General features: G+C 42.6%; 1 protein-coding gene and 1 long non-coding RNA gene across 7 annotated transcripts; one reads left to right on the forward strand and one right to left on the reverse strand.

Annotated features, from left to right (window-relative positions):
• Positions 1–655: 655 nt before the first annotated feature.
• On the forward strand, positions 656–21,002 carry LOC106028797 (uncharacterized). Of its 4 annotated transcripts, none has more exons than XR_001202421.2 (7): positions 656–733; positions 13,504–13,579; positions 14,411–14,524; positions 15,144–15,363; positions 15,460–15,736; positions 16,230–16,365; positions 19,189–21,002. It is a non-coding gene; the product is annotated as an uncharacterized LOC106028797 (long non-coding RNA). The 4 variants fall into 4 exon arrangements; XR_010045710.1 differs by having other exon boundaries at positions 15,215–15,363; XR_001202420.2 differs by having other exon boundaries at positions 14,441–14,524; positions 15,215–15,363.
• Positions 21,003–27,152: 6,150 nt separating this feature from the next.
• Slc28a3 (solute carrier family 28 member 3) lies at positions 27,153–121,314 on the reverse strand. Of its 3 annotated transcripts, XM_013158418.3 has the most exons (19): positions 120,746–121,314; positions 77,664–77,784; positions 55,654–55,743; positions 52,345–52,427; positions 50,022–50,113; positions 48,033–48,222; positions 45,899–46,043; positions 44,358–44,471; positions 43,722–43,799; positions 41,889–41,969; positions 40,676–40,756; positions 38,696–38,821; positions 36,751–36,881; positions 33,672–33,840; positions 32,743–32,940; positions 30,083–30,164; positions 29,418–29,516; positions 29,066–29,186; positions 27,153–28,367 (listed from the first exon to the last, which is right to left on the reverse strand). In XM_013158418.3, the coding sequence occupies exons 2-19, from the start codon at positions 77,721–77,723 to the stop codon at positions 28,241–28,243; spliced, it is 2,067 nt and encodes a 688-aa protein (XP_013013872.1). In that variant the 5' UTR covers positions 77,724–77,784; positions 120,746–121,314; the 3' UTR covers positions 27,153–28,240. The 3 variants fall into 3 exon arrangements, with proteins under 3 accessions (XP_013013872.1, XP_013013873.1, XP_003475011.1); XM_013158419.3 differs by lacking the exon at positions 77,664–77,784; XM_003474963.3 differs by lacking the exon at positions 120,746–121,314 and having other exon boundaries at positions 77,664–77,973.
• Positions 121,315–144,179: the final 22,865 nt, after the last annotated feature.

The following is a 144,179-nucleotide window of genomic DNA, read 5'->3' on the forward strand; positions in this document are numbered from 1 at the left end:
GATTTGCATGTGTCCATTAATGTAAATGTTGCCAAATATTGGTTCCCACTTTGGAGGAGACGTGTTAGGAAACTCAAAGGCCACTAGCTTATTGAAAATAAACCAATGTTCATTTATTTTAAAAATATCTTAAGTAATTCAATTAAGGAAATTTAGTTACGAACAGACTTAAAAAGTTCAGTTGGGATAAAAGAAAACCCACAGCATCCCAGTGGATATTTTAAATGCATTTAAAATATTAAACAGGATACGGAAATAGATTTCTTTAGTTACTATGATTAATGGACAACTAAGAACTATTTTATTCCTCCATACTGATTTTTTTCCTAGTAATCTTAACCAAGTATAAAAATATCATGAAGAAATTTAAAAAATAGTATCCCCAGTTAGATAAAGAAAACAAAAAAATAATTTCACTGTGTATATAAAAAGTCATCTCTTGGAGAAAAGTAGTACAGTGGTTGAGAGAGTCGAAAAGCAAAAAGAATAAGTACTTTAAAGACCACGGTGCACTGAACCATGACAGTGAATTATAGGAGTCAAGCTGTAGGAAAGTGGCTGCAGGGTTTATTTTCAGCTTTGCACAGGTCGGAGTTGGCTAATGAGGGCTGCTGGCTGTGTGGCAGGCCCGCCTCCAGCCACACTCTGTGCTCCAGGGTGTTGCTCTGGAAGCAGTCTGAACTACCCAGAGCTCAGCACAGATAGAACAGCCCCTTGGATCCATTTTTCTAAGGTCTGTGCTCCTCTTCTCCTTTTAAATTTTCAACTCAAGTTCATTGGGACAAAAATATACCTGGTTGGGTCATTTCTTTTCTTTTTTTGTGATGATGGAGACGGAACCCAGTGTCTTGTGCATGCTAGGCCAGTACTGTACCTCTGAGGTACACTTCCAGCCCCCAGCTGGGTCCCTGAGACAGAAGTTGCTGTTTCATTTGGCTAAAGTTTGTGTGTTTACTAAGCCATAAAAAGAGGGTACTTTTTCTCAGCACTCAAAAATCACTAAAGTCTGATGTTTGCCGAATGCTCCTGGGGCCCTTTTCAGTCTCCTTTCTATGTGGCAAAGATGGGAGAACTCAAAGAGCTTTCCTAAGTCACTGGAACTGAACTGTGAACCTACAGTGCTAAGACCAAAGTTTGATTGTGTGTGTTTGTGCTTGTGTTTGTTGTGTGACTTCTGGGATGCATAGTATTTCTGTTTCCTTCATATACTGGGCCAGTTTTCCTTATCCAGGTTAATTGCACATTCTTTTTTTTATTATTGTGACAGTTGGGCCATCCTGGAAGCCTGTAGGCTCTGATTTATTGTGTTAATGTTTTGCTTAGGGTCCCAGGGCAAATGTCTGTAGAAGCATCTTCTTTCTGAGCCTTTCCAAATGTACTCAGAGGACTCCCAACATTGGATGTGTTGTGCTCTCTGACATGTACTATGTGTGACAAACAAGACCTCCAGGCCAGCATTAGTATTTGCCCAATGCTAAAACAGCGGCACATGTACCTGAAAGAGCCCCATTCTGTGTCACCTATCTGGCAGTAAACTCAGTAACTACTGCTCAACAAAGAACATTGCCTGTGTAAGGTCCTTGTCACAAAGTCATTGTACCCAGGATGGAGAGAGATTACAGTGTGCTGTGGTAAGACAGGATCAAGGCCCTTGCTGTCCCTTAGTTGCTGGGACAATGCCAGGCTCAATAGGACTGCAGCTCCAGGCTCTCAGATCACACTCTGCTGGGAGGATCAAGTCAGCTTTTCTTCTGAAGAACTCACAGTGTGAACCTGGTATTAGCACTTTGACTAATGAGTGTTAAAAGGGCACTAGAATCCTGGAAGCTCTCCTGTGAAGAGCTTTTGTGTGTGGGGGGGTGCAGGGGTGGGAAGTAGGGTACATCTCTGTGTCTGTGCGTCTGTATCTGTAACCCAGCACTGATTATGCCCTTTGCTTTATCTCTCCCACATCCCTGGGCTTGCAAGTTTATATATACCATGCTTCACTAGTGCCACAATGACTTGGCAACTGGCGGCACTGTGCATGCCATCACACTCCTCCTCCTGGCTATGAGCGCTGAGTGCAAGTCTTTCACTCCTACCGCTTTCTCTTCCTCAGCTCCATCCAGTCTGTCTTTTGTTATTTACTTAGGTAAGCTATGAATTTTTGGAAGCAGGATATTGGCTACAAAGGCTTAGAGTCCTGTACATAATTTGTCAAAGTAACACTGCAAAGATTATTTCCTGGCTGGCTGGGTTGTCCCTCATCTGGGAACAGTGGCGCTGCTAATGGGAGCCAACAGCTCTTCCCCAGCGCCTGATGTGCCCTTCATAGCCTACTACATCTTCTCTGCTGGGTCTTGCTGAGTAGGAGCTTCTGGAATGAGTTTTGTGATAAACATAAGGAAAAAAATAAAAAACTGAAAGTGAAGACGGGCCAGAGAGGGAGGCACTGGCCGTGCAGTCACTGCCACTGTGACTGCAGGGTCCTCTGCCTGTGGGATGGAGGTGGGAAGGCACAGGGTCTGCTGCTTCCTCCTGGAATCACTTGGGCACAAGTCCAATCCCTGGCTGCCCACAGAGCCCAGGCACAGAGTCTGGTAAGTACACCTGCTCCCAAACTCTGCATGGACAGCATCTTCAGCATCGCTGTGGGTTCGGGTGATGGGTTTTGCAGCATAACCCTACTTGGGAAAGGCTGCTTGTTGGTGGGCTTAGCAGAATAATTGTAACCCTCAAAATGCACAGAATAAATATGAACTGAAATGGGTGAAAAGCAGAACTGTCAATGAGAACACTGATTTTACACCCTGCGAGATTGTTTGGGTTTGTGTGCCCCGGAAATTCAGTGCTGACATCTAGTATTGTGCTTCTCCATGTGAGGACATTACATGGACACAGTCACGCTGTGAGCTTCTTGCCACCATTACTAAGACATTGAGATACAAATATATTGGCTTTAAACCATGTGGCTTTTGTACCGCACATATGGTCAGATAACAGTAATTTCATGATTTGACCTAAGAAGTGGCTTTCTCTTTGGCGGGAGGCAGACATGGATTGGAAATCAAAGGAATAACTTATTAACACACAAAAAATGTTTATGAATGGTATGGCATGGTGGTTGATGCCTATAATCCCGGCACTCAGGGAGGCTGAGGCAGCAAGTTTGAGGCGTGATCTGGAATGAGGGAGGAAGCATTGAGGAAAGTACACTGTTGGACATTTTCTTGCTGTGTGATGTCACAGAGTGCATTTATGCCGAGCTCAATGTGGCCTTGGTCAGTGACATGGTGCACCTGCTTTATAGCAAGGACTACATGGGAAGATGATGGTAAAAATACAAGTGAAGAAGTCCCCAAGCCAGGGCGGTGCTCGGTGCTCTGAACTACTACATACTCCGTATGGCATTGTGTGCGCTGAATTGCTGCATGACAGGCAGAGCAGTAGGTGTGTCCACACCAGCGTTACCACAAGCTCATGCGTGGTGTCACTAGGAGACAGAAATTTCTCAGTTCCATTCTAATCACAGCAGATCATCTTTGCATTCGCAGCCCACTGATGAACTGATGAAAATATCATAAGGTAGTATGTGTCTACCTTGATCACCCACCTTTCCCCAGGCATTGACTCTGGAGGCTTTCCAGAAACAGCTCCATGGTCACACTACAGATCTGAACATGTGGCAGATGTTTGGGGGAACTGCTGAAGTGCTAAACACAATCCCCAAAGCAGAGCTCGTGTCAGAGGTGCTGCAGTGTCCAGGCACAAACAGGCAGGTTCCCGGGAGACTGCCCCTGAGGACCTGGGGCTCACTTAGATGTGTGTTCACGGGTTGTGTATCTTTTAAAATCAGACACATTACTCAGTAGTCACACCTTGTGGGGGAGGGCTGAGGGCATCCAGAATCCCCAGAGAGGCCTTTGTCCTTTCTACCTGAATTTTACTCCATGGCTGTGTGGCCATGCCTTTGATCCATTAGCAGTTTTATTTTCCTGTTAGGCTTTTGCTCTTGTAGCGGTGGCAGTGCTGCTCAGACGGTTAGTGGTACACAAGCAAGCCAGATGGTTCAAGTGGTACAGCACAAAACCTAATGCATGTGTTCTGTCTTTGTTGTGGCTGTCTGCTCTGCAGGGTAAAGGAAAACCATGGCTTTCCTGATACAGTTACATAAGAGATCGCAATTATTACTTATCCTGAGAAGCAATAAAGGTTTGGATCTTGGTTTTGAATTAATGGGCTGTGTTATTACAGGCAGCTCTTCACACTCTGTGGACACTGGTTTCTTCCAGGGACTATTTAATGGAGGCATTCAAATAGATAATTTCCCAGGTACCGCAAAATAATTTAAGTTTTTCTAAGATCTTGTATATAGTTGGGTTATTTTAAAAATTATTCTATCATCCTTAAATATTCATCTTTTTAGAGGGCAAAGAAGATAGCTCAGAAATAGGTAAGTTGGTAGAAAAATTCAGGTTTTAAAATGGTTGTGGTGGTGAAATTATATAGATTTAGATTTGAATATTTAAAAGATATTTTCCTCCTCATGAGAAAATATTCCAGGTATTCTGGATGGTTGATCTTACCCTGAAGTTTCTCAGTTCCTTTATTTAAAAATAAGTATTCATGCTGTCACTTGTGTGAGAGTAAGTTTATGGTCACCGTAACATATGTGATGAGTGCTTGTTTTACTGTCGTGAATAAGAGTTGAACAGTTAGGCAGAAGATATAATTTGCAGCATTTGGGGGCATTAATTTAGGTTTCTCGCTTATATGATTAGAATATTCTCTTTTGTCATCTTGGTCAGTGTACTAGCCCCGGCTGCAAGGAGATCATTCCCTGGAGGTTTGGGCTTGTGTTCTTGCTGGTGGCACCCTGCCACCTTGTGGCCACCTGTGACTCCAGCATTGCGTCTCTCCCTAAGCGGGCAGACTATCTGGGACCAAGCAGGTGCTCCTGGAGCAGCTTGTGACATGTCTGTGTTTTGGGGCTCGCTCTGTGGGCTCCGTCCATTATCTCTAGACTCTTCTGTTGACCACTGTTTGTTTGTGCTGCACCCCAGTCCCGTGGGGAGGCCACTTGCCTCTCATTCTCTAAGAATGCTCACGGAGCTGGTGGGATAGCAGAAATAGGTCGGGTGTCGGAAATACTGCCATTGCTTCTGCTTCAGATGAGCCATGCCTGCAGGGGTGAGGCCAGCATCACCTCAACTCTGCAGATTAAACTGTGTGCCCTTGGGAAGGCCACCAAGGCTCTCTGTCCTCCAGGAAGAGAGCGTTTTCCTCAGCATGTGTCTATGGAGTACACTTTTCATCCTCATTTCACATATTACTAAAGTTCAGAGATACAAAGTAACTTTTCAAAGGTCATTCACGTGATGAACATTTGAACCAAAGTACAAACCAAGTGACCTGAGACCTCTGAAACACCCTGTTCTGGGAAAACAACATGAAGTGAAAGCGCCTGCTTTCCCTGTGCTCAAAGGTGACAAAAATGCAAGTCACAAGCACTGGATGCAATGAAAACCACACTGGATGCTGGTTCATGTTTATTGCTCATGGCAAGGAAAATTTTCCTGTTGTTAAATGGAAGAGTAATTTTTTGGAGGGAAATATTATCCAGAATTGATTAAAAGATTATTTGCAGTTCAATTAATGAGAGTCTCTAAACATCTCATTTTCTAATATGATGTACTTCTCAATGATCCAGATTGGAGAGTCCAACTGTGGGAAAAAGAACCAGTTTATAAACTCAGTCTTTAAATGAAAAGGTGCTTTGTGTGGTAGGGGAGGTAACAGCTAGCCCAGTGGATGAAGTGCTGAGGCTTTAGTGTGCAGTGGTCTAGGTGAATAGAATTGCTAAATTAGATTAAGAGGAGGGAAGTTCTCGCCTTCTCTGGAAGATGACACGGACTTCATTTCGTGGGCACTAAAATGGTTCTCAACCATGGACTGGGCACTTGGGGTGACTGGGCATCCTCTGGAGATCCATGCATCTTTCTGCCAGTGTAAATGCAGGATTTAACACCCAGAAAATAAGTAATGCCTGAGGTAAAACCAACCAACCAACCAAACAAACAAAAATCAGTATATCATTTTTCTCAAAGCTAATGTTGCATTATAGGATAGAATACCTTAAGAAACCTAGCCACAAATGATAAAGGGAGCATGTGGAACGCGAGGTATGTAATCATCTGTCTTAGGCAGAAGACACTCCCTGCTCATTTCCTGCGTAGTACAGTCACAGGCATCACAGCAGCAGGCAAAGCCCAGGGCTTGGTCAGCAAGTCCTGAGGGTGCTGCAGAATCAACGGCAGAGGCATGGGGGTTTGTCAGTGAGACATTTTGAAAATTTATGCTTGCAGTTTCAGGGACATGGCTTGCTGCCTCTGTGTTGAGAACCATTTTAGTTTCCCTTATGAGTTATAAATTGCTGACATTTGCCACTTTGTATTCCCAGCTGGGACACGTGATCCTAAGTTAAATATTCAGCTTATAGTTCCTGTACCTTCCGTGTCTAATTTTGTCCCTTATCTGCTTTACTTTGTATTCAGAGATAAGCTGGAAGTAGGTAAAAACATACAGACTCAGTGCCAGGCACATGTACATGCACAGACACACAATTCAACAGGTTTTAAATGACCTATGAAGTTTGGATGTAAACAACATCAAGTTCATCGAGAACAAAATGAGTCGTAAAAATAAAGATTGAATGGGGTATGTGGAAGGGAAAGTATTACTTCTCTCTGGCAGTGGTGCAGAGCATGAATGTAGATTGCTTATGTAACTGTATGGCTTTTAATCACCTTCTTATCTTACTACTGGTTTCTTTCTAAGTTGCTAACATATAGTTTGTAAGGAGTAGGGGAAGGAAGGATTTGATTTGGTCTAACACATAAACAGACACCCAGGCAATTTCAAATTATCTGCACTTTAATTCTCCTGGCCTTTACTAAACAATATCATGAAATTCATTGTTTTTTTTTTTCACAAGGAAGATGTTTCAGTTGCTGATTGCATTACACGATGGATGTCCACTTTTGGAAGACTCGGATGTATGCCTTTGTTCATTACATCTGGAACCCTTGTGTTTCTTCTGGGTGTAAAAAATAACTAAACTCACAACACAGAGAACTGTGTCCTTAAATGTTTTACTGTCATATCAACCATTAGAAAACTGGAAGCCAGATTTGCAACTTATTCATAGTGAATATATTAGGCTTTATAGTGTAAGTTTTTATGTTCTTTCTTACTCTGTTATCTGTTCCCCCTTTTTTTTCTTCTTTGCATCAGAGGTGAGGATTATGGAAAAACCCCAAACACTAGGGTTTTCAATAAGAAAATTCTTATCCTGTCTGGTAAAATTCCAGGAAAGAGGCTCAAGTTAGGAGTCACAGCTCCATGATTATCAGGAACCCCCCTTCTGCAGGGTGGTACTGACATCCTCAACATATGGCTACTAACTCCAGGTATGGGGGGCTCTATTCTGGCTCTGGCCACTGTGCCCACATCTGGTCAGTAGAAGAAGGAAAAAGAGAAAGACTCATGGCTAACTCTCCCTTTTTAGGACACTTTCTAGAATTTGCAGACATAGCTTGAATTTACTTCTCACCGGACCAAATCTTTGTCATCTGTCTACGTGTGGCTATAAGAACAGCTTGCAAATGTGGGCAGCCGTGTACTGGTGGACCATGAGGAGTCTCGGTAGGGCAGGGGAAAAGGAGATGGCTGTTGGATGATCAGGAGCAGGCTGTGTTCCATCTACTTATGATTCAATCATGTTATAGATCTTTTCAAATTTCCTTGAGTTCTATTGGTATTGGGGGAATTGTGGTTATAGGTGAGTAAATAAATACATTTAAATTCCTTAGAAAGGGGATGGGGATGGATCTTGTACGGAGGTTTCTCAGTTTGTGTCCTGAGATGCCCAGACCTTCTGGTTAGTGCTGGAAGTCTTGAACTACTTCTTCATCTCTGAAAATCTAATGGTGTATAGTCACCTGACTCAATATGCAGAGTTAGATAGCCTTTCTGGATTTGAAATGAAATTTATACCAATATAACATTTTAATTCTGTTTCTTTCTCTCATTCAGTCTGGTCAGCAGTTACATAAGTCTGAGGAACATAGGAAAATTGTTTTTATTCAATATGGTTTAATTTGGCAAACAAATGTCTTTCAAAGAATGGGACTCAAGGTGCTTTGGGGGTGGAGAGATGTGACAAAAAGCATCTGGATAGTGAACAGTGTGGGTGCTAGTGGCTAGAATTGATTTGCCACGGGAATTCAAAGGCAGATAACTAGGTTAAGACAATATTTTTCCCACTTCAGTTTGCCTAGCAATGACAGCAGGATTGTAATAAAGTGGCGGATACCTAGATCTGCCACCCAAAATTCAGGTACCACAGGTCGGGTGGCTGTAGCATTTTCATAAATATTGACCTAATGGATGTTAATTACCCAAAGTTGAGCAACCTTTCAAAATGGAATTAAACTTCCTTTTGAAAAAACATGAGCAAGTCATTAAAAACCAAACCAAACAAACCAAACCAAACCAAACCAAACCAAACCAAACCAAAACAAAACAAAACAAAACAAGGTTTGCTTTAAATCCTTTATTTTCTAGGTTGTGGAAAGACCCAGTATTTCTCTTTTCCCTCACTGATCTCTTTCTGTACAACAGGGGCCTCAGTGTACACAATCGAATGTGAGCTTAAAGGTTAATGATTTGATAAGGGACTCTTAGCACTCTCTGGCAGCACCGGCCACCTGACATGCCAGGCACCAATGGGCACTGAGAAACCATCCTCAGTTTCCTCTTCACCATGGCAACCTGTGCGTGTTGATCCCTATCAGAGTCCACTTGTGTCATAGCAACAGGGGAAGCTGCAGTTGACTTTGGCTTTCCCATTGCCACGGAAATAAGGTTTTCTGTCCCAGACTACCTCCTCCTCACTCCTCTGCTGTTTTGCAGATGCTTGTAGGAGGCAGCCTAGAGAAGAGGGAGAGGGGCTGGGATAGTAGTGCTCCCACTGGCAGCTGTGTGGTGTGCAAATCAAGCTGTCAGTGAAAGGAGAGGTCAGGAAATAAGAAGTATGAGTTTGGGCAGTGGAGTGCATCCTATCACAAAGGCAGCCTGGAAAATAGTCCAGGAAGTGAACCACAGATTCTTCACTCTATGTGAGATATCATGTTTGTCCTTGAGTGTGTGTGGGGGTGTGTAAGGGACAGACAAGCCAATAGTGCAGCTGGCTGCTATGAGTTAGCTGTCTCTGAAATTTATTGAACTCTATTTTGGGCCAAACATTCCATATAATTGTTAAGGTTAGAACTGTGAGACAGATGTAGTGTTTTTTTTTTTTTTTTTATTTAAGGAGAAAAAGGGGAAAAAAAAGCAGAAAAAGGGTACAAGTTATACAGAATTTCAGAAAAAAAATAAACAGGAAATCACTAGTTAATGGATTACATATTGTCATCTTAGAAATATTTGTTCAAGTTACAAGATTAAAGTATATAAAGTGGACATTCAAACAGTGAGACTGCAAACAGTTCTGTTCAATGATCCAACAAAACTCTTGTAGTCTTTGTTTTGGTGACCAGACAATGCTCACTGCAGTGGGTGGCTTGGCAGAACACAATAGATAAATCCTCGTAATCCCAATACATGGGACTTTGTTATATGATAAATGTAGCTGAAGGATAGGAATTGACTGTTCATAGGGGAATATGCAACTGCCTTTTAAAGGTACAAAAAAGATGCTCTGCCATCTTGTTTATTTATATTTGAAACAGGGTCTCTCTGTGTAGCTTAGGTTGGCCTCGACCTCATAGTAATCCTCTTGCCTCAGTCTCCCAAGTGCTGGGATTACAGGCATGTGTCGCCATGCCTGGCTTTACCCTGCCGCTTGAAACAAAGAAACATAGATTAGAATAATACTGAGATACCATTTCCTCTGGGTTTTGTTAAATTTCAAAGGTTTAATAATAAAATACTGTGAGTGGCTAGAGGGAGCATCAGTCAGCCAAATCTCTATGGAGAGAAATTTGTCAATAGCTTTTAAAATTACAAATGTCCATGCTGAGAGTCTTAACAATTCCATTTCTTCTAATATCTCTGTCATGCAGGCTCAAACATGTGTGAAAGGACATATGATAGATCATTTGCTGAAACATTTTTGTTTTGCAAAAAAAATGGCATAAAACATGAAGAGAAGGCTACTAAATAAAATAGAATAAATTCATGTCATATATGCAAAATACCAATGAAACATCTTATGTAGTGATGTATTACTGCATAAAATAGAAGGAGAAGAGAGCAAGACATGGGACAAAGCTGTGTGGAACTACATTCAGTTTGACTCCTCTTCCCCATGCAGGAGAATCAAGCTCACTCGCTGGGTAACCTGTGCAGATTGGAAACACAGTTCTGCATTTGGCTTTTCCTGGGGAAATGCTAGCCCTCTCCTGAATGCATAAACAGGCCCAGCTGCCCGGCAATCCACATAATGGATTCTCAGTGGAGCTGGCCCCTTCCACACTGTTAGCTCTGTGTCCAGCTGCAAGGCGGCAACCATGAGTTCTGGTTCTTTGTGAACTAGGGCTCCTCCTTCCCTCTTGGGCTTAGTCTAAGCATGGTCCACATACTAGCATTCAAACGGGCTTTGTTTTCATAACCAGGGGATCCGTGGAAAAATATAGAAACTATCTTCATTTCTAACTCTGGCAATAGAAAATTCATCCTTAGTCAAATGAAGACAACCTGATTTCAAAGACTTTTCCATCATGGAAGTCAGAGGTTAGTGTCTGAAATCCCACCCAAGCTGCTGTGACAGGCTGCTGTCATGTTTTAAGTACCTTCTTAGTCATCAGCAGAACCTAGACTTTTGATTTACTGGCGGTAGGCTGACTTTTTATTGGAAATATGTTGTTGCTTCAACATTTGATGATTGGCTTTGCCTGGAAGCCTTGCATAAGGTAGGTAACATACTGATGAAAGACATATGTGTGTTTCTTGCATTTCTTGTGTTCATATTGTTCAGTCTCCCATGATTATAACAGAATACCAGAGGGCAAGAACTCACAAAGAAAAGTGTTTTATTTGGTTCAGGATTCTGGAGGTTCAGGGCATGGTGCTGACATCACATTGGCTCCATGGGGATTTCATGGCTGACAGTGAAAATATGAGTATGAGGGATCACAGGGTGTCAGAGAGCAAAGGGAGGGCTAGGCTTATCCTTTTACAACACTCCACTCCTGAGATCCAGCTCAGGGTTACATAAAAATGCCTTAGTCCTTTTGAGCCTCCACAGTGACCTAAAGACCTCCCAGTAGGCCCCACCTCTGATCTCAACATACTGAAAACTGCGCCTCCAACACATGGACCCTTGGGGACAAACTATACTATATGCCCTACAAAGAACTGATCAGGAATTAGAGGAAAGATTTGACTACAGCAGTGATTGCACATTTGTTAGTCATGAAACATGGAAACAACCATAGTGGCCAGCCACTGGAAATGAGGTAATTGATGTCACATTCATGTAAATGGAATGCTCTAAAGTGATTTTAATACGATGATGTAGAAAAGCATTTGATGTGGACACTGTCAACTCATGGATGTTGACCGTCTATCCACCACAGACTATTAGCACTTGCATTTCCCTAATGGGACAAGAATAAAGTTGTGATTTTCTTCCTAAGATTATGGATATTTTTCTTCAACCAATATGATTAGTTTTTCAATAAAACATTTTATAAAAGCTACTAAGGAAACATTTGCAGAGTTCCTCCAGCAATGCAATTGCAGTGGACAGGTGGACTGATGGGACTGGAGTATTTCCACCTCTGCTTTGTTCTTCCAAAGCCCTTTGGGCTCTCAGCTGGGGACCGACTTAGTCACCGAAGGCTACCTTGCTATTGACATCTGCATGGCATCTGTGCTCTACCTGAGTAGAGGCACTGGTCGAAACCTATAGCCTGAGTAAAATCTCATCAAGCTATTTCTGATCGCTGGTATAAGGAAGGAAAAAGTGTTTAAGAAGTTAATTTCATCCTCTTGTCAGCTAGAGGACCAGAAAAGAGCACCCTCTGCCAATTTTAAATGGAATTTTGATTGGATTCTTGCTGAATATTTCAGAGATGTTCTTGAGGAAAAAAACCCACCAGCTTTCTTGGTATCCAGCTGCAGCCTCCTGCGAGCGAGCACACTGCGTTCTGTACATCTCCCTGTTGGAGGGTTCCTAGTCTGTTGCTATGGAAACCAGAGTCAAGTCAGACCAGTGACAGAGGCCCTTTCCTGAGTCTCCAAGAACATATTGTTTCCATCTGTTTGGCTGAGTAGCCTTGGAAACCCTCACTTTCTGGGTAACCTGTTTTTTGTGGCCTGACATTGATGAATGGATGGTCAACGAGAGCATAGAACTTTCCACCAAGATGCCCCTGACAGAATGGATTACAGGTTAGGATTTGGGGGGATTTCAGTAAGAATTAGGCTCTTTGTTTCCACATGAGTGTTCTTAAGAACTGGTTAACCTTTCTCACAATGGGACTGAATTAATTACAACAACTGAATAGTAACATTTCCACTTGGTGGGTGATTTTGCTACGTACAAGCTGCTGTAGGCAGGATATTTCAGAGCAGAGCTGCTTCTCATGTGCAACAGGCTCTCTCCCAACACTTCCAACCTGCTGAGTGTTTCTCACACTTCCTCCCCACCATTCATGTTCTGTAGTACAGCTCTGCAAAACCAAAATCTTGTGTTACTTTCATTGGAAACTTAGAACAGTCAAAGGCTTCTTGAGATAGCGATGCAGCTAGCACCATCAGGCAGGAGGGAGGGAGCCAGCTTGTCTACCCCTGTGACTTGTGAGAACCCCACTCTTGGGGGAGGCTCAGTCAACACTGGTTTTCTACTTTGTGGCCTGAAGTAAAAAATTTTCTAAATCCCTGTAAGAGACAACAGACAAGCAAAGAGGTTCCCCATCTTATGAGGCAGCCAGAGGCTAGGAGAGAAGGCAGCCTGAGACCCGAGCCTTACCTTCTCTGACACAGAAGATGAGTGGGTGTCATTCACTCGTCAGAGGACCCTCAGGAGTAGAAGGGACTCATGAATTGTTTTCTCAGGGAGAGGCACTTCTCAGTAGTAAAGACAATGCCCCACTGCAGAATGCTTGGACTCAGGATGTCATGTGGCAGCAGAAGAGTGAGAGATGGAAAAGTGTGCATCACTTATCCCACTTCTGTGGAGTTTTATCTGACACTGTGTTTGAACTACCTTGAGGGAAAGAAGCTCAGTCAGCTTGCCTGGTGCATGAGGATGCCCGGGAACTTTAGAGATATTTGGGCATGAGCCACACTACATTTGACTGGCATGATACTGACATAGATTTATATACATGTCAAGAGCCATCCGTCTACTTGGAATCCATATGTTTCCTATGTGTGTTACATTCCAGGAAAGAAAAAGAATGTATTTATTCTTTTAAGTGCTTTACCTGACTTCTCTCTTTTAAATGTTCCCAGAAAAACTCAAGTTGAAACTGAATGGCCAGCATGAAGTAGGAAGAGGACTGAAACATGATCTGGTCATTGTGTGGAGGTGGGGCCTTTGGGAAGTATCTAGGATTAGATGAGGTCATGGAGGGGGAGTGAAGGCCTTTGTGGTATTACAAAAAGAGAAAGAGTCTTGAGCAGGTGTCCTGGGTATGTCTCACCATGCAGAACCCTATATTACCTTGGGATTCTGTCATATGTCCTCATCAACATTAAGGATGGCAGCAGACTCAGCTGATCTTGAACTTCCCAGTCTCCAGAACTGCGAGCTGAATAAACCTTTATGCTTTATCAATCACCCAGTATATGGCATTTAGTTATAGCAACAAAAATCAGACCAAGACAATGATTTAGTTAAACCTCACAAAAAGAGCTGGAGAAATAGGCACAGAGAGGTTGCATGAATCCTGAGGGAATGGAGTTAGCAACTCATGGGGTCAGATTTGAACCCTGGCAGTTCAGGGCCAGAGCTGGGCTCATGTCAGCTTGTATGAGTCACTTTCCCACCTCTGGGACAAAATATCTGACATCCACAACTTGAAGGAGGAGAGGTTTGTTTCGTCTCAGAGTCTACAAAGGTTGAGTCCATGATTGTCTGCTCCAAGGTAGAAATAGCATAGTGGATGGATGTGGCAGTCAGGAAGCAGAGAAAGAGAAAGAAGGGAAGAGTCAGAGACAAGAATGTACCCTTTGAGTTAGGGTCCCAGGAACCACCTCCTACTAGCACATCCAGCTATGAATTCATCGGCATATTGCTCATATGCATAGCACCCCTAATCCAATCACACTCCCCAATCCCTTTCTGAATATGCAAGACTTCTAGAGGACATTCTAGACCTAAACCATAACACTGCTGTGTCATTCTCATTCCTGTCAGAAGTTGCCCCATCTTGTTCTTCACTTGTAGCTTCATTGGAATTTTTCTAAGTGGGATCGCAGAACAACTGCTCATACACGCAACGAATCAGCTGTTCAGGATGTGCCTATGATGGTGAGTATTGAGATACTTTTAATGCTTCTCTTTGGCTTTGATGTAGTGAACAGCACAAAGTTTCAGACCTTCATGGCTGATGATCAAGAAGGTCAGTCTCCTACACTTTGTTAATTATTGTGCAGCACCGTTAGTGTTGCAAGACACACAAAGTCATTTGCATGACTTTGCAGGAGGATGATAAAACAGTGAAGGTCACCCAGTCATTGGATATAACTTTCTGTATTTTATGTATGTATAGGGAATTAATAGGGGCACCAATTCATTGACTCTGACTGTCTATGAAGAAGGATATTGAAGCAAGAGTGGGTTCCAATTTCTCCATCGTACACTTGTATATTATTTGTCATTTTCATGAGTGTGAATTTTTTGGAGAGATTTTATACAAATGATGTAGTGAAGTTATTTCTTATGTGAAAAAAGTTATCCCTTTTGAATAGCTATTGGTTTATTCATTGAATAAACAAATATTCACTTAACGACTACTGGATGCAAGGTATCTGGTTCTAGTGGTCAGATAGATACATAGGAAAACAACTACAGGTTTGAACTAGGTACTTGCAGTGGAAGGAATTTGGATTGGGCCAAGGTGTGCTATCCCAACACTGCCTTTACACAGCTAGGCGGTGACGAGAGGAGAAGCAGCATTTCTGAATGAACTTAGGTTCTTCTATTTTCTCATGTGATGAGTACTGTGGGAAGCATGCCTGCACATGGAAGATATTGGCCTGATTCCATATGGAAGAGTAGCTCCCAAGACACTGATCTCCTCAGGATACTGGTTCTCTGGTGAAATAGTTGGTCTTCAGTTGCAGAGGACTAAATTTCAGGGTTGTTATGTGAGTATCTTTCTCTGCTCTCTGTCCTTTTATTTTTCCAAATGTGTAATTGTTAAGAAGGGTTGACTTAATGCAGATTCACTGTTTAATTTCCAGAAATTTCTGAAATGAAAATGCAAAAATTGGCAGGTTTGGTGGCACATGCCTGTAATTCTAGCACTTATGTGAGTTCAAGGCCAATCTGGACTACAGAGTGAATGCTATCTCAATAAATAAGAAGAAGAAAAAGAAGAAGGAGAAGGAGAAGGAGAAGGAGAAGGAGAAGGAGAAGGAGAAGAAAAGAGAGACTACAAATGCCCATTAAGGACAAGGATTGAAAGTACTCTGTACATCTGGGGTAGCAATTCCTTGCCTTTGTGCTGCAACAGAAAACGTAACTATTATCACAAGCTTTTATGGTCTGTAAAGTCAGAAAAGGAATGGATAGTGTATGCTTTTTGACTGATGGAACTTTTTGTTGCTATTGCTTATTTTTTATTAGTACTTGCTTATAGTACTTAATGACTACATTTATTGTGGCGAGTTGTTGCATGAAAATGGAACCTCTTAATTCTTTCTCATCCCCTAATCCCGCCATCCCTCCCTCCTCATTCTACCTCACAATCCATTTACCATTTGCAAAAACTCTTATTTCTCTTCAATTCTTTTCCATCCCCTTTTCCTCTGCTCTTTCCCCCTTCTGTCTTTTGTTTCCCATCTCTGCTTCCTATTATCTATTGTTTATTTTTTGCTTTATAGTTTGAGTTTCTCCTATAAAAGAAACCATGTGATATTTAAACTTGTGTGCCTGATTTATTTCACACTATTATGTGTAAGGCTCAATTTGAGCATAACTGTCCCAATATCCAACCCAACATTGTTCTCAGCTCTGCACATGAGACCTTGGCAAGCACAGGATGTTGTAAAAGAAGGAAGCGTGAACTCTTCCATGGACTCTTCCAAGCACTGGGACATCTGAAGACACCCAAGCATTCACACCGGATGCCTCAAGGACTTTGCCTGGTGAGACGTGAGACATCAGAGAACTTTGCCTCTGATGTTTAGTACGCTCTTCCTGCCTAATGCCCCTGCTTTCTTTCAAGCTTTACAAAAAAAGACCATGCTTCTTTGCTTTCTACAGATGACCTTTTCACCCTCCATCTGCCTGTTTCAGGCACAATAGATTCCATCCCTTTACACAGGCCTAGTGGTCTCAATTGGTCTCTCCCTCACACTGTTCCTTAAATTATGGTCTCAAAGTTTGTTTTGGTTATACTTTTCTCTTTTTGCTGAGACAAATTCCTAACACCCAAAATGAAGGAAGGAAATGTTTATTTAGCTCACAGTTTGTGGAGGTTTTAGTCCATAATCAGCTGACTCAAAGGCACAGTGGCACAATGCAGAGGGCCACAGTTCATAGTGGTGGAAAACAGCACAAGCATTAAGAGTGAAAGGGAGGAGGATAGAGAGGAGATTCTTTCTGTCTCTTATATTATATATAGGCCACACCCACTCGGGTGTGGCACTCACACCTATAACCTCAGCATTGGATCATGAGTCATTCACAAGCTCTAGAAGCCTTCCTACATTGACTACATGAGGCTTTGGAGAAACAGCCATACTTGAACCATAATGAGGTTTCCCACTTACCTATGAATACCTCAAGTTTATTCTTCTTTATAGCAGAGTAGTGCACCATTGTGTGTAAACATCACATTTTCTTTATCCATTCATCTCTTGATGGACATATAGGCTGCTTCTGGGATTTAGCTATTAGCAATTGAGCTGCTATAAACATAGTTATGCATGTATCACTATAATATGATGACTTCTTTATCTCTTTCAGAAAGATACCTAGAAGGGGAATAGGTAGGTCAAATGGAATTTCTATTTTTAATTTTTTATTTCCATAGTTGTTGTATATGTTTACATGTTCACCAAAAATGTAGAAGAGCTTCCCCCCACCATTTGTTATTATCTGATTTTTTGATGGTGGCCATTCTTTATGGAGTGAGATGGAATCTCAGTGTTGCCTTAATTTGCATTTCCTTAATGACCAGTATGTTGAACATTTTTTCATTTATTTATTGTCCATTTATGCTTCTGAGATGTGACTATTCATTTCAGTTGCCAGTTTTTTTTGTTCTGGGAATTGAACTCAAGACCTGTGTTTGCCAGGCAGGCTCTGCGCTACTGAGCTATATCCCTGGCTCAGTTTTTGCATTGGGTCTTTTATTTTGGGGAGGGGGTCTAATTTTTTGTATTCTTTATATATCCTAGATATTAGTTCTCTGTCTGATGAATACCTGGAAAAATTTTTTCCCATTCTGTAGGTTGTCTCTTCTCTCTGTTAGTTGTTTCTTTTGCTGTGCAGAAGGTTTTAAATTTGATAACCTTTTGTTGATTTATGGTAATATTTCTTGTGTCAGTGGGGTTTTATTCAGAAAGCCCTCGCCTATGCCTAAGTCTTCAAGAGTTTTACTTATTTTATCTTCCAGCATATTAAGTGTTTCTGTTTTAGCAATTATACATTTAATATATTTTGATTTTAGTTTAGTAAATGATGAAGCGTGTGGGTCTAAACTCAATCTTATGTGGATAGCCAGTTTTTCCAGTATCATTTATTAAAGAGTCTATTTTTCCTCTAGAATATGGTTTTGGCCCCTTTTAAAGATTCAATAGTTGGATCTGTCTCCTAATTCTGTCTCAATGATATATATGTCTGTTTTTAGGTCAGTACATGCTGTTTTTATTGCTGTAACTTTGTAGTATAATTTCAAGTCTGGGACTGTGATGCCTGCTTTGCTTTTGTTACCCAGGATTGCTTTGCCATTCTGTGTGTCTTCTGGTTCCATATGAATTTTTGGATTGTTTTCTCTAGGTTTTTGAAGTATGCTGCTAGTATTTTGATTGGAATTTCATTAAATGTATGTATCAGCTTTGGAAGGATAACCATTTTGGTTATATTTGTCCTGTCCATTTGGGAACTTGGGATATCTTTCCAATTTCTGATGTCTTCTTTAATTTCCTTTATCAGAGTGAAGTTATTTTCATAGCAAAGGTCTTTCACTTTCCTTAGTTAGGTTAATTTCTGAGTTTAGGTTAATTTCTTTTTCTTGATGCTATTGTGAATAGTGAATGGCATTTTTTTCCCCTAATTTTGTTCTCAGTGAGTTCATTGTTGGTGTACAGCAGTGTTATTTATTTTTGTGGGTTGATATTGTATCCTGTTTGCCGCATTTGGCTATTAATTCTAGGAGTGTTTTTGTGACATATTTTTGGGTTTAGTATGCAGAGAGTCATGTCATCTGCAAATAATAATACTAAGACGTTTTCCTTTCCAATATACGTCTCTTTTATTTCTTTGTCTTGTGTGATTACTTTGGAAAATTTTTTAAGGACTATGTTGAACAAGAGTAGTGATGGTAGATCTTTGTCTAGTTCCTGTCTTACAGGGAACTTTTCAGTTTTTCCCCTTTAATATGATGTTAATAGTAGTTTGGTCATAAGTAGTTTTTATCAGATTGAGAGAAAGTCCTTCTATACTTATTTTCCTCAGGTTTTTAAAGTATCATGAGTAGATGTTAGATTTTGTCAAAGGCTTTTAATGGATCTGTTGAAACTTTTGTCCTTTCTTCTGTTTATGTGATGGATTGCACATATTGATTTGCATATATTGAACCATCCTTCATTCCTGGGATGAAGCCTACTTGATTATGGTGTGTGATCTTTTTGATGATTTGTTACATTGTTTGCCAGTATCTTTCCAGGGTTTCTTGAATCTGTGTTCACAAGAGCAATTGGCTTGTAGTTCTCTTTTTTGATTGAATCCTTTCCTACTTTTAGAATGACATTAGAGTTCCAGGAAAGTGGTGGATCAGTGAGCAACAGAGAAAGAACCTCTCCAAGTTTGATGTCCAGACCCTGAAATACAGCGACATAAGGAAGAGGAGGAGAAAGGTGGATCCCATAAACATAAACAGAATCTGAACTAAGATTTGCAGCCCATGGAGAGGGATCATTCAGGAACTCAGCAAAAATAAGAAAACCAGGGGCAGGGGTCCTGAAGGATGGGGAGAAAGAGCAGGAAAGCTATGCAGCCCATGTACAAAGCCACGCAGCGTCCATCCCCTGCATAGGTGGAGGTCCTTCTGGCCAGAGAAAAGCAGCACGGAAGGAATGCAGTTCCCACAATCTGTGTGCTGTGGAGGCCATGCTGGTTGGGGAGACGCGGCAGGGAAACCATGGAACCTCCCTGTGTGCCAGCAGAACTCTGTCAGCTGAGGAGAAGCAGCAAAGAAGCCGCTTCCACCTCCTGCCTTCCTGCTTCACTCCAATAAGCAACCGGAGGGGACACAGGCTGAGATGGTAATAACTGAAGTAAGGAAGAAACCTGATACTTATGCTGTTTGATTGACTTTGCAGGCCTGGGCCAGTAAGTAGCCTGAGCAGCTAATTAGAGGATAAGATTATGCAATACAGTAGTGACTGGATTTCCTACTGTCCTATCATTGGTTTGTTTTATTTTACTGTTCGGTTGTACTCCTTTTAAAATAAAAAAATAAATAGAATGATGTTAGAAATGACGTTGGGATTACTCCTTCTATTTTGATTTTATTAAAGAGTTCAGGAGGCATTACATCTTCCCTGAAGTTCTTGTAGAGCTTGGCAGTGACTCTGTCAGGTACTGGCCTTTTCTTGGTAGATTTTAAAAATTACTGCTTCAATTTTATTACCTGCTATTGGATTATTTGGAGTTTTGCAGTCTTCTTGGTTAAATTTTGCTAATTCATGTGTGTATGTAAATCTACCCATTTCTTCTGAGTTCTCCAATTTATTGGCATATAGGTTTGTGAAGTCATTGCTAATAATCTTCTGGACTTCAGTAGTATCCACTGATTTCACCCTGTTTATTTCTACTTGCATTGATTTGGATCTTCTCTTTCCCTTTTTCTAGTGAGATTGGCTAAGAGTTTTCCCACCTTATTTATTCTTTCAAAGAACTAGCTCTTGGATTCTTTAATTCTTTGTATGTTTTAAAGCTCTATTTCGTTGATTTCAGCACTGATCTTTGTAACTTTGTTCCTTGTTGTAGTCCTGGATTTGCACTGCATCTGTTTTTCTAGGACCTTGAGTTGCATGTTTAGGTTACTCATTTAGGCCCTCTCTGTTTTTCTGATGTGAGCATTTACAACTGTAAACTTCTCCTTTAGGACTACTTACGTTGGGTCTCATAAATTTGGGTACTTTGTACTGGTACTGTCACTTGATTCTAGGAACTGTCTAATTTCTTCTGTGGCTCATTGGCTATTTAGTAGTGTGTTTTAAAATTTCCATGTACTTGTAAAATTTTCATGGTTTCTTTTGCAATTGATATCTAGTTTCATTGCATTATGGTCTGATAATATGTTGGTACAATTTCAATTCTTTTGCACTTACTTTGTATGCTTTGCTGGTTAGTATGTGTTCTATTTTGGAGAAAGTTCTATGTGCTGCTGAGAAGAATGTGTATTCTGTTGTTGGATGGAATACTCTGTTTATATCTATTAAGTCTACCTGTTTGAAGGTTTGGTTCAATTCTTATATTTGTTGATTTTTTTCTTCTAACTGATCTATTTGTGATGGGAGGATATTGAGGTTGCTCAGTATAATTCCACTGATCTGTTATGTCTATTAATGTTTGCTTTATAAATTTGGTCATGTCAGAGTTCAGTGCATGCACATTTATAATTGTAATTGTAATTTATAATTGTAAACTTTCTGTTGAATAGTTCCATTAACCAATATGTAATGTCCTCCTTTCTGCTTCTGATCACTCTTGGTTTAAAGTCCATTTTATCTGAAAATAAAACAGCTACTCTTGCTTGTTTTGAGTTTCTGTTGCATGGAATGTTGTTTTCCAACCTTTGATTTTTAGTCTACAAATTTCTTCTTGGGGTAAGTGTGTCTCTTGCATACTGCATATCATAGAATTTTATCCCTTGATCCATTTTCCCAATCTGTGTCTTTTGATTGATGAACTGAGATCATTCACATTGAGAATCATCACTGATAGGTATAGACTTATTCTTGTTATTGCCTTATCTTCCTGCTGCTGATTTTCTTTCTTTCTTTTCTACTTAATTGCTTGTCTCGCTGTTTTATTCTTTCCATTGCGTGCTGGAACTTAACACAAAATTAACTAACAGGTTGTATCAAGTAGCTTTCTCAGATCATGTGGTTATCAGCCCCATATGGAACACTGAGCTAGTAAGTCATTCTTGAGTTCTGAATCCCTATTTAAATGTGAACAATCACCTCCTTTGCCCTCACTCCAGTGTGTTCAGGGTGGTTTAGTCCTTCCTGCCATGCTGTGTCCTTGTTGGATTTCAATTTCTTCTTTGCAGTCAAACCTGAGTTTTGGAATTGTTCTGTAATTGGAAATAAGCCTCAAAAGAAAAGTGTGTGTGATAAGCCCTTTGTAGTGCCTTAGCAGCCTCATTAAATTACAGAAATGTAAAAGCAATTAGGTAGGAATTTTTGTAAAATGAATGCAAGTTAGTAATCTGTGTAGTTACAGAGACCTTGTCACTTAGAATCAACTGCTTGTTTATGTCACTTTTATTGCTTGAAAAAATAAATCAAAGAAAATTTTTCCATACTTCAATATTCATAGCTGATACTGATAGGCTTCTTCAGCCTATAACTTGTTTATAATCATAATTTCTGCCCTCCCCTTCTTTTTGCAAACCAATGGGAAGTGAGTGAAAAGCATTAAAACAAACTTCCAACTTCAATGAAATTAGGAAGCACTCATATTTGGTATAATACTGGATAAATAGTTCTGGATTTGTGAATCCTTTGAGATTAGTGAAAAGTGAACCAGTGAGAAACCAGAGAGAAAGATAGAGTCTGAGGTCTTTGAATTTCATGTGTGCAGAATTTCCAAACTAAATGTCATGGGGTTGGCTTGAAAATAGGTCAGGTTAGAATTTTTGCTAACTCTGAATGGCTAAGTGGAGGGTAAACTGTGAGAATAAGCAGTCTTCTAACTTCCATATCTGCTAAAGAGCAGTGAAGAAATCAGTCATGCACCAAAGACTCGCTTAAATGACTTCACTGGGAGGAAGCACCCAGACAGCCTAGAGGTACTTGATTTCATAGGGTATTGATGGTAAGACTTATGGAGGCAGCAGCCTCAAAGCTCACTGCCTGGTGCTTACCAACATCCTTTTCAATGGCTCAAGGATTTTCTTCTTCTCAATTCAAGGAAAGACAATATTAAAAAGAAGTCACCATGAGAATTAAGTGAACATGTTGCATTTAAAATATATACACAAATACACATGTGCATACATACAGTTAGATGAATAAAACATATCAGAAACCATACCAAAGCAGGTGACAACTAAGATGGCATATATTTCTAAGAAGCCATCTGATATCACATAGTGACACCAAAACCACACATACCAATTGACCTCGTAATTCATCCTGTAGAATTGCTCTGTACAACATGGCAGTCACTAGTACTTGAAGTACAGAGGTACCAAGTAGCTAAAATTTTAATTAAAATTAAAAAATGGATACTCATTTCAGTTATTGAAAAATATTTAAGTGTATTTAGAACAACTTGGGTAGGTAAATTTACTTTTCAACTTTGTATTTTATGAAATTTAAGCACAGACTAAGTAATATCAATAAAAATGTTGTTTTGATAATCATCCAATAATCCTAAACAATCATATGACAACAACGTAATAAATGTCCTTGTAATAAAATAATTAGTGCCTCAATTAAGAGATGCATATAGAAGTTTGAAGACTTAGTTTGATAAGGAGAATGTAAAATGTCTCATTGAAATGCTACCTTTGATATATTAGGTTAATATATTATAAAAACTAATTTTGCTTTTTAAATGTGGCTACTAGGAAATCTTAATTTGATTCACATTAAATTTCTATAACACACTGTTGCCATGGGAAATAAAAATATTGGCATATTAAGAAAATGCACACATACTGTTTAGGAAAAAAAACCTCAAAACCAAAACCTGGAAACAAAGTGAATGTATGTTTATGAAGGAATGATTTAATATATATTATACATTTGCTCTGGGTTGAACATTGTACAATGTATACATGTAAAGAAACATCACATGGTATCCAATAAATTTGCATTGTTTTGTTGTTAAGCTAATATAAAAATTTAAAAAATATGTATATATACATATGTCATGGGCTACACTGAATCGAAGTTTTGCATAGCATTGAAGAAATGCTGACAAAGATTATTACAGAAGAAAAGTAAATGCATAGAAATGTCAGTAGTTCCAGTTTTAAAATATTAGCACCTGTATCAATCAGTGCTTATTAGAGAAGCAGATTTAATACAAGATACACAAATACATAAAAATTTACAAGATTGCCTTTCAGTGGCCACTCACAGAGTCAGGTGGGGCAGAGAGCAAAATCTCTGTCTGTACTCTGGAAATCTGAAGGATCCAGTAGAAGGCTTGGGCCTCACTGTAGGGTCTCACACGAGTCTACAAGAGGCCAAAGGGTCTGCACCGGAAGGCTGAGGGATCTGTGCTGGAAGCCAGGAGGAGACAAGGTCCATTTCTTGTGAAGGTGAAGACTGAGCTTCTCTGAAGAACCAGAAATGAGCTTTCCCTCTTCATTTCCCTTTTATACATCCTTGCAAACAATCCTCCCTAAGGTGGGTCTTCTATGCCCAGAACTATGCTGAGCTGATTTAGTTGGGTGTTCCTTACTCAAACTGATACAATGAATTAATTATCATAGCATCCTAATCATAAATAACTACATATGTTTATTAAATGTGGCCCGAAATTGAAAATAAAGTATGGTGGCTACATACCAACTTATTTAATTTTGGTCATTTGCATGTGATGGGTCAGGCAAGGACAGTGAAGAGGACCAGGTAGAAAGAAATAAAATATTAGCCAGCTCTCTGTTGTCATGACAAAATACCTGAGATAATCAGTTTTTAAAGAAGAGGGCTTGAGTTCACAATGTCAGAAGTTTTAGTCTGTGGTCACTTGACTTTGTTGCATTTGATCTGTGCATATCCTGGCAGAAGCATGTGGTAGTGGAGACTGTTAATCTTGTGGCAGCCTGGAAGCAGGGAGAATGGTTTAGATCTATAATGTTTCCTCCCAAAGTCTCATGTGATTAGAAGATAATTGCATCATGCGAGCACTGTACTCATTAATGGAGTCATCCATTGGTAAGTTCAGTAGTAGAGTGTACAAGAGTGTCAGGAGGTGGGACTTGGCTGGAGGTGGTTACTGAGAGAGTGACCTGGAAGGTTGTGTTCTTGTTCCCAGGTCCTTGCTTCTCTGTCTGCTCTATGACTGCCATGGTTGAGCAGTTTTGTTCCACCATGCGCTCCCATCATGCTGTTTCTGCTTTGGAGCCAGTTGACCAGGGACTGAACTGTGAGTGAAAAGAAAGCTCTCCCCCATTACATTGTGGGTGTTAGGTACTACATACCAGAGATAGGAAAGTAACTAATATAGAAACTTGATACCTAAAATGGGGTTGCTGCTGTGACTGAACCTTATCCTAAGCCCTTGGAACTGGTTTATGAGAGGAATATGGAAAAGTTTGGAGATGCAGGATGGAGAGGCCTTAGCATGCCATAAACAGAGCCTGATAAAACAATTTTATTCAGAAATCAGGAGACCAGAATGCTGATAAGAATGTGGAGAGTGAAGGCGAGCCTCATGAGGTTTCATATGGGTAAGCACTCCCAGTGGCTTTTGGACTAGAACCCATATGTGTAACACTCTGGCAGAAAATTTTTCTTCATTTTACCCATGTTTTGTGACTTTGCAAGAGGCAAAGGCTGTGGACTAATCTATGTGGTGGAGGAAATTTCAAAGAAGCCCAATGTCTGGACTGTAGTATGTGTACTGTGGACTGCTTTTTGCGAGATCCACAATAAGAATCAGTACCAAAAAGCAGATGTAAAATGTTTACTGTTTCACCAAAGGGAATCACTTGAAAAGTTGGGGCCATGGAAAATGGGTACACATGGAAAGTATAAGATTGAGTGAAACAACCCAGACACACAAGTTTAAATACCATATGGTATCTCTCATTTGAGTGAGGCAAAGTACAAAGAGAGTAGTGAAGGAAGCCTGGAAGAGGGCAAGGGAATGAATCACTTGCAATAAGGAAGTGGTCCAAGGAAAAAAGGGGAAGGGATGAGGAGGAGAGGAAGGGGAAATAAGCAGTATAAAGATATGCAGTGTAGAGGAACCTAACAACTCCAATGAATACAAACATTATATTCCATAACATGAACTAAGAATAAAATACTATATGAACAAGAATGAAAATCAGAATAGGGAAATTAGAGGAGGGGGGAAGGGAAAGGAAGGGACTAAAAAAAGAAACAAGCTATAGAATGGACAGGTGCCCAACTCTCCAAGATGATTGTCAACTCCATATACTCCAAGTATGTACTAATAAAATAATAAAACAACGATGATGACAATAACAACAAAGTTGTGGCCATGGAGAATGTGGTTACTGAAAAGATTAGCATTAAAAAGAAGCCAAGTAATATGCCTAAGGACAATAAAAAAGATGGCTTGAAAGCATCCCAAGACTCAGCAGCCCCACCTATCACAGGCTCCAAGGTATAAACCTTTCATTTAAGAAGAGAGTCCTTGGGCCCCTGCCTGAGAAGTGCCACCTAAGTTCCCTGAGGTTTGTTTCACAGTGTTCAGCCATTTAGTCACTCTGAGGTCATTGCAGCCATGATCCCAGGAGGCCTAGTCACTGCTTGAGCTGGCCACAGACCTTGGAATCACCCATGTGGTACTGGTTTTACAGGCACACAGAATGCGAATGCTGTAGAATTAGCAAGGTTTCCACTTAGGTTTAAAAGAAGGTCTGGAGACCAGGGAGTGTGCCCTTGACAGGGCAGTCCACGGAGCTCTGAGAGTGAAGACAAGCGTACAGTGGAGACCTCAGGAAACTGGATATGCCAGCAACTTGGAATGTCTGCTGAGAAAAGTTGCTGGCAATTAGTGGAGCCAGCCCTGGAGAGAGGTATGTGGGCTGCAACTGTCAAGGCTACTGGGATGTTGTATTTGATTTTCTTGATTTATACAGGGGTTCACGGCTAAGAGTTTGCCTCGAGTCAGAAGGGTCTTGGCACTTGCACTTTTGAACAGTGCTGCACTGTTAAGACTCTGGCAATGCTTGGAGGTGAACTAAATGAATTTTGCATGATGAGAAGGACATGAATCTTTTGGGAACCAGGAACAGAATGCTGTGGGTTAGATCCAAAGTGTCCTCCCAAGTCTCACATGTTTGGAAAGTGATTGGGTCATGAAGGTGCTGTACTCATCAGTCAGTTTAGCCATTCTAGTTCCCCAAGGGGCTAAGGCAGAAAGATGGCAAGTTTGAGTCTAGCCTTGGCTACTTATATAAGACCTTGTCTCAAAATTAGAATATGAAAGGGCTGTGGATATAGCTCAGAGGTGGAGAACAGTGGTAATCCATTCATAAACTCAATGTGTTCCATGACTCTGGAAACGACAGATACTTTCTTGTTTGTGTGAGAAAGTTGGTCATGGCCCTGTTCATCACCCAATGCAGGGTTCACTAACCAAAATAAATTTTTGCCAAATGCTTCTGTTTGCAAATGAAATTGTTCACAAACAAAAGCATTTATGAACCAAGGCACCACTGTACTTCCTTAGCATGCAGGGGGCCCTGAGTTCAATCCCCAATAGCATTCAAATACCAGAGCAAAAAGATCAAAATTATAGCAAAAGTCAACACACCTCCCCAGAAGGTATGTAAAACATTTATGTCAAATTGCACATACACATACAATAAATAAGGAGAAGAAAAGAATAAATCTAAAATTATAAATAATGATCTGTAAAACATCCTTCCTTATGACAGGACAATTCAGATGTGGTCACTGATATTACATTGTCATAGGACCTGCTCTGGAGTGGAAGTGAAGGGTGTCATTTCCCGGCACAAGTTTTAAGGGCCATCATGTTGCCTCCAATTTCCTTTTCCCTCTCTAAGACCAACAGGCCTCACACAGAGGCTGCTCCTTTAGCAGGGGTGCTGCAACCGAGAATACCATAGGGATTACAGCCAGTCAACCATTCTGAATACGTAATATGGGTGAAAGATAAACTTAAAAAGCAGCTTAGGCTGTTGGATTGTTTGTTACTGTAACAACACTTGGCTTAAACTGACAGACACCACTCTCTAAACTTCAAGGGCTTGAATTCTGGTTTCGATAGGACCTCCATGCTTTTCTGAAGACTCCTGATTTATGCAGGGCTTCTGGAGGATGACCAAGGAGTAAAAGACTGCTGATTATCCTTCCTTTGTATAAGACTCAAGTTCAAGGTATTTAAGGTAAGCTAGAGTAAATGCAGAGTGACCTTACATGAGATGTGTTTAAAACAAGTCATTCTGAAACAAAACAAAACAAAAAGAAAGAAAAACAACAACAAAAAAGAAGTCATTCTGGACTTCTTAGATAATCATTCAGATACTAGTGTGTACGGCTGAATTATAGCCTGGCGGTTGGAAGGCAACATTTATACTTGTGCAACATTTCTCATGAAATGTCTTTAAAATCTAAGATCAGAAAGCACTGCTGGGACTGGAGATGAGGTCTCAGTTTGGGACATTTTAGTAGTTCTCAGTAGGAAGAGAGTGAGTTGGAGGGAAAGGGAGGTGAGAGAGATTATAGCTCTGAAGAGTTCACTCTTTTTTTTTTTTCTCCTTTCCTCACAATTCATGCTGATTCCATGACAGAGGCTACCAATCTGTGGACGATAGCTTTTCTTTTCCCAGAAGCAGAAAATTCAGTATCTGCAGCCTGCATTCCACTGGAAAAATGGCTGCACTCAGAAGGCATTCAGGATCGAGCTGCAGTTGAGTGGAGGTGGAATCAACACTTTGCAGCAGCCCTTTAAGGAGTGCAGGCTGGAGTTTCCTCCTGGGATGACCTGGCCAGGCCCTTGGATCACAGTGCTGGAGGAAAAGTAGAATGAAGCAGTTAGTTGAGACTTGGACAGCAGAGAGTAGGGGAGGAAACGTTAAAATGCTGGAATGGCACAAGGCAGGGAGCAGATTTCCTTCTTCACATTCAGGTTAGAGTGGATGGACAAAAAAGGCTCAGGGAATTATTAACTCTGGAATTCTGGGTAGCCTCAAGGATGCTCCTTGCTTTCTCTAGAGTAAATACAGAAGGGATAGAATCAATCTGTATAAAGCATCTGCCCTTTAAAGACAGCAGTTGTGGGGGGAGGATATTTAGTTTTGTGTATAGAAATTGCAGTGGGTGGAGGGTGCTGGCTTGGGTCACTGGTGACCTCTCACCATTGTATCACGCAGACCTTGATCACTTTGAAAGGGAGGCTGGGAAATAGAAAGGAGGCACAGAGAAGAAGGCAGTGGAGGGAGCCATGGCTGTGGAGAAACTTGGTGTGCTAAGTCACACCAAGTGCTTAATGCATGGCTGGGTAATACTAAATCCTTGATCAGTGCTACTGAGTATTTTAGTTTCTATTCTTATCCAAGAGAAATCAAAGCAAAAACAATTTCTGTGCAAGTTCTTACATTAAAATAAAGTAATAATTATAAAACTACAAAAGTAAATTAAGGGATCTTTAGGTTAGATCTGGTTATTAATAACAGAGAACAAGAAGTTATAATGGAGGATACAATACCTATGCAGTAGGCTTTGGCAACAAGATACCACTCCGGTTGCGTTGCTAGGTAACGTGGAGTTGAAGGCATCCTCTAGGATGTGATGGCAGTTGATATCTATGGGGGTGCTGGAGAGTAAGCCTAGAAGTGGGACAGAGTGCCAGTCATTGTCTTTTCATAGTAAAGCTATGGAATTCTCCTTCTGTTCTTAGCTTCTCCACACTGCTTCATACATTTAGTTTTTATACGCTTGAGAGCAGCACTGACTCTCAGCTTTCTGCAGCAGCAGATGCTGCAATACACGCTGGCAACCCTGCCTCCCCAAAGTTGCTGTCCTGTAGGCCTGGGGACACCAAGGACAGGATGCCACACCTGCGACGCACGCTGTCATAAAGCAGGCTACGGTCCCTGAGATCAGAGCTCGGATGGCCCCGGAGGCGATGTCACTCTTTCTGGAAGGAGCCATGGATGCTGCAGAGCATGAAGAGAGGTATTTGAGGTTAATGTTGAGGTTACTGATTAGAAACCTAAATTTGCAGCCTCTGAAAATTGTTCTGGGCCTGGAGTCGTAGGTCCATTGGAAAGAAACAAGTCAGTCCTAAGCTCCATCCAAATGCTCACATGCATGATGAGCATGGCAAAACAAATGGGCTGAAGGTGGGGTCCCTGGGGAGATGATGGGCAGCCCACCTGTTGCTATCTGTCTGTATGCAAGGCAGGCAGCCCTGCAATCACAGCACTTCCTGTTGAACTTTCATCAGCCCTAGGAACCTTTCCTGGTTGGCCACTATAATCTACTGGCATCAAGTCTCAGGGTGGCAGAAGCACCCATACATTGGAGAAAATCTTTCCTGAGGTTGGCTTAGGTATTCATAGAAAAACTACAGTGCAGAGCTTGGATAAGAAAACACAGCTGAAAATTTACTGCTCTTAAAGGGTCACTTTCCCTCCACACGAGTAATGTTACACAGCAAGATGGAGATAGAGTTGGAGAAAAGTGCATCACATCCGTTGGTAAAGAATATCTTTTCACTTACTGAGTCCACCGATCACTATTCCTAGGGATCCAAAATTGGCGAAACCACAGAGGGCATAAGTGGCGATTGTCTCAGAACGAATCTGTAAGCAAACATAAACACTGATGTGACACAAACTGCCTTGGCCTAAGAAATTTGGTATTCCAGCTGGGCTTTACACTGGGACTACAGAATCAGTACTGACAGAAGCTCTGCCTGATACCACTGACCATTGCGCCTGAACTCTTTTTACCTCCTGCCCTGAAATTTTAAGGGAGGGGGGCAAGGGGCTGGCTGGATTCAGACTCACAAGAGGGTACATGGTATTCCATGAGCTTTAAAATGTCCTTCCCTATGACAAGACAATCCATTTTTGGTCAGTGACATCGCATTGTCATAGGATTTGCTCCGGCCAGTGGAAGTAAAGGGTGTCATTTCCTGGCACAAGTTTAAGAGCCATGATGTTGCTTCTAACTTCCTTTTCCCTCTCTAAGACCAACAGGCCTCACACAGGGGCTGCTCCTTAAGCAGGGGCCCTGGAACGGAGAATACCATAGGGATTACGGCCAAAGTCAACTGTTCCAAATACATAACATGAGTGAAAGATAAACATAACAGCAGCTGAGGTTATTTGGTTATTACAGGGTACTCAGAAGTGAAAGTGTTGTCTTTTAGAAATGCTACTTCCTGCTAGTTAACAACTTCTAATGTTCCATATGATCTGGTAACCTGAATAATGTACCAGGCACAGTATTAGTTGCTGGAGATACAAAATTGATCCTTTTTTCCCCATCTTGTTTGTTGGAGATCAGGAATTTGGAGGAAGAAAATGACCCAGCAATAGTAGGGCCATTGAATTCCTGTCCCCACATGAGCTCTGTTGCCTGCCATTGGCTGGGCTTACCTCCAAACAAATCAGCTCTACCTTCTTAACCCTTCCACAAAACTGCTCAGGCTTGCCAGAGAACTGTAACTCCTTGGCTTATTACCAGGATTGTTTTCTCTGCTGGCAACTGGCAGTAGGAAATAGAGAATATTTCACTTAACTTAGCCTATTGTTTTCTTTTGGCAGGAAAATGAACTGGCTTACATGGCATCCAAACCATGCGGCCACTTGGCTGAGTGTCATAGTGAGGTTATTTGAGGAATGAACAGGTGAAAGGCAGGAGACCTAGAGCCTTGTGCCTACTAGATGTGAGGGTGACAATATTCCTGACTTCACAGCAGAAATCAGTCCTTTCCTGAAGTTGCCTGTGAGACATGAGAACTGACAAGGAAATTTGCAAGTCTGGTCTTTGAGGAGTTGAGGGGAGGTGGTAATATTTGGGGTGAGCCGGCTCAACATGTGGATGGGAGGCTTTTTCTTTGCTTTCCTCTTAAAACTTAATACATGCCTAGGACAATAGCTTCAAATAAGTCATTCCAGTGAGTGGTGGTGGTGAGAAATGTTTACAATTCCATTAGTGATTTCATACATAACAATTCTCCTCTGTAGGGAGAAAGAAGTTGCAGATTTGGCTGTACAAATGGCCTCGGCTGAGTTCTTCATCCCTTCGGACGCTAGAGACATGAGAGTCTCTGTGCAGACCACTGCTCTGGAGCTGTGACCTGATTATAGGGTGCTTGACTCAATGTGTTCAGATTTTTCAGACCTGAGATTTTTCAATTTCCACATACTCTTGGATGGTAGTGGTAGCGTCTGTGGTGGTGAGCATGGAGGCTGTGGGATCTGTGTGGGATATTGCAGAGAACTTCTGAGTGTGTCCAGGTGGGTCACAGAGGTGTGGCTACGGGGTCTATGTCAGATCCCTCACCCCTTCCTCTCTGGCAATTGTCTGCCTCCCAGCTACCTTGAAGGAAGCATCTTTTCCCTACTGTGCGCCTCTGTCATAATATCCCTACTTGGAAACCTGCCGACTGTGGGCTGAACCCCTGAAACTGGGAGCCACATTAAGCTTGTCTTCCTTAAAGTTCTGGGTGTCAGGTATTGTGTTCAGCAATGGGAAAGCTGATGAATAGTGCCTTACTAGCTCTTGAGAATGCCAGACACTATATTACATTTATGCAGCTTTTCAGAGCTTGTAACAATCCCTTTAATTGCAAGACAAAAACATTCCTGGTCATCAGGCTATCATCTCTATGAAGACAGGGCCTGCTGCAGTGCCAATCCTGAATGTCCCCAATGACATGTATGTCAAGGCTTAACCCCAGGCCTGTGGTGCTCCTGGGCAGAGGAGAACCTTTTGGGGTAGGTTCTATGGGAGAATGTCTGAGCCCTACGAGTATGCCCTTGCAGAGAACGCTGGTACCCACACCCTTCTCTCCTTGCTTTTCTGTCACCATGGGGTGAATAGGCCTCTTCTACTTTGTGCTTTTGCTGTGATACATGGCTTCACCACAGGCCCCAAAGCAATGGGGCAATGGCCCATGGATTGAAATCTTTGAAACCATGAACCAAAATTATCCTTTCTTTTTTTAAAGTTGATTATCTCAGGCATTTTGTCACAGTAGTGCAGTTGACTAGCATAGGGCCTCATGACTTGTTTAGTGCTGTGGCCATAGTATCCATCATATTGCATGTTGATTCAAATGCACATCATATTTAATAAACCGTTTGTTGACTTACTGATTCCACAAACACAATGAAGAAGTGTACTGAAAAACCAGAATAATTTACTCACCGACATATACTGCTGCACCCCATTCACAAATTTGGGTCCAGCCTCTTTCCTCAAACTGATCAGTTTGGAAAGGTGTTCATAAGCCACAAATTCATTGAAGAAAGTCTTATAACCTATCAGCTTGGCAACCATGAAGCTATCTTGCCAGTCCACTCCCATCATGAAGGAAAAGGGCATGAAGATGTAGGAGCATATCAGCTGCAAAAACCACAAGGAAATATTGTGTTGGAACAGTGATTTATTTCCAGTTCTTCTGCAACATCCTCAGCGAAAAGGTTGTTTCTGTCACCTCTGTTTCTTTTAGGGTGAAGAAATCGCTTCACATTCAGTTGCCCACTATTGGCTATCAGGAGTTGGTGTGATCTGAATAAGGCTTTCCCTCACTGAACTCATTCCAAGTCTTGGTCCCCAGGGTAACGATGCTGAGAGGATCCAGGTCTTTCTCAGGAGACCGGACAAGCTCTCTCTGGAATGGGTTATCCCTGAGACATTAGGTGGTCCTGAAGTGGTCAGCTGCTCTGTCCTAGCCCTCTCTGGATGTGTGTTTACTTGCCTGCTCTGTTTCTCTACATGTGTGCTGCAGCACAGTCTCTGAGAGGAGGCAGGCAGGTGCCACCTGAAGTGAACTCCTCGCCTCCACAACTGTGAGTCAAATCAACTTCTTTTTAATCTTTTTGGTGTCCAGTCAGTTGTTCTGTTATAGTAACAACAAACTGACTAAGACAGGAGCCAAGGCCAGATCTAGGTCACATGCAGTTGTCTGTATTCCTGAGGCAGGGATCAGGAGAGGGTATCTCTTTGGGAGAAGAAGGAGAGGAGACAGAGAAGAGGGAGGGAGCAGGGGGAAGCCCAGGAGCTTGCCCTTTGGGAGTTACTGTGAACCCACAGGTAGAAACAAAACAAAGGAGGGACCCAGGAGAGAACTCTACCTCAAAACTGAGCTGTGGGTAGTCAAACATGTTTCCGAGCCAGGACAGCGCTGAATTCACAAAGGACAACAGGGCCAGGAAGGCGATGAGATTCGCAGCGATGCTCGCCACCAGAGGGATTGAGGAGGAGGCTCCCTGTGTTGCAGCTTCTAGGAGATTCCTTGAATCGCTTCATCAAATGATAGCAATTCCAGAATTACCAGGGAGTTGTCGGTGAGTGGACACCATGAGTACGGCAGTGGCATGAGCAGAGCTCATTTGGGTGAAGGGCAAACCTTTGGCCCCTCGGTCAAAATGCTCAAGCAAATCCTGGGAAATCTGCAGGGCTTAGAATTACTGATTATAGATGGTAGGCAAGGAATATCTAATTGGTTATTATTATTAATATTATTATTATTTCTGGTGGTACTGGCCATTGAACCAGGGGCCTCACATACGCCACTCCTTCACTCAACCACTGAGGGACCTTCCAGCCCTAATGCTACCTTTGAAATTTGGGGCATGTGATAAAATATTACCTGTGTACAAATTATGTGTTAAAAGGAGCTATCAGGGAATATTTATAAATATTCATAGTATAAGCCCATTGGTTCAAAAAAGCCTTGTTTCCATCACTTTATTTATGAAATGAAACATCATATCACCTGTAAGTCCCTCTGTGCCTTCCCCTGAGTTCCTCTCCACTTCTCTAGTATCCAAGCTAACTGCTTCTCAAAAATCTGTTTAGTATTCTCTGTATAATTTTCCTATATATTTACATCCCTAAGCAATACATCATATCATCCTGCATGAAGGCTAACTTTACACTGGAATCATTCTACAGCAAGGGTATCTTTGGTCTGAATGCTTGGGGTCAGAAGCATTTCAGATTGTGGATTTTGGGATATTTACAGCTATCTCAGGGTAAGTTGTAAGCTTAAACACAAAATTAATTTAAGTTTCATATGTAACTCATACACATGGCCTTAAAGTAACTTTGTACAACATTTCAAATAATTTCAGGTATGAAACAAAGTCTAATAGTGTGGAATTTTTTACTTCCAGTGTCATATCAATGAACAAAAAGTTTTGGAATTTTGGAGCATGTGGATTTTAGATTTTTTGATTAATGGTGATCAGCCTTTATTTGTATTCTTTGGTGATTTGCTTCTCACTCATTGTTATGACTCTTTTCATATAAATAAGGGTTAGGGTTAGGGTGATTGATGAATTGTGTTAACAAAATACTTTTAATAACTTAAATCCCTTAGTCTCTCCCACCCTTACTTCTTTTAACTAGCTTTCCTTTTTCTATTTTTATTGTTTGTGTCACATAATATATTTGTTATTATGTTTGTGATATATTAAAATGACATTCATCTTGGGGGATTAGCATGTATCTATAGGGTCCTAACCATTTTTATCTCTTCTTCCTCTCCTCATTCTCCTATCTCCCTCCATTCTCAGATTCCCTTCCCATTTTTTCTTTCTTTAGTTTTTTTGTTTGTTTCTTGACATTTTGAGAAGGTCTCAATGTAAGTCTCAGGCTGGCACCAAGCTCAGTTTGCAGTTCCTGCTGGCCTCATGGGGACCCTTCTGCCTCAGATCCCGAGTGTTGGGTTTACAGGTATGTGCCACTATTTCTTATCATATGAGAGACCTCCAGAAATGGTTATCCTACAGCTTTTCAACAGCCTTAAACCCAGGGCTCAATGGACATTATGCTGTGTTTACAGTGAAGTATCTTTAAAAAGAACAGTAAAGAATATATTAATATCTGAGTATTTAGAAAGGTTTTCCTAATGTTATAGACAGCTAAGCTAGATAGAAATATTTTAGGCAGGTAGAGAAGTCTTGGCCTGAACAAGCCAGTGCAGAAGACAATATATGCAACTGTGAGAGACAGACATCTCAAGACAAAAGATAAAACAAATGCACCCACATCCTAAGGATAAACATCAGGGATTGATATTCTAAATAGGTATCCATCACCTTGAGGAAGCCAGGAAAAGCCACTGACTTACCTCCCTACAGAAAGAGCCCCTATGTGACTTGCTTCCTCATTTGTTCCTGATTTAATCAATAGTACCTGAACAACTATGTTCATAATTTTATTGGTTGACTATAGTTTGTCCCAGCTTACGCCCATCTTCAAATTTCTCTTTTTTTCCCCATTTGTACTCATCTTACCTCTTGGTTTTGCTCTATAAAAATCCCTAGAAAAGGCGGGGTCTTTGGCAACCCACTTGGAACCCCTTCTGTCTCTCTCAGATAGAAGCTTACTTTCCCTAGTAAATATAATCTGCTCTTAACCTCATTGTTTTTAGAATTCACTCTTCGATTTTAGAGAACATGAAACTCATACCAGATATCTAGTAGGCTGGGAGTTTCTTTCCCTTGAATCACTATCATGTTGAAATAAGATGTTTTGGTAAAATAATAACTGGGAAATTAAATTTACTTATTTTTTTTGGTCAGTACCAGGTGAAAGAATTTTGCCCTAGATACGATATTATGGCAGTAGGAGGTGGGACCAAGGAATGTTTACCTTCAGGTCACTGTCCCCTCCCCTATGACAACTTACCTGTGGTACAAGAAGAGTCCCAAATCAGCTGCCCGCGCATCAGCAATGCCACTTAAGCACCACCCCAGTGGAAAACTATATGTGTGCCCCCCACACCACGTTTCCAGCAGAGAAAACAAGCCCCCCCCCGTCATGGAGTTTCTCTCCATATTCTTAGAATAAAGGGCATTTTTACTTTATATTCTCTCTATTACTGTGCTGAAAATCCTATCACCAGGGATGGAACTTACAACCACACGCTTGCAAGGCAGGCACTTATACCAGTGAGTTAAATCCCCAGCCTGGGAAATTAAATTTAATTCCACAGTGCATTGTGCTTTTTTTTTTTTGTCTTTTTCCTTTTTATTGGTACCGGGGATCGAACTCACGACTGCCTGCTTGCAAGGAAGGTGCTTATGCCACTGAGCTAAATCCCCAGCCCCTTGTGCTTTTTTTTTTTTTGTCAAATTCTTGTTGTGCTTTAAGTCAGACTCCATCGAGTTGTGACCCCTGCTTGTGTAGCAGAGTCCCACTTACCCATTTTTCATCTTCATGGCACTCTTAAGAGTTACTTTAGGTTTCTCTGTCTCAGGCCAGAAGAGTTTAGCAACAGCCAGGGATGCAGGTGCTGACATGACTGATGCTGTTAACAGGTGGGTGGATGACACCTGTGGTGGCAGAAAATGGCAAGCAACAGGGTCAGCCTTTCTCCACGTTTGCAGGAATACTGCAAAAGCTTTACATGGGGAGAGAGCGGAAGCTTTTGTGTCTTTCTTTTTTATTAATTAAATTTATTGGTACATTCTGGGATACATAATGATCACATTCATTATAGGGAATTTGTACATGTACGTGATATAGGTTGATTATTTTTACCCGTTCTCCTACCCTCCCTTCAACACTTCTTCCCCTCCTTATTTACAAAAGCTTTGTTTCCACTTTTCCTTCTTTCCTCATCATTTGGGAAGGATTTGATTGGATTCCAGAGAGCTACCTTCCTCAATGAGCCATTCCTGACATCTCCCTGAGGAGCAGAAGGGAGGACTTCCTGTAATTGGCCACACCGTGGGGAAAAGTACAAAATCAAAATCTGATCCTTTCAGCAGATAATTAATCTTGCAGTATAACAATTTTCAAAGATTCCTCAACCTCAGTGCTGTAGTTTGAATGCCCAAATAGTCTCCAAAGCCTGGATTTCACTACATCAAATGACATCAGCAATGTCTAGGGGGAGGAAGAGCTTCTAACCCTGGGAGGCAATCGGGGACAGCCCCCTCCTCCTTCCTGTTGGTCTCCTGAGATCCCTGTCCCTTTGTACAATAACCATTTGCCCAGATCCCTGTGATCTGGAACTGTTTCTGTTTTCCTTGTTCTAAGCCCACTCTTTCCCCTTCCTGCCCCACTTGCTCACACTGTCTCTGGGTCTTTCTCTCTAGAGCTTTGGGACTCCAGGGCCCTTGCCCGTGTTTCCCTCCCAGTAACACCTAGCACAGTTTTGAAGGCAGCATTCCTGCAGTAGGGGCAGAGGGAATGATCGGGATCCAGGAGTACAGCTGATTCCCACTGTATCCTTTGCTTCTTCTTTCCCTACTAACTGACCTTCTCAGGTCAGGATGAAGACCTGAGATGAAGCCCACTTGATCTTGTTAAAAATTCTCATTACCAGAATCACACAATGTTGACTGTATTATGACATTTCTGTTGGGGGGCTCCATTGCTGTGTGACTTGTGAGCTCAGATGCGGGGACACTCTGTGTGAGCCTCCTCCTGCCCCGCACTAGAGATCACTAATCTTCAAACTTGGCTCTACATCAGAATCTGAAGAATTTTAAAAATTAGTGCTGTCTTCAGTCTTAGCACAATTCTGGTTTAATTACTCTGAGTATGGCCTGGGATTTAGGGACTTTGAAAACTCCCAGGGATTCTGATACACAGTAACGGCTGGGGATCACTGCTCTAAATCAGGGGCTGCCAAATTCTTTTCTGCAAAGGGTTGGAGAGTGAATATTTGTGGATTGCAGCCCACAACTACTCAACTCTATAGTATGAAAGCCCCCCAAAATGAAGGGGTAGAGATGGCTAGTTTCCAATAAAACTTTATTTACAAAGACAGGGGTTAATCTGGTTGGGTGCGTGGCCATGGTTTGCTGACCTCTAATTTAGGTCATCTTTATGAATGTCAGTAATAGTTGTTTTTCTTCCACAGATTTAACTTCAGACAAAATAAACTCACGATTTCATCTTGCTGTGGTTGGATATAATTCACACTGAGGTGGCAGCACATGAAAGTGAAGCTCCCAGTGTCCTTGGGGTCACTGCATTCAAATGTCAGTGCAGTTGTAACCAATTTTTGCCATTTGCAAAAAGGGTACCCTCTTGGCCTCCTTTTCCACCAGCAGTGGGAAACAGGAAGGAAGGAAAGAAGGCAGGCAGAAAGCAGAAAGATTGAATTTTGTGTAGGTTAATTCCCCAAGATTCTTACCCCAAAAGAGATGTACGCGCCCAGGACACTTCCAGCAATTGTAGCGAAGCCAGCTGTCATAATGGCGTGGAGTTCTGATCGGGTGACATATGGTAAATATGGCTGGACCAGCAGAGGAGACTCTGTCTGGAGCAGAGAAGGTGAGCGGATTAGATGTTACCTTTTACATTTACCAAACAGTTCTTTGCCCAAAGCCATATTGCTAGGAATGATTCTCAGACTGGCTCTATCTACATCCTGTAAGCATTTGTTATATGTGCATATTCTCTGACTTCCTGAATCAGAAAAGTGGGGGGGGGGGCGGCAATTTGCATTTAATACTTCCAGATGAAGCTCAGGCTTGAGCACATGTACCCTGCACATCTGGGTCATCTGGATTCTAGGTGAGTGTGCACTTATGGTCCTGGGAAAATCATGCCAATTGTGAGGCTCATTCTCTAGCACTGCCATCTTGCAAGGGGTAGGACCCTAGGAGGACTTGGTGCACTTTTCTAAAGGTTGGCCAAGCGACTGCCCAGTGGCCTGGCCTGCAGGCTGGGGGCTTCTAAGCTACTCTGACTTTTCATCTCCTGGCTTCTTCTTCGCAGACTCTAAACCTGTTTTCTGAGACCTCACAGAATAAAAGTATAAGTAAGTAACAAAACACCAGCAGTGATAATGATAGGAACCACAGGCCCTCTCATAATTGAGAATCAGAGGCCTTTCTTGATTGGTAAAAAGGAACTGCTCAGAGTGTATCTGTAGAGGCTTAAATCTCATTAAGGAGGACATGCAGCCTGCAGCGTGGGCTCTCCATCAATATTAACTGCCCTTGCAGCATATTAAGTGTCAGACTGAGTACCACAGAAACATGTGTGCAATTTTACAATTTTTTCCTCATTATTTCTAATTGTTCTATGAGGTTGACTGTGTTGAGCTTAGTTTGTAGATTAAATAGGAAGCCAGTACTTGAGCATTCTTTCCCTGCAGGTAGTAACAATCAACTCAAGATGGTGCCGTAATTAGTCCTAAGAGATTTTGTAACTGCAATTATTATAATTTCAGCTCCTAGAGAAGGAGTACATTCCCCTTCAAGTGCCCTACTAGGGCCAACCTCAGGCTGGTAAGCTGGGCTTAGCAAGGAGGAACAGACTGTCTGGAGCAGTTATAACTCTGGGGCTTACAGCCAGCACTTTTCTTCGTGAGTTGGTTTTTGTTTCTAGTCCCATTTCCTTGGGCAGTGGCACTGAGGAGTATTTGCACTTGGCTTGTGGATGCACAATTCTAGTCTTCCTGAAACCGTGTGTCCTGAGTGATGAGTAGCTCATTACTGCTCACATGGACTTCAGGTGAAAGAGCATCTGTCCGTGTGAATGGACCAGGGAAGTAAAAATTGTAGCCTGAAAGTTCATCTTTGAGGAGAGAAAGAAACCTAGAAGTATTTTCCTTTAGGGTCAGCAGAGACAGACTATTGGCCAACTGAACCAAGTTGTGAGTGAGAAGCGTTTACACAGGTGCGCAGCTGCTGGTGTGGAGACTGTCTTGGTCTCCTCCACTCCCCCGGGCACTACAGGATACTTGAAACTGTCTGCTTCATGTTAGCAGCTTCAAGACTAAAATCCTTCTGGGAGAGAAGAGCTACTCATTTCTGAAGAGTTGACCAATGACCTCAGTAATTCAATAAACTCAGAAAAGATTTGTTGAGAATTTACATGTGAGAAACCATGAGATTTAATACAATGACTTAATTCTCCTTTTTTTGACTCTTCTTCCTGCAAGGATGCAGTTATACATTGGTGTACCCAGACTCTTGAACAAGATCTCTCATTTTCTTCTCGGAATCTGGACCCTGTCTAGTCTAGGGTTTCCTGATTTTATAGCTTTTCTTTATATTAAAAGAAAAGAGTTCTATGATACTTCCTTGGTCTGTGTTTTGCAAAGAAAGTATCCCATTTTAGCAGGTGTTTTTGCTTTATTCTTGTATGTGCTGTTATAACTTACTTGTCCAACAAATATATTGCCAGCAGCAACTACAGACTCAATAGGAGATGACCCCATAGTAACAAGCATTGTCCATCCAACCTAAGAGGAAAATAGGGACAAAGTCAGTGAAGAACTATATGCACACTGCAACAAACTTCAAGTGGGGATAAACCTCAGGAAACTGGAATGAAACGCAGAGGCCTTCAGCATTTTCTGGTGAGTTGGCAGTGGTGCTAATGTAGGAATTACTCCTCTAGAATGAGATGCATTTGAATAGAGGTGTGACTGTAGATGGAAAGCCACTGTCAGCCTCCTTCACTGGCACAGGCATTATAGTATAAAATGTGAGGAGGAGACTGGACAGCAGGCTAGTCAAGTCTTATGAGTGATAAGTCTGAGTCACTGTAAATACTTTTGAAATGTTTAAACCAACAATCAGAAAATTATGAACCCTGGATTTCTGACTGCAATTCTGCTTTATACTGGAATTCTGGCCCTCCTTCCTCTTTTCTCTTTCTGGGTATACACTTTGATTACTTTACTGGGATCAAAGGAGGGCTGTAGCTGACCCCCTGAGCCCTGCACACACACTCTGCTCTCAAGTGCAGCCAGATTACCCTCCATATCTCCAGTTTTCTGATCAAATGTGAGTTTAGGGCTCAGTCACTAGGGAAGCAGGAGTAAGACAATTAACAACTCTCATCTCTTCCTCCTTCCCCTTCTCCTTCTTCATCTCCTCCTTCCCTTCCTCTTCCTCCCCTTCTCTTCCTCCTCCTTTTCCTTCTCCATCTTCCTCTTCACAATTGTGTGCCTGGAAAGCTTCCTCTAAAGTGAGATAAAACTTCTTGCTCTGACTTCTCTGGAACTCTTAGATCGGGACCACCTACCTTTGTACCCTCCTGGAGACCTGCATGGCTGCGGCAGGCACAACATGGAGAATGATGAAGAAGGGACAACGCTGTCATCCCCTGGCAGCTATTATATCTTAATTCCTGGCTAAAGAAGTAGCTGCCATGGTTTCATGGGGATATCCAAGGCATGCAAATCAAAGCCCATTTAGAAGTCCCTTAATGGATACTTGAGTTTGAATCTAATAACTTGAGTGGATATGGACATGAATCTTTGGAGACAGTGAAAGTTGCCTTGGAAATGCCTGGATAAAAACTATCTCAGACTTTCTACCTGAAGTAATCAGCCTACCCCTGTCACCAGTACCTCCCAATCCCAGTACCTTTCTAATGAGCCACTGCATTAATCCCAGGAAGTACAGCATGGACATCACAGTGCTGAAGAAAACCACAATGGGCAGGATCTAGGGGTGGGCAACAGGGCAAAAATGAGCAAGGACAGTGCTGACTCTCGTGATATCACAGGTTTCCTGTGAGGTCTCCTCTCTGCCTCCTTTCCTCTGATAGAAACATCATAACAATCCTGGAAATTCTCAAACAGTACAACACTTTAACCGAGTGCTTTCTTCTCTATTATCTCTTACCCTGACTTCTTCTGGACAGGCTTCTTGCAGTGCATCCCCCCAAAGCCTAATTGCATCTCCAAGTAAATATACTGTAGCATTTGGAGCAGGGTGTTTGGGAGGTAGTCAAGATGAGACAAGATCATTAGGGTGGGGATGTCCTGGGGCACAGTAGGTTTACTGGAAGAGGACCTCAGCCAGGCTTGTCTGCCTCCCGGAGAGAGGCCCTCTGTCAGGTTCCATGCAGCAGGAGGACCTTCACCAATGTCAGCACCTGATGCCAGACTTCTTAGCCTCCGAACTGTGAGCTACATACATTTGTAAATTATGCAACCCTAGATATTTTGCTATAGCTACAGAAGACAGACTAAGGTAAGTGCCTTTCAGAGGAAACTTGACATTTTTGGTTTTCTCTTCCATGATGAACATTTCTTAAGAAGGAAAGTGGTTTTGGATGGGTGTCTGATGTCCGATCAACAAATTAAAGGCCATAGGTGAATGTTCTTAATGTTTCAGTGTTAAAAAGATATGGCCATCACCACTGCCATAATTGGCAGAGTATCCCGGGTCAGGTTGGGCTGTGAGTCTATTTGGACAATTGCAGTAGCTACGCACACCAGATGTACGGTGGGTGCTGACACACAGTGTAAGCATTTATCCTTTTAGTTCTTAAAATAATAATGATATCACCCATAGACTTTTTATTCTTTTGTACTGGGAATCACCCATAGACTTCTGAATCACTAAAAACTGATGACATCTTGGAGACTAGCTTAGTTCTGGGTAAGGAAAGTTGCTTTTCCTCAGGTCTTATCCTTTTGATGCTCTCTAGGGTGTTCCCTGCAGCCTGTATTCCTACAGGGAGCAGTTTCCAGTTTGTGCCAGTATTCAGAGTGCACTTACTGGAAGATTATTAGCTTTTATGGTGGGCAGGACAGAGGCCTCTGCCTGGGCAGGAAGGATGGCATGTGCTGAGAGGCCGCACAGTTCACTACCTAACTTACTCCTTCTTTTGACTTTGTTTTCTCCAGTCCTGAGTTCAGTTCATGAGATGAGCGTATTTCCATCTCATGCTACAAACACTTGACCTCTGACATGGCTTAGTTGTCACCTCCCTGAAGCATCAAGGTTAGAAAAGGCCCTGACCCAGACCTCACCACAGCAAACTGTAAAGTGCATTTAAAGTTCACAATGTACCCTACAAATGACACAATTGCTATGTGTCAATCAAAAGTGCAAATAAATCAGCCCATCTTCTAGGGTTATTGTTTTCCTGAAAATAGTGCCCAGATACTACTACTCATAGGATTTTTCTTAAGTATATCTGGTAATGCTGCATCCTGATTTTCCTCAAAATATTTGAAAGTCCTGACCTTCTCTAGACATTTTCTTTAAAACTACATAGGAGTCACACAGTATGATATGTTCAGTCAACCAATTTCAGATAACATTATAAATGAAAAAGTGATGCCTAAAGTAAATCCAGAAAGCATATTACTTGGGTTTTTGTGTGCTGGATTCAGTCTGAACATCTATGAAGACTAAGAAGCTAGTGAAAGGCAATGACTATGTAGAAAAAGAGCTGAGATTTACCTTAAATGCAAAGAAGTGGTCTGTGTATTTCTCACCAAAGACAAAGACAGCACCAGCATCAGTGTACCCCAGGAAAGTCTGAATTCAAGAGAGGAAAAGAGATCATTACAGCCACTGAGGTGGAGGGTCACAAGCCATAGGCATACTAGATCTTGCAGAGTATAAGGGTCCCTAACGTATTCTCAGCTTCACCCTGTGAATGCCTGGCACGGAAGTGTATTTTTGAATTATAACTGCACACAGATGTGATGTCATTTCTGACATTTAGTCTGACTTCAGGACACTAAAGAATAAGCTGAATGTGGGAACAGGTGGACATGGGGCACTAGTTACCCCTGGATGCAAAGGATGCTCTGGGGAACTATCTTAGAAGTGTGGTACCAGGCCTTGAGCAGGTGACAAGCAACAGCCATTTGGGATGATGTTGTGGGTGACATAGATCAGAGACAGTGGTGAGTGTAATGCACAGGCAGAATAATATATTTGACATAAACAGGTATTCATCTAATTCATACTGTGGTATTAAAATTTGGGTCAAAGATTACAGGTAAATATAGCTATGTCTGACATGTCTACAGGACTACATCCAAATATGAAGTACATTAGAAGAGGAAAACGTTCTTTTGAACTGCTCACCTGAACTTGTCTGCCCAGCCAATCAAAAGCAATAAATCCAGGCTTAGTCCTTAGGATTAGGAGACCAAGAAGAAACTGTAACCCAATTCCCCAGCAGACAGGTCTCCAGTAAACCTACGCAGAGAGATCAAGAGATTGTCTCCTTAGAAAATCAGCAATGGCCTCGCATTACCTGTGGGGACTGCATTTCCTGGAAGCACTATCAGTGTGGCTGGGGACACCCCTCCTCTTCACTAGAGGCCCAGGCAGCTACAGAGAATCTTTTCTCCTTTTTTTTAGGAATTGGGATCAAACTGAGGACCATCATACTGAGTGAATCTCCACTCCTCAGCTCTTTTAATTAATTAATTTTAATTTTGAAATAAAGTATTGCTGAGTTTCCCAGGCTGGGCTTGTATCTATGATCCTCCTGCCTCATGTCCAGGCACACAGGAGTGTGTCACCATGCTTGGTCAGAGACACTCTGACAGAACCACACTTTCAGAAACTCAAGACTGTGATCCCTCTCCCTAAACCCGAGTGGGAGCCCTGTTAGTCCTGTTTACTATACTTTCCTATGTAGCCACTGGGTCTTGACAAATAACTTAGACATAGAGGAGGCAAAGAAGCATCACTGATCCATCAGGATGACCATGGCTAGGATGTCTGCCCTAGTCATACTGTAAACATTATACATACATAATTACTTTGCTTGGAAAATGGAAAGGCAGAATATAATTTCTCTGTGTGCCCATTGTGTGTTGATCTGACAACTTGTAAATGAAGGAAATGAAATTCTCTCTCATTGGCGGGGGAGGGCTTTGTTTCTTTGTAAAAGGAACCAGGGTCCTTGGTGCAGATTCATGGAGTACAGCACAAACGCTCTCATCTTTGGTGAGAAATGAATGTCCAGAAAGCAACTCTGGGAGTGAGGGCACAACAAATGGAGAAATTTGCTCGAGCTGGGCAAATACTGCAATGTGGACCATGTTAGGTGAACTTAGTCTCTGATTGGTGTCTTTTCCTTGGGTTGACTTTTAGCCTCAAAGCTGTTCCAGAGCTTTTCGCTGTGATTCATTAGTGAGAACCTCCAGGTCTCAGAATTCTTGCCATTTTATGGGTTAAGGCTAACAAAGTGAGGATGAAATTGTGCTGCGGGGGGCTGTATTAGGATAAATTTTTGGAGTCAAAAGGCCCAAACTGCAAATTGATCTTTGATAAACTGCAGAATCCAATGTAAAATATTACAGTTTGGGAAAATCTATATCAAAATGAAGACCATTTTTCTCTGTAAGTTGATGGGGGCAAGGAAATGTGAGTAGAAATTAGACTTTGAAAGGGAAAGAATAACTTGCTGGTTGTGTAACTGGAAAATATTGAGAATAAAACGTGACATAGTGCTTTAAACGTTCCAGAAGAAAGGCGCCCTCTCCACCTTGAGTCCTCACAGCAGAGTAAGACAAATCCTGGGTGGTATAGTTCTTTCACAGTTACTTTGAGAATTTTCACCTGAGGAAAAAGAAAGGCAAAAAATATCCCCAAAAGATCAATTTCATATTTACTCTGGTTGGATGCTTGGAAAACAGAAATAACAGGAGAATATACATCACGAGCCCACCGAAGGACACTAGTTGCTGCTGTCCCAACTTGGCGGTGTCGAGGATCAGCCAGAAAATAATGCCCAGGATCAACAAGCTCCACATGACCCTAAGGGATAGAGTGGGTAGAGGGGCACTGGTGTTACTTGTTGTGCTAGCTTGAACACTGTAAGGAGGCTTAAGCTAACAAAATAATACTAACATGAGCAGCACACCCTGACACCAGGGAGCCGTGCTATCACAAACAGCAACTGGCCCTTTTTGATTGTGGCTATAATGGGAAATAGCCTCAAAATGAAGTCACATGTCCCTTTTGCTCTACAGCTCAGACTTCGGCAGTGCAGGAGCATGAAAGGAGTCAGAGAGCGAAGAGAATGTTTGGAGATAGTGGTCTGGTGATTTCTTTGGGAGAGCTACCCTTGGTGGGGATTCTTCACTATAGCTTTTGGGGGATGGGTGAGGTGCTACTTTCTTCCCTTTAAGGAAGAACCAAATTTATATTCTCCCCAGATGGGGGACCTCAACAGAGCTGGACTTAATCTGGGTTGTCTTCTCCAAGTGAGGAGTCCAGTATATTTGGCTGAGCTGATTCACTGCTTAGATGGCAGACTAAAAAGGTCACTGGGCGGGGACTGTGCAACTCTGGTTTATTAGGCCAAGATGTGTGAAGTTTCCTGGTAGACCCCAGTGGGTCTGGACAGAGACAGCTGGGACCTATCTAGTAAAGCTGTTGGAGGGAGAGGCTGTCCACAGAGAGAGGCAGAGGGACAAGCCCTGAGCAGCCACTGCAGGATGTAAGGTTCTTTGGGAAGGAATGCCCTGAACCACTCACAAGACCTTTCTTCCCAAGGTTGCAGGATAATCCTGGCCCTCACTTCTCTCCTGATTTGAGGCTAGTAGAGGAAAAGGTAACAGGGAAAAAGAAGAAACGCAAGCCAAAGTTGGGGTGGAAAGATAGGACATTTGGTCAAGCTTATAGTTTTCATCATAATATGGGATGACATATCTTAATGTTAAAAATATATCTGTGGCCACTGGCCTGTTAACTGGGAGCAAGCAGAAAGGTCATAAAATTTTGCATTTTCATACAAAGTATGGGATAGCTAGCTCCCACTGAATAAAATGCCAAGGATGACTGATGAAAAATTAAGTTGTGTTTTGATCACAATCTATGGGGTCATGCTTTTAACATATTAATTGCACAAAAAACCAAATGCTAGTGGTCCTTAACACTGAAGGAATATCAAAAACCCTAGTTCTGAGGAGCAAGAGGTATAGGAAAAAATCAGAGGCATGGAAAAGTTACTGGATTCATTAGTTAATTAAGACATACAAATAGAGATACCAGTTGACATCACAAGTAGATAAAATGCTTTATGCTTATCACAACACTTAAAATAGTCCAAAAAATAAAAGTGAAGCAAATGATTAACCATAGAGGAACTACACACTAAAAAAAGACAAAGATTGAATGTCTGCTATGATTCCAATTTCATAATCGTATTTTGAATAGAATATACATAATTTGCATAAGAAAAACGTGGCAGAGAAGGAAAGCTTTCTGGAGTCATGTTATCAGCAATCTCTTTCCTTTCTACTTAGAGACCAATTCTTTAAGTAGGTACTTGATTAGGTGACATTCATGCTGCTGCACCCTGTCCTCTTGCAGAACAGAGACATTACTGATTGACCATGATGCCATTCCACTGATGAGAGAAGGAAAAGCTAGAGCTGGCCCTGCAAAGACTAGAACCTTGTCCTAGCCTATATCCTTAATTGCTTCTTGCTACATAAGTATATGGATGTTTCTAATAAGGCACATGCAGGTTATCAGATGTCTTTTGGACAACATTTTATCACTTAGTAACACTTGAGTTGGTGGCTTGTAGGGACACTGGAATAACTTTCAAATATCATGTCATGTCTAAGCCTTGATTTTCTGCTTGTCAAATGAAAGTGTTATAATGGGTCATGCCTGGGCTTGCTCCTAGCTTCAATATCCCACAGATGAGGAAGCAATTTTAGAACACATACTTGGAACAGTGCTGCACAAGACTAACATCCCTCTCAGTTGCAATAAGAAAACCATTGCATTTACCATTTTATCCAGAACCAATGACTGTCCAGAAGCCGTCTGCCTGGAGACAGGATCTCATCAATTCGACTTTCATATTTAGCCATCAAGTGATCCCAGATGACAAAGAAGATGGCAGCCACAGTGATCACGAAGAGAGGAAGGGCTCTGCGAAAGTTCAGCACACAGGCTGCGATCACCATGGCCAGATAACCTGTCCAACAGGCAGAGACAGACACTGAGTGCCACCAGGCTCAGGTCAGGAGAGGGTTCACAAGAACTCAGGGTGAGCAGAATTGCTCCAATGGACACAGGCTCCTTTCTTCCTCCTGCCAAAGCAAGATCCTAAGACTCTCAGTGCTAGGAGGAAAGGGTGCTGGGTTTTCCCTGCAGGACCTCTGAGCTCTTGACTCCTGGGACATGACTGACTTCTTGCTCAGCACTTATTTATGTATTTCCCCACAGATGCTGACTCAGCATGTGGGCTACTATCAGAGAAAGGCCAAGTATTGAAGCAACCACTGGCAAAGAGTCACTGATGATCCCAGTTGGCAGCTCAGATTTGGTCTACACTTGAATAACAAAGCAGACCCATGGTCTCTTAAGTGTCACAGATTCTCAAAGGAAGAGGGGCAGGGGCAACTATAGCGGCTGCTTTTGAAGAGCAAACTATAGAGAAGAGTGGCTATCCTTAAAGGTCAGTAAACGAAGGCCTGTAAATTAAATCTGGCTAGCTTCTTATTTAGTGGGTAGCAAGTACAATTACATTTTCCTATTTGTATTTGTAGCCCATGAATAAAGTTGTTCTGGCTCACAACCATGTCTTTGTGCTATACATCATCTTTGGCTCCTTTTTTTTTTAATACAGTGATGGAGTTTCACAGTTTCCATGGCATACTCAAATACTTCCAGACCTGAAGTACTGTCTGGTCGGGCACAGGGAAAGATAGTAAATTTGGTTATCTGCAGTTCCAGCTTTCTGAGAACCAGCAAAGGCTTTGTCCTAGGTTGAGCAGCGGTCTGTGAGTCCCATCTGTAGGTTTTTTTTTTTTTTTTTTTTTTTTTTTTAATTTTTTTTTAAATTTTATTTAAGGAGAAAAGAAAAGAAAGAAAAAAAAAACAGTGAAGGGGTACAAGTTATACAGATTTACAGGAGAAAAAAATGCGCAGTAGGAAATCACTAGTTAATGGATTACATATTGCCATCTTAGAAATAATTGTTCAAGTCACAAAATTAAAGCTGTAGGTTTTGATGGGAGTACTTACACTTCATAGATAGGAGCTCTTTGCTTTGGAGACGGTAAAAACAATCTGTCTACCTTCAGGCAAAATGAGTGCTCTACATGGCCCTAGCTTCTTATTGGGTATTCATTCTGTGCAATTAGTTATCTACCCATTATCAAGTTTTCTAGATTGCATTAACCAATGCACCTCCTTAAATCCATACTACAAAGGTTATAATGAGCCCCAAGAGTAGGGATGTTTCTGTGGTTTGGATGTATCCTCCAAAAGTTCATGTGTTGGAAATTTACCCAAATTCATATGTTAATTGTGTTTAGAGGTGGACCTCTTGGGAAGGTACGAGGTGGTCCCTTATGATCTTAATGGATTTGAGAAAAGAGAAACAGCCCCAACTAGCACATTTGCTCTAAGCCCACTGCCATGATATAGTGCAGCAAAAAGGCTTTGGCCAGTGCTGGCAGTTTGACGTTGAACTTCTTAGTCTCCAGAACTGTGAGCTGAATAAATCTCTATTCTTTATCCCAGTACCTGGTATAGCAACAGAAAATGGACCAAAACAATAGATGATTCAGAGTTAACTAATGGCCTTAAAGTAGGGTGGTCTAATTTCCCTGCTGGGACCTGAGTCTTAGGGGCTTCATAGTTTACTTCTCTGGATGATCAATAGCGATTCAGGGAAACGGGAAGGTTATTTTCTTTCCATAGGAAGATAATACTTGAGGAATCCCGAAAGATAAGACAATGGCATTTCCGTCACTCTTTGATACTTACCAACTAATAAAATGCCCCAGATGATATATCGAAGAATGACTTTGTGTTTTGTACAAAAGTCACGAATTTTATTATATTTCCTTTCCAAACATCTGCAACACAAAAGCAAAAAGGCAGACAGAACTAAATGCTCAAAATATGAAATATACTGGCATGTTAAGGCTAGATTCGGCTTTGTAAACCAGCACGCAAACAGCACACATTTTAGGAGGCATATGTCTTACAAAACAGAGAAGGGAAATTCATTTCAATTCAGACTAAAATCAGCCATGGCTTGGATTAACCTGCACAGAATGAGTGGGCCCCGCCCCGAAGGATTACAGAGGGATGGGAAGGATGCCCCTGGGAACAGTGAGATGAATGATGATGCAGAAGCTGAGGTGAGCCTCAGGGGGGCGCTTCTGCGCCTGAAGTACTGGAATATATCACACGCAATGACAGCTATTATTGCAAGAAACTTTCACTGCTGTGTTGTGTATGAATATGTGTGACCAGGAATTATAAATACTGCTCCAAAGACATTGGGTGAATAAAAGAGCAGTGAAGGCCAAGTTTTTTTTTTTGTTTTTTTGTTTTTGTTATTTTTGGTGGCCTAATTTGCGAAAAGCTAACAATGCATTCATTATCTCTGGTTTCGGAAGTGGAAGGGGTAGAGGCTGACATCTATCTGCTATGGGCTGGCTTTATCAGATTTTTTGTTAATTTCAGGGAGTTTACAATCCATTAGAGCAATCTGACTCCATAAAGCAAGGCAGCTGGTGAGAGACTCTTGGGCCATTTGGTTATCTGCTGCACAATTCCCTGCTGGTCATTTCAGTATCATTAACACTGGTGAAACCTGAGTCTGACCCTTAGAGGATTTCCCAGCCTCCTCTCAGTGGGAGACTATAAAGGAAAAGGAAGACTGAATTCAGCCCCATTTGGAGGAGGTATATTCTCAGTGATATATACGTGACAAGACCTTCTGACTGTAATTCTGACCCGCTCCAGAGACATCTTCTGCATCTGATGCTCTCTCTGGGCTTACTGGACACTGAAGAGTGTCCTGGGTAAATTTAAATCTAGACATAAAACATAAAAATTTAAACATAAAACAAAATTTTTCAGAGATGTAATAATTAAAAAATGATTAAATGAAAATTTAGAAAATGGACAAATATAGTGTTACTATTACAGGCAGCTAAGTTACATGGAAAGTAATAAGCAGTCAGAGAGAGATTGGGCGATCCAGGGAGTCAGTGTAGAAGTGAGCTGCGTCACCCTTGTGGCTGAAGGTGAATGTGAGGCTGGAGATGCAATAGCCAGGCTTTGAGCCTCCTCCAGGATACATGGCAGCTTGAGTCACACTGTCACTAGCACTGCCTGGTCCAGTAAGCCCAGAGAGAGCATCAGATGCATAGGGTGGAGACCAGAGCATTCAACCTGTCCTCACATCCCTTCCCAGGGCTGCCTTTGTTCTTTTTACTTTAGAAGTTACAGAGAAGTTAAAGTTAATAATGCTCACCATACAACTTTCCTATGTACCTCACATCCCTGCTGGACCAATATTAGCTAAGCGATGATACTTGGAATCCTATAGGCCGATTGTAGGTTGACTCATAGCTACCCGTGCTGGGATCTTGCTGTATAATATATCCCTGGCTGAAGAGTCTCTGCAGCAACCCACTGTGGACCTCTCCTGTCTCTCAGGAGCTTTTCTACTATTAGCTTCCTTTTTCTAGAAACTCATTCTTACACATTCAGGAGGCTGGGACATCTAGCAGTGAGAGTTATTTCCCCCTGACGTTAGAAGAAGAGTGCCAATCTGGGATTAGGAATCAGAAGCATTACTGGTGGTGCTGTCTAGATGATTACTCATGGACAGATCATTTCTCTGAGTTTCACGTTCATGTCTGAAAAATAAAAATAATAATCTTGCTTCCCGAACTTGTGGGGCTCCTGTAAGGACTTGGGACACCTTTGGGAGACGACAAGGTAAGAGCAACAGTTTGTTGGGATTTTAAGTGGATTGGGTATTGAGAAATTGATTGTTATTGATTGACACTGAGAAGATGAATTAACTGCTTTTGTATGATCTGGAGCAATTAGTTCGTAATTTACACCTTTAATGAGAAGAGTGTCCTGGGTAAATTTAAATCTAGATATTGGGTTCCCAGGATTTCAGCAAGCTGAACTGGCCACATCGATCCTCCTAGAGTTTCACTAATTTTCCTAAAAATGGTGAGTGGGAATGGGAGTGGTGAAATTTTTCTAATAAATCATAACAAATGTTAAAGCTTAGATGGGAAAATAGAGCAAACAGGAGGTAGGCAAGGCTGTGTACCCTTTCGGGAGTGTGTCTTGGTCATCCTCATCTTCATCTTTGTTTCCTAGGGAATCCTGCTCAATGGTGATGTGCTCTTCCCCCTGGAAACCAAATATTGGAGATGAGAGGAAATAGAATCCTGGGCGGTGTGTCGATGGCCTTTGCTTGAGACTGTAATGCAGGCTCCTCAGTAGGCCTTTTAACTGTTATACAAGACACTGTTGCTCTCTGCCTCGCCAAGGACACATGGACGCTTGTCCCTCTTACAATCACAAGAGGTTCGGAACTACACTTAACGCCCCCCCCCCCCCCACTTTCCTCCCTAAGGAGCCCGTGACACTTTTTGCTTTTCTTAAGGGAGCAGGCTCCTATTTCTGCTTTTCACTCTTGTCTCCATTTTAATCATTCAACACCAGCTGTTTCCAGGCAAGTGCTGAATGAAGTCAACACCAGAGGCCGCACAAATCTCCCTTTATATTACACCAGAACCAGGCTCCCCAAGGCTGAGAACAAGGCTGGTTCCCCCAATAGCCTGATGCTTGATCTGCAGATATGAACCCCAGCTGCCACCTTCCAGAGATGAGTGAATCAAACCTCTCCTCAGGGCATATATTTCCTTTACCCGGCTAACTCTCATTCTAATTAATTGAGCACATTATACACCTGGGCCATCTTTCCTGGACAGTCTTTCTAGGTACAGAGTGAGCTCTCAAATGTCACAACCTATCCTGTTCCCAGCATGCTCCGAGGCTTTCCTCCCTGTCTCCACTCTGCAGGAACACCTCACCGGAGCATGGGCTGCTGGAACCAACAGCACTGGAAGCCAGCGGGGAGGGGCACAGGTGGCCATGGTTAGGATGTGTGCTGTGAAGAGCAAGGCCATGGGTCAGCTTTCATTTTCAGTCATATGGTGTAGCCTTTAATTCTCTGTACTTTAGCTAAATCATAGCATGCTGGCGAGCTGAAAGATTCTTCAAATATCATGCAGTCCTTCCATGCAAACTCAATTAAGCTTGTAAGTCAAGATTATTTCTGTTGTTTTGGGTGGAACTAGGAAAGTGAGAAGTCCAAATTGCATAGGCTGAAGACAAGGTCAGACGATTCTTCCTCATTTATTTCCATTTAACATTTAGCATGGCCAATAAGATTTGATAAATATTTGATTTAAATGATCTGGCTACTATTTGCTTGCAGTGAATGGATGTCTACTATCTACAAGTCATCCAGCATTATCCTTGTTTTGCTTTCTTCCCCAATTCTTTCTTATCTTTTAAAAACAGCACAAGGAGACCACTTTGACGTCACCATCATAGGACGTGTGCCTCTCCTGCCCTTCCCAGGGACCTTTGGTACCCACATCTTCACTTCCTGTTCACTGCCCAGCCCCCTGCCATTTTCTTTTATCTTTTTTTTTTATTTTATGGGAAAACAGTAAAACAGAATTTCACAACAAAATGATAAGAGAATAATAATATCTAGTACAATGCATATTGTCAGCTTCAAAGTAGTTACTCAGAGGACAAGATATGGGCATAAAAAAACTTTCCAACAAACCTTCTTTCTTAATGGACTAAGAGACACTAACAACATAGTGAACTTGCATTTTTCTTCCTTTTTCCTTTCTTTCTCCTTTCCCAGGTCCTTGTTCTTTTTGAACAATTCCTTCCCATTTCACAATACCCCAGTGATTTTCTTCTGAAGATCTCTGTCAGGGTCACCCAAGGCCTTCCAGGGAGCTGCTCCTCACTTGTCACATTCCTGTCCGTAGCTATAACATGTCTAACTCGTGTGTGTTTTCTTGTAAAACAATTAGGAAAACTTTAGAGAGTGTTAGGTGCCCAGCAGAACTGAGCTGAAAGTGCAGAACTTTCCCACGTGTTTCTTCCCCACTGTGACGTTCTGTTCCAGAGCGAGCCCCGTCACAGCCGATGAGCTGGTGCTGGTGACACCGTTAGGCTCACTTTTGCTGCTGTGCAGTCTGTGGGTTTGGGCAGATGTCTAATGACACATGCCCACCGACACAGTATCAAACAGAAGAGTTTCACTGCCTCCTAGCTATCATTTATCCTTACCTCTTCCCCTCTGATCTCTGGAAAATATTGTTCTTTTTTTTTTCTTTCTCCATAATTATGCTTTTTCCAAAATGTGATATATTTGGAATGACTTCTTTCATCCTGTAAAAGGCATTTAAGGCTTGCATAGTCTTTCTTCTGACTAGCTGGTTGGTTTCTGGATAAACTATCATGTATTTATTTGTTCACTTGCAGAAGGATATCTGGGCTGATTTCAAGTTTTGGCACTTATGAATAAAGCTGCTATTAACATCTGTGTGCAAGGTTTTTTTTTTTTTTTTTTTTTTTTGTAGCTTTCTTTATAGTTCCTGGAAGAACATTTAGAAACACGATATATATATATACAATATATTGAGTGATATATATACCTCAGAATCTGCATACCAGTAATGTGGACAGTGTAATCCCAACATGGATCGCACACACTAACTCCCAAGGTGTAAGTTGCAGATTCTTTACCTTGAATTACAGTTCAATTTTTTTTTTGTCTTTTTCGTTTTTTATCAGTACCAGGAATCGAACTCATGACCATCTGCTTGCAAGGCAGGCGCTTATGCTGCTGAGCTAAATCCCCAGCCCCTACAATTCAATTTTTATCTTCCAAAGTTTGCTGCAGTAATTTTCCATATTTTCTACTTAAACAAATTACCCTTTTTCCATGAAAAATTTTGCCACAGTGTGGTACCCTCCAAGCCACTCTGTTACTTTTAAAAGGACGGTCTGCAAAATTATTTGCTCATTTATCAGCAGTAAGATTTCTTTCCATTAAATTCTACCCAGAATTCAACATATAAATGAAATAAAACAGAGCTCTTCAGACCAGTTCAAACTCAGGTGAAAGTGATGGACTTCAGGGCACACTGGACATCTTGTGAGCTGCCCGGCTTTCTGCTTTTACTTAAGAGGTCAAGCTCTTACTGTGAGGTCAGGCTGACCCTGGATGCTCAAGCTCATGGACCCTTTCGCCTTGGTCTCCCGAGTAGTCAGGACTCTAGGAGTTCATCACCACTCCTGGTTCTAAGCCAGTACTTTTTGCCCTGGAACTGAAGTTCTCACCGGGGAACTCTGAGGGGAGGTGTAAGCAAACAAGACCTCTCTGTGTGGTGTTGGTGTTTTCACCCTGGGTGCATCTCCCGCACATTGATGACCATTCAGTGCCTTCCTTCGAGGCCCGCTGGCCTCACCTCCCTGTGTTACAGAGCCAGGTAGTTGCCTGTTGCCACCCTGCATGGCCAGAGTTGTCAGCCAGCCTTACCTGTTTAGGGGTTCCTTGCTCTCCGTTTTGCACAACTCTACTCCTTACCAAGTTGTTTCCTGACATATTCTGGTTTTCAAGATTCTCATCCTGAAAAAACAAATGAACAGGTTGCAAAAAATAAAATGTCAGAGCGGAAACACAAACATCCTCTAGTGAACAACTCCTAGAATTTGGAAGACCCTGTTTCAAACACGCAAAGAAACACAGCTGAGCAAGGCATGTGGTGCACGCTTGTGATGCCAGCTGCTAGCAGACTGAGGCAGAAGACCACATTCAAGACCAGCATGGCAACTTATCAGAGACCCTGTCTCAAAATAGAAATGGGCAAGGAGGGCAGGCATATATCAGTGCAGTGCCTGCCTCGAATGTGCTTTTGAAGTCCTGAGTTTAGTCCCAAATATTACCAAAAAACCTCCAACCAAACACTAAGCCAAAGCAAGCAAAGACTCCACAGACCATGTTTGCTTTGCTTTTTTCTGCCTAAAGAGATGGCTGTGTCCCTCGAGGACAAGGACAGGTGACCGTCTAGGCCATTCACAATACCAAGCCCAGCAGTCCCTGGGGAGGCTTTCACTTTCCTGTGTACCACATCCTCCAGGGATTCACTGCACAAGATGGAATAAGCAAAGTGAGCCATGGCCCGGGAATTCTACCCTCAGAGTCTAAGACTCAGATGCTGGATTTATGATGTTTTCATGTCTGTGCTTTGATTTAAAGCATCACTGTCACTAACAAACATATGTGAACATCTTTTGTGAAGCTGCTTTGGTTTTACTTTCAGAACTAATGGTTGCTCCTTGTAGGGCTGTCCTGACCAAAATTCAGCTGTGGTTTCCAGAAGTGACAAACACCTGGTTCTTTGCACTTTGACCTCTTGACAGTGTCTGGTGCAGGGACAGTGAACATTTTAGTGCTTAGTAGCACAGAATGCACGAGAATGCACGAGATTATGGGTTCATCTCCAACATCACAAAGTAAAAACAGTTCGGTAGAGCACCCATGAGCACCCTGTTCTCAGCATGCGCTGTCCCGCAAGGCTGCTGACAGGAAGACACAGAGCATGTCACTGTGGGACCTGGGGTGAGAACTGGGAGCCTAGACAAATCTCTTTCTTCCTAACCTACGGAGAACATGGTATTGCAATTGGTGACAGGAAATGGACTAAGACAACACAGACCTGTCTCCCCTCTGTCTCCAAAAACATTCCTTAAAATCAAGCTTCAGAGGCTTGGATGAAAGTGCCAGAAGTATATGTCTCATTTCTGTTGTTTTCACAGAGCTTTTTAAGTGACTTCACCTTTCTGTAGTCATTTCGTGAGTGTGGAATAGTACTAGCATAGATCGACCGCCTGGAGCTGTAACTTAAATTCCGAAATGCAGTGTGACTGACAGTGGAAAAGGGCCTGGTCCCGACATAGGGCCATGGTTTCTTGGACTGTTGATGTGTGATCTGCACGGTGGTGTGGAGCTCGCACTGGATGAGTGTGCAGTCACGCTTGCTACTAGGAAGTGGCCTGGTGGGAGGTGGTTGCTGGAGGCGTGACCTGGAGGGGTACACTCTGTGCTCAGTGGCCCCCTTCTCCCTCTGCCTCCACCATCATCCCCTTCACCAGGCTGTTTTGCCTTGCAGTCAACTGTGGACTGAATCCTCTGAAAACCCCAAGCCCAGATAAACCCGAATCCTATAAGTTGTAGCTGTTACCAGAGAGTAACAACGAGGGGACTTGTACAATTCCGTACCCAAAGCAGAACTAAGTGAAGGTTGATAACTTGATTTGTAAAACGGTTAACAGGTGAGTACTCATCACACTGCTTACGTGAGCTTTCTTTAAGAAACAACTAGAGGAAGAGGCCAAAAAGCAGATGTTATAAAAAGAGAAGTAATACAGTTGCAATCTATTTAATAAACTCAAGTCTATACCAACTCCAGCGATGATGATTCCAGAATGGATTTTAATCTATGACCATACAGCAGAGATTATCAAAATGCTACTTGGAGAGAAGTAAAAGATAGAAGGCAGGCTAAACATGCCGATCTCCTCATCTTTTTGTCTCAGGAAACTGAAAGAGATTATAGATAACAGTGTAAGGGAGAAAAGTAAGCATTAAATGTGTGTGTGTGTATTCTAGCTAAGATCAAGTGGAAGGGAAAAGTACATAAAATAAAAGGAGCAAAAGATAATAATTTTGTAATTTGTCATAGTTTTAAGCTAATCATAAAAAGAACCATTAAAGCAAACAAAAATCCAGAAGTAACTGAACATAAATTTGAAAGCATGAGAACCATGCAGTGAAAAGACTTTGAAAGCACACCATGAGATGTGATAACAGAAACTAAACCAACATTTCTGGCAAATCGATCAACAGATGTGATTGAATGAATCAACAAAGATGTAACAACAAAGAAAATATAACCATAGATTGAAAATGGCTCTTTGATCCAGAAAGATAAAAACTGCAATGGTCATAGTCTTAATCCCTTCAAGCTGAATGTTGTCTGAACAGTGTCACACTGCTAAGCAATGGCCAGGCATGGCTACTCAGAACTACACGGGCAGAAACACATTTTGGAAGACGTTATCAAAACTGTTGGCCTATGACAGATAAACAGACAAAATCAGGATAAACAGAACCAAAACAACAACAAGATGACTCTAGTAGGCATCTACTGGCCTCCATAACTTGAACAGAGGATACACTGTGGCCAGGCCCATTAGCTGCTCCCAGCGTGAATTTGTTCCTATTTCCTAGAAACCAAGCTGAACTCTATGGGCTCCGACACTGTGTGAGTTAAGGTATTGCAGGGCCTTTATGGTAGAGTCAGGGCGCCCCTTTCAGGATGCTTTACAACACGTGAAACCAAATGCACAGGACTAGAGCACCTGAAAGCTACTGAAATATCCTTCATTTATTTTCTGGAGATGCTGGAGATCCAACCCAGGGCCTTGAGCACACCAGGCAGTTTACCACTGAGCCACACCCCCAGCTGAGTTACTAACGAATCTGTGATGGGTGAACCGGTGTCTCTATTAACATATTAACAAAACAGTCCAGTGGCAGATCCTAAACATTACTTTGAACTCAGTGCCATGGAGGTGAACTACATTCATGCTATATAGGAATTCTTTTTATTACCAGGGTTGTCTTTTGTTCCATCTTTCCCTCCCAGGCATCTGTGTTATCAAGTAAATTTTGTGGATACTTCTGAAATACAGTCTCCTTCCCTTTTACTGATGTGTCATCAGACACCTTGGTTTTGCTTCTGGGTATGTCCTACTGTTGCCCAGTAAATATGTTCATGAAAGAAATCAGAGAATAAAATTCTCAGCATCATGCTCATTTGAATTGTGGTCATTTGGAGTTTTAAAAAATAGAAGAAGAATAAAAAAAGAAAATAAACGGTTGAAGCATCCTGCTTAACTGCTAAAGGCTAATGTCATAATTTCTCTAAAAGTGGTTTTTGTCATCCTTTTGAACGCACCAGAGTCCTGAATGTTTAGCAGGTGAAATGCACAGCTTTTGATCTCCTTGGGGAGGCTCCTTTAGGGCCAGCGTGGCTGCACCCACAATGTCCAATAGGTGGCGCCACTCACCAGTGTTAGGGTCGCTCCTTGGACTCCCCCCACACCCCCCATGTGGGATTCTAGCCATTGTTGGCTCTAAAAGCAGGAAAGTGATAAAAAAATATTAACCCACTAATGCACAACCTCAATTTTATATACGTTTCTTATATTGTCCAGGGTGGTTATTTCTAATAAAGACATTCAATTCTTGAAAAAAGCACACCGATATCTCCACCAAAATTTGACACACACTGAAAGTAAAAAAAGTAAAAGCATGACTAATGCCTGCAACTTTAGAAGATGGATTGGCGGATGACTGAAAGTACCAGTGAGTAAACAGATGATAGCATGAGCACAGTAAAATATCAATTCCGGAGTGTGAGTGGTAGATACATCGTGCTCACTATGAAGTTCTCTCACTTTTCTGTATGTTTGGAAGTCCTTATAATAAAATGTGGGAAGAAACAGCTAGTGCTGGATTATAAAATACTTTAAGAAGGAGAAGGTCAGTTCATATTATGAACTAAAGGTTTATACAGGCAGTTGGGCTCCGAGCCCCGGGGGCGGGGGCAGGTACCCAGAAAGCTCTCCACCGGGCTTTCCACCTCTCCCACCCAGAGCTGTCTACTTTGAAACGCAAGCAGCCAAAGCCTGGCTCAGTCTTCCAGTCTGCAGCGTGCAGGACCCTCCCTTGCTCAGGCCCAGTAGGCAAACCCATGGGCGTCAGGCTGGCCAGCTCTCCCTGACAGCTCGGCCCCCACCTCTGACTGTGCCACGGGCCCTGCCTACTTCCTCTTCCACTTGTGCCCTGAGGTTGGGCTCGGTCCCCCTGGCTGCTCCTTGCATTAGCACCATGTCACATGAGCCCTCGTCCCTTGAGTCAAGGTTTCTGTCTGCCCTCGTTCTTTGACATTAACCCCACTTGGGCATAAGATTGAAAAGACTGGCCTAAATTTCCTAGAATGACTGATTTTTAAAGCTTTGTGTATAGGGTCTGCCCAGACAGGGGCTGGTCAGAGTCCTATAAACACAGGATTGTCACCTTTGACTCTTACTGTTAAGTTGATTTTTGTGCTGCTCATTTGGCCCTGATAGTGTGTGACAATTTCACCCTGGTTCTAATTTCCCACTGTCGTTTCCTGCGTTTCCCTGACAGGCTGGTGTGTCTGGCTAGAGGAAGACCCTCCCGGGAGGATCTATACAGAGCTTCGGGAAGAACACATGGCTGCCTGTTCACTCTGCACCCCGTTGGTATCTGTGCTGCCCACGTGATGTCCCCTGAGCTCTTGGCTGTGGTCTCACTGTGTCCCCCTTGAAGTTCATGCCACAGCTCACAAGAGGCCAGGCATTTCAGTGGTGAGTGGATCCTCACCCAGTCGCCAGATTCTTTGTAGGGAGAGCGATGTGTTGTCAAAGTGGGTTCCACGGAGTCCCTCTTGCTTTCCACACCTTTTCCCCCTGCCTCCAGGGAGCCACTGGGGGGGAGGTAGTGAGAAGATTTTGCTGGGTGCTGGGTGCTGGTGCCTGACACTGGTGCTGGCTCCTGGCTTTCAGGAGGGTGGTAAATGGGTTTCCACTGCATTGGAATGACTCCACTTTGCACAGAATGCACTGAGGTACTCTCCTGCCCTGCACTCGCTGATTTCAGCCTCGCTCTCTGTTCGTTTGCTTCTTTATCGATGGATTGATTGTGGCATCAGGTATTGACTCCAGGTAAGTGGATTCACACATGCTACGCGAGCACCTTATGACAGACGTACCTGCCTCCCCCAGTCCTTTATTCTTAACTTTTAAGTTGGAAATAGGGTCTCACTAAGTTGTCCAGGCTGACCTCAAACTTGCAGTCCCCCTGCCTCTGCCTCTGGAGTAGCTGGGGTTATCAGCATGTGCCGCTGTGTCTGCCACTGGGTCTGGCTCATTGGCAGTGTCTGAGTGCCCTGAGTGTACTCAGTGATTAATAGAAAAGTCCTATATTCTCTCTGCTCCCATGGGAGGGAACGAGGGGTGGGTCGAGGCAGGTTAAACAACTAGACGAGCCTGTCAGTCAGGTGACCCAGGGCACAGGAGTGGGACACGGAGTCCAGAATGACTGCTGTCCTTACTGCTGCTATTTCCATCTTTCATTTCCATCTGGCAGGGTACCAGGGCAGCCCAGATCTGGCGCTAGGCCAAGCAGGCTTCTGCCAGGACGATCCCAATGCCTCATCTGTACAGGGAGAAGCCAGCGAGGGTCTGGGGTACCAAGGCGGCCCCTCTGTCCTCAGAGAGCTGGAAAGTCCGCACGCTGTACGCTCTCACTCTGCAGAGTGCACTTCTTTTCCACCTTAAGCAGCTGTGTGTCCTCGCCGCATTTTCTGTGCATCTTGTCCAATTCTTCGTTCAGGACACCGGGGACCCGGAAAGAATCTCTCTGGGACCCCAAAGCTGGTAGTGTTGCTGTGGAAGCCCGGTCTTTCCTCTATGACCCACTTCTGTTTCCTCACCTCACACTGATTCTCCAGCCTGCTCCAGGATGGCTGCCGCGCTCAGCGTTCTGTGGCCATCACTGAACTCAGAGTCAGCAGCTGCTGCCTCACCAAGCCCAGTTTCCGTCACGCACCATGGACTGCTTCCTCTCTGGGACGCTCTGGTGCTCAGTTTCGGTGATGCCAAACTCTGCCCGTCTTTCCTCAGCCTAGATGGCTTCTTTCCCATCCCGGCCCCCTGGCAGCCTCTCTACTCAAAGCTGCATGTTGGAAAAGTTCCTGGGGCTCGTCCTAAGAGCTCTTATGAATTGCTCCAGCCAGTACTTACCTGGACCTACTGTGGGATGGGCTGTGTGGAATGTTGGGATTCACATGTGTAGCCCTTGTTCTGCAGGAGTTTAGTAGGAAAGCTGTGAGCCCTAAACTACACAATGGGTTATTTAGTTATGGTTCTGATAAGAACTGTGTCTGAGGTGCTACTGCTACAGATTAATTGAAATGAACTTGGCTGTATCTAAAATTCCAAAAATAGATCCTATTTAGTAATCAGAACCTGAATACACCCTCACCAGCAAATTATCTTCCTACATGTGAGGAGAAAATAAGCAAAGAAGTAATCCCTTTGACCCTGTGAGTCTGACACTCTTACCTCTTACTTCCTTGTCTGATTTCTTCTCAATAGGCAAACACCAGGTCTGTCTGAAGGGAAAAAAGTTCAGACTGCAAAAGTAGTTATAAGTTGCTCTGTTTATAAAAATGCTTCCTTGCTGGGCACACCTGGCCAGCACTGAGGCAGCTCCTGAACACCTGGCTGGGAAGTGGTTTAGTCAGAGAGGTCACAAAATGACCTATTTTTAAAATTCAGTCTAAGAAGTGTGGCCTCAGCCCTTCTCTGAAGTCCGTTCCTGTAAGAAGGAGAACTAGAGACAGGGGACACTGCTCATTGTTCAGAGCCACAATTCACTCCTCTCAAATGGGTGCTGGCTGATGCACTCAGAGATGCCAAAGGTTGCAACTTTTTGATGTTTGGCATGAACTGCATTTCTGTTACCCAGAAAAATTTGAGGAATGAAAACTTGAAGGGAAATTTAAAAAATCATGTTCTACTGTCTGTGGCATTCCAAAAATGGAATGCTAGGCATAAAGGGGATAAATAGATGTGAGTTAATCAGAAACGCATGGAATAAATTTGCAGTGTGTAAAAAGCTGAAGAAATGCTGTTGCTAAAATAAAAAAGGATCCAAATACCTAAAACTTCGACAACTAATTTTATGATGTTCCTTGATGAGACATAGACACGGAGCCCCATTCGCCCAGCCTGGTAAGGGCCCCGAAAGGCCTGAGGCCCTACATCCTGCCAATGCGACAGCAGTTCAGATCTGCACTTAGTGTTTTCCACGGGCTCCATTGCAGTGTGTCCAGTGCCTTTAGAGGAAGAGATGAGTTTTGCATGTGGATTACCTACACCAAAAATAGCATTCCCAATAAAAAGTTTAATTTATAGTTACTGGGTTTGAGCATTTGCTGGGTGCCAGTGTTTTACACTAATTTTCAAATAACCCTGTGCTACAGGGCATTGGTTTTGTTACTTTGGGATGAGAGAACAGGAGGAGAGAAGTTAGGTAACTTGCCTACGTGGTGGGCGTGGCGGACCCAGGCAGTGTGATTCTGGAAACTCAGCTCTTAGGAAGAAGAACGGATGTTTTAGCCTCTTCATACCAGGATGTGACTCTCAGCTTTCCTATGCGGGACACCTTGTCCCTCATCAGCTCTTTTTTCCCCAGAAACTCCTCACTGGCTTCCCTTGTTCTCCTTCCCCTTGACCAGAGGCCATCAGCCATCTCCAGCCAAGGTCCCAGCCACACAGTACAGTCAGCGCCAGGAACACGGCAGGCAGTCCCTGCTGTTCCCACCCGGAATTTCCCAATCCTCTAATTCTCTTCCCTGACTCAGGAAGTCCTTGTGCTTTACAGGGAGGGGAATGAGGAAGCAGCGAAGTGGGCCAAAAAGAAGCCAACCATTGCAGGCTCCCAGAAATGTTCTCCGCTGGTAAAACTCGTCCCTCCTGCTGGGTGCAGCTGACCCCAGGAGCCACCTTCCTCCCTGTATGGCTCTGGGCCTCAGTGAAGCACATTTCCTTTCAAACCTTTTGGGCTGCCCACATAAGACCAGTGTTGACCCACCAACTTCCTCCTTCCAAATGTTCCTGAACCAATGGGCTGGCTGATGAGAAACTCAGCGCTCAGGAACTTTAGTTAGAAACACAAAAGTTCTGTAAAGGTAATGGAGCAGTAAAGCCATAAAGCTGAGAGGAAGAGACACTAAGAAGGAGGTAGGCTCAGCAGAGAAGGACTCTGGAGCACTGCAGCGCGTGTGGTCTGTATCGCCCGGTGGCAGGGCAGTGAGGGACTGGGGGCCCTCAGGGGAGCAGCTTGCCCATCTTGGCGTTTGGGACTACAGTTGTGTTGCAAACAGCCCTGCCATGTGTTCATGGGCTGTTTTCTATGGTTCATGCAAGGCTTTCTGCCATTACGTTAGTTACAACTCTTCATAATTTGCCTGGGTAGTTTATTCTGAAATGTTTCTGAGGCCACAGACTACAGAAATTTTGTTTTAAACCTAAACTTATCATCACGTGTGGATTCTTGGGACCAGGGTCCAGCAGTCAGGAAAGTGCCTGTGGTCAGTCAGGAGAAGCGGCCTCTGTGCCCCTGTTTCTCTCCATGATTGTCTGCCTCCCGCTCATACCTCTCCTGCTCTGTGGGATCTTGAGTCCTCCACATACAACGGAATGTGGAATAATTCTTAACATGGTAGCTCAGGCAATTATACCCTCTGTGCCCTACTGAGTATGCTTTTTAAAAAAAAAATTTGGCACAGAGTAACTGTGCAATGTAATTTGCTGAATGAAGGAACTAACAAAAGCATACATAGAATGCTCATTTGGAATATTTGAAAAATAGGATGATCCATTGGCCTCCAAGCTTGGTGATGTTACCTTTTATGCCATGAGTAGCACTTTTCACATGCTGTGCTGAGCTAGTTTGCCACTGGCCCACTAGTTAACTTTAACTGAGGAGTAGCTGTGCATTTCCAAACCTAGCACAACACCTGGCACACCACCAGAGCTCAGCGTGTTTCTGATGGATCAGTAAATATCATGCTTTGTGTCAAATCAGATCTGGCTCTCACAGGAAAAGAAAAACAAGAAAGTTGAAGGGAAGACTGGCAATTGGATTTTCTTTCTGAACACCTGTAGGAGGATCCTTAATCATGTGGCTCAGGTCTTTCTTAATGAGTATCTAACTTCATTCCCTTCAAAGGACACAGAACATACACACCATCTTCTGTCTGCTCTCCTTTCCTCTCTCAGGTAAAAGGACAAAGCATTTGTCATCTCAGGGCTGTGAATAGCTTCTGGGTCCATCACCTGGTTGGTTTTAGGGAGGAGTTAGGTGCTACCCTGATCCAGAGTGCTGGCTTTGAATGCTATGTTGTGCATGGTCAGCCTGTGCCTCCAGTCTGAAGATGGCATGCCAAACTTCTAGAGAACAGTAGAGACTTGGGGTTCATGCTCACAAAATTTAATCTATATATTACATATATATATATATATATCATATATGTAGAAAATATTTATTTGTTTATTTCCACTTCTCATTTTTTTCAGTTTGACCAGCAACACCTCCACTAGTGTCCAGGCCCAGTTTCTCCAGTTTCTCTGAGAGTATCTGGGTGAGACGGAGCAGCAGGGATGACTGCAACAGAAAATGTCCCCCTCCCCATTGCTCAGAGGACAGCTCCTGTTGCAGTTCTGGTTGCTTCTGTCTCTTAGGAAGGGCTGGTGGCTGTGATGTGTAGCTGTCCACTCTTGCATATTGTAGAAACCAATCAAAGACAGCCAAGTACTCTATCTCTATGTTTCCCCCTTGGAAACCCTGTAAAAACCTTCCTCTCTGAGCCTTCAGGGCCTGACATTTTAAGGAACAATTGATTCCCTGTCAGTGTCCATCCAGTGTTAAATAAATCTGCCCCCAGACCCTGGGTGTCCTTTTGGTGTTTCTGCTCACCTTTGTGTGATCACTCTCACTCCAGACTAAGGGGTAATGGAATGGAGGCTTTACTGTCATGAAACGCAGAATAAAATCAGGGCCCGGGACATGGACATGAGACTCTTTTCATGCAACGCCCTACAGCCTGCTCTCTGAAGGTAGGGGCTGCCTGGCAGCACACATTGCCTTGTGAGACAATTACAATTGGGGGCCCCACGGCCCCAGGGGTTTCTAATGATTACTATCACGACAACTGGATGGCAGTCCATCCAGGTGCAGAGAGAACAACAAGCCAGGTCGCATCCATGCAATCCAAGCATAGACTCCCCAAAGAACCCTCTTGGAATGAGGAGGGATGTTCATGCTAGGAAAAAATTAAACAAGCATCCAGCCTCCTCTGTTTTTCCTGTGACCATTAGATGACTAAATTCTTTCTCTGGTTTTGGTAAAAGGTGGTAGCATGATTGAAAGCCTTAGAACATCAGACCTGTTCTATTCCTGATGTTTTATCCAATACCTTCCAGTCTAGAGATGGTGCCATTCATCACACTAATCAAATGGTTGAAATTACTTTTTCAGGACTCTAGGGAAAACAACAATAATAAAACCAAACTTATAGCAATTTGTGGAGTGTTGTTCAAGGAAAATGCCCAAATCTCGGGAGAGCAAGCTCTGTGGCATCTTAACTTGCCCTCATACTGATCCTCCCTCCCTAGACTTAGGATAGCCTTGAGGTGGGGGTGTGGGTGGGAGATCTTGCAACTGTAATGAAAAGCAGCAGTCTGCAGCCTATGGGGTCAGTGTCCCGTAGTCCAGTTCCTGGGTTACAGCTATTGTTTGATGTGCCATCAGTTCCCTAGAAGACTTTTCATAAGCTTGTCCTTTTCCGTGATCGCTCACCCAGTACTACTTCCCCAGGTCAATTATTTAACACAGGAAGCTGCCTAAAGTGTCGGTGATGGGTGGACAAAACAGCAAATTCAGCAAAAACTCGAGGCAAAACTAGGAAATGAAGCATCTATAATAGGATGTTTAAAAAGCTCAAGGAATTCCTGAGAATGCTGCACATAACATACTACAAAGAATATACACTATATATAGAATTAATTTAGTTAAATCACTAAAATGACAGTGCCAATAACTGCAGCAGCAACTAATGGTAAGAAACAAACAATGGAAAGGGTATAATTTATTTTTCAGAGTTAACACATTATATGTTAAGAAGTTCAGTTTTCAGCAAGTAACTGTGAAACATGGAAAAATGAGAAGGAACAGGCCTGTCTTAGTTAATTTTCTCTCATTGTTAAGACAAAATACCTGATGCCCAAAGAGAAGCAAGGGAAGGTTTGTTTATTACAGTTGTGGGGTTTCAGTCCATATTCAGCTGGCTCCAAGAAGCAAGGTGGCATGGCAGGGCAGTCATTCATGGCCACTGCAAACAACAAGATCGAACAGAGCAAAAGAAGAAAGACACGCCTTCTTCCCCCACCTCCACCGTGTGCTGGCTCCAACCCCTGGGCAGGTGCAGCAGTAACATCACCAATCCCTGTGCCAGACAACAAACTGATCACCAACACCAGACTCAGCCACGTCCTGATTGTGTGAGGCTTGCGGGGGCATCCAAAAATAAACCAAACAAGGCCATACAAAGGGTGGGGGGAGACACTGCCCATGAGGAAGCTTAGATGTTGAGATAATAACATTAAATAATCTATTTTAAATTTGTTCCAAATGCTAAAGGAAGCCATGTTTGAAGAACTAAGGAAAGTATAAAAATGGTATCCCATTTAGAAAATATCAATAAAGAGTTTCAGAGCCCCACACAACTGTGAATCATTACCAATCATACTCAGGTAGAGTGGTTGTTCTAGATGTAGAAGAAAGACAGAAAAGTACAAAAAAAATTTGAAAAAATAATTGTATAATACTTTCCACATTTGATGGTGTCACAGAAAAGTGACTCATGACATATGAAATCTTCAATAAGAGTAACAATTGATTTCTTATCAGAAACCATAAAGGTGAGTCAGATTACGTATTCAAAGTGCTATATGAAAAAGATTGCCAATCAAAAATTCCATATTTAGCAAAATAGTTCTTCAAAAATTAGGAGAAGATATTATCAGATATACACAGAAAGCTTACTACTAGCAGAACTTCCTTACAAACAATACTAAAGGGATCCTTCAGAATGAGATAAGTGGACACAATATAGTAAACTCAAATCCACATAAAGAAATAAAAAACACAGGCTGGGGGTTTAGCTCAGCAGCATAAATACCTGCCTGGCAATGGCAAGGTTATGAGTTCAATCTCTGGTTAAAAAAAAAAAAAAAAAAAAAAAAAAAAAGCACTTCTTTAACAGTAAGTACACAGGCAACGATAGTATATTTTTATTGTGACATTCTTTTCCTGTATTGTTTAAAATATTATTGTATATGGCAGTAATTAAAGGACTGTGTTAGAAGATTTATAACATCTAAATGTGTTGGACAATACCATAAAGAAAGGAGAAGGATTTACACTAAGTTTTGTATATACTATTTGTGACTGACTAATTAATGATTAACTTGAATGGGAATGCCCAGCTGCACTGAGCATGGTGCTGGGTGTGGAAGGTCCACCTAAGGATTGTTGCCAACAGCATAAAAAGAGCACCAGAGGGGAAGATGGTGCTGTTGATTCTCCTGGAGAAGCTTGTTATGCTGGCTTTCCTGATACGAACTTGGCTGTTCTCAATCATAGGAGGAGCTTGGATCCTTGCTGTCCTGGGATGGTTGTGATTCTCTTTGGGGTGGCTCTGGTCCTTATTTTAAGCATTCCTTCCTGACTCCAATGCAGATCCCTCAGCCTGCTAGTACAGATCCTTCATCCCACTGGTGCAGACTTTCTAGCTTCCACTATTGACCTTTGGGCCTTCCCACTGAAGATCCTTGATGTGGACTTGTATGAGCCATTGTTGTGGGTCTTCAACCAGGCCCTCAGTGAGATTTTTTCGGTCTCTGGGTCTCTAGTGTGCAGACAGACCTCTTGAGCTATTCTGGTAATTCTATACATTTGTGTCCTGTATTAAATCTATTTCCTTGCAAACCTTTTACTACAACACTACTGAAATTAAGTCAATATTAATCCTAATATTTATAAATTATGATATTAATGGTAATTCCCAGGATAATCTCCTACACTGTATTAAAGAAACATACTAAAAATTTGACAAAGGGATTAAATTGCTACACCATGAAATACACATTTAATACAAAAGAAAGGATAATGGAGGAGGAAAAATAAATTTTATATATGTTTCTTAGTGTCTGCAATTTCAGAATCCATGCACTCAGCTGATCAAGGATTGGGTGTGGCTCTGTGTTATCGCACTTGCCTAGTGTACACCAGGCTTGGTGTGAGCACCAGCACAGGTGTGGGAAAAGACAAATACTGTGTAAACCTGAAAAATACTGTGTCTGTACTGAATAGGTGCAGACTTTTAAATTTGTTGGTATTTCCTACATTCAGTATAGCAGCTATTACACAACATTTCCATTGTGTCAGTACTATAAGCAATTTGGAGATGAGTTAAGATATGTGAAAGGGTGTGTGTGAGCTATGTGCATACCATTTTATATCAGGAAGCTTAGCACTGAAGATTTTGATATCTGTGGAGTTCGTAGAACCAATTTGCCACACATCAAAGAACAGCTGTGTGTTCATGTGTGTGTATGTGTGTGTATTATAATAACAAATCAGGTAGAAGTCCCACCTTATTAAATACAAATGGCCTTCAGTTAAAAAGCAGGAACTGGCTAAATGAAGGAGAAACCCAAGTTAGCTACACATGACCTACATGATGCATTATAAATTCAAAGACCAAAGTAAGCTAAAAGAGTAGAAAAATATGTGCCATGAAAGTAGTAACCAAAGAAGTGGCTATATACCAGATAAAACATATTTTAAGACAAAAGCTATCAGGCAAAAGACATTTTATAATAATGAAGTGTCAATTCACCGAAGTGCTAATAATTGCAAACATATGTGTAACAGATCTCTTAGACACATGAATCAAAAACAAGGTGATTGGTGGGTACAGTCGCACGTGCAGATCACCTCAGCCACTCAGGAGGCGAAGAGCCAACTATGAGTACAGGCTGGGCAACTGAGTCTTAAGATAAAATTCATGAAAGGGATGAGGAGGGAGCTTAGCTGTTGTATACTTGCTTAGCATGTAATAGGCCTTGGGTCAATTCGTAGCATTCCAAAAACAAATAAAAACAAAACAAAGGAAAGTATCAACAGAATTAGAGGAACAGACAGACAATTCTGTAAGAGCTGGCTGTTTCTATACCCTACTCTCAACAGTGGGTCAAACAGGAAAAGAAATAATCAGGAAGGAAACATAGGAGCCAAATAATGCTCTAAACCAAATGGATCCAGCACAGGGATACGGAACATGCCACCAACAACAGAATACACATTCTTCTCAAGTGCACTTGGGAAGGTCAGCCAGCCTAGACCATTATAGGCCAAATCCAATCTCAATACTCTAAAAAGATTAAGATAAAAAAGCGTCTTCTCAGATCATACTAGAATGAAGTTAGAAACGAATAACATGTGAAGTCTGGGATAACCATAATGTAGTGGAAATTAAACATGCTCTGTAAAGGAAACTCCTGCAGCAATGTCTGAGGAAAAAAAATAAACCTCTAAGTGCTTTTACCCCAGCATCACAGAAGTGACTTGGGGTGGAGGCGTCGAGTCTCTTGCCCCTTAAAAATAAAGTGTAGGAACAACCACGGGCATATGAGCAAAGAGGAAAATACGCATTTTTAAAAATTCCTTCACACACACACACACACACACACACACACAGATTCCTTCACAAAGCAGGTGGTTGTCATATGTGTTGTGTTTTAATTCACCTGCTGCAAGGCCAGCTCCAGCCCATGTATCCTGAGCTGTGGACGCTGCTCACGGAACCCCCCGGATATTTGTACTGCCCCCCTCCACCGGTGAGTGAAGGAGAGACCTTAAATTTTACCTTTGTTTGCATCAGGATTTTCAACAGCGGAACTTTCACCCTAGTGACTGAGAGCCCACCGGCTCCACAGCTTTCCATTCCTGCCAGTTCGCGCTGGCTCTCGCTCTGTGCTGACCTCGGTTTCCTGCTCTCTGGCCCTGCTCTGCTGGCTGACTAGGTGTGCAGGAATCCTGTGGCCTCTTTCCTGCTGTGCAGTGGGGGCCGGTTCCCCATCCGAGGCCTTTTCCAGGATTGCCCTAAATGGGTTCCACCCTAATGACTTCGGAGCTGCAGGCTCTTTGCTGCTGAGGTCACCAGGGTGGGACAGGTGCTTGTTCACGGGAGGGGAGTGACCTGGATTCTGAGGGATATCTCCTAATAAAAGCATTCTTTCAAAAACTTGCCCTAATTGTCACCTTTAGAGGTTCTGGGGACCTCCCTGCTGTCAGTTTCAACTCACTGTCTTTGGGTTCTACCTAACCTCTTTGGAGTTTGGAAAAATCTGTCAATTGTCTTATTAAAAAAAAAAAAACCTTACCCTAATTATGGACATGGGACTCTTATTTATGGAGTGGGGAAAATTAAAAAAAAAAAACTGATGATGTAACAATTCATGTTCACATGAAACCAGGCAATTTGATATTATCTTCCACAATACTTTATATTTATTTTCAGGGGGCTTAATTTCAGGGGGACTAGAAGTCTCAAGGTTTAAAGAAGCTTTTAGAAAATATGGGACAGAGCTGGGCATGGTGGCACATCCCTGTGATTCTAGTAGGTTGGAGGGTGAGACAGGAGGATTACTGCAAGTTCCAAACCACCCTGAGCTAGTTAGCTCAAGATCAGCATACACACACACACACACACACACACACACACACACACACACACACAGAAGAAATTGTTGCGATTTTTCAGAGTAGATCTCTCTTCTCTACCTTTTTTTTTAAACTTGAGAGTGTCTCACTAAATTGTTTGGGGGGTGGGCTTAAACTCTTGATTCTCCTGTCTCAGCCTCCCAGGGTTGCTAAAACAAGATCTAGAAAATAGAAAAAAAAAACCATAAATGGGGCCATATAGAACTAACTTTTGTTCCCTGAAATATGCTATTAAAGACTGAAATACCTCCATCTTGCCAGATGGTACATTCCTGTAATAACAACACTTGGGAGGCTAAGGCAGGAGGATTGGCATGAGTTCAAGACAAGCTGAATTATATAAAAGACCTTGTCTCAGAAAAGCAAAACAAAACAACCCAGAAAGACAAAAAGACTGAAAGACATCTTTGGGGGCATAAAAGACCTTTGTAAAGCATAACTGACAAAGGGCTTTAAACCAGAATATTTAAAGAACTCTTTCAAATAACTAAGAAAAATGCAAACTACTGCAGAGGAAATAAGAGACTTGAAGAGGTGTTTCACCGTGTTGGCACCGGAAGACAAACAGCAGGAAGAGTGACGTGTTGCAAAGAGACATTTTGGTCCACCACGAAGTTTGTATGTGGTAGTGGTCCCGCACATGACGATGGAGCTGAAAGATTCCCACTCCGGGAGGCAGTGCAGATGTTGTGACGCTGTAGTGTGAGGCAGAACCAGTGTTTGTGGTGATGCAAGTGTAAACAAATCTCCTACCCTATGTAGGAAAGTACAGTACATAACACTTGATAATGCTGATAAATGACCCTCACTGGTTTATGTATTTATCACACTATACTGCTTATTGCTATTTTAGAATATACTCTTTCTACCTACTAAAAAGTTAACAGGATAACATTATATGATGCTACACCAATGGCAAGAGAGGAGGAGATCAGGGCATGGCAGTGGCTGGGCCAGTGGGGGTGGCCCGTCAACGCTCTGCACCTCAGAGTGCTGCGTTCAACCCATTTTGTAAGAACTTGAGCAGGCTCTTGACAGGATCTAGATCTGACCTGTCTTGAAGAGTGGGAGGCACAAATGGCTGCCATCAAGCTGGGGGCCACAATAAACTCACTTGGTGCCCCTCCCCACCTGGGGGTTGCAGAGTACGTCTTTTTCTTGCCCTTCCTTAGCCTGCACTTACTCTGTAGAGCACGTTTCTTGTCTTTTTCTATCTTTAACAAATGTAAGACCTTGCTAACTTTTAAGATTTGTTTTGACCAATTATTTGTTCAGGACATGAAGAATCTAGAAACCACCTGTAGAAGAAGATCCCAGCACTCAAGACCTGGTGACAGCAGCCTCAAGTGAGCGGCCTCGTTCATTGGTTGGTGTACACCATCTAGGTTTGTGTTAGTCTGCTCTGTGATATTTACACAACAAGGTAATCACCTAAGGATGCATTTTTCAGAGCACTTTCTGTTGTTAATGCATGACTGTTCTCTTACAGAGTGAGATGAAATGAGTGTCTGAGATGAAAAGCCAGTTGCATGTTGGTGATGATACAGGGGAGCAACAGGAGCTCTCACGCTGCTGATGGGGGAGTGAAATGGTGTAGTCATATAGGAAACAGTCTGCCGTTATTAGTAAAAGTCCAAAGTTTATGTCTGTTCCAGTGATTTAGCAGAATAACGCATAGTAGATTGTGAAGGTTCTCCCAGAGCATGTGCGAAGGTGTTCATAGCTGCACTGTAGAAATGCCAAGAACCCTAAGATACAGATGCTCACTAATGCTAAACCATGTTGACCTGGAACATTCAAGGGAGAGAGTGTTGTGCATCAAGGAAACTGGATGACTTGCAGCTACAGGCAGCACCATGAATAAATCTCAGAAGCAGAAAGAGCCAGATATGAAAGAATTCATCCTATTTAATGCCATATACATTTTAAAATCACTTAAGAATATATTCTTTATGTCTTTGGTTAGATAAAGTTCAAAAGCAGCATAAATGCTGCTGGAGGAATAAAGAAAAGCTTGGAAGTATTTACTATAGAGCTGGAATGGTGGCGAGCCCTGGGGAGTTTCCCCAGGGAGAAGGCAGCAATGGCAGCGGGCAGGCTTGGGGATGGCAATGCCCTGTTTCCTGACATGGGTGGCTGTCAGTTTCATTAGAAGGTGTGCGCTTAGTTTTACGCACTTTCCCCAGACCCTGTGCCAGCCTGAAGCCCTGCTTTCCTGGCTTCCCCCACGGTGGTCTTCTTGCCACTTTTTCTCATCTCTGTGCTGTTAGGCACCTAAAGACGCTCAGCTTAATGCAGGGCATGAGCTTCACTACTTCATCTAGACTTCATCTAGATGTGGGGAGTCACCCAAATTCCAACAGGCCTCCAGTGAAACACTTCCTCTTCCTTGTTCTATCTTCTCTTAGATTTCCAGTCTAAACAACGGGGATCTCTTCCCCGTTGACATTCCATGATGGAGACCCTGACTTCCCATTCTTTTGTCTACCCCAGAAACCGGGCTCACTGTTAATGTGCTTACCCCACTCACCAGAGCCTGGTTTTCATGATATGCACATCTGTGCTGCTACTCTTCTTCTGTGTGTCTACTCTTCTGTCTGGCAGCTGATTTCGTTCACTCAGTAATTCTGGTATAGATAGCATTACCACCCTACCTTATGCAGGAGAGTGTGAAGGTGCCAAGCAGAGTGCCATCCCCGCCCATATCCTGATGTTTCAACACAGCCCGTATCTGTATAAGAACCTCCACCCCAACACTGTGTCCCTGCCTCCAGCTTTGTGATGATGGTCGCACTAACATTATACCTTGTCTTGCACCCATGCAGTCTTGCTCCATTTTATCCACCTTCAATAGGACTACCCAGGGCATCATGAAAAGTAGGAATTTGATCATGTCAGTTTTTGTGACACCTTTCCTCTCCTTGTGCACCCAGAGGCCTGGGGCCACTGAACCTCCCTGAACCTTGGTCACCTCTTCATCCTGGACACATGCTTGTCTCTTTTAGGGCCTGCACTGTGCACAGCTAGCCCTGTTTGCATGTGAGGCTCTGTTTACCTCCTCTGCAATGCTCTCATAGGCTCTTGTCCACCCAATTCCAAATGCATGTTTGCATGTTTATTGATTATGTGCTTGGTGCAGGTTCACAGCACTATTTTATACTTCATGATGTTGTAATTGCTCACTTTTGTCTGCTCTATTTTTCGTTTTGTTGTTTGAGACAGAATCTCATTATGTAGTCCAGACTGGCCTTGAACTCACTGTGTAGCTCAGCCTGGCCTCAAATTCACTATGATGCTCCTGTCTCAGCCTTCCAGATACTGGGGTTGTAGGCATGCACCACCACACTCAGCCAGCTATGCTTCCTGAAGGCAGAAATAGTATATTGCTCCCTCTTGGTGTGTCCTGTTAGTGATGGCTGTGTGTAGAGGACAGGCAGTGATTTTGCTGAAACTGCTGCAGAATGTCTTGTTGAGAGGAGCATGGGAAGGAGGACTCCAGCCCTGGCTGCTAGGAATGAACTGCTGCTCAGACTCTCTGCTGATGTGAGGTGCCTGCAGTCTGGAATGCTGTTTTTTGATAGAAGAGCATGAGGAACAGAAACTAGGACCACGGATGTGCCTCCCCTTGCTGCCCAGGAATAGCCATTGTGTGCCAGGGACTCTTCTCCAGCCAGAATGTCCCACTGCCTGTACTCTGTGACTATCTCACTCCATGGGGAATCCAAACCAGTCCCACGCTTACCATCTTTCCTCCTACACTTGCTGCTTATGAAAGGGGTCATCATATGCCCCTCCTGCCAAAATCCAGTAAAACCTTGGTTTGAGAGCATAATTCATTCTGGAAACACTTTTGTAATTCAAAGCACATGTATATTAAAATAAATTCCCCCATAAAAGATAATGGAAACTCAGATAATTTGCTCCATAATCTGAAAATATTTACATGAAATTTAAAATACTACTATATAATATGAAGTAATAAGGAGGTTCCAAAAAATAAAGAAAAATAAGTAAATTAAATTAAACTTTGAAACCGCTCGTGACTGGTGTGAAGGAGCTAAGAGAGAGGAGAGCTCCCTTGGAGGATACTTTTCTCTCCCATTAATGGAATCACTGCTGTTATTGGGTCTATGGAATCTTTTCATTTCCATGCGTCTTTAACCAGGAAGCTACTCTGTGACACTTGCTTTTGCCACCTTTTCTGGAACGTTGGACAGATTCACAGTTCACACTGCTACAGCCTTATTTGGGTGGTGCTTTTCTGCCAGATTTGCACTGTTCCCTGTATTTTACCCATCTCTCTAATCTCATTTGAGGTAGAGATTCTTCAGCCTTTTTCTTCTCTTTATCTGAGATGAGATCCCTATAATCTATGGCTATTGGGAGTTGATCACCCACAATCCCACAGAAAGAGAGAGAAGAATCTTTGGCTTATGAGACATTTGCTATTAAGCATTACTTGTATCACAAGACAACACTTATTTATCAAGTTAAGTTTTTAGAAATGTTTGCTCATCTTGTGGAACAGCTGCAGAACAAGTAACGCACAGGTTTTGCTGTATACTGGATCCGAAGGGACTGAGCAGAACAGATGCAGAAGGCACCCTGCCCTCCCTGTCTCCCTGAGGCCAGCCTGGCTCTCTTCCCACAGAAGTCCTCTGTTACATACAGCGGGAGAACAGCCCTCACCCAACGAGTCAGGGACACTGAGGTGAGCTTGTGCAACCTGCTTTAATGGCAGTCACGCATACCGCCCACTGCTGCTCCTTAATACTTCCTGTGTACCGGCTCACATTGGAATTGGCCCCCAAAGTGTCCAAGCCTCTTTTTCTCCACTTCATCACATCATCCTCGCAAGGTGCTTCCCTTGGTTAGAATGGTACATAAGCTCCCAAGGTTAACCACATCTCTGTGATTTTGCCTTCTGTGAGGCCCTGCCTGATACATGTGAAATGAAAAATACTTCTGAAACTTGTGTGTTTTTCCTCTATTAATTTGCCTTTTATACTGGGGAACGAGAAGGGTGGAGGAAGGTTTTCCTCCATAAGAAGGGCACTACCTTGACTATCCTACACACCAGCGCACTGTGGCTCTGGAAGGGTGCAGGAGCTCCCTTATGAAAGGGGTCATGATGGTCGCACTAACATTATACCTTGTCTTGCATCCATGCAGTCTTGCTCCATTTTATCCACCTTCAATAGAACTACCCAGGGCATTACCCATCTCTCTAATCTCATGATGGTCATGAGACCATCTATGAGCCTCTTTCTGTGTCAGCACCTAAAAGCTCTGTTTTGCTCAGCTCTGATCATGAGGCCCAAAATGTGGACCTTGTCTCTTTTCTGAAGCCCCCACGCTGAGTGTTGGGTCAGGATGGGAAGCACAGCTAGGAGTAACTCTGAAAATCTCCACTCTGCACCAGCTCAGAATGACCTGGCCTTTTTCAGTGCTGAGGAACATACAGCAAATGCCATGCCACTGAGCTACACTACTGCCCCTCTTGGGTTTCTGACAGGTTCCTTCTAAGACTGTGTGCCCAGCCCTGTCCTGAGCAGCATTAATCATGCAGTGAGCTTGGGCTGATGACAGTCTGGTTTGTGTAACCCGGCCACTCTGAGGCAAGCACTTTGACCACCATGGGATGGAGGCTGGGGGCTCTGGTGTAAAGAAAGGAATCTAGAGACCTAACTCCAACCAGAATCTGGCTCTCCTATTCTTTCCCTTTCACTGATCCTTTGGAAAGGTGCCTGCGGGTAAATACTGCCAACTGCACTGGTATTGTGAGCCTCAGGGGAGAAGGGAGGAGAAGGCAGTTTTGTTTCTGAGTGACAGAGCAAATTTGGATCAACACAAGTTGTGAAAAGAGACTTTTCAGGTTTGTCAACCCAGAAGAGCTCAAGGAGGAAAAGTAATGGGCTGAAAGTGTGCCACTGAAATGCTTGATAATCCCACTGCTTAAGCTAAAGGATTGCAAGGAGCAAAGAAAGAGTATTGTTCCATTTACTGGGTCTCAGAGGAAGGGGAAGAGCACTACTCACCTGGAAGCCGGTGTTGTTGTAGCCCTGGAGTCTGAGGGCGGCTGGATGTGTCAGCTCCATGTTCCGTTCTGCTGCCTGGGCTCCAAAACCCTTTCTGAGATCTGAGCGTACGTCCTGCTAGCTGGACAAAAGAACACAGCCTCTAATGATGTCACGAGGCCACCTGCAGCCAGGCAGAGCTGGGCATTGCTTCAGTTTGGAAACTTCTGAGTGACGAGCTGAACCAGGTTGGGGTGGGGCTGGATGGGCTAAGGGGCGGGATAGAGGCCTCTAGGGCAGCCTGTCCTCCTCCAGCACCTTTTCAGTTGCTGCTGTGGTTGCCTTCTCCTTTCTCCTGAGAGAAAACTTCAGTCCTGTACAACAGAAAATGATCCTCTCTCTTTGGTCCTCAGGCACTAGTCTATATCTGTGGATGGTGTGAGGACCAGCATGGTGCAGGGCAGGGGGTGGGGGCAGGACCACAGGGCCAGGTCCCATCACGGGATCTCTCTCTGGTGCCAAGCATGTTAGGCACAGTGCATACAGCTCCATGTTCCATTTGGGGAAACTGAGGCTTCAGAAAGTTCATAGCTTTTTTCAGACACGTAGATGATAAAGGGGCAGTGAATGTCAGGTTCAGCTCTGGTCATTCCAAAGCCTTCCACTGTATCCCAACATCAGACCAGGTAGCTTTCAAGAATCCAACTCCCAGAAGTGCGGAGAAGCCACAAATAAGTGGGGGTGACCAGCTGCTTACTAGGTAAAAGGATTCTTTGTTTCATGAGTTAGCTATAGAATTCTTTCAAAATAGGGACTTTACCCCTCTGGTGTTTAAAATGAGCTACTATGTATCTGATAATTATTATAACTGTGTGGTTTCTGTGAAAACATGGAAAATACTTATGATAAGTGAATAACTGAGTGTTATAATTTAATAGAGCAAAACAATGGGCAAAATAATGAAAGAAAATCCCAGCTCTTACTAGTGTTATTTCTGGATTGGCTTTTATGCTTGACGGTTATTTTCTCCATACTTTTGTGGAATTTTATATAAAATGTGTGACACTTGCTGTTGTGATAGAATATCTATTAAGGTGAGGGGAATACAGTCTGAGTTTACAGCTTGGCTCTGCCTCTTAATCATAGGAAATTACAGCTTCACAGCCGAATCTAGCCCACTGCCTCTTTTTAACATGACCCAAGCGCTAAGAGTAAGAATGAGTTTTAGATTTCTAGGTAGCTGAACAGTAATCAAAAAGAAAAATATTATATGACAAGTAAAAATTATAGGAAATTCAAATTTCCCATAGGAACGGAGTTCAGTGGGTCTGGAAACGCACACCCATGCGCTTACACATTGTCTGCAGAAACTTCCTTTCCAGAAGCTGTGACAGAGACTGTACTGGTCACAAGTAAACCATCAGTGCCCTGGACCTTTGCAGCAACTGTGTGCTGCCCTGATTTGTTGCACAAGTAAGCTGGGCAAGTGACTTGCTCCTTGCAGTTTGGTTCACCATGCAATGAGCTAACTGTCTTGGACGTTTGGAGATACGGATCCCCAGATAGGCTGTGTTTGCTGGGCTGTCTACTCTCACTCAGGGTGGGTAGATTGAACCTAATGAGAAAGTCACCAGCAAGCTTGGGGGAGCAAAAGCTTCTAAGGAGAAAGTGGTTTCTGGGCAGGGGGAGGTGGTTGCTAGGCATTGGAGGAAGTCGTCAGGGATTAGATTTACCCAGGCTTCCTGGGACTAGTGGTTGGGATGCTGTGCTCCGTGATGGTCTTTCCTGGTGAGCATTGCACGAAGTGCCCATGTTAAAGGATTGCTGGGTTGATAACACGAGTTACCATGTATCCTCAGAAACACTGGAACGGTGCCTGACACATATCTCCTAACTCAGTACTGCCCAAGCTTCCCTTGCGCTTGAGCTCTTCAGTGTTTCTTATTGATGAACACGACTTGGGCATTTCTATTAGTTTTTCCCCATAATGCAGCACGGTACAATTAGTAGTCACTGTTAGCTAAGACGAAACTCTCACTAGAGGTGGTCAAGACAGGTGTGGGTAAATGGAAAGCAGACATGTGGGAAACCAACTGTGAAATCATTTGAATAAACACTCTGCTGCCACCTGTTATAATCTCTGTGAAAGCAAGACTCAGCCTAGTGTATGGTTGTGATCCTTACTTTCTGGAGGAAAGGAAAAACCTTCATTCTGTCATTTGTGGTTATAATCACAGAAACTTTGTTCCTGACATTTCCACAGATACCTCTAAAAATGCAATCCCATGCATTTTCTGCCCATCAGTGGTAGAAAGAAAGGTTGAGCCAGGTGTGATAGAACACATCTGTAATCCCAGCACTTGGGAGGCTGAGGCAGGACTGCCACAAGTCTGAGGCCAGTCTGGGCTACACAGTAAATTAAAAACTGGTACGAACTATATAGTGAGATCCTGTCTAAAATTATTTTTTAAATGTTTAAAAGAATGCAAGGATCTTAGAGAGCTTCAATGCACCAGTGATAGCACCATGCAACACTAATAGAAAGTTACAGTGACTCCCTCCCTTCCCCTTCTCCGACCACAGTTACCATAAGCAAACAGAAACCCAAGGAGAGTAAACCGCATACACAACTATGACCCTAAAATGCCAAATGATGGTGAAATTCAGAAAGAGTCCAAGTTAAGACACTGTGTATCTGAAGCCTACACTGAACATTCAGAATTGCTTGCAGCAACAGAATTAATTTGACTTATGGGCTATCACTTAACAGGGTAGAACTTAGGGCCACACTGTGGCTCATTTTCTGAATTTAGAAATACGCAATGTATTGGAAAATACAGTAAAATGCCCTTTTGATTCATATGTCTGCACTGAAAGTCAGTTTCCAGGTGTGCAGTCACTACTCGGAAGGACCAGTTTGTTCCAAGGTCAACGCCCCCTCTCTTCCCACAGCTGAGCCGTTTTCCCTGTATATCCTTCCAACTCCGCTTTAAACCTGGAAACCGTTGTGCAGGAATCAAGCAACTGGGCTTGTGTCACATAATTCCTGTACGCTATTCTGTTCCCTGATTGCTGAATTATAAAGACTAAGACAGACCTCACCAGTCCTGTGTGCACAGCTTGTTATTTATGCTTTGGTGTTTTTGAAACAGGGTCTTGCTGTATGGTTCAGCCTGGCTTTGATCTCACTATGTGGTAGTCCAGGCTAGCCTCGAACTCATGGAAATTCTGTGTCAGCTTCCCAAAGGCTGGGATTACAAGTGTGCACTGCTACAGCTGGCTAAAGTCTCGATTGAAAAAAAAGTAAAAATAAATTAAATCCATACACAGTGAAGGACTGCTTTTCTTGTTTTATGCCTGTAGTTCGTTAGTGAGTTCACTCGTTGTGACAATATTTCTAAGAGAAATAAACTAAAATTTTAAAAATTGCACATAACAGAAGTCCAATGTTGAGGTATACATTATAGTGTGATTTTTATCTGCTGCTTACTGTCCTCTATGAAGACATTTCATGTACTATACATTACCATTCATATGCACAGCTTGAAACTGTTTTATCCATAAATCAAATCCTATTAATACAAACAACATTGATATTAAAAATAAATAATAAAAGTGTAATCCTGCATGGCTTACAAGTTGGTTTAATTTTTCAGACCACCTAAAAGAAAAGAAAAAGCAGTATGACAATGTAGACCAGGCTAGGGGTATCACCCATGGCAGTGAATGTGTTTAGCATGTGTGAATCCCTGGATTTAATCTCCAGTGCCAAATAAATAAACTTAAAAAAATAAAACAAAAAATGTGCATTCAAAATGGGACATGCTTTAGGATTTGATTTTCTAATGGTCAGGTTTTACTTTCCGACACGCCCGCCACCCCAGGAAAGGCCCGCTTTAGGGGCATAGGACTCCCCTGAACATGCCTGTCCCAGAGCAAAGCCTTATTCACTGCCGGTGTCACTGGGAGAGGTGGCCCTGGCAGTGAAAGAGTGCTGCCCTGCTGAGCACTCCTTCATGTAGCTGTGGGGTACTCATGGTGCTCCCGTTCAGTCCTCACAACAGTTGGGCCCATGGAGTATTAATGCCCCTTTCCAAGGAGACAAAGGGAGCTCTCTGGACACCCTGCCAGGAAGTGGCAACATCATTCTCTGCCCCAAGCCTCTGGAATGCAGTGCCCCTAAAAGCCATGTTCTAGAAAGAAGAAAGCCTGGGGAGGTGAAGTAGTGTTGGTTCCCAAAGTGCTCACTTCGCTTCCAAGGAAAGCCAACCATAGGCAAAGTAAACTCAGCGTGTTAGTAAAATAGAAAACAATGAGATTGGTGGGAAGGTAGCCTTTAATTGACTTGCTCACTTTGAAATCTTGGGGAAAAAACTCAAACCAACCAAGAAACAAACCAAAAAGTTGCTGCTGCTAGCTGAGGTGTTCCAAGCATCTGGTCGCCAGCTGGATTCCGCTGGGCATGAATGCTCAGCCCTGTGTTCTCTCCTGTTCTTGGAATAAGTCAGCTGTGGCAGAACAGCTCATCCCTGACCAAGGAGAAACAGAGGAAAAGCGCTGAACCTCGTATCGAGGGGATAGGGACATGGACAACATTACTTGGCATATTTTAGGACCTTGAGTTCAATCTCCAGCACTGCACAAAACAAATGAAAAACCTCAAAATCTCTATAATCTTGTGTGTGCCAGGGATTATGTGTGATGTTCGTAACTAGCCAACTTGCCCCAGGAGCCAGGGCCGGGGCAAAGTAAGCAGAGAGGACAGGTGCAGGTTTATGGGACAGCTTGATTCTGGGGCAGGGGCAGGGGCAGCCCCTGAACATAGGAGACCTGCATAGACCTGCCCAGCTCACCCTTTTCACCCTGTTGGGAGAGCGATCTATGGGGTTCTTTAGTTGAGGGGAGCCTGTTAACTGAACCAGCTTTGGACTTGGGCCAGCTTTTCATAGGCTTTACGTCTACATTAACTGGGCGCAACATCAGCAAGATACTCTTAGTGATCTCTTTAAGCAACTATTGTTACCTGTAAAACCAGGTTCATAGTTGCACCTGTCCTAAGGGTTTACTGTAAGGATCAATCGAAGTCCTTACAGAGAAAGTGTTTAGCACTGGATATTAAGTACTGAGGACTGAACCACCTTTGCACTACATCCTAGCCCTTTTATTAATTAATTAATTTGTTTTAATTTGAGACAGGTCTTGCTAAGTTGCCCAGGTGGGACTTGAACTTGTGTCCTTCCTGTTTCAGCCTCCCTAAGTGCTGGGGTTTCCAGTGTGCCACAGAGCCCAGCATGCAGCTGCTTTTTTAGATTGGTCCTTTCCAACCACTGTTGCCCTGGGCTTGGTCAGTGTCTAGTTTGGTGAGTTCGCTTGCTTTACACATTGTCAGAAAAGCATAACAAAGGCAGGGAAAGGCAAACATTGACTTGAGCTGGGTTGACGTCAGCCACATGAAACTTTTGTAGCTGGACAAAGACCTTCCAGGAAACACATTCTGAGAAAATACAATTTCCAGAGACAAAAGTCTTTGCTTTTAGCAGTGTTAGTAACTGTCTGAAGTTCAGAGAAAGAGACTGCTGTGAACTAATGTCAGAAGCAACTTGGAATGGCCTTTGGTTCTCTTTCCCGGAATCTATAAAGCAGGACAGCAGCTCTACACCTGTGGTTCTCTGCCACGTCCAGTGAAGTCCTTCGTGCAGACATAAAACAGATTCGGCAAGACTGGAGCACTGTTCTCAGCGCCACAGTGTGGGTCACTTTGTTGAAGAGACCCTGTTCGTTTTCAGAGCAGTTTTCCTCATTCATTTCTAGTGTCAGCATGTGCCCGCAGTACACAGTGGTCACATCCCTCCCTGCATCCTGGCACCTGTGCCCTGGCACCTGCACCGTGAAAGCAGCTCCTTTGCGCCTCCCTCTCACGCATGTCCCAGGTCTCCTCTGTTCTCCAGAGTCCACTTCCACGTGTTCTGCCATGTCTTCTACTTTGATCTTTGCAGTCTCTATATACTGGGTTTTGATGCTACTGGAAAAAAGTGTTGTCATCTTTGGAAAAGAGATCACTCAGTACCTATTGTCTTTATCACTTTTACCCTTCACTGCAACAATTATGAAAGGGTGCTAAAAAGCAGCTGGAATGATTTGCTAACAAGCATGTTGGCGTACACTCTAAATGTCTTCAACTGCACAGTATTAATCAAGGGAAGGAGTAGCAGACTTCCTAATGGAGAACACTGCAAGACAGATCACCCAAAACAAGGCAAAGTGAGACCCTGTGCCTCGTGACTACTCTCTGAGCCTCCACCACTTACTTGGTTCTTTCCAAAAGCCACAGCCTGAATCCTATCAGAGACACTGGGTACCCTGTGTGATAGCTGACAATACTTTAATTCCTCAAGGCTAAGGTCCTGAGAGACAAAGGAGGCAGGGAGGTTCCCAGGTCACAGGATGCTGAGGAAATGTGACGAAAAACTGCATACATCCTCCTGCAGAAGGTCCTGGGGTAGATGTGAGTTTTGTTACAACTAACAACCTAGGGATGACAGGCCAAATCTGAAGTAAGGCGTCAATGTCAAATTTCCTAATTTTAGTGATTGTACTGCGGTTATGTAAGAAAATGACCTAGGAAACACACATTGGAGTATTTAAGGGTACAGGAGTGTGATGTCTTTACTCCTAAATGGTTCAGAAACGCAACAAAACAGACAAACCACACCATGCAAATGTAGAGAATGTGAGACAGAATACATAGAGCAAATGAGCCATTAGGATAATGACTCTATGAAGGTAGTTTTGTATCACACCTGAGCTTTTCCATACTATACATTCAAAATTATATCAAAATAAAAAGTGACAAAAGATACTTCCTGAATTCTTCATAGGTACAAATGTTTGCATTTAGCATTTTGTCAGTTATGCGTGTGGCTCATGCTCTTTGTCTCAGAACTATAAAAATGCTGGATATTAGTGGTATCAGATTTTTAAAAACTTAGGGATTTATGCCAAATTTAAATTGTGCTGAAAATATGCAATGTCTAAAAGAAAATGTTTCAGATCAGACTTTAACATTTTCAACCTTTTCTCATCTCTACCTAATTATTTCATATACTGGCAAAATCATGTGGGAGTAATGTCTTGGCTCTTAAATCAGGTGGCTGAACATTCAGAAGTTTAAGAGTTATTTAGAAGCATTGGCAATGTGGATTTAATTAATTCTAATCAGTCTCTTGACTGGGAATAATTTGTGGACATAAAAGGATAATGTCCTTTATAGTCAGTGTACCAGTCACAACCTAGTATAAGAAAAAGTGTAACTTAAACAAAATAACTTGAGTTTTTCTGTTATTTACTTCATTGGCATTCCTTTATATTTTCTCCTTTTTTTTTTTTTTTTTTTTTTTGGTACCGGGGATTGAACTCACGACCTTGTGCTTGCCAAGCAAGCATTTATGCCACTGAGCTAAATCCTCAGCCCCTCCATTTTTTTGTTTTATTGAAAAAAATAAAACAAATATCCTTAACCAAATAAGAGAATAACAATGGTTACTACATGGTGTAGCATTATCTTCAAATTAGTTACTCAGTACAAGACATAAATCAAAACTATTTTTACCAAAAAAAAACCCGGATAACACAAACTTTCTTTCCAACAAACTATGATAAACTAGTATATAAATGAGACAAATTAGCATATAAACTGCAATATTTTTAAAACAACAGGATGTGTAATTTGAGAAGTATTTGAACTTCTTACTTTCTATTTTTGCTCTTTTATTTTGTTCTTTATTTGTGTGTATATATATACACACACAAATATATATACAAATAAATACTCTGTGACATGTACTGTGTCACCTACACAGTATTTCATATATATAGCATTGCTCATATAATAGAAAACATGATATAGGCTTGTGTCTCTGAGGCATTTCACTTAACATTATATTCTTAAGGTACCTCCATTTACCTACAAATGCCTTCAAGTTTATCCTTCTTTATAGCTCTGTAACTATATCTAGCTTTATAGCTCTGTAGTATTCCATTGTGTATGAATTTCACATTTTCTCTATCTATCTATCTATCTATCTATCTATCTATCTATCTACAAGAATTAGCTGTTATATGTCGTGCTGTTATAAATATGGGTACACATGTACCACTGTAACATGGTTGTTTTAACTCTCTTCGCTCCCTTTAAGGGGGACAGCTGAGTCGAATGGAATTTGAAGAGTTTCCTCCTGATTTCCATAGTGGTTGTACAGTTCACATTTCCACTAGCAATGTGGTAGAGCCCCTCCTGCCCTCCTGCAGCCTCATCAGCACTTGTTGTATTTGATTTTTTGACATTAGCCATTTTTTTTTTCTGGAGTAAGATGATATCACAGTGTGTTTTTTTTTTTTTTAAGAGGATCCTGCTATATAGTTTGGGCTGGTCTTGAGCTCACTATGTACACAACGACATAAACTGCTGGTGCTCCTTCTGCCTCAGCTTCCCAAGTACTGAGATTAGTACCACCACGCCTGGTTTAGCCTTGTTTTAATTTGCATTTCTTTGATGGTTGCTGGCATTTCCTGGCATTGACTCAAAAGAGTCATTGTAGGTAACTTCCGTTTATTTATCCAAAATATGCTGTGATTACCCAGGAAAAAAATCCCGTGTCCCAGCTGTGTCTTGAGATGTAGCAGGTGCTGCAGCACTGGCCTCGTTTCTTCTGCGGGTGGAAGGGTGCAGTGCTGTGCTCAGCCTTGTGCCTCTCACGCTGCTGTCTCTTGCCTTCTCCTGCTCTGTCTTGCTGCTGTGAATCTTTTGGGTTGCCTGCACTCTGTTCTGTCTTCTGGACATCTTTGTTTGAACTTGGATGTGGACTGGCCCCTTGCCTGGCCGTTCATCATTGCCTGCGACTTTGTTCTTTAGTGGGACAATCCAAGGCCATGCCCCACTTTGCCACCCCAACTGCAGTTGGGAGCTCTTTCATGGGTCTGGCACAGCAACGCGGCAGGCAGGCACAAGCTCTGAACAGTGGACCCCACCCCCTGAGCAGCACCTCCACCCAGGAACTGTGGTGTGTACATCTAAAACCTGCCAGAAGCAAGGAGTCTCTGAAGCTGCCTGGCATCCTATCTAAAAAGAGTGACAGGAGTGACTGGGGAGAACAGTTTTCACAGTGGAATGAAATGCATCAAATCTATGAAAATTTATAAGACCCAAATGATTCTTAAAAAAACTAGGAAAAACCTAAAAGGAGGAAATGAGCATCCGTATTGTTTATGAGGAGTAGTCACTTGTCTCTGTCCAGGACTGTTGAGTCAGAGAAATGTCCCAGCTGTTGCAAGCGGGATTAAGGAGGCTGGCATCAGAGTGGGTAATGTGATGTCACCCCGCAGTGAGATGGAGACTTCCCCCCACCACGCCCTGTGCTTGTGTTCCATACAGGAAGTGAGTAGGAATCCGGAGCCCCAGCCCCGCCTCTTGACTGACCCTCCCCAGGCCTGGCTGACCACAGAGGAGCTGGTAGAGGCCCAGAAACCTGTGTTTGCCAAGAGCAGGGAGGGAACTGGGTCAGAAAGTGGGGGCAACGGTGAGCCCGGCTGAGGGAGCACGCCCTGGTGGTGCTGCTGCCGCTGGAGGGGCTCAGCTTCGCTGGGAGTCCACTTGGTGGACACTGCAGGAGCAGCCTTGGTTGCTGGGATCCACTTTCCCTGCTCTGCCTGGGGGTCCTCTTCCCTTCACCCAGACCTTCTTGACTCTTTCCTCTGCCTGTCTTATAGCCTCTGGGTTGCCCTCTTCACTGCCAGAGATAAGTGGGCTTCTCAAAGTCCATGCCTGGGAACTGAGCATGGTGGCATTCACTTGTAATCTTAGGTACTCAGGAGGCCGAGGCAGGAGGATTGCAAGTTTGAAAGCAGCCTGAGCAACTTAATGAAACTTTGTAAAAATAAAAAATGTGCTGGGGGAGTAGCTCAGTGATAGAGTACCCCTCACCCTGGTTCAATCCTCTGAAGTCAATCAAACATTTTGTATGTTCGTGTTTTTTCTGGAGAGACGTTGAACTCCCATGACACTGGGATACCAGTGGAAAGAGGCCAGGAGGAAACCAGACAAGATGCAGATAAAGCTGAGCCTGTGGCGGGGAAGATGCTGTACCACAGTGATGGAGAGGTGCACTGGACATTCCCAAGACAGCCCCTGAGTGCCAAAGTCAGCATGGTAAAGGCTGGAATTGGATCCCACTCCAAATAGCACTCATTGCTGTTTTTTTTCCCTCTGCACACAGCCATTCACCCTGCTGCCCCTGGAACCTTGCAGAGTCACCTGTGTTAATGTATTTTTCCTCTCACATCTGACCTCTCGGTGGTGTTTGCCTCCCCTGCCTGTGGCTTCCTCCTCACACTGAAAAAGTTGCATTCTAGCTGGATCTGGAGCTGCTGAGTTGTCTTGGGTATTGCCTTCTGTGTGTGTCATCTGGGTTTTTAAGGCCTGTGGTGCATCTTGTCCAGTTGTTTGTCTAGTTTGCCCCTAGTGTCCTACCTCGCTGTGAAGCTGACAGGGCATCCAGAGCCTCCTGACCCATCCACATCACACTCAGCCACCAGCCAGGGCTCAGGGGGTCCTCCCAGCAACCCTGCCAGCCAGGGCCCCCCAGAGTCCCCCACCTGCTTCCCTCCCTTACTGCGGACCTTGGGTGTCAGTTTCTGGGATTGTATGGGCCATGCTTTCCTTATCAGCATCCACCTTGATCATCTGGTCTAACTACATATCTAGTATAGCAAGATCAGTGCCCAGGTGTGCTACTGTCACAATCCTGGGCAGGAGGAGCCACAATCCCACCAGCCCTGACCCCAAGGGAGCACTGGCCCTGTAGTGCTGCCCATGAAGCCAGGCTCCACACTGACCTAGCGAGAACAAAACTTTTTCAGTCCCTCACTGAACCTGGCTATTCCCAGGACCAATTGGAAAAGTGCTATTTTCAACCTTTCATTTATGTCTGGCAAGAAGCCAAGTGAATCTGGAGAGACATCAAGTGAGTTTTCCATGGGACAGCTGTCTCAAGGCCCAGAGGGGAAGCACCCCTTTTGGGAGTTTTGGGTACAGAAGACTCCTGTCCCTTATCCTCAGGCAGCATGCGCTCACTGAGTGGAGCCTACCTCTTTCCTGTCTTTAGTAGTCGGATGCTTCTACTGCCTTTCCTCTGTGTCTTGTCCAGTTCTTTATTCAGGACACCAAGAACCTGGGAAGAATGTCACTGGACTCTCCAGCAGGTGACATGGGACAGAGGACTGGGTCACTCTGCACCATAGAACTCAGGTCTTTGGCCAGGTTCCGGGTGAGGGTGGGGCCGGTCCTCTCCTATACCTGCTCCTACCCCCCACTCCCCACACTGGGGGCAGGAACTTGTATTGACAATGGCTGCTGCAAATGTGTCTCGTGTAGGGCCTCTATGCCTCAGGGTGCTCTAGAGAATTTTATGAGTAAATAGTGATTGTAGATTTTTGCATTGAGAGTCTTGGACTTCTGAATGGAATTTGCTAAGAATTCAGCGGTCACTGAGTCCCAGGAAGCTGAGTCCTAACTCAGTGAGGAACTGGCCACCTACTTTGATTCTTTATGTCTTTGACAAAAGATTGCAGATAAGCTCTATAGGTTATTGCCTTTCGAGGAGGGAGAGATTGAGAGAGACAGACAGACAGACAGACAGAAAGAGACAGAGAGACAGGGAGCGAGACATCTTCAGGCTGAAGGTGGGCTGCACCAAGGTTCCAGTTGCACTGATGTGGCCTGAGGTTATATCTACATGATTAACTGGTCTTTGAAGGAATATCCATCCTTTTTTTCCTCCAAGATCCTTATTGTTTTACAAAGAAAATGGACTGTGGTGACCTAGTAGGTTCTTTCCTCTCTAGGCAGTTATTTTCTGCTTAGTTTGTGTGGAGACCATGAAGTTTTCCCAAGCCCTCACCCATGGTCAGGACTTCATACAGAACCTGGACCTTCCCAGCATGCTTAGTAGATATTACTTTCTCTTGAGCTAAAGTTTGAGAGTACAGGCCAGGCTTTGCGTGGATTTTAACTAGAGCTAGTGATTAAGAAAGAGGAAAAAACCATATCACATCTGAGTTTTGTCAAGCCCAGTTGCTTGTCTCCAGGCCTGCTAATGTCTCACTTTGTACCAGGAAGTGTACTAGAAAGGCAGGCAAGCACCTTGCTCTTGTTTGCCTCTTGTTCCGGTCTCCGGTTCTCCTCAGTTCTGGTACCAGTGCTGTTGCTGCTCTGTGCTGGGCACTCTGGCTGCTTGTCCTCTTGCTCTTCTCAAGGCCTCTCTTTCTTTCTGTCCCCTTTGAGTGATTATGGATCCAGTCTTCTTAGGAGGTTCTTAGTCTGCCCAGAGAGAGTTCCGAATCGGCATCTCTAGTCCCTCTCCTCTTAGCTCTGGTCTCCAGTTACCAATCCAGGCAAGGTAAACCCAGGCTCTTCTCTCCTGTTACAAAGCACTTCAGGCCCTGTGCCCTCTTATGTGTATGCTGGCTCTGGAATTTGTTTCAGAGACCCAGATGTGGAAAACCCACAATCATTTCAAATGAACAAGTCACATGACTTAATGTGTCACTGCTAGGAATTTAAAGAAATACGCAAATTCTAAATGCACCTGCCAGAGATGTTAATTATAAAATAATAATTAAAAAGCTGGAGCAACTTATGGGGAAAATGATGAATTACAGTTTACCCATACTATTGAGACAGTAACACAATAGTAAGGCAATCTGTAGTAACTGATATAAAAGGATTTTGCAAATTATATGTAAAAAAAAAGAAACAGAAGAATTTTGTACCATTAATCCTGTTTGTGTGTGTATTTGAAGAAAGTGTCATGTGAACAGAAATCAAAATTTAAGGTAGGGTTCTCAGGTTACAGTGCCATTGGAACTGAACTGGGGCCACTGGACAAGAATAAGAGCTTAAGAGTAGGTTGGACTTTATTCTACAGTTTTAAGCTGCAAAACATTGCAAGAGGAGTCTCAGGTTAAACCTCTGTGGGCATGGAGCAGACCCTGACGTGGGAAGGCGCTGACCCTGCAAGGCCTTGTGGTTGGGCAGCATCAGCATTGTCTGTTTTGTTGAGAGCAAAACAAAATGAAACAAAACAACAACACAAAGGCTGCATCCCTCATCATTCATTCTGGGTCAGAATGGGCCATGGGGACCTCGGTACCCATGTCCCACTGTGTTTTTTTCTCTTTTGGATACAGATCAAAATTTTACTTTGATTTTAAAAAGTACTTTTTTGATAGATTTTGAACTAGTAACAAAAAAATGAAAATCTATCCACGTAAAAAAGATGGGGTATGTTTATACCATGGAGTACTACTCAGCCATAAAGAAGGATAAACTGGACACTTTTATGGGTAAATGGATGCAACTTGAGTGCCTACTCATTAGTGAAATAAATAAAATCTATCTGTGTATCTTCATCCATTCATCTATCCATAGATTTATCCATCCTGGGAATTGAACCTTTGCCCTGAAGCTCAATTCCAGTCCTTTCATTAAAAACAATTGCTTTGTGTTTTTTTATTTTGAGACAGGGTCTTTCTCAATTACCAGGGCTTGCCTCGAACTTGTGATCCTCCTACTTCAGCTTCCCAAAGTGCTGAGATTGCAGGCATGCCTCACCACTGAAGTTTGAAATTATTTCCAAAATAGAAAAAGATACAAATGTGATACATAGGTTCCTGGTGTAATGCTGGAAACTTACAAGGGCTGTGGGGAAAAAGGCAAATATTGAGCAGGAGCAAGAGTTGTGAAACCAGAGAGGGGGGTGGGGTCACTACTTCTGGGTGAGCCTCAGGGACCTTTGCCAGCCGGTGCAGCCTCCTGTGTGTCCCGGGTCCCAGAACCTGTCAGACACACAGCCACATTTTTAAGTGCTCCAAGGCAGAAGCAGGAGGCCATAGGAAGAACATGAGGGGAAGGAGTGGGGTGGGGTGGTGGTGGTGGGTGGGTGGGGGTTGGGGTTCAGGAGCAGCAGAGGAGGCAGAGGGTGAGGCCAGGGCCCTGTGGGGTGTTAAAGGTCTCATGTGCACTTTATTTCATGTTTAAAAACTTTACTTTTGCAGCAGTGGGGAACCCAGCCTTGAGCTTCACACTTGGTAGGTGAGTCCTCTACATCCTCAGCTCCTCCCCCACTGTAATTTTTTTTTTTCTTTTAGACAAGGTCTACACCAAGTTACCCAATCTGGCCTTGAACTTGCAATCCTCCTGACCCAACCTCCCCCACATGCATTCGAAAAACATCACACAGCTGCTGTATTGTAGGGAGATATCTCAGCAGAGGCTTTTGGGGCTACTTTCTGCTTCTGATTAGCATAAGCAAGCCTAATCTGTTCTAAATACTGGCTCTTCCTGGCCTGGCTAGAGGAGATGTCAGATCTCTATTCTCCTCATAGCCCCAATTTATCTTCATTTTTGCCCGTGTTGTGATTAACTTTCCACAGGGCTTTCCCAGGGATTCTAGTAGGGCTGCTGTCTTCAAAAAACTTTCTGTTCTGTTAGTTGCAGTGCATCTGTTTCTTACAAAGAATGGATTTTGTGTCTCTTTGAATCTTTGCAAATGCTACTTTCACTGTTCATTGTCTTCCACCTCTGAGGGCCTGATCACTGCTGCAGAGAAACTGATGCCCATGATGAAGGCACTAACGCATTGCATTTTCTTAGCCTGTGTCACGCAGGAGAGAAGCAGGAAGAATTTATGTACCTGGAAGAGCACGGTGGCAGTGGTTTATATATCACATCAGCCCATGGGAGAACGTTAGTATTTAGGAAATAAGATGGAAACATGGTGAATGGTCTTCTCAGGAGAGTGCTGGTGTCCTGTGCTTGGGTGGAGACTGCTGTGGCCCTGGAGAGGACTCTTACTTCAACGCATGAGGGACAAGAGAAAAGATTACCTTAGAAAGAGAACCCTCCCCCTGAGGAAGCTTGGACTCGCTGCTGAGCTTCCTCCTGGACTTAGGAGCCGAGGCTCCATCTCTGGGGTCATCCCTGGAAAGTCAGGTAACTGTGTCCTTCCCAGGCCTCCTCTGTCTCTGTAGGAGGAAGACAGCTTACCTTTAAGCACTCTGAAGTTCTTTTCCTTTTCTCACTATGTCACCTGGGTTTGTCTGCAGCTCCTGGGCTCAGGGGATCCTCCTACCCTGCCTCTTCGTAGCTAGGATCAAGACAAGGGCCACCAGGATTGGAATTGTCTGAACCTACCTCTGTGCTGGTTCCAAATAATCCCCTTTATTTGTCTCCATTTTTGTAAAATCCATTTTTTTTGAAACTACAAGATACAGTCGATGGGTCCCTTTGCTATGTTTATTCCCAGTGTACTCTGCAGTGATAAAAATGGTCCACCAGGTACTGGTAGAGGTGTATTCATTTCCCCCATTGACAATACAAGCGTGAGGTTTAGTCCATCTTTCTAGATGAGAAAACTAAGGCACAGAAACATTAGGTATGTGTTCAAGTCCATACAGAATGACTACAGCTGTCATTCCGCATTGTTCCCTTCGTGGTATTAGGACTTGTGCAACTGGTACTTGTTTGCACATCTACTTCCTCCTCTGGGTTATGAACTTCTTGGGAAATAGGGCAGTGTCATGTTTGACTTATGCTCTCTACACCTTCTGGCCTCGCCCCATACACAGTGCATGCGTGATAACCGTGGGGTGAGCAAGTGGCATTTAGGATGCCAAACACTTGCACTGAGACTTTTCACAATATCCACAGCACCTAACAAAGAAGCATATTTTAATAAGAATTGTGGATGAAATCAATGGAAAGCAAAAATTTGTCAAGAAACATTCCTTTTGGCTGCACTGCAGTGGTTGCTTAGAGATGTCAGGCTGAGTTGATTGCTGTCAAGTTGTGCAGAGCTTGGCTGACACCTGATCTGAAACAGCTTTTCTGGTCTCCAGGAGCATTTCTGGCACATGTGTACAAGCCACCATAAGTGGCCATGTAAGGTACTTGAGCTACCAAAACTTAACCTGTCCCAGATTTGTTAGAAAATTATTTCTGTTTTCTTTATAGATTTGTTTTGCTTATTTTCAAGATTCTTAAAGATGGTGCCAAATTATGTATAATCCTCTGAAACTTGTTAATTTGCTTGTTTTTCCTCAACACTGTTCTTTAGGATTCAATCTACTCATGTTGAGGCTTGCAGCTAGGTTTCACCTATTTCTATTGTGGTGCAGTATTTCACTGGATCAATAGATCATCAGGTACTATTCAGTCTTCTAATGAGGGGTGTCTGAATGGCTCCAGTTCTTTAAAGCATGTCCAGTGTTGCTAAGAATCTTTCCAAATACGTTTTGAGTTGCATGGGAGCAAGAACTTCTCAGGAAAAATATGTAGAAAAGAAATTGACCTGAGCGTTAACTTTTCAAAAACAGTGCACAATTGCTTCCCACCATTGAACCACAGTGAGGGCAAATACAAGGTGGGTGAGGGGAAGGGAGGAGTGGGGGGAGCAGGATGTGGATGGAGGATGAGGACAGGAAAGCTGCTGGGCATAGGAAACAGACAGCTGCCAGTGGGCCTAACTTAGCCCTTGGGGAGGAGAAAGGCTAGAGCAGCCAGGCTGGGGAGACTGGCCAAGAACTGGGTGAGGAGTTTCATTACATGTTGCTGGACGTGGAGAGTAGATGTGATTGGATCTAATATTTCAAACAATATCCTGACTGCTCTGTAGAAACTGAGTTAGTGCTGGAAGCAAGAGTGTTAGAATCCTGCTATATTTGAAAAGCCAGGGACTGAGCGGTGTAGAGGATGGTAGGGGTGAGGTAGAGGAGATGAAATAAGAATGGTGAAAACAATGAGCTGGGCTTGGTGGCGCGGCAGTCATACAGTTCGGCTGGTCTTGAACTCTTTAAGTAGCCCAGGCTGACCTCAAATTCATTGCAGTCCTCCTGCCTCAGCTTCTCAAGCGCTGGAATTACATGCGTGCCACCATGAGAGGTTTGTTTTATTATTCTTTTAATGCCCACGTGATAGGTACTAAGTGGTTAACTGTGTCAACTTGATTGGCGTGGGAGTCACCTAGCACTTCAATAAAGCACACTTCTGAGTGTGTCTGGGTGGGTCGTGGGTCTGACTTTGCGTACTGTACAGGTCCTGGCCATTGTTCTCTGGGAGTGTTCTCTTGCTCTGCTTTCCAGTTGCCATAAACTAAGTAGCTTTGCTTTTCTGAGGTCTTCACCATAATATTTCTGCCTTAGAGTCAGCTACGCATGGATTGAAGTCCCTGAAACTGTGAGCCAAATTAAATCTCTCCTCAAGAAGGAGGTGTCGGGTATTTGCTCAGTAATGGAAAACTGATTAAAACTGATGTCTCATTTTCCATTTTTAAAAAGTAAATTGTATCCTTTTTATTTCCTAGTTAGCCTGTAGAGACTTACTAATTTTTTTTGTTTTTGGGTCAGGGTCTCTCTCTATGCAGTTCGGGCTGGCCTTGAGCTCACTTTGTAGCCCAGGTTGGTCTTGAATTTTGCAACGATCCTCCTGCCTCAGCCTCCCAAGTGCTGGGATTATAGATGTGCCACCATGCCCAGTTTAGGTCTATTAAATTTAATGATGCTTTCAAAGAACCAGTTTTAGTTCCCTCATTTTTCTCTGTTGATTTTTAAATTTTATTTTCATTGATTTCTGATGTAATTTATATTATTTCTTTTCTTGTGTTTACTTTGGGTTTAATTTTCTCTTTCTAGTTTCATAAATTGAGAAGGAGAACCAAAATGGTGGCGTGATAAGCAATAGAGAAAGACACTCTCTGACAGCTGCTGTTCAGATGCTGGAATATATAGCAAATTGACAGAAAACAAGAAGGAGGGAAGTGGGTCCCCAGGGCCTAGGAAGGATTTGAAATGAGAATTGAAGCCCACAGAGAGTGAAGAGAGAAACTTCAGTGAAGAAGGAGGTAACCAGCAGTGCCTTCTCCCTGAGACAGGACTCACTGCTCAAAAGTAGTGGTTCAAATCTTCTAACACACAATGACTGCTGGTGACCCCAGAGGCTTCCACAGAGAGATGCAGCAGTGGAGGGAGCAGCTCACATGAAGGACTGCACTAGCTGGTGGTGAGTGCTGAGGGCTCAGTCAGCCTGTGAGAGAGAGAGTGGCTGGGAACCATCTTGGAGAGGGGCTGACTGAACTCAGAACTCAGAGTGGCTGGCTCCATACAGCCACTCCCAGCTGGGGTCAAGGCACACATGGAGGGTGCACTGATGGCTGCAGTTCAAATGAGTTTGGTCTCAGCCAGAAGCTGCAGGTTCCCTGAGAATATCCACTACCTCACCAAAAAGCTACTGCCGGCTTGTCAGGATAAATCAACATGGCTAGGGACTCTGTCATCATACATCTATTGGTGACAGCAGAGACGAACTTGGAAGTAGGCATTTTTCTTCCCCTCTTGGTTGTTTTTGTTGCTTTGTCTTTGTTTACTGTTTTTTTCTCCTTTATTGTTTGATCTTGTTTTTATATGAGTGTGAACATGCTTTTTCACCTGATTGTGGTTGTGGTTCCATTCTTCTTTTTATCTCTTCCTTCTCTTTTTCCCTCCAATCTTCTGCACCAGTTTCCCAAAGTTAGCCTTATCCCCCTTGGTCCTTTAGCCTTACTTCTAATCTCTTTCTCTTTTTCCACTTCTCTATTTTCTCCCCAAATCATTTTAAATTTTAACCCCTGAAGGCAAAATTGACATATTAAGAATTATTATACTGCATTTAGTTTTCTTGTTTGTTTTAGATTTTATTATATAACCACTAATTTAGTTCATCTAGTGGCAAAAAATGGCTAGCTCAGTTCATTAATTTTTAGGCTGTGTTTGATGGTATAACCATTGATGATGGTACCATGACAGCCAAAAGTGACATAATTATTCTAAACAGCTGCTTTTCTTGGTGTTCCAAGATTAAGACCAACTAAGAGTCTCAGAAATCTGTGGTATAGTCTCAAAGAACCAGGGGCTGGGTCAAATAGGCAGCCACTTCTCATCCTCAACAAATTGAAGAGGTAGGACTTGCAACAGAGTCTAAAACCAAAACCCAACTACACCTGGAAGATACCTCAGAGAAGCAGCCATTTTATAAGGGTTCTAAAGACTAGCAATAGAGCAAGCCACCATAGGCAACTTACAAGCATCACCCCAGGAATTAAACTTGAAAAAGAAAAGAAAAGGAGAAAATATGTGAATAAAATGTAACCCCAGATATCCAGTTCACCCAAAGCAAACCCAGGAGGCAGTAAGGTAGAAAAATTCAAAAGCCACCACCAGGCCTTTCTGAAGTGGTAACAACAAAGCAACTGAATGAGGCTCTAGACAAATTCAAATCAGAAATGTTTTCTCAGATAACTTCAAGATGGTGTCTATAATGAAAACCATGCTTACTTAGTGACTTTAGAGCAGATAGAGACCAAAAAAATAAGTAGAGGAGCTTAAGAAAATTATAGAAGCCATGAATGCTCAGCATAAGAAAGACATAGAATCCTTAAGGCAAATTCAAGCAGATATCCATGAGAATAAAAATTCAGTTGAAAATATCTGCGTCAGATTAAGCCAATATGAGGACCGGATCTAAGATATAGAACATAGGCTTGTAGGTAGCAATTATGAAAAAAGATTTCTTAAAGCTGGCAAGGAACTAAAAAAAAATCCACCTAGCAGCGGCTAGATGAGCAAAGAAGAATAACTTAAGGTTGATTGGCATTAATGAGAACGCAAGGGATAGTACAAATTTTTAAAAACTCTGTTTACAGACATCACAGTAGTAAACTTCCCTGGTACAGAAAAAGAATTCACCACACACACACACACACACACACACACACACACACACACACACATCTACAGCCAGGAATATCAGTTTCCAGAAGATTCTAGAAATTCAAACTAGGATAGGATATTAAAAGCTGTTAAAGAAAAGAAACAAGTCAGTAATAAAGAAATGCCTACCAGAATCACAGCTGATTTCTCAGTGTAAACCATCAAGTCAAGGAGAGTTTAGAGTGAAGTATTTCAAGTTTAATGGAAAAAAATATTCAACTCAGATCAATGTACCCCACAAAACTCTTTCAAAATTGATGGAGAAATAAGATATTTCTGTGGCAAAGAAAATCTGAGGAAATTCATGACCACCAATCTAGGACTCCAAAATGTTTTGAAAGACATTCTAGAAAGAGATAACAAGGACTACAACTCCATGAACTGCAACAGAAGGAATCCATCAGGAAAAGAAAACAATTAAACAGAGGGAAGGAGAAAAAAGAGGGGCACTAACAATAGGAAAATACTATGACAAAGATAAGTCAATACATATCAGCTATTGCCATCAATATTAATGGTCTCAGTTCACCAATCTAAAGACAGAGATTGGCGGAATGGATCAAGAAGCAAGATCCAGAAATATGCTGCATACAAGAAACATATTTAATTTAAAAAGAAATTCACAAGGGCTGGGGATTTAGGTCAGTGGCATAAGCGCCTGCCTTGCAAGTGCGTGGTCGTGAGTTCAATCCCTGGTATCGATTAAAAAAAAATTCACAGACTGAAAGTCAAAGAAAGGAAAACAATACTCCATGTGACAAGAACCTAGAAAAAAGCAGGGATAGCTATTCTATTTGCAGATAAAGTGAATTTCAAGCCAAGACTGATTAAGACAGATGAAGAAGGTCATTATATTCTTGTAAAGGGAGCAATCCAACATGGAGAGACAACAATCCTAAACATATGTGCAGCAAACATCAGTGCATTCAACTATATAATACAAATACTAACGGGCATGCAAAGTCAAATAAGCATTGTCTTTTCCTCACTGTCATTATTTTTTCGTTTTGAGCACTTTCTTTCCTTTTCATTATTACAATATCTATTGTACATTTTGGGTCTTATTACTCTTTCAGTTTGTTATTTTTATTATTTTTTTACACTAGGGAGAAGAAGGAAAAGATCATATGTATATAGGCATCCATATATAAATGTATATGTATGCAAGATAGAAAACTATATTACTAATCTATGTTTATCAAAAAGAAGTTTATACTGTCATTGTTTGATTGCCTGATCATTTTTTATGCCTAGATCTTGTAACCTGAACAACTACTTCTAAGATAACAATATAGAATATAATAATTAGTGTTAACTTTGTATTTTTTTGAAATTCTGTATAATTTCTATCCTTTTTTTCTGTTTTTCTTTTCAAAATAAAAAAAAATCAAATCAGCACCAATACAATTATATTGGGGGATCTCAATACCCCAATATCACAAAAAGACAGATCAACTAGACAAAAAATCAATACTGAAATATTAGAACTAAATCAAACTTTTGAACAAATGGACAGTAGATGTCTACAGCGTGTTCCACCCCATGACATCAGAACACATCTTCTTCTCTGCTGCACATGGGATGTTCTGCAAAACAGTCCACCTACTAGCTCATAGAACAAGTTTAAGCAGAAGCAAAGAAATTTAAATTATCCCATGCCCATTATTAGACCATAGTGCCATGAAATTGGAATTTAATGGCAAAGAATACAACAAGAACTTCATAAACACACAATTAAATAACACCCTCCTGAACAACCAATGAGTCACATATGAAATTAAAGAAAAAATTGGGCAATTTATGCAATTAAATGATAGCAACAACATAACATACCAGAACTTATGGGACACATTGAAAGCAGTCCTAAGAGGAAAATTTATATTACTGAATACCCATATCAGGAAAACAGAGCCAAGAGCAAATAAACAATGTAATGATGAACCTCAAACTCCTAGAAAAAGAGGAGTAGGCTAAGGTAAAAACTTGTATGAGGGAGGAAATTTTAAAGATCAGAGCAGAAATTAGCATATTGGAGACTAAAGGAATACAAAGATTCAATGAATTGAAGAGTTGGTTTTTTGAAAGAGTAAATAAAATCAATAAACCCTTATCCAGTCATATCAGAAAAAAGGAATAGTTTCATAAGTTGGCAGTTTAGATATTTGATTTGAGAATTTTCTCCCCTCCTCTCATTTCTCCTTCATCCCCTCTTCACCCCCAGCCCCATATGGGATCAAATTCAGGACCTTGTATATGACAGACAAATGTTCCACCACTAAGCTGTCATCCCAAAACGTATTAGGGAAACATATGCATTCAATGTTATACATTTCTCTATAAGTACTGCTTTCACACATTCCACAAATTTTGATAAATTGTGTTTTTGTTTAGTTTAAAACAGTCAATACTTCTTTTAAGATTTCTTTTTAGGTCCATATGTTATTTAGGAGTACATTATTTAAGATTCAAGTATTTGGGGTGGTTTTCCAGATACTTCTCTTGGTCTTTCTATTGATTTCTAGTTTTATTCCTCTGAGGTCTGAGAGTTGACATTGGATTATTCTTATTTTTTTAAAATGTTTGTTAACTAGTACTTTGTGTCCCAGAATGTGGCTTATTTTGGTGAAAGTCACATATGAGCTCAAGAAACATGTGTAGCTTGTGGTTTTTGGATGAAGAGTCCATATGTGTTCATTATATTTATCAGATCAATGATGTTGAATTTAACTATATTTTTTTCTACTTGTTATGGTTTGTGTTTTGTTCCACCAAAGCTTCATGCAGTCAAAAGGCTTTTTCAGAGGTGGCTGAATGTAGAGTGTCTGGTGCTAGGATTAAGGGTATGTGATTACTAATCAGTCCATTGATTGGTTTGGTGCTGTTCTAATCCCAGCAGTCTGGATAGGATTAAGGGTGTGAGTGCCACATTCACTCTAGGGTGGGTTACCTACATACAATATGAGGGACAGAAAGAGTCTTGTCTCCCTTTTTTAGTTCTTGCTACTTTTTGGACACCATGAACTGTTTCTCCTTTGTGATGGTCCTCTGCCAACCCACCTTGCCTTGGAGCCAGCTGACTATGGATTGAAACCTCTACAAACTGTGAGCCAAATAAACATTTTCTCCCTTAACTTCAGGTGTTGGCTGTTTTGTTTCAGCAATGGAAAAAGAGACTAAGACACCGCTATTTATTTCTTACAGAGATGAGCTCAATTCTGCAATTATAATAGTGGACACACTGATTTCTCCTTTCAGTTCTGTCAACTTTTAATTTTTATTTGTTTTGTTCTTTTGTTTCTGCCTTGTTATTTTTAAAAGAGGAACTGGAAAGTTTTATTGGACAGAAAGATTAGGCTGCACTCAAGAGTGGAGTGCAAGTACTCAGAGAAATAAGATGCATTTTTTCCTGGAACAAGGAATATTTGTGCTTCTCTTGATGGGATGGGAGGATGCCCTCCACAAGGCTCCTTTTCTATGGATATGGCCCCAGCGTTTTTTGTGGGAGGGGATAGGTTATTTAAACATTCTTGGATTCTTTCACTTGCATCCTCCTCCTTTACTTTAGGATCAAGTTCCTCTTTATTTTCTCAATTTACAGCTTTTAGCATTCCTAAGGAATTTTGGGTGTAAAGAGCCTGGAAGGGAAGGATCCTAAATCTAACTAAAGAAATGTTGATTTGGATCACTTTGGGAAATGTCCCTATGTCCTGAAGTTGCAATCTTATAAAAGCACAACTTTTAGTTAAGACTTTTGCATCTCCTTTGTATGAATCTTTTATTTCTTCTACCCTACCTCATCTTCCTCCCCTCTAAGAATTTGATCCCTTATTTCTAAGGAGGTACAGAAGGTCCAATATTCTATCTTTTTTATAAGTTCTTTTTATAGTGTGTGTTTGTAGTATTCTCTCTGGGGAGTTGGTACATGTACGTAACATTTCTTAATATTTTTTTATCCCCTTATTATGCTTCCCCCTTTATAGTGCACAGTGATCAGATTCCTTGTAAGGACTTGGTATATGTACACAGCACTTCAAAACACCGCATCTCATTCCTTTCTATTTCTGTTCCCTCCCTTTTCCTTCTATTGTTTTGGTTGCCTTCATTCTATCTACTTGTAACTGCTTCAGGTTGAGGAGAGGTGTTGATCCTGCCTAATCAGAGATTAAAAGTTTTACCTCGACTGATCTAAAGAAGATAAAGAAAGATGGATTTGGCTGTTTAATAAATGATCCTCTTTTGATAGTCAAAATTGAGGCCCTGATGTTTCTTTTACCTCCTGTCACCAGGCTTGGGTCTGTTAAATTTGCTTTACATATTTTGATGCTGTATTGTTAGGCACATGCAAGTTAAGGTTTGTTACATATTTTGGGAGGTGGACATTTTTATCATGTGGTAATTTCACTCTTTATCAATAATTACTTGTTCTGAATTCTGCTCTCTTTGAGAAATGCAGATTACAACAACATTGAGATTCCATCTCACTCCAGAAAGAATGGCCAGGATCAAGAAAGCTACCAACAACAAATGCTGGAGAGGCTGTGGGGAAAATGGAACTCTCCTGCACTGTTGGTGGGAGTATAGACTGGTGCAACCATTGTGGAAGTCAGTCTGGAGATTCCTCAAAAAGCTGGGATTGGAAGTCCCATTTTGACCGAGCTATTCCACTGCTAAGCATATTCCCAGAAGAACTGAAAACATCATACCACATATTTATAGCAGCACAATTTGTAATAGCCAGAACATGGAAACAACGTAAGTGTCCATCAACTGAGGAATGGATAAAAAGTTGTGGTATTTTTATACAATGGAGTACTACTCAACTATAAATAATGATCACATTGAGATATTAATGGATGCAACTTGAGATCATACTCATAAGCAAAATAAATCAAACTCACATGTATAAACATCATATAGTCTCCCTAGTGTAAGAAATGGTAAGAGTACATAAGAGTTTATGGAAATCATGATTCTCCACTACATTGCTTTGAAGCCTTATAATGTTTTCATTCATTAGTCGGAATGATTTTATTCTGGTTTATTTGATTTTATTATCTGTGATGGTATGAACAGCTACTTTGAAGAAAACAAGACATTATAATAGCCAGTACTGATTTAATATCATCTTGCTTTGAAGTCCTACCATGCTTTTGTTCTGTTTCCATTGGTTCTATCATGTTGTATCTTATTGGATTTTATTATGTGTGATAGTATAAACAAATTTTTATGGACAATGAGATAATATAGTAGCCATTGTTCATTTTCTGTTATTTCGTTCTGAATGCCCTGTAATATTTTTATTTTCTTTAATGATTTTATACTATTTTGTTATGGTTGATGCTACTGTATATGAAGGTATTCTCAACTATTTCAAAGAAAGAAACATCATGGTACTACTGCTATATGGAGTTGTCTTGTGGTGAAATACTATGTTGCTTAAATTGTTCTGTTCTGATCTGCTTTGTTTTGTCCTCTTTTGTCTTAATCTCTTTAAAATAAAAAATTCTTAAAAATTTTGCTCTCTTTGAAATAATACATAGTTTCCACTTTCTTTAAATCAGTGTTACTATATACACCTCTCTGCTTCACTCTTGATGCAAGTGTCATTATGTTTAAATCAGGATTCACTTAGGAGATGTAGATTTGAGTACCGTTTTTTGATCTACTCTGATAATCTCTATTTATGTATGTACTTATTTATTTTATTTTGTGTATCAGGAATTGAATTCCCAACCTTCACTTGCTAGGTGGGCACTTATTCCACTGAGTCATATTTGAAGCCAAATCTCTGTTGTACCCCCAAAACAAGCCAGATTCAGTGTGGAAGCTAGAAACAAAATCGACACTCAAACATCAATAGCATTCTGGTATGCAAATAGCAAACTCACTGAGAGAGAAATTAGGGGACCAATACCTTTCAAAATAGCATGAAAAAATGAAATACTTAGGAATCAAGCTAACAAAGGAAGTAAAAGATCTTTATATTAAAACTATAATACTTGGAAAAAGGAGATCAAAGAAGGTATCAGAAAATGGAAATATATACCCTGCTCTCGAGTAAAAAGAACCAACATAGTGAAAATGGCCATACTCCCAAAATTGTTATATAGATTTAATGCAATCCCAATCAAAATACCATTAGCACATATCACAGAAGTGGAGAAAACATTCCTAAAATTCATTTGAAAACAGAAGAGACCTAGAATAGCAAAGGCAGTCCTGGGCATCAAAGGCAAGGCAGGAAGCATTATAATTTTTAACTTGATAGTATACTACAGAATTATTGTGATAAAAACAGCATGGTATTGGCAAGAAAACAGACCTGAGGATCAACGGAACTAGAAGATGAACAACTCCAAAAACACTCTACCCTCTGGGTTTTGATAAAGGGGCCAAACATATTCACTGGAGGAAGCGTAGCCATTTAAATTAACGATGCTAGAAAAAAATGTCTCTCTACATGCCAAAGACTAAAACTAGACCCATGTATATTGCCATGCAATACATTAAAATCAAAATAGATCAAAATATTAGATCTAAATATTAAACTAGAGACACTAGATAGAATAGGCCGAACTCTTAAAGACATTTGTGTAGGCAGAGACTTTATAAACAAGATCTTGGTTGCACAGGAACGATCACAAAGAATCAACACTGGGATTTCATCTTATTAAAAAGCTTTTGCACAGCAAAAGAAATCATCAACAGAGTGAAAAGATAACCCACAGATTGGGAAAAAATTTATACCAGCTGTTCCTCAGGCAAAGAAATAATTTGTAGAACCCACAAAGAACTGAAAAAAAGATCAGACCCTCAATTAAAAAACCTGATCCAAAAAATGGGCATCTGAGATGAACAGATATTTCTCAGAAGAAGAATTACAAATGACGAATAAATATACAAAAAATGTTCAACATCACAAGTCATTTGAGAAATTCAAATTAAACCTACACTAAGATTCCATCTCATTCCAGAAAGAATGGTTATTATCAAGAAAACAACTAATAACAAATGCTGGTGGGGTTGTGGCAGGAAAGAAACATTTCTCCACTGCTGGTGAAATTACTGTGGAAATTAGTATGGAGATTCTTCAAAAAACTAGGATTAGTGGTCCCATTTGACCTAGCCATTCCCTTTCTGGGCATCTTCCCAGAAGAATTAAAAGCATCAAACCACAGTGATATATGCATACCCATGTTTATAGCAACAAAGTTTGTAATAGCTCATCTTGGAAGCAGTCCAAATGTCCATCAAGCAATGAATGGATAAAAATGATTTCTTTATATAATTGAGTATTACTCAGCCATAAAGAAAGATAAAATTGAGACATTTATAGCTAAATGGATGGACTTTGAGATCATAACCATAAGTGAAATAAATTGGGCATGTGTGTAAATATCACATTATCTCTCTGGTGTGAGATACTGAAAATGTAAATAAGATTATAAATTTAGAGTAGATATTGTGAAATAGGAAAAAACTTCAAAAGGAAAAGAGAAATAAGAAAGGGGTGGGGAAAAAGAAGGGAAAGAAAAAGCAAGAAAAGAAGTATAAGATTAAAAAACCAAGCTTTGTGAACAGGGAGGGGAAGGGGCCTTGCAAAGAGGGGACGGTAATGGGGAAAAAAAAGGAGGAAACAAGATATATCACATATGGATACAAACTTGAATGAGTGTGGTCATTCTATATATTTAAATTGTATCAATAAACTTAAGATGCATATGTGAAGATAAAAAAAGAAGTCTGTTGCGGCTCCGAAGGGTTTTCTTTATCGGTGATTTGTTTCTTTTCTCTAATAGTTTTTAATATTCTGTTCTTGTGTTGAATTTTTGGAATCTTGACTATGCTATACCTTTGTGTATATGTTTTTATCACATCGCATTAGAGTCTTACATGCGTCACTCATCTGTATGTCAGTGTATGTTTCCATGATTGTGAAGTCTTTCTGCCATTATTTTAGTGAGCAGTATTTTTATGTCCTTTACATTATTCTGCTTTTTTCATTGACTCTGATCAAACTTACGCTGTTCTTCAACCTTATGTTTCGCGTCTAGTAGCTTTTGAATGGATTTTTTTGGTGGCCCCTTGCTTCTTTTATTATTATTTTTAAAGACAAATTCTCACTGTGTTTTTTGGGTTGGCTTTGAACTGACTATGTAGCAAGGAGAGCCTTGAGCCTTCCTGCCTGAGCTTCCCAAGTGCTGGGATTAGAAGATCCAGGTATCCACCATACCTGGATCCTTGCTATTATGAGAGCTCTTTCATTTGATATTCACTAACCACAAACCTGTTTTCTAGATCTAATGGTCTACTGTCACATTGGTTGATTCTGCTGTGTTTACGTCCATTAGAATTTTTAATCTCCTGGATATCTGTTTGAATCATTTTACGGATTCCATTTCTTTCCCATATTGGGAATTTATAGTTTCCATCATTTTCTTAAGGTCTTCTATTTTTTAAAAGTCAGTATCTATTCTAGATTCATTAACCATACCTTTGATTATGACCATCATCTCTTTAGTCATCTGAAAAATTATTTCTAGCTTGATTTTTTTCTGGAGACTCATTTATTTGTTTTGCTTCTGTTAACATTTCAGAGAGTTGAGGTGGGTGGTTTGTGAATTTTTCCACCTCCCTGTCCTTGGGTTTGCTTTGAGTAAGTTGGAAGTCTGGGGTTGCATCTTGCTTCTATGTCTTCTCATTTTCTATTTTTTCTTTTTAGCTTAGTTTTGTGTTGATGTTTGCAAATTGCTTATGGTAAGGTGTTTTTATTGCTAGTATTGAGAACTACTTAGGAAATGACTACCTAGTTTTTAGAGGCGTCTTCTAGGTTTGGCTGGTTTTTGGCTTTTGAGTCTGTCCTAAGATCTTACCTCTTCGATTTATTGGGTATGAGAAGTTGCTCCCTATTTTGCCAATCCCCTGGCTCTTTGCTATGGGCCTATAATATTGTTTATGACTCTAAGCAATCTTGTCTTGCAGACAAAGAAGAACAAGTGATTACAACAACTATCTCACCTTGGCTAAAGTAGCACAATCAGTAATAGCAATAGTATCAAGTAGAGTCTAGGAAATGAGAAGCTGTGGTAACTATTAATTTGCTACCTTTAAGTGAGCAAAATTTGTAATTATATACCAAAATCTAAAACAAACCAGATAACTGGATACAGTATACATTCTTTCAATAGAATGATTTTATCCTCAGGGAGGAAAATATAAAAATGTGAAGAAAAATAGAGAAATAGACAAAGAGAAAGAGGGTAGATCCAAGGCTGAAAGACAAAGGAAGATTACACAAGCTTTGGGAAACTGGGGAAGAAGACAGGAGGAAAAGAAAGGAGAAACAGAAACAAGAACAGAACAAAACAAAACAACAACAATAAAAAACCCCTAGAAACTATGCTCACGATCATATAAAAATAACAAGCATCAAGAAAAGGAAAAAAAAAAAGCAAAGAAATAAAGAAAGAAAATTTTAGACACTGCCCATGTTCATTCAGGCGTGTCTCTGCTGTCACTGGTAGACAGTGGGTCAGGCAGTGCCGGACTCTGTGTTGGTCCACGCCAGCAAGCCTGCAGCTGAATTATGGTGGGGTGGTGGAAAACCCCCACAAGTCTTCTTTCAATCAACTGAAGTTTATGCTGATCCTGGTTCCTAGCTGTGAGGCTGGAAACCAAGTTTTACAGTGTACAACGTCTGGGTATACAATCCTAGTACTGAGTCATATCCCAGCTCCAGGGTATTTTATGACTGTATTTTTATTTATCTCTTAGCATAAAATCCTTTTCAAGGAACTTTTTAGTAATCTTCATAGAATATGTCATATGTACTTACAACTAATCCAAATCTCCTTTCAGTTAGTGTATTTTAACAATCAAAATTATCTATCTTTGTCTGAATCTTGAACCATAGCTTTCATTTAGTTTGTTTATACATCAGTATACATAATAAAATACATTGTTATTAATACTTTAAAGAAAATTTTTATTAGATTGGCTAAGAATATGAAAAATGAAGTTTTATTCTTTTATCTTTATCGATTCCTTCTCTATTCCTTTTTTTATGTACATCTAAACTTCCAACCTTTGTTATTTCCCTTCTCTCTAGAGAACTTATTTTTAATATTTCTTGAAAGACAATTCTGTTGGCAACAAACCCTTCCAATTTTTGTTTGAGAAAGTATTTTTCTTCCCCTTTGAAATATCATTTCACAGGGTACAGAATTCTAAGTGTTGTTTTTCTCCCAAAGATTTAATATTTCTCTACTCTCTTCTTGTTTGCATGGTGTTTGAGGAAGAGGTGAACATAATTCCCTTTTTCTATGTTTAGAGGTTAGGTGTCTCTTCTTTTGGCTCCTGTCAAGATTTTTTCCTTTATCTATGAGTTTCTATAGTTTGAATAAAATATGCTTAGATGTAGCTTCTTTTTTGTTTTGCTTTTTAAGATCGAGTATAGATTTCTTGGATAAATATATTAATACTTGTTTCTTCTCTTAAACATCCAAATTTTTATGAACATTGCATGTGTGGGACATGGTTTCTCTCATTTCTTTTTGTTTGGAGTGGTTCAGGCTATGGGGTTCTCAGTGCAACACAAGGCTGACTTAGAACTTTAGAAACTGTTGATATTCTTAAGTAGTTTTTCTGTGGATAACATGGACCTGATTTTATCGGTGAGTAATAGAATCAGGAAAAGCACAGGAGACAGAAGCCTAGTACTGCTCCACATGCTCAGGTGATTTCACTGTTGGGAGTGCAGCCTCAGCTGTGAGGAGGTGGCCATTACTGGGGGGTAGGGCTGCAGAGCAGACCCCATGCTCAGAAGAGGACTCTGGGTGAGAGGGTGTGGGGAAATTTGTGTTGCACACTATGTAGCAGCCACCCCTCCTGGAAAGTCAATGCAGGTACCAAGAGCACTCCGATTCCCAGGCTGGGGTGGCCACGGAGGGCATGTGGAATCTTTGTAATTAAAGAGCAGCGGGTGTTGTTTTGGGAATTATCTTCCCACCTGGGTGCCTCCTGACAGAGTTCTTCCAGCAATGATTCCAGAGTTGCTTTTCTAGCAGCGCAGTGCCTGCTTCTTTTAAAGCAGAGACTGTTTGGGGGGGGGAGGGGTAGAGAGCACAGCAGACTCCTGCAAGACTCACTGACAGCCTTACAGCTTCTTGTTCCTTCACAGCGCAGAGCACCTCTTCATCAGAGAATCCAAGAAACTGGACATTGGCAAATGCAAACAACTGACTTGTTGCTTCCTTTGGAAATTCAGAGAAGCTGATCTTCCTGTGGCTTAAAAGATCCAGTGCATGGGGCCCCTTCTAATGGTCAAGGAAATCCCAGAGAAATTCCATAGCAGGCTTTCCAAGGCAAAGAGGAAGCTGATTGACTTCCCCCTCACTGAGTACTTCATCAAAGGCAGTCAGGGTGTGTGTTACATTCAGCGCTCCTAAGTTCAGCCTGGGCTGTGTCAGCAACAAGATTGTGCAGTCAGCAAACTGTGTACCTTGAATATTGTCAGTGAAATATACATGGTAACCCGATTTGTAATATAAACATGGATTTCATCACCATCTCTTCTAATACAAAAAGCATCTTCTAAGTGACATCAGGAAAAACAATCGAGTCCTCTAAGTTGTAAGAGTTGCATAAGACTGATATGCCAGTGTGACTTTAGTTTGCTGAAGGTAACCCTAGCTAGAGTCACTGACCCACTCATGTCTCAGCAGCAGCATCTTTGACTGGCATTCTGTTTTGGAGGTGGAGCAAACCCTACATGGGGATGATCTGCAGTTGACTCCATAGGCAGAACCAGTGAGGATTCAGCATACCTGTCACGGACTGCCCAGAGATGTGAGCAAGCCCCTTGGGTACCAGCAGCTGTCTTCCAAGACAGGGCCGTTCCTTCCCAGTCAGCAAGATTCATCACTCACAGCTGGCTTCATACATGGCGTGAGCTTCATTAAGCTAAGAGAATGGCAGTAGAGTGCCGGCTCTTTATATGGAATATTGCAGGGAACAACTCTGGGAAACTTGTCCACGGGAACCATGGTGTGTGAAAGATGGCCTCATCTCACATCTGGCTTGATTGTGGGCATGCTGCTGATACTGCCACCCTCCCAGACAGCTTTGGCATAGCTTTCTTAAAAAAAAAAAACAACACCTTTTTTATTAGTACATATTTGTCTTACATATTGATCACATTCATCACAGGGATTTTGTATCTATGCATAATAGAGCTTCATTCTTATTTTCCCCCCATTCTCATCCCTCCCTTTGTGGTATTTGACATTTATCCTGCTTGTTATTTTAGGAGCTTCCTAGATCTGTGTGTTGATTCCTGACATTATTTTGGAGAAACTGAAGTCATGATTGTGTCAAATGTTTCTTCTTTTTCTCTTTCTTCTGGTCTTCTCATAATGTTTATGTTATATTTTTGTAGTTGTTACACAGTCCTCAAATATGCTGATTTCTGCCATAGTCTTTTTACTCTTTGCATTTTAATATTTGCGATTCTTCATGGTATCATCAAGCTTGAAGAGTTCCTCAGCAATAAAAGGCATTCTGTATTTTCACTAGTGGTTTTAATTGCTAGCATTTCTGATTGTTCCCATTTTGACTTATACTTGATTCATTAGAGATCTTGGCATATTGATTTTAGTTTAAATTTCTGATTCCTAGTCTGGTAATTCCAATGTCTCTACTATATCTGATATTTGCTTTCTCTGTCTATTCAATCTGCTATATACATATAGATATAGATCGCTGGGGATTGAACCCAGGGTGCTCTACCAGTGTTCTATATCCCTAGCCCTTTGTACTTTTTATTTTGAGACAGTGTCTTGCTAAGTTGTCCAGGCTGGCCCTGAGCTTGTGATCTTTCTACCTTACTCTATAGGGCTGTGTCACCATGCCCAAATGTTTTGTGATATATTTCTGATAGGTAGTATCAGGGTCTTGGCCTAGTCCCAGTCTCCTAAATGAGTGAATGCTGAATGGTTTAAATAAAAGAGACAGGTGGTATGATTCTCAGGACTCCAGGGGGTAAAAGAGCCTCTAACTGAATTTGACATTCTCTGGGGGTTGAGATTAAGCTCTTCTCCAGGCAGCCCATATTGATTTGGTTTTCAGCAAAGGAAGGCAAGTGCAGGGACTGAGCAGGACTTTAGGAATCGGTTCAAAGACTTCTCCAACTAGTAAATTTTACCACTTACGAGACTGTTTGATCTCTAAGGTTGGCAGCTTTATTGCTCTAGAATATGGGGTGTCAGCAGCCTGTGTCCTTGGCCATCTCAGCTGTGGTCATCTGTACCTCAGAGAAGCATGTATATGCTCTTTTCAACACAGTCACAGGTCCCTGTGTCCAGCAACTTAACCTTGTACAGCCCAGTCTCCAACAAGGTAGACCTGATATACTGAGTAAAAGGAACTGAAATAAATAAGCAGGACTTCAGTATTATGGTGGTAATGGCAATGAACTGAATTTTAGGAGGCTCCCTAAATAGAGACAAGGAGCCTAACACGTCCTGAACATAGAATGGGCTTGCAGGTTTGCCAAATCACAGTGTGGAAAAAGAATTGTTTAGGCTGTTTCAGTAAGAGGCTTCAGAAAGGTTATTGGGAAGGAGATTCAAAGCATGCATAAAGAAATAGTGTATGTTGCACTAGTGAATAAAGTGCTGGCTGTGACTGCCCTGGGTGTGCCTGCCTGCCAGATACAAGACTGATGATAAGGTTTTGCTTTCCCTGGGTTTCCTATCTCTGATGTATTCCCTAGGCTTGGGTTAAGGAAGACTTCTCACAGACTTATAACCAACAGGAGTCAGGAGAGGGAAAGAGAGAAGAGCTGTAGACTGCTAGCTGGAATATTTGTTCCTTATTACAAAACCAAGTTTGCAATCTGTCTCTTACTCTTTATATTTGGAGAGGAAAATCAACTTTTCAAAATTCTCCATCTTACGTCAATCGCAAGTTTATAATATATACATTTTGAGGACAGATATTGAATGACCCCAAATCACTTAAAGTGAATGGTGTGCCTTTAAGTTTTCCATTGTGTACTTTTGAGAAGATATAAATACAGAAAGCAAAGAAAAAAAAATAGTGAAAGACAAGATTCTACTTGGGTCTCTAAGGCTGAGCCTAATTGGGGCCCTTTTGTGTGTCCAGCCCCCCACCCACAACTGGCATCATGCAACCTCCTTTGGTCATGATTGCACTGACCAAACAGAAAGGCAGAAAAAGAAGCATACACAACACCTGGGCTTTATTAAAACATGTACCCCAGAGATCTTTCTAACAGGGGACTGGTAACATAGACAAAGAACTCACAGAGCATTCAGAAAGGCTGGAGATATTGCTTAAGCGACACAGCACTTTAGACAGGGAGATAAACTCCAGGCCAAAATTATCCTAAGAATACCAGGATGGAGGGAGGGAGCCAGCCAGCATTAGGGCAACCTGAGAGGCTGGAGAGAAAGAAGCGGCCCATGGACAGCGCTGGATGGGCTGCCGCAGGACCCAGGGAGGGCACAGTAGACAGCGGAGAGGGGTATAAGAGCCTTCCCATGGGACTGTGGGTCTCTCCTACCAGCAGGAAAGCACTCTGGAGAGGTCACATCCCTCTCCGCTCCTAACCATGGTGAGTACCCTAGGCACTCTCTCAGAGCCAGGAAGAAACTTTCCGAGTTCCCCAGCTCCTTTCATTTCCCTGGTACCTACTATCAGAGGAAGTTAAAGATGTGAGTTTTCTAACATATGACAGTGTTTCAGAGTGGGAGAGCAGAACAAGAAGGGTTTTGGGGCTTTCTTAGGGGAGTGAGAAGGAATTCCCCCCAAAACAGTGGGTTTCTTCTTGGTTTGAGTTCATAGACTTTACCCTATCCCGAGGGTAATGTCAATTATCATCTGAATGGCCTCTTGAATCTGCAGGGCTGAGGGAATTTTCCTAGCCACCCCAAAAGCAGAGCCATGGCATCAGGTAGACCAAGCCTATGCTTTTGGGGTTTTTGTTTGTTTGGAGATGGATTCTTTCCCTGTCATTCAAATTGGCCTTGAACTCACTACGTAAAACAGCTGGCTTTGAATTCATGGTGATCCTCCTGCCTCAGCTTTCTGCCTTCCTGAGGGCTAGAATTATAAGGGTATTCCATTATGTGTAACTCTGCCTTTGATTTTTGAGAGAAAGAAAGAGAGAAAGAGAGAGAGAGAGCGCGCAAAAAGGGAGGTTCAGATGATTTACAGGAGTATTTACTTATTTATTTATTGAGATAGAGTGTTACACAGTTCATGCTGGCCTTGAACTTACATGTAGCCCAGGCTGGCCTTGAACTTGTGAGGATCCTCTTGCCTCAGCCTCCCATTTTGTCCTGGGGAGGATGTCCTTTCATTTAAGTTTAGGACCCAAAGATGTGTGTGGTATAAGGAGATTGCTTCTCATTGTATGAAATATTGTTATCTACCCTTTGATTACTTAATAAGTGAGTCTCTTTTTGAATTAAATGTTTATGACATACTGCATATCATTCAGTTTTATTTTTTGATCTGTTCTGTGAATCTGTGTCTTTGGGGGAATTAAGATGATTCACATTGATAGTTATTACTTAGAATTATTGACTTATTCCTGTCATTGCATTATTTTCATCTTCCTATGTAGTCCAGGCTGGTCTTGAACTCATGGTGATCTTCCTGCCTCAGCCTCCCAAGTACTAGGATTATAGGTATGCACCACCATGCCCGATCATTTTCTCTTATTTCGTAGTTGTTCTTTGAAGGCATCATTATCTCCTAGTTCTGAAATGTTGCCTTCACACTGGTCACTTCTGTTTTGCACTTTCAATATAATTTTTAGTCATGGATTTCCATTTTCCATTTGAGTCTATATGGACTCTGATTCCTTGGTAAACTTGTCATTCATGTTTAATATCATTTTGCTTAGCTCAGCGAGCTTTTTATCAGTGTCTTCTGAAAGCTCCTGTATCATTGTGTTTATTAGTTCCACTATCTGTTTAGTTATACATCTGTGATCCTGCTGAGTACCTCTGATCATTTTCCCAACCTCCTCTTTTAACCTTTAGTAATTTGGATGTGTGGCTCTCGGCTACTCTGCTTCTTGGGGTCCCTGGATTGATCTTGGGAAAGGTGGGAGTTTTGGGAGGCATTTTGTCTTCTCATGTTTCTACTGTTTTGTTTTATTTTGTGTTAAGCTTTATGATGCTTATCATGTAAAGGCTTTATTGCTAGTACAGAGATCCCTTTAGTTGCTTTTCAGTGATGTGCTTTCAGTGATAGGGCTTGGCTACCTATAGTCTTTGCCTGTCTTAAGATCTGACCACTGTGGTTAGTTTGGGAGGGAAAGATGTTGTATAATTAAATCAAGGTCTCAGGGAATTTAGTATTGGGAATGTCCCAAAGGCAATCTGTTGACTTCCAGAAAAACCATAACAATTATGCCACCCTGGCAATATGAAGCAAATCATCTATAGTATTACTGTCAAAGTCAAATTGGATATTAATATAACCTCAGAACCAATTATGTATCACTTTTAACCCTAGAGAAGAAATGTACAATTACGGTGTAAAGCAATATGACAAGCTAAATATTAAAGCTAATATGTTCTAGATGTGACAGCTATGTCTCTCCCAATGGAGAAAAGAATTTGATAGCAATCATGCAGAATTAACTACCAAAAGATTAACAAAGCGTTATGATGATACTATCGAGGATGTAGCATTTCATAATGGGACAGAATACATCATGAAAACTCTGAAACCTTAAACTCTATAAGAAAAGAAGAAGAGCTAAGTGGTATAAAGGGTCTAATTGGAGAGTAGAAGGATGTTCATGGAATTAGATAGAAGTGAGAAACAAACTGAATAGAAATAGAAAGACAAAACAAAAAATGGAGAGAAAAAGAGTAAAACTGAGAGAAAAATTAAAAGAGATGAGAAAATAAAGATAAGAAGCCGTGCAAAATGACAAAGGAAAAATCCCCAGTCCAAATAAACTGGTGAAGAAGAAAGGAGAGAAAGAAAGAAAGAAATAGAAAAAAGAATTTAAAAACACATGAACAAACAAAAACCCCAAAGTAGAAGAAAACTAAACAAACAAAAACAAAAAACAAATATTAAAAAATTTGAAAAAGATTTTTCTGAGATTTTGAAGTGGTTCTACAATTTTGTAGGTGGTCTCTAAGCAAGATGGTATAGAACCTCCAAATGCTGCAGGGGAAATATTATAACTCCCAACATGTTAGATATCAGATACACCAAGTTCATCTCTCCCAAAATCAAAGAATGAATTCTAAGGCACAACAGAGGTTACAAGTAGGAGATGTTTACTGAGGGAGAGAGTCACAGCCCCTAAGAGACAGGAAGAGTGCCACGTGGGTTGACAGTGAGCTCTCTCCACAGAGGAAGCTTTGCAGAGCAAAGTCACAACGTGGGTATGATGTATGACAGAAGTATGATATACCAGTAAGATTGTAAGTGTAGCCACTTAGGCAATATTAATCTGATGGGGAAGCAGATCACAAGTGCACACGGAGAGAACAAAGAGGTTTCAGGAAGGGAAGGGATGGATCTGCAGGTCTTAGTCACCTACTGAGTTGACTGATGTCTCGTTAGACATTATTGGACCAGGTGTTACCACTTATGTTATCCCTTAAGGAGGCCTGAAGTCCTGGTCACCGCAGCTTTATCTGGACTCCTGGCCTCCAACAGATGCACCACTAGCCAGAATCATACTGTGGTTTCAGCTTTTGTATTGAATGTCTTGATGGCCCAGCCCTTGCTGTCTGCCCTTAGTATTTCCACCTAGCTAAGCTGTCTGTAACAAAGCCCAGTTGTTTCCTTAGAAGGAGTCTTGTGCTCATCTGCCTTGTTGCTCCCTCAAACCCCCTGGAGTCCCCAGCTTTCACTTTGTCTCTGGAGACTGGGTCTCCCTTTCCCACAAGCCACAAACTGGGAGCCTGGGAGAAAGTGCAGATTGTCCTTCCTTTCTCTATGTGGTGGGGAAAATTGCTTTGATTTCTCTTTAGGTTTTAATTTCCTGTCAGATCTTTCCTGGTTCTCAGGGGTCTACTTCTCTCTTTTTAGTTCCCCAACTTGCTAAATAGTGACTGTGTCTGGACCCCTTAACTCAGAAAGGCTGAATTCTTTATCGCTTGCTGTTTTCCTGGAAGAATATTTCTGTTTCTAGGTGAACAACTGACACATTCTTTGAATTGTTTCAACTTGTTCCTTTATTGTAGGATCAGAGACCTGCTCTTTACTTTCTTAACTAAGTAAATTTATTTAGTATCCCTGAAGAATTTCGGCTGTAATGGGTCTGGAAGAAAAGTACCCTAAATTTAAGCAAGGAAATGCTGACATGGGTCACCTTGAGTAACTTTGACTGGATTTTAGAGGTTGTAGTTTTAATAAAGGATTAATTTTTAGTTATAATTTTCTTGTATTCTTTTCACCTATCTTTTATTTCTTTCATCCTACATCAGTACAGCGTGGGCAGAGAGGCCCTGTGATTTGACAGTTGAGTGAACCTGTCTGTGCAGGCCAGGAATTTTGCAAGCCTTCTTGGTCCCTCCCTCCCAGCCTTCTAGGTGGGACAGGATGGCTGGCATGGGCTGGAGCTGGGTGATATCCTTCTAATAACATGTGACAGGGTAGATGCTGGCAAATACTTTCTCATATTGAAGAAAGCATATAAGCAAAGGAGAACAGAGTGCTCTGGGGTATTTCACAATGGCTCCCTCTTCCCTTCTCAGCTGGAAATACAAAGGGCGTTTTCAGTGGCACTGGCTGTGAGAACGTGCAGTGTACAAATCCCCTCTTCCCCCAGGACAGGTTCCTGGAATGTGTAACTCAGCCATGAGCTCACACTGAGTGGCAGGTTCCTCATTCTGTCCCTGGTTCCCTGAAAGGCTTCGGTTCTGGTTCAGGAAGTTGCAATTGTCTCTACTCAACTGGCTGCCTTTCTAGCTGGAGCAGTGTTTTACTCTGTGACCTTACTTTTCCTAAGTATCTGTTAGGCAAAAAGTTAGACATTAGCGGGCTTGGAGACAGACACTCTGCAGCTACTTGAAAAGCAAAAAACACTTGATGTTTTCCTCTTTTTTCTTCATTTCCTTAATCATTAGCTTTCGGTTTCCAGCTATAGCTCAAGAGAATTTAACCTCCTCTGAGCCTGCTGATAAGATCGGGCTGTATTTCACCTGCAGAGTGAACAGGAAAGTCCTTCCCTCTGACATATGTCAAAAAAGAGCCCCATTTTTCTTGTAAAAGAACAGTGGCTTTGAAGAAAGGAGATGACATTCCTGAAAGACCCAATTAATCTTATAAACACAGCCTGAGTCTAACTCGGTATAACTGCCATCTCAGTGCTCACCCACCTTTACAACTGGAGGTGTTCTCTCTCTATCCTTCTGAAAATCTAGCGCTTTCTAGTACACTCTACTGTACTCTGCAGCCTAGGTGTCTCGTCTGAATTCTTTTGTCAAAGACACAAGGAGCCAAGGAAAGAAGTTCCTCAAGCTGTTGGGACCTGGTGTCCCAGTGAGATCTGAGAAGACTTTCTATGTATGCATGTATGAAGCTTTTGTTTGTAGGGACAGAGCAGTGGCTTCCATGTGTGTTAAATACCACACAGTTAAGTACCGATCCCCTGAGTTAGAATTTCTCCTTCTTCTCCCACTTCTGTTGGTTCTGTTGGTCTGTCTCTGTCTCTGTCTCTCTGTGTCTCTGTGTCTCTGTCTCTGTCTCTCTCTCTCTCTCTCTCTCTCTCTCTCTCTCTCTCTCTCTCTCATCTTGTTTCACTTGCTCCAGGAGAGTCTGCAGAGCTTCCCATTTGAGTGAACTGATGAGCGCTGTGGTCCAGGCACTCTGCTTCTACCATTCTGGAACCCTGAGCCTATCCCAATTCTAAGCACATCTTGAGAGCCCTGTTTCCTCTTTTGCCTGCATCAAGTTGTCTGTGGCAGCTCAGAGGACTTGCAAGGCTGCTTTTTCAGCGTGCATATTTTCCCAAATGGGTTAAATCTTTGGGAATCTCATGAATTGGTTGTTAAACTTTCATTTGTCAAATCAGGGAGAATTGTAACCCCAGGTTGGCTATGCTGAAGAGCATGGCAAAAATCAACAAAAGAATTCTGTGAGAATCAGTTGGCTATAGGAAATTACAACAAAGAGTAGGCATATTTTATTCTTTTATGTAAATTATATTACACCTATTTCTGTTAGTTTATAATAATCAAGTGTGTGTATACCTACATCTGGGGGAGCCAGGTATTAGATATTTAATATCTTCCTGTTTTTAAGACAAGTAATGTGGCGGCAAATACATCACAAAGGTGCATAAACACTTTCTTGCATCTGATTATGTGAAATTGTTCACAATAAATAATCCCAAAAGGGCAGACTCTTTCTTTGGTCTCTGTTTACAGAACAGGCAATTTCCATAAGTCATACCTGTGATTGTGAGTTACAAACGTAACCCGAATTCACTTGGGCCACCTAAGCCAGAGTTACAAGCAGGTTTAGTGACATTTTGCTAAACTTGGCTCCCCTTGCTCTTTCAGACCCTCTACTTTCCTCTTGGTGTTTCTGGGGATTCCCAGACTGTTTTACCAATCCTGTGGCTCCATAAGCCTCATCTGAGGTTTCTCCTTGTGTTCAGGGAAACTCAACACTATGAGGAGGTCTTTCCTGAGACTCCTGTCCTCAGCACCAACCTCCAGTGTCTTTTGGTGCATCCTGTGCTCTCCCCCATGGCTCACATGGCAATGTGGCTCTTTAATATGAACTCAGTTTTATGTATTGGAGATTGGGAGATACAGACCCTCAGACAGACCACGTGTGAGTACTGGGCTATTTACTCTCACTCAGTGTGGGCAGACTGGGTCTAGTAAGAGAGTCATCAGCAAGCTGGGGAGAGCAAAGGTTTTTAAGGAGGCACTGGTTGCCTGGCAGGGAGAGGTAGTTGCCAGGCATTGGAGCAGGCTGTCTGAAAGGTTGCTGTCTTGAGGCATCTGGAGGCAGAGGTAGCATGACTTCCCTCCCCAGGCAGTGGTGTAGATATATTATGCACAGCTAAACTAGCAAAAATAATGTAGGGAGTCAGACAGGGATGGGCTCTCCATGAAAGCCAAGAGAAAGGTGAAACACATCTCAACTACGGTTGGAGGCACATCTGTTAGAGACCAGGCCCCAAGATAAAGACAAGCTGAGCAGTTCTGTATACTTCCTCTAAAGACAAACATCAAGCCTAATAAAGCCTAGACAGACATCAGTCACCCTGGCAGGTGACAGACCTCCAAACCCATCATTTCCTAGAAGAAGCCTCTGTTCTTCCCAGATATGTGACTTGTTTCCCCATTGGATCACTATTACCTAAATGTTAAACACAGCTGCAACCCACACTGTACCCAATGGGTATTTTTCTATAAAAATTTCCCTGTAAAGTAGGGTCCTCTGCAACCCATTTGGCACCCCCCCCAGCTATATCTCTCTTTCATTAAATACCTTCCTACTCTTAACTTCTGTTCTTTCTTGAATTTATTCCTTGATTTTTAGAGAACATAAACTCAGAGTATCAGATATCTAACAGGATGAAAGTTATCATATATCCCTTATATCATATTTGGAGGTTCTGATATCACCCCTATATCATACATACCCTAACTTTCTGGCATCTAATGTGTTGCCTGATGGTGAGAAGGAGATGTTTGCTATTTTGGCCACATCAATGGTCACATTCTTCACTGTGACCAAGAGCTCTGCCTGAGACCTCCCCGTTATGGTTCCCTGCACATGTTCTCCTGGAGGGAATGCGTGCCTGCTCAAGCACCTTGCTGCCTGCAGAAGAGTGACAAAACAGCAAGGTTGGGAGGCAGAGGAGTGGCTGTCCTGGGAGGAAACTCAGGGGCCTTCTGGAGCCCGAGAAATATTCTGCCTTTGATCAAGGTGATGGGGACCTGTGGATGGTTGTGGGCTGTTTTTGCGACTACAAAAACAATGGGAGTGTAGTAGTGTGGCTTGTGCATTGCCTGAGCTATGGACTTGAGCAGATCTGGGTCTAAATTTACAGGGATAGGACTTGGTCAGCCAACTTTTCCTTTAGCAATGTTTCCCCACTTACAAAATGACCTGACAGTATACAGTCACGTAGTTATGATTCAGAGTCCTGGTTCAGCCTCATACACAGATTTTTCTTTATACTCTAACTAGTAATTGTTTGTGTAAACCCTGGGAATTTCCCTGGGAAGGCTAAGTCCCCTGAAATCAATGAATCTTTCTTTCTTTCTTTCTTTCTTTCTTTCTTTCTTTCTTTCTTTCTTTCTTTCTTTCTTTCTTTCTTTCTTTTTGTTGTTTGCAAGTAGCCAATTGGAAAGGGTTATTTAGTTCTCCTTGCTGCTGATTGGCTGCTGTCCTGTAACCCATCTTAGCACTTTCACCAGTATCCAAGAATCATAGCAGGTTGCTGTATTGCATGTAGCTGAGTGTCCTCAGTTTTGGTCTTCTTAAAGCCCTAGAGGCTGCCAAAAATGTCCTGAACCTTCTAAGAGTTCTGACAATGAATCTAAGTACCAGAAATTTAAGACACTCTAAATGAAAGTGGAACTACTGGATTTGCTTGGGGAACTAAACAGTTATGCTGCAGTAGCATACTAGGCATTTATAGGCATTTTTTCTGAACATATCTGAGATTTGTGGTTTTTCACAGTTTATAGGTTTTCTAGGAATGTAATCCCCATGAATTTTGGGGGTTCATAGTAAAATGAGCATAATTTGTCCTGGAAATGTGGTTATTATCCAAAGCACTTGTATATCAAAGTGAATTTTCCCATAAGAAATAATGGAAACTCAGAGGATTTGTTCTATAACCCATAAACATACCAAATAATCACAATACTGCAATACAATACAAAATAATAAAGAAAATAAAAATAGGAAGAAAAGTAAACAAATTAATTGGTACTTACAGTGGACCCTTGACTTAAGAAACTTAGTTTGTTCACAAGGGCTGGTTGCAGCTTAAATTGGTTGTAAGTTAAGATTGTTTTTCCCACAAGAAATAATGGAAATACCTATAATGCATTCTGAAACCCCCAAAGCATCCCTTAACTAACATTTTTATAATAAAAAAGATTTGTATAATGTGTATATTTTACTAGAAACACCAACACTTTTCAGGTGTATTCCCCAAAAAGTTATAAAATGTACCTAGTTTACTAGAAACAATAACTTTTTGCTATACTCACCATTTAAGTTGACATCTTTGGCTTGCAAGAAGGGAGGATCAAGTGGAAGGTGGTTATTTTTCCTTCCATAGGAACATCAGGAATCTGGCTCTCTGGTGTCCTTTTTCTCCTGAGAAGAGTCTGTAGCCCACTAGGACCTACTTCTGGCTCACTAGTTCTCAGCCTTTTCAGAACTACAAACTAGTCTAGGGTTGTCTGTTTCTGTGTTTCGTTTATCACTGTTGTGTAGTATGACACAACATCCTCATTAAGCAAGGAAGGCAATGATTGCCTTATTCTCTGTCTGGGCAGGTCTTCTCTATAAATGCTTGTAACTCTGCCCATTTATTGAAGATTTCCTCTTTTTCAGAAGAACTTTGCTGCATCAGTTATTGATAATCTTCTTCCTCTTCAGAGAGCTCCACAGCTGTCATTCTCTGTTGCTCAGCCAGAAGTTGCTAAAGTTCCTCTGTAGACAATTCCTTTGAGTACTCTTCCACCAGTTCCTCAGCATCCCCACACTGTCTACCTGCAAGCTTATGGACTATGCTCAGTGACAGTGTCATCAACCACAGAGTCAACTGAAGACTCAGGCTCCTCCACACAGCTTTCAAAGTCTCTCCCCTGTATAATTTTAGGTCATGCTTTCTTCCAGGCTGCAATGAGTGTCCTTAAAGAGACACTGACCCAGGATTTCTCAACCCCACACAGGAAGGGATGTTGTAATGTTCTTCCCAGAACTCTTTAAAGGTTAAATTTGTATCTGAGACCATTTGCAAGCACTTTAGGAACTGTTCCTTGGTGCCCAGCTTCTAAAGTCAGCTATAACATGCTGGTTCATAGGCTGTATTAGAGGAGTTGTATTAGGTGGGAGGAACTCGGCTGAGAGCCATGAAATCCTTTAGCTAACTCTTCCAAATCTCATGGGTGAGCTGGAGCATTGTCCATGATGAGGAGAGTGATAAATCTCTGTCCCTGGATATTTCTTTTTGGGAGGGTGGCTTTCAAATTTTTTTTGAAAAATAAGCAAAACAGAAAAAAGGGTAGAAATGATACAGAATTTCAAAAAATAACAGTAAGAAATAATCACTAGTTAATGTATCACATATTGTTATCTTAGAAGTAGTTGTTCAAGTTACAAAATCAAAGCATAAAAAAAAGTAGGACAGAAAGTTCCCTGATTCACTCAAGAAAAAGTACTCCTGTTACAGAGGCTTTTGTGGAGGTCTCCACGTGACTCCTAGCTTATTCTGCATGACTGTATGTTTTATGAACACTGCAGGCGCCTCAGAGTGATAAACCACCAGATGCTTTGTCTTAAGCTCATCCCTGGCATTGCCACATTGCAGGAAGTCCAGCCTACCCTCCATAGGCTTGCGGCCTCACACTTCCTTCTCTTCCTGCGTGATGTGTCTTTTCCTGGGCGTTTGCTTCCAGAAAAGGCCAGTCTTATCACTGTTGGAAACTTTGTGAGACCAAAAGTTTCTCTGTGGCATCGTTCTGAAGTGGTGCATGTAATTTTAGCAGCCCGTTTATCAGCCCTGGCTGTTCCACTACACCTAGTCTCACTCTGAACCTGTTCTCACTTTAACATTGTGAAACTGCCCCTTACTGGCACAAATGCTTCACCACTATCACTTGTTGATGGATTAGCCTTTATAAGAGCTGCATTTATAGCCCTAGCTTTTTCACAAATTAAAGATTCAGATATGCTATAACCTGCTACCTACCCTTTATTTATCCACAGTCATAATATTCTTTCTATCTTGTGCAACACTGTTACACATTCCTGGAATGCGACATTGCATTGTTGTTAAAAAAATTCATTGCTCATGCTGCTATAATCTTGTTTGGGTGGTTTACTACAAATTTTTGTACCTGTTTCCACATTTTACACATCTCTCTGATCTCATTCTTTGCCTTCCTCCCCTCTCCTTTATGAATGAGATCTCCATAATCTCTTGCTATTTGGAGAAGATCATCCGCAGTCCTGCAGAGAGGGGGAGCGATAAATAGAGAGATAGATAGATAGATAGATAGATAGATAGATAGATAGATAGATAGATAGAAAACCATTAACTTAATTGTGATTATGTAGCATTGTGTCACCCAATACTCATATTATAAGATACCACTCATTCATGAGGTTAAAATTTATTAGAAATATTTGCTTGTTTTGTGGAATATCACAGAGCAAGTTATTCACTGTCCAAGGTTTTACTGTTGTAGCTTCTACCCTTATAGTATATGTAAGAGTTAGCTAATTTTAAGAATTCAATAACTTATAAAGGTAATTCTATCTTTGCTCATGTGTCTCTGAAGATGAGATAAAAGAATATATTTTATTAGGGGCGTACAATAAAGCTGTTAGGAAAATGTATCTTGGAACACACATCGTCTCTTGAGTATCTATCTGTGAGAATATTGTAGTTTACATTCCTGGGTGATCTCTCCAGCCAACCAGGAGGGAGGGGACTGTAGTCTAATACTTATGTCCATTTATCACTGTCTTAGTTACTTTTTTCATAGCTGAGACAAAATACTTGGTTCCCAAAGTTATTGTAGCTCACATTTTGTGAAGGTTCTAGTCCATAGCCAGCTGGCTCTAAGGCAGTGTAGCACGGCAGGGGGACATTGCAGAGAAGAAACAGATCATAGCAAAGCAGGGCAGGTAGAAGGTAGCAAGCAGTGAATGACAGCAACAGACCTCTTTCTGTCCCTTATATTCCTTCTAGGTTATCTGCTCTTTTGGCAGGTAGCACTCATCCACAGAGTGGGGTACCCTTAATCTCACCATTGCATCATTAATCCCAAAATCACATACTCCAGATTCAGCCACATCTGAAAAGCCCCACTGAAACTGCATTAAGCTTTGGGGAACATCTAGTTACAAATAACCACTCTTACATGTACTATAACAACTACTGACTACAATAGGGCAAGACATTCAACTTTGTTTTTTTTAGCCCAGCATCCCTTACCTGTAAGAGGGGAAGCAATAATCCCTGCAGCTATTACTGGTGAGATTATTATAGACAGTTAAGTTACACAGAAATTAATAGGCAGCCAGATAGAAATGGACCTTTAAGGAAGTCAATGCGAAAGATGAAAACACATCACCGTTGTGTCTGGAGGTGCACTTAAAGAAAGTCAGGCCTCAAGACAGAGACATTATAGCCAGGCTTACAGGCGTCTCTAGAGATAAAAAGCAACTTGAGGTCACTGTGTACTGTAATGAGCACCCGGTCCAATAGGCCCAGTCAGGCATTAGACACACAGATAGGGGACCAAAACATCTGGACCTGTCTCCGGCCAGGGACGCCTTTGCCAAAGTAAATTATGCTTGCCATGCCTTGCTTCCCTTCTGGATCAATATTGGCTAAGTATACTTGTAATTCTACAGGTTGATTGTAGTTTGACCCATGTTGTACCCACATTGTGACTTTGCTGTGAGATTACCACTGACAAAAGGCCTCTCAGCAACCACTTTTGGGACCACTCCTGTCTCTCAATAAACATTTCTACTCTTACCATACACCATACACTTGAAATTTGTTATTTGATATTTGGGGGACATGAACTCAGCACTTCTGAGGTTGGAGGGTATCTTCCTCCATCACAAGATGGCAAATAGGTGGTGACACAGTCCCAGTTGGGTCCAAGCTAGGGAACTGGAGAATCCCATGGTGTCCTCCGGAAGATGCCCTGGCTAATTCTCTCTGGGCAAGGCCAGGTGCCAGACAGCAGGAATAACATGCAAGTGCCCTCTTGATTTCTTTGATGTGAGCTGTTTCATACAACCCTGTGTCAAGTCTCTTGCTTCCAAGAGGTTTCCTGGCCAGGTTAAGCTTGTTACTGAAACAAGTAGTAATGTCTGAGAGAAAACTGTCATTATTATTGCTTGGCATAGGGTGGCAAGGTACTCTGGTCACTCTACATTTGCAAAAACAGCCTGGGAGGTAGTTTTAGAGCAGGTCGTGATTCGATGATGTTCTGAGGAACAGTAGCAGAAGAGAGCAGACAAGGGACAATCAGCTGAAAGAAGCCCTGGGCTTTCAAAGCATCACCGAGGGGCCAGCCAGCTCTCTGCACCACGGATTCAACCAGTCACGGATCAAGGAAGCTGTGCAGCTGCTTCTGGCAGTGTATTGTGCAGTTAGGCCTACAAGGACTGCATCTGTATTGAGCAATTATGGGCTTTTTCCTTGTTATCCCTCCATGAGTGACTGATTGCAACAGCTGTTCATATAGCATTTGCACTATGTATAACCTACAGATGACTTAAGCCTTAGAGGAGGGTGTGTATTGGTTACACACAAAGGCACCATTCTGTACCAAGGATGCAAGCACCTGTGGGTACTGGGATCCCCAATGGTCCTGGAACCCTTCACTGTGGACCCCGAAGGATGACTGTGCCTGTCAGGCTGGGAGGAACGAGCAGAGCCAGGGTCTCTTATTCACTTTACAGCTCCTCAATCTCCAGTGCACTCATCTTCCACTAGGTGTCAACTTTTTTAAAAAACTAAAACAAAATTTTAAAGTACGTCAATCAGGGAGTTAGCAATGGTACACACAATGCTCATTGTCATTCCCAAATCATTCATCCAGAGCACATCAGCCTTCAATTGTCTGAACAATGCCAGTACAAATCTTTCTGTTCAATTTAATTCAGAGAAATCAATAGTATAACTATCTTAACTATTTTTATAAACATATACATACATGTATATACATGCTTTTTCTTTCAGCTTGTCACACTAATGAAACAATATGATGCTGTGCGTGTCTTATTTATTTCACTAATGAGTATGTTTTCAAGGTTCATCCATTTACCTATAAAAGTATCCAGTTTATCATACTTTACGGCTAAATAGTACTCCATTGTGTAAAAATGTCACATCTTTTTTATCCATCCTTCAGTCAGTAGGCATTTAGGTTGTTTCCAAGATCTGACTATTATAAACTGTGCTGCTATAAACATGGGTGCACATATATCACCGTGGTATGATGTTTTTAATTCTCATGGGAAGCTACCCAGAAGGAAATAGCTGGATGGAATGGGATCGCCAGTCCTAGGTTTTTGAGGATTCTCCACACTGATTTCCACAGTGGTTGCACCAGTTTGCATTCCCACTAACCATGGAGAAGGATTCCTTTTCCCTCACAGCCCCTCCAGCATTTGTTATTGCTTGATTTCTTGATACTAGCTATTCTTTCCAGGGTGAAGTGGAACATCTATAGTGTTTTAATTGGCATCTCTCAAATGTTAAATATGTTTTCATGTATTTACTTGCTGATTGTCTTTCTTCATCTGAGAAGTATGTATTCAGCTTAAATGCCCATTTTTTTTTTTTTTGTCTTTTTTCTTTTTATCGGTACCAGGATCGAATTCACGACTGCCTGCTTGCAAGGCAGGCGCTAATGCCGCTGAGCTAAATCCCCAGCCCCCTTAAATGCCCATTTTTGAACTGGATCTTTATATCTGGGAGGACTGATTGATTTGACAGCAATTGTCTGAAAAACAGCTGGAAAATATTTTATCCCACATTATGGGTTGTCTCTTCACTCTGTGGTGGTTTCTCTCACTGTGCAAAAGCTTTTCAGTGAGGTGAGGTCCCACTTGTTGTTTCTTTGCAATAGTTCCTGTGCAGTCCGGGTTTTGCTCATAAATAAAGTCTTTGCCTAAACCAATGTCTTCAAGAGTTTTACCTACTCTATCTTCCAGCAGATTTAGTGCTTTTGTTTTAATATTAAGATCTTTGAACCACATTTTAGCTCAGTACATGGTAAAAGATATGGGTTCAGTTTTAATCTTTGGCATGTGTAGAGCCAGTTTTTCCAGCACCATTTATTAAAGAGGCTATTTTTCTTCCAGTGAATGTTTGGCACCTTTGTCAAAATAAGGTGGCTTAGTCAAAAATAAGGTGTCTGCAGTTGTTTCTACATCTTCTAATCTATTCTATTGATCTTCAGGTTTTTTTTTTTTTTTTTTTTTTGCCAGTAGCACACTGTTTTATCACAGTAGCTTTGTAGTATAATTTCAAGTCAAGGCTCCCTGTCTTGTCTTTGTTACCCAGGTTTGCCTTTGCTATTCTTGGTCTCTGCTTCACCCAGATGAATTTTAGGATTGTTTTCTCTAATTCTGTGAGATATGCTATTGTAATTTTGATTGGGTTTGCATTGAATCTGTATAACAGTTTTGGAATTATGGCCATTTTAACTGTATTGTTTTTTCCTACTCAAGAGCATGCGATATCTCACCATTTTCTAATATCCCCTTCAATCTCATTTTTCAGAGTGCTGTAGTTTTCAATGTAGAGGTCTTTTACATCCTTTGTTCAATTGATTCCTAGGTGTTTCATTTTTTTGTGTGCTATTGTAGAAGGAATTGCTTTATTGATTTCTCTCTAAGTTTGCTATTTGTGTACAGGAAGGCTATTGATTTTTGAGTGTTGACTGTGTAACCAGCTACATGACTGATTTTGCATATTAAATCTAGAAGTGTTTTGGTGGAGTTTTTGGGGTCTTCTAAGTAGAGTATTATGTCATTTGCAATGATAGTTTAACTTTTTCCTTTCCTATTTTTATTCATTTTACTTCTTTCTCTTGTCTAATTTCTCCAGCTAAAGATTCCAGGACTATGTTGAATAAGTGTGAAGATAGTGAACATCCTTGTCTTGTTCCTGATTTTTACAGAGAAGGCTTCCAGTTTTTGTCCATTTATAGTATGTTACTGGCTGTTGGTCTGTCATAGATGGCTTTTATCAGATTGAGATAAAGGCCATCTATTTCACTTTTTTGTAGGGTTTTTATCATGAATGGATGCTGAACTTTGTCAAAAGTTCTTTCTGCATCTACTGTGTTGATAATATGATTTTTGTCTTTGGCTGTATTACATTCATGGATTTACGTATGTTGAACCATCCCTGCATGCTTAGAATGAATCCCAGTTAATCATGGTGTACAATCTTTTCGATGATTTGCTGCAGTCTGTTTGCCAGTATCTTATTGAGGATTTTTGCATCAGTGTTCATTAGGGAGACTGGCCTGTAATTCTCTGCCTTGAGTCCTTCTCTGGTTTTGGAGTCAAAGTAATGCTTGCTTATAGGAGTGATTTTGAGAGTGTTGCTTTCAATTTCATTAAAGCACTTGAGAAGTAGTAGTGTTAGGTCTTCACAAAAGTTCTTGTAGAATTCTGCAGTGAATCCATCAGGGCCTGGGCTTTTCTTTGTTGATAGGTTATTAATTACATTTTTTATTTCATTTATTGATATTGGGTTATTTAGGATTTATCTTCTTGATTCAGCTTTGATAATTCATATGGATCTAGGAATCTGTCCATTTCTTCTGTATTTTCCATCTTGTTAGAATATAAGTTTCCAAGGTAGGTATGGGAGATTTTCTGAATTTTTGCAGGATATTTTGTGATTCTGCCCTTTTTATTCTTAATTGTGTGGATTTGGGTCTTTTCTTTCTTTCTTTTTTTTTTTTTTTTGTCTTTTTCCTTTTTATCGGTACCGGGGATCGAACTCATGACTGCCTGCTTGCAAGGCAGGCGCTTATGCGGCTGAGCTAAATCCCCAGCTCCTCTTTCCTTTTTTTAAGTCTCTATTGTGTCAATTTCTGCTGTAATCTTTATAATTTCCTCCCTTGTATGAGCTTTTGGTTTAGCCTGCTCTTCTTTTTCTAGGAGTTTGAGGTTCAACATTAAGTTCTCTCTATGCACTTGCTCTGTTTTCCTGATACGGGCATTTCCCTCTTAAAACTGCTTTCATTGTGTCCCACAAGTTCTGATATGATGTATTGTCATTATCATTCAAGTGTAAAAACTGTCTAATTTCTTCAATTTCATCTGTGACCCATTGGTTGTTCAGTAGGGTGCTATTTAATTTCCATGTGTTGATGAAGTCCTGTGGCATGGATTTCAATTTCATTGTACTGTGATATGATAATATGCATAGGATAATTTCAATTCATTTACATAATCATGCTCTATGAGCCAGTCTATGGTCTATTTTGGAGAATGTCCTATGTGCAGCTGAGAAGAATGTGTATTCTGACGTGAGCTAGAATACTCTATAGACATCTATTAAAGTCTATTTATGCAACAGTTTGATTTAGTTCTAACATTTCATTACTGATTTTTTTGTCTACTTGATCTGTCTTTTTGAGACAGTGGAGTATTGAGGTCTCCCATTATAACTGTATTAAGGCTTATTTATTTTTTCATGTTCATTACTAAATGTTTTATATAAGCGGGGTGCACTGGTATTTCTTGCACATATATTTATGACTGTTATTTCTTCCTATTAGATTGTTCCCTTTACAAGGATAGAGTGACCTCTATCTCTCTTAATCAGTTTTGATTTGAAATTCACTTTGTCTGCAAACAGAATAGCTACTCCTGCTTTTTCCAGATTTCTTTTTTTTTTTTTTTTTTTTTTTTTTGTCTTTTTCCTTTTTTTCGGTACCAGGGATCGAACTCACGACTGCCTGCTTTACAAGGCAGGCGCTTATGCCGCTGAGCTAAATCCCCAGCCCCTTTTTTCTAGATTTCTGTTGCATGGAGTATTGTTTTCTGTTCTTTGACTTTTAGTCTATGAAGTTTCTTTCTTTCTTTCTTTCTTTTTTTGGAGCTGAGGATCAAACTCATGACTTCGTGTTTGCAAAGCAGGCACTTATGCTGCTGAGCTAAACCCCTGGCCCGATGAATTTCTTTTTTAATTAAATATGTTTCTTGTATGCAGCATATTGTTGGATCTTGCTTCTTGATCCATTCTGCCAGTCTGTGTCTTTTGTTTAGTGAACTGAGACCATTCACATTGATGCTTAGAACTGATACATACTGACTTTTCCTTGTCATGGTATTCTTCTGCTGTTGTCACCCCATCCCTTTTTTTCCCCTTCCCTATAATTGTCTGCCTTTCCTGGTGGATTCCTTCTATTGAGGTTCATGGAGCTGTTCTCCTTATTATCTCTTTGCAGAATATCCTTCAGAACATTTTGGAGTGCTGGTTTGGTGGTCATAAATTTCCTCAGATGTTCTTTGTCATGGAAGTATCTCATGTCTCCATCAATTTTGAAGGATAGTTTTGGGGGCTATTGCAATCTGGGTTGAAAACTGTTTTCCTTTAGAACTTGGCGTACTTCACTCCAAACTCTCCTTGACTTGAGGGTTTGTCCTGAGAGGTCAGCTGTGATTCTGATGAGCTTTCCTTTATATATGATTTGTTTCTTTTCCCTAACAGCTTTTAAGATTCCATTCTTGTGTTGAATTTCTGAAATTTCGACTATGATATGCCTGGATGAAGATTTTGTTTGGTTATTGTTAACTGAAGTTTTATGTGCCTCACTTATTTGTATGTCAAACTCTTTTTCTTTACTAGGAAAGTTTTCTGTCACAATGTTTGTGAACATTTTTAATGTTCATTGTGGTATCTTCTGCTTGTTCATCGACTCCAATTAATCTTAAGTTTTCTTTGTGTCACTTAGAAGCTACTGGATTGATTTCTCATGGTCTCTTGCTAGGTGTTAATTCTTTATTAAGATGAATCCCATTGAATTATTTGTACTGCAGTTGAAGGCCTGTGACTTAACCAAATAAAAAATTACTTCTAGTTTTTACTTATAATTAATTTATTGTTAGTTATCTTTAAAAGTAGCTTAAGCAGATCTGTTTTAGGAAAATGGGGTACAACAGAAGAAATAAAAACTGGGTATAAAGGAGACAAGTCGAGATTTCAAAACTTAGAGAAAATTTTGCCCCAGGAAACAAGTTACTGATGTTTTATTCCCTTCCAGGAAACTCCCCACTCCCACCCCCGCCAAATCCTAAAGTTTCTTTTACAAGAAGTCTGTAACCCGCCTCTGTGGTCCTCCTCCCTGTGAGCTGGCGCCTGCTCCGCGCACTGACAGCAGCCGGGCTGCTGGAGCTCGCTTGTCCCCAGGCGCCTGGTGGCTGCACTGTGGCAGCGGGCCGGGGTTGCACAGTCTGGAGCCCCGCACGAGGACGCCCTGCTCTGCTCTCCAGCCCTCCTCTGTCTTTGTCTAACAAACCCTGCCCCTGTCTCTTGCTGATGCAAGATAAAAATTCTCTTTCCCCCTGGGCATCAACGAACCTGCAAACTTATTTAAGCGGTAGATCAGGTTCTTAGTTTAGCGCCGGGCACCTCTGGGACCCGGCTACTGCAGCAAGCACAGGTGCCAGCAGGGGAGTCCAGCATCCGAGCCTCTGCTGGGGCAGGCCTGCCGGCCCTGAGTCCCGGATCGCTCGCCTAAGAGCACCGGGCCAGAGGCCCAGTTTCTGGCCCGGAGTCCCCGGCCCGGACACACCCCCAGAGGATCGGGAAAGCTGCATCTCACTGCACCCCAGACGTGGCCCTGTTCCTCACTCATTCCTTTGCACCCGGGGTGCCGGGAGGGCTGAGCTCCTCCAGCTGCCCGGGGGCTGCGCGGGCGCCTCCTCCTCCCTCGGGCCGGGGGCGGGGAGGGAAACGCAGATTACCGGAGCCTTCGGAAGCGGCTTCCCGCTCAGGGGCAGGGGAGAAAACCGCAGAGCCTTCGTCTTTCTTCTGTTGCTTGGTTTAGCTCGAAAGTTTAAAAAGAAGGCCCTTCCCACAGCAGCTCTCCGCGGCGTTCCAGCGCCCTGAGCACAGCTGGTGTGAGACTTAAAAAATCCTCAAGTGTTTATTGTCTGTCTGGATTTTCTGCTCTGCTTTGCTCCACCAGATTTTTGAAGATCACTCTCTAGTAAGGGAAACAGCCTCCCAGACAGCCTGATTACCAGGGGATGCGAGAAGGGGGACAGGCGGCTCCGGAAACACGGCTTCCTAAGGCCCCAGAAGCCCCTACAGGGCTGCACCGCAGGCAGCGGGCTGAGCCCCACGGGCTGCCTCTGTTTGCAGCTTTGGGAAGCCAGGGATTCTATGAATCTGAATCGTCTAGATTTTATGTCACACTGAGTGAGTTTTACAAGAGTTATGTCTGAGGCAACGACTTCATCCCTGTTCCGGCTGTCACTATTTTAAGCAGTTATTTGGTAGGAGTCTGATTGCACTTCAGATGGGAAACAGAAAGACTCTGGGAGAAGACTCAGAGGCTAGCATTTGACCTTCTCAACATGGTTCCTTCTAGACAGTCGGCCACATGATTCTCCAAATGGACAGTGACCAGTGTTGGGTCTGATTAGCTCTTCAATGAGGGAACCAGCAGGGGACAAAAACACCAATTAAGCGAGCATTTGGAGAGGAGAGATCTGTGTGGCTCTCTGGGACATGAGTGTCCCTTAGGTCACCAGGTGGGATATTGGACTGTAACTTGCTGTCCTGCAGGGGATGGCTATGACACGAGGGCTGATTTTCTATCAGGCCACCAAGGCAAAAGGATGAATCAGTGTGTGCAGGTTAATCTTTGCCTCACAGGGTTACAAATGACCCTTGATTTTCTTGTGGATTGTTTGTGACAGTCCCTGCTTGCCTCAGGTCAGGGCAAGGCAGGTTGGCTGGGAAATGCTCAGCATGGCACATAACCAGAGCAGACACCCCTCTGCCTCGCACAGCCTTGGTAGTGGCAGTATGGTTATGATTACCGTTCTGCTTGGAGCTGGGTGAACACCTTTGCAGTGGGGATTCCTGACTGGCCTCTTAAAACAGTGGTTACTCTTATAAGTGGACAACAGTCCTGATTTATGCACAGGAGGCATGGCTCTCATGGTGCGCAGGCATGAGTTCACTGAGTTTGTATCCCAATGCCCTAAGGTACGTACACTGGAAAGGGTTTTCCAGAGACTCAGCACCAGCAGGAGGGGTGTTACAGTGGGATCTCTAGGCAAGCAGGTTCTGCATCCAGATTTAATTAACTGTGGATCAAAAGTTCATCGTGTCTGAGCTAAACAAGGGTAAAATTGTTTTCTTTCCCTTGGCACCCACTAAACAATACAGTATAACAGCTACTCACCCAGCATCGACATTGTGTGAAGTGGTATAAGTGATACAGAATGGGTTTAAAGCACATGGGAGGATGCGTGTAGATTATGTGTTAAATATTACATCAATTTATATATGGACTTGAACAACTGCAGATTTTGGCATCTGAGGAAGTCTTGGAACCCGTTCCCTACAGTGATTGATGGAAGACTACAGAGAAAGAGATTTATGATAAGGGATGGACTCGTGATATAGAAGCCCACATCTGCCAAATAGGACTGGAAGGCTTGAGACCCGAGAGAGCTAATGGTACAGAGTTTGAGAGGAACTTGTAGGGAAGCTTTCTTCTCACCTTGGGGAAAGCTGGTCATTTTGCACTATTCAGACCTTCAAACGATTGGATGAGGTTCACCTGCACTCTGAATGTCCGTCTGCTTTATGCAGTCTACTGATTAGAACGTTAATCTCATCAAAAGCACCTTTTCTAAAACACAGAGAAAAATGTTTGGCTAAATATCTAGACACTTTGTGGCCCGGGCAAGTTGACACATAAAAGTAATCCTTCCCTCGTGTATCATTGAAACCGAGGCTTAGCTTGGGCAATCGTGAGGCCAGGACACTTGGTGAGTAAGCCTGGGCCTTAGCCATGCCCAGATCTCCTTCCGAAAACGACACCATGATTTCTCCTGTGTTTCATAACCTCAAGCTTCCTTTGAGGTTTCTGAGTCCCTCCCCTTGTCAGAGTGAATCAGCTTCCACTCCGCCTTTCACAGTGTCTCTCAGTCTCATCCCTCATTCTTTCCTGTCCTTCCTTGACCCCTTCAGGGTGTCTGAAGCCACCCTTCTGAGCCTGGGCCTCAGGTCCTGTGTGTGCTGGCTCACCCGCTAGCCCTTCTCTCTTTCCCGCCCTCCCCTCCTCTGTGGTCAGGCAGGCCCTGCTATCCTGCCCCATCCTGGGCTTTTCCTCTTTGAGACCCCTTCCTCTTGTACTTTCCACTATGGAAGAAACAGATATTTTCTGGAAACTTGTCAGAATGCTTAGTCTAGTTTAGAAGCAAAGATTTGGTTCCCAGAATGAGTTTTATTCAGGACAGACAGTTTGAAAGGAAGCTGGGATTAGATGGGCAAGAAGGGAAGCAGACAGGCAGGACGCTGGTGAAAGGCGTGTGAGGTCGATGTTGGAAGAGTCCTGCACCCACCTCACTGTGCTATTTGCTATATAGGTCATGTGCCATCCCCTAACATCCTAGGCAGAGTTAATCCTCACCCCATGTACTGCCCCCACTCCAGCTGCCTGCCAGGGCACTACCTCTTTGAACTCAGTGCGTACCATGAGAAGCTGCAGTGCGTAGCACCTCCTGTCTGGAACAAGATTATACTCAGATCGCCCAGCTCAGCACAGTGCCTAGGCGCTATCCACAATCAGGGAAGCCTGCTGGCTTCATGGGACAAAGGCCATTTGTAAGCAAGATGGATTTATTATTGACACTGTCTCTGAGAAACACCCAAGTGAGAATTTGTGAGCTCCTAGGATCAAGGACACAAGAGCTATGAGGAAACTAACTAAGGCAGCAATCTTGTTCTGTGGGGAGCTCTGGTGTGGAAGGCAAATCTCAGAGCCAGGTGAACCTGGAACACTAGAGCAGGTCTTTAAAATGCCCACCCCCAGCAGTCACCCTGGGGCGGTCCCCAAGGTAAAGGTGATGTGGGGCAAAGGACAGTGGAAAGAGGTCCCAGGGATGAGGGTGGAGCTGTGGCTTGAATGTCTCCACAAAACTCAAGATGATATTTGATCTTCACTGTGAGGTAGTAAGAGGCGGAGATTTAATCGGATTTAGGTTTCTGGAGATGGGAGCTTTGGGAAATAATCAAGATGGAATGAGGCCAGGTGGGTCTCTAACTCAGTCTAATTGTGGCTTTGCAAAGAGGAGAGACCTGAGCTAGCACATTCTGTCCATCATGTGATGCCCTTGTCCCCTTGGGACTTTGCAAGAAGGACCTTATCAGAAGTATAGGATCACAGAACTCAAGAGCCCTAAGCCAAGTAAGCTTTTATTCTTTATAAACAACCCAGCCCAGGAAATTTATTTACAGCGACAGAAAATGAGATAAGACATACCAACATTATCTAGTACAGCTATGGAGCAACCTTTGTTCTAATCACCACTGTACAAGAGTGAAATTCAAGGAGAATCAGAACTAAGCCTGCAGAATTTATGCTGCAAAGCACGAGCTCTGTAGGGGCAGACATTTGTCCAAGAAGTCCAGCGTTCTGACTCCCAGTGCACTCCCACAATACCCTACAGCCATAGGGGCAGTAGGGTGTGTGTGTGTGTGTGTGTGTGTGTGTGTGTGTGTGTGTGTTTCTGGAGCTGTTCCAGAGAGAGGTGTTGGTGGCTTGGAGAATGCTAGTGGAATGGCCCTTAAATGGAAGGTGGACTTGAGCTAAAGTATGATCACCAAACCTGAGGATGAGAAGGAAGACCAGAAAACTCCACTTCAACACCTATTTCCAGTCTACCTTGGAGGACAAATGTTCATTTTTATTTGGAAGCATGTTTCAGCTGGGCACAGAGGTGCATGCCTACAAACCCAGCTACCAGGGGTGCTGAGGCAGGAACAATGGAAACATTTTTCATCATGGACAACAGGACAATGAGGACATTTCTCATGCTTTGGGCCCCACATATGTGCCTGACAACTAAGATGACAAAACACAAAGCTTCCTGGGAACACAAGCACACTCTGTGCGAGGTTGCCCTTTGCAACCTAGAATGCTGCGGCCAGTGGCCCACACCAGACCTCCCCATCCACCTCAACCGAAGCTTCCAGGCTACACGTGGGCCGCCCCCTGACTCCTCTTCTGTCCCTCACTTCAAGACGTTTCCTCGGGCACTTGTTCTACTCTTGGTAAATATTTTACTGGTCACATCACTGGCCTTCTATATACCTTTTGGCATGGCAAGTTTGATGCAGCATGGGCAATTTAACAAGGCGAAAAAGCAAAGGGCTTGGTGATGCAGCTCATCAAAGCCTGGCTGGATTTAGCTCTCGGTCCTAGCAAAAAGATTTCACAGCTCTTCTTACAGTGTTCCACCATGCCAGGATGTCTGTCTGGCAAGCGGTGAGAGGAACGAGTGGAGACAGAACATTTGAATTCAGGTGTCATCACCTGCTTTGTGACCTGGAGATAGCTCAGTTTCAGGTATTAACCTCTGTGAAGGGGATCCTTAAGCCCTGTGGCACTCACTCATCACACAAAAGGTGTGTGTGTGTGTGTGTGTGTGTGAGAGAGAGAGAGAGAGACAGAGAGAGAGAGAGAGAGACAGAGAGAGAGAGACAGAGAGAGAGACAGAGAGAGAGAGAGAGAGAGAGAGAGACACAGAGAGAGACAGAGAGAGAGAAAGACTGGCATGGTCATTCAGCTACATATGCTGTAAGGCTGTCTTGTCACTACATGGTACTTCTGGTTCCTTGTCCCTGGTGGTGGAGCGGGCAGAGTGGCTCTTATGTCTGTATGGCCTGAAGAGGACAGCAGACCCAGGGTGAGGAGTACAGACCGTGCTCCCTGGGAGGCTGCAGGGAGTTGGGATAGGCCATGCCCCAGACTTAGAGGAATGGAATTCCTGTGTTAGTCATGTTCCCATCCCTGGGAGAAACTCCCTGATACCCTTAACTTAAAGGAAGAGAGCTTAATTTTGTTTGCAGCTTCAGTGGGTTCAGTTCATGGCTGGCTGATTCCAAGGCAGAATCAGAATGGTGAAATGGTTTGGTGGAGGAAAATGGCTTATGCCATGGTGGCCAGGAAGGAGAGTGAGGTGGTGGGGTGCAGAGGACAAGAATATACCCCAGTGACCTGTGTCTTTTAGTTCCTAACAGCACCATTAGCGGTGAATTCCTGAATGAATTAATCCACTGAGTAAAGCACCCTCATGATCAAGTCAACTTCCAAAAACTCTTACCTATCAACACATGACGCTTTTAGGAGACATCTTATTTAATTTTTAAAATTTTTATTTCTATTAGTACATGTTTGCAGTTCATAAGGATTGCATTCATTTTACATGTACATATCTTAATTCTTTTTACATTGTCTTTTTCCCCTAGCAGACATTCTAGCTCTAAACCATGACATCTCCAGAGAGCCAGGGCTCTGCCAGCCTCCGTGTGTAGACACGGGTAGACAATTTAAAAAAGGATCACTTCAGCCCCAGGAGGTGCAATTTTGAATTAGAAATCTCATGTGGAAAAGAAGTTGCTGTCTTCCAAGGAGGGCCTACCATGCTTGTAGGATGGGCACAGGGCATGGGGCCAGGCAAAGTGTCTCTGCTGTGGCAAGAGACATCACAGTGGTCCCTGTACATCTTACATAAAGTTGGCCTCACCCTCATTACTAGGGTTATGAGCAGTTTTCTTCTCTAACAGTGGAACTGGGCAGGAGAATGTGAAGTCAGGGTAGAGGAGGCCCTTTCCAAAGGACAGAATGAGCAGCCTCTTCTCTCCGCCCAGGGGTGGTTGTTTAGTTGCAGCTGGACAGGAAGATGGCAAGACACCTCCAAGTCTCTATCTGGGAACTTCTAAGGTGTCTGCATCCCAGTTGGACTTCCTGAGGTAGAGGTTTAGCCTGCCTCAAATCTCTTTGGGGCTGGAAAAGATGGCATCAACTGAGGGTTGCTGATGGGCCCTACTAGGCCCTGCTTAATCCTCTGCCCTTGCTCATGGGAGCAGCTGAATGGGATTCTCTCCACTTGTCCACAGTGGACATGTGTGAATGTAACTGTAGAAACAAGTTGCCTGGGCAGGAACCTCGGCCAGCTGCAGGGAGGTCTGCTGCTGATCCTGCACTCGAACCTGCTGGCAGGAGGGTGCCTGAGTTGGAGCCCAGCTGGGCAAGACGCTGTGCAGCTGCAGCGACAGAATAGGAGGGTCCTCAAGGGACCAGCGTGGGGAGGGCGTGGCCAGTTTGTGGCAAATCTGTGGGCATTGATTCACTGTTTACTCTGAGAGCTATGCAGGCAGGAGGGGTTTTGGGAAATTGTGCACCCTAGACGTCGGTCCTCCTGTCTAACGTCCTTAGGTCTCCCTATGCCTGGGAGGCGGCCTTAGGGAGCCGCAGCTCAGGAGGGTTCCTGGAGTTTCAGAGCCAGGAAGGTGCTAAGTGACTCCCAGACCAGGGAGAGAAGAAAGAGAGGGAGAAAAGCGAGGGAAGAGGCCTTGGTCAAGCCTGGGAGCCCCAGACTCCCCATCCCAGTGGAGAACTGTGTTAGGATTTCGCCTCTTAGACACTAGTTCTAACATTTCCCAATCCTAGATTCCTTTCTCCACACATCCTGGCTTTTCCATTTTTCAAAAGCGGATTATCTGATTCCTTAAAATCAAATACTGCCAACTAGCTTTACTTCCATTTACTCATTAAAAACAAAAGGTCAATGTCTTGTGTTAGTGCAGACCGAACCATTACATAACAAATAAAAAAATCAAAACTCCCAATGCATCCAGTTAATTACGCTTTCAGTTAAGGGAAAAAAGCAGGTTTATTTTGGTTCTTTTCCTCATGAAGTGAAAGTTTAACTATTTTTCCCGATAGTATTCATGTTACTATTGTGTTAAAAATTGTGCAAAGTATAGTACACACACACACACACACACACACACACACACACACACACACACAGACACACAGAGTCCTACATTCCCAGCAAGAGCCCTGGTCCGCAGACTTCCTTGTTGATCACCTTCTGCCTCGCCTTTTGAGTGTCAGATTCACGGGCTCTGTAACTCAGTGCAACGAAGCCATGCAGAGGGACACCCCCCCCCCCCACCGTGCGCTGCCCCAACCCCTGGCCGCCGGCCTCGACTTCCCCTGCAGGCAGAAGGCACTCGGGCTGCGGCTCACGGGGAGCCAGGGACTCTGGAAGCTGCTCGGATTCCAGCAGGCGCTGAGATGCAGCGCTGGGCCCTCGGGGCCGGGCTCTTTAGGACCAGGCCAGGTGCTCGCGGCCACCCCTCAGCGTGGGGCCAGACACTGCGTGGGCCTAGTCCACTGCTCGGCAGACGCGCCGCGGCCGGGCGCGACCCCGAGGTCCGCGGGAGCGCATCGGACATTCGCGGGGCTGGGCGGTCCCCGGGCGGCCGCTAGGGGGCAGTGTCTGCCGCGCGTCCGCCCGCCCGCCGCTCGTTTCTAGATCACGCGTGGAGACGGGCCGAGCAAGCTCAGAGGCCCCCGCCTTCCGCCCGGGTGGAAGGGCCCCGCTGCGCTGCCGAGCCGCCGGCCGGAGCCCACACGCGGCGGCCGAGGCAGGCGGGTGCCTGGGAGGGGCTCGGAGACGCGGAGCCCACGCGTGCCTCGCTGCGCTGCTCTCACTCCCGGCCATGTCCCTGGCGAGGAGACTCCGGGAGGGCGGCGGGGTGACCGTGGGAGCTGAGAGGCCTCCAGCTCCAGACTCCCGGGAGAACTGGGCTCCACGCAGACCGCGGCCTCGCGGCGGCGCAGAGCCGTGCGTGCAGGGCGCACACCGGGGCGGGGACAGCGGGGTCCAGGCGGGGCTGTCCGGGCGCCCCCGCCTCCCACCTCTGCCCGCGCGGGGCGCCACGGAGCTGCGCTGGTTCTGTTCACGGGGAAACCCACGCACATGTGTCCAGAGGTAAATAGAGCCCTTGTTTACCCGCTGCCTGGATCCAACTCAGTATGAAGATTTTGCCACAGTTGTTTTGCTTGATGTTTTTCCCTTCCATCTTTTGTTGAAATATTGTCAAGGAAAAATTGAATCTGGAAATTGCTTTCCTTGATGCCAGAACCATTTTCAGACTTTGGCAACAATCTCTTGGTACAGATCGGGCGTCCTTAATCTGGAAATCTAAAATCTGAAAGGCTTGAAATACCCAAACTGTAGTACAAGGGGAAAAATCTATACCATGAAAGTTTCTTTCGTGCACAAAATTATTACAACTAAATATTTAGGTCACGTTGTACAAAATTGTTGGGTGTGGTGGTGCACGCCTGTAATTCCAGCTACTCTGGAGACTAGCCTGGGCAACTTAGTGAGATATTGTCAAAATGAAAAAAGTACATAAAAACAAAAAAGGGAAAGGAGGGCTGGGAATGTAGACCAGCTCAGTGACACAGCACCAATCCTAGCAGGCATGGGGCTCCAGCCCTGGGAAAAAAACTAAAATTACCACCCAACCACGCCTATCAAATATGTACGAAATATATGTGAATTTCCTGTAGACTCACGGTTTTCATATCAAGATGTGCCGATAGGTGTATTCAAATACTCCCAAAATACAGTTCTAACCCGGAAGCACTCTTGGTTCTACCCATCTCAGACTGCCCGTCCTGTGTGGTCTCATTCTGGGCCATTGCACTCTGCTATCCAGCTGTTTCGCAGCATGCTGGGTAATAACGGTCAGCGTGAACCAACGCTTAGGTCTGAGGATGGCTCTAAGGAGGAAATGAGGTGAGGGCATGTTCACTGGCACTCTGAGTCCAGTGAGACCCTGGATAAAAATACATCCTCATGCTCCTCTGTTTAGTTTCAATAAAGAGAACGCAGGACTTCCCCAAATAGCCAGTCCTGTTAGCCAGTCCTGTTTTCTCAACAGCTCAGCCTGTTATTGAAAGCCTGCTCCTCACTTTTTGGGGTCCTCAGTCGGTCTGCAGGTCTACACAGAACCACAGGCACTTCTGTATGCGCTGTCCTTCCCGAGTCTTTTCCTGACAGCAGCTTGACTTAATTTTAACTGTCCCTTGTGTGATGCATTTCCAAGTGTCCTCGCTGGCCATCGCACCCATTTCCTGGAACCCCTCCATGGGACTCTTGGGAGAGCCTGGATGACCCTTTTGACTCCTCCCTGTTCTGGGCATTGGCTTATATCCAGGTGGAGCAGGTGTCACAGGCCTCGATGCCTACCAAGCCTCCCTCGGGGGTGGCTTTAGCCTTGAATCCCACACTGCATGTTTTTCAGCCCATGTGTTGGAATTCATGTGAATTGTATTTCATATTGGTTTCAACCCAAGTTTCTAGCTTTCAGTTCCTTGTGTGGTATCTTAATGTAAGTTGTGCATTATTTTATCTACTTCTAACTTGATATTGGCTAATTCAGTAAACGGGCCCTTGTTGGCTGTCTTCAAGCTGTTAGTAAATACAGCTAAGAGCCTTGTAATGTACAGTTTCTGAGAAGTGCATCATTAGGTGATTTTACTGTCCAAACATCATGAGAGTATATTTATACAAACATACATAGCTCTGATGTTCCGAGGTGATTCAGTCTGGAACTGCTAGCATCTATGTGGTCTGCATTGGTTGAAATACTCTTACAGGGAGCATGGCTGTATTTTTTTCTTTCTTTTTTTGTGGTACTGGAGATGGAAACTATGGCCTACACACTGAGCTACATCATAGCCCTGTTTTATATTGAGATGGCCTCATTAGGTAGCTGAGTCACCCAGGCTGGGCTTGAACTTGTAATCCTCCTGCCTCCCAGAGTCCTGGAATTACAAGTGTATGTAGCCACACCCGTTTCGCAGGACTATATGCTGGGTAGTAAGCATTGGGACGGTCATGTGGTACATTATGAGGGCTTTCTCTTCCCCCTTCCCAATTTATTAACATTCGGTTAAACAAATGTTTATTCAGTTGCTTGTGCTAGGCATTATTCTAAATGCTGACAGTTCAGTAGTGTGCAAAACAAAAAATTCCACCCTTGTGAAAACTTACAGCTTAGTGGATATTATTTTAACTAAGAACTCATGTTTCCCATCATGTACACTTTTTCCCTTAGTTAACTCAGCTTACGTTGACTCATAACGATGACTGTGTACTGAGCCTTGTTACTGATGAACAGTAACATGCATGTACAGAAGAGATGTGATTGGATTTGGAAAACAGATGTCAATCCAGAGGACTGGAGAGGCCCACTGTCATACTCTTGGGGTCAGTGTCTTTTTCTTTAAGAATCTCCTAAACTTTTTTTTTGAAGTCTTTACAATCTAAAGGAAAATTTCTATAAACTTCGGTTTTCCAGTGATGACAGTTTGCAGCCCTGCAGTTTCTACTTCTTACCACAAGGGAGCGCTGCCGGACACAATTTTGGTCCATGGTAGACCCAGTCCCCTGTCCTGTAGCGGGCTGTCCAGCCCTTCAAGGAAGATATTCTCCTCCTTTTGTGCCTTGCTCAGTCCAGGGAGCTCTTGGTGTGTGTTCCGCAGCCGTTCTGTATTCTCAGCCATTCTCCTTTGGGGTTGATCCCAGGAATGGCTCAGCAGGCTGTGCGTTTACATCTGAGCCAGGCCTTTCTGTGGCTCTGAGAATACTTCAGGTGGGTAGGTAGTGAGACCAAGGGACCTAGGGCTGAGATAGTTTCTCTTTGCATCTCTCAAAATCTAGATGATTTATTCTGCTCCCTTCTTGAGCTAATGTTCACTGCCCAAAGCGAGTCTTTTTGGTCTACGGTGAAAACCTGTTTATTGCTAAGGAAGAGTGACCTGACAAGGTGCCACTTCAGTGTTACCACAAACGGTCCCCCATCCACGTAGCATGGGGTGCTAGAGACATGGGGGTCGGGAAGATATTTCAGGCCTTGATATTTGGCTTGCTGTTTCTCAGGAGCTGCTAAGGGACTTCTGTGCATTTTTATTAGTGGGGGAAGAAGTCCTTGCACGCATCGCCCCAAACCAACACACCATCTCAGCTGAGCTCTGAGCAGCCTTGTGGGCAGCATCACTTTGGCCATTTCACAGGGGAGAGCGTGAGCTCGGAGGTGATGGAGCTCGAAGCAAGTGAGTTTGGAAATGGGCTTAATAGGGCTTTCCCGTCTGGGTCCTGTGCCTTTGCCTGGACCTGTGCCTCCACCTAGCCCCAGGCTCCTGCTCTCAGTCCTATCCCAGACTGCTCTGCACCATCTTTAGAGGGGCCTTGAGGAGCTCCTTAAAGACTGAGAGTTTCAAAAAAAAATTGTCCTTTCCCGTGAACCACTGGTTTCATTTCCGAGAAGTGCATCCCATTAATACACCCACATATGCCAGAGCTGCTGCAGACAGTGGCACATGGACAGCTCCTCTCATTGTTTTCCCAGTGGAGAGTTAGGAGCTCACAGGACTGCAGGCAGTAGGAGTGGGCGAGGATGTTCGGGTCTCCTGTTCCCAGCTTGGACTCCCTTCAAACTGGTTGTTGATGACTTTAGTCTAGAGCTCTGTGTTATTCTTAAGACGATGAAACCTATTAAAGTGAACAGGACTTTCTGTTCTTGTCAAGACAGAGTAGCAGGTTTATTTTTCTGCCACATTGAATAGCTGGCAAACTGGGTGAACAGCTGGGCCTGGTGGCGTACACCTGTAATCCTAGCACATTGGAGGAGGATAATAAATTTGAGCCCAACCCGAGGAATTTAGTGATTTAGTAGGACCAATCTCTAAATAGATAAGTAAGTAAGGTGGGAATGTAGTTAACTGAGAAGGCCCCAGGTTCAATTCCCAGAACTAGTGGATCTCTGCAGAGAAGGGAAGTGGGGTGGGGTCACTTCCTTTCTGTGCTGTCTTTATTTCCCACATGGGCAGGAAGTAGAGCCTAAGCAAAGAATGGCTGTGTCCCTGGGTGGGGGAAACAAGACCAAAGGTGGAGGTGACTAAACTGGGGGGGGGGGGTTGTGAGGTGGCTAGCAGATAGGAGGCAGCTGAAGAGGAGTAGCTCTGTTGAGGAGTTTCCTTCAGGTCCGCAGCAGATCTTCAGTTGCAGATGCCCTAAGCGAATCTGCAAAGTCTGGCTGGGAACAGCTCTCGGGCCTGACAGCCCAACAGTGATGACAGCCCATCTAGCCAGAGCAGAACTGGACACAGACCTGGACGGCTCACCCTAGGACGAAGGGCTCAGTCCCAGGAATCAGGGTCAGGCTTTAGGACTCAACGTGGAGATGACATAAACTGCTTTAAGGTTACAACCCAAGGCTAAGCAGGATCAAGATGACACTTTAGTATCTTAACTGTTCATCAGAATAAGGTGCCACACTTTTCTGAGGTAGGCAAATCCAGAGGATACAATATACCACTTCCCCAGAGGCTAACTCAAAACCATTGCATTAGGTGTTAGGTTATACTCAATACATTTTGGAGGAGTACGTACTTTCATGCCATGGCAGCATATAATTACAAATGTCTAGACATGTGAAGAATCAAATTTAATATGTTTGAAACCCTGAAGACTCTCTCCACTGACTTTTTTTCCCATTTGGGATATTTTAGCTTATTTCAGTGATTAATGAAACAGAATGTCTGGTTTTCAGCAGTGGGATTGTATTTCTGATTAAGAATCACAAATTGGTTGTTCTCAAGTTGCTAGCAATGTCTTCCCTGATCATGGCTGGGAAAATGTGCCCAGGTAGGAAGTCACCCCCCCCCCCCATTGAGCTTTGGCCCCTTGGGGTTCAGCTGAGGGGCATTGCTTCAAAATGGGTATAATTGTCACATGTGAGGCTATTTATATTTTTCCTCCACTTCCAGAAAGGCCTAATAGAGTTGGGATGTCTGAGGGAGG

This window comes from Cavia porcellus, unplaced genomic scaffold (genome assembly GCF_034190915.1).
Source record: "Cavia porcellus strain 051 isolate PalLab524CR breed Dunkin Hartley unplaced genomic scaffold, mCavPor4.1 scaffold_2, whole genome shotgun sequence".
Lineage (NCBI taxonomy): Eukaryota > Metazoa > Chordata > Mammalia > Rodentia > Caviidae > Cavia > Cavia porcellus.

Excerpts from the sequence above, each read along its gene's own strand:
- Slc28a3 (XM_013158418.3), bottom strand. The coding sequence starts at position 77,723 with ATGGAGCTGACACATCCAGCCGCCCTCAGACTCCAGGGCTACAACAAC. Across the intron at positions 30,165-32,742 it reads GGGTGCAGCAGTATATGTCG|ATTCGTTCTGAGACAATCGC; the intron begins GTGAGTAAATTA and ends GTTTGCTTACAG. Across the intron at positions 29,517-30,082 it reads AATAGTGATCGGTGGACTCA|CATCCATGGCTCCTTCCAGA; the intron begins GTAAGTGAAAAG and ends CATGCTCTGCAG.